Raw genomic sequence first — 121884 nt, forward strand, 5'->3', positions numbered from 1 at the left:
AACTGGTGGTGTAATTGCATGCAAACTGGTGCTTTGCACTGATTAATTTTTTTGAAAGGCCCAATTTCTCCACTGCTTCACACCATATGTTGTCACTTACACTGATGGGAAGTGAATATAAATTGACACCTTTCTGATTTGGTAGCATTTTGTGGTGGCTTTGCATTGGCACAAAAGCAAGTACGTGCTGCAAAGCTGCTGGTTCCCCTGCCTGAAGACAGCTAGATGAATTACACAGCTAACGCCTGCCTGGAAAAACAGAACTGTAAATGCAGTGAGGTCACAAGTTTTCTTTGCACTGCAGAGAACAAGTGATGCTCCTGAAAAACTATGGCAAAACAGTCTTTGACCTTAACTCCTTTCCAACATCAATTCATTTTTCTCCTAGTTTAATGTTGAAAACTAAGTTGTAACTCAATCATTGGCCGTGGAATTCATCCCAGAAGAAATGCAAGGACCACCAACAATGTGGACCAGGTGTGAATTATAAATAGCATCAGCAAGAGGCCTTCTGTGTCCAGGGGCATTAATCCCACAGCCAGCGCTATTCCTTTTATATTGTTCTTTTAAGCCTGCCATTTTTAAAGCCCTCTCAGCAAGACCATCTCTTGCTCAAGATTTGTTCAGCACCAAACATGGTGAAAACCCTAAACTAAATGAAACCCCTATGGTAGTACTATAGTTGTAACAATATTGGGTTTTGTAACTACCGATTCTTTAGTAAAAATTATTGTTTGACAGCTGCAGGGCAGCTTTAGACTTGTCCTGTGCAGTGGAACAGGATGCCACATAGCCTGGAAGATGTGTGCAATCAGCATCCTTGGGCTTCCCAAACACAGGAAGTAGTTTGACACAAAAGAAACTGAGAAAGGTAGATGGCCTTGAAGAGAGACACAAAACAATAATCTTTATTTTATACGCAAACATTTCAAATTATCATTGATTCATCTTGAGTCAAGAATGATAAATAACATGGGAGTGCAAGCATGCTTTTCTGGCTCTCGGTATTTTTTCAGATTAAGAAATTTTTTGTTTCTTTTTTCCTGTGAAAGTGTGAAGGGAGAGAAGTCTTACCTCTATTTATTTATCTATTTATTTATTTATTTAAATTAGGCAGAATTAGCAGATAAACACCTCTGGAATTAGGAAATTCTGACTTGGCGGTTCAAGTGTTAATACAGTATCCTATCTCACCTTTGCTACCTCATGTCTCTCATCCCAATCAGTCACCTCAACCACACATTAATGCTGCCACTTCTGGGCAGAGTCACTTTGTTGTGAGCCAAAATCTCTTTCTAAAACAATAATGCAAAGGAAGGAAAGAACCCTCTCGTACGGCATTTGCACTGGATATTGCTTGAAAGTAAGTGGAATTCCACTGGATTTTTTCCCTCCCAGCATAACTGAATCTGCCTAGGGCTTAAGATAGTGGAATATCTCTACAAAATAAGCTGGTGGCACCACATTTGAAGCCTGTCATAAGCTTACCTTTCCTTTAAGAAACTCTTCTCCATACAAAGGTCCTACTTGCTATCTTTATTGCCTTCTAGTACCCAGAAGACACATCCAGAAGCTCTACCAAGCCAAGGAGGGGGTTTATTTTCTTTAGGGGGCATGCAGCAGTGGGAGGAGATGGGCTCTGTCACTCAAGACCTTGCTAAGGCTCTGGAGTGCTTGGTCAGCTTCAGAGTCCTCATGCTGCTTCTGGGTTACCTCCATAAAGTCAGTTGGTTTACTTCTTTACAGTAGCAGAGACAAAGAAATTATGATTGCCAGTGTTTCACTGTGAGATAAATACTCAAAAAAAAAAAAATTAGTTACAATTTGTTTAGGTCTAGTTCAGCTTGAAAAGATACAGCTTTGTACAAAATGCCATATGTTGCCTGACGAAGCTTTCCTTTCAGATTGCACTTTATGAATTCACATAAGCCTGTGAAAAGGAGCAAAAACAAATGCCTGCATTCAGTGAGTCAGGGAAAACGTTTTTTAACTGGATCTTCTCATTGCCCTTTCTTTTCATGCCAGATGTAGTTACAGCTAAATAAATTCAATTCACAGGCTTCTGTCTTCCTCTGGATCTTTGGATCAGTTCTTAGTCCCACCAAGGCTCATTCATTGCTTCTGACGATGACGTCCTGAACACCTGCTGGGATCAAAACTGTTCTTACATCATCTTCTGAACACAGTGACTTCAAGCACATGAAATCATGAGGTTAATACCATAGTTGAGGTTTCAAACAAAGCTCTTTCTGGGGATCTGAGCTGAGGTTTTTCAAAAGGCCATGGCAATGGCAAGTTCTTAATCAATACAGGAATTACCAAAGGTAGTAAGCGTTCTGCCATACAGCAACATGGGGGAAAGGTCCAGCAGAATGGTCATCCAGTCTGGATGAGGGAGTCACAACCACAGTTTAAATTCCTCTCAGATCAGTTCTGATTTTTGCCTTGTGTAAAATGGTGGTGAATGTTTCTGTTCTGCATTATCTACTTGGAATAATAAGCTTTTGGAGGAACATCTTTTACCATACATGCTGTATTTTACCTGGTAGTGTTTGCTGTATTGACACTTTATTTTGTGTAAAGTAAGAAAAGTTGGAAATCAAATCAGAATGGAGAAAGCCTGAAGATAAGTGCGGACTAATAACTAAATTTCTGTTCCTCTGCTTTCAATACAGTGTAGCACTGTGGCAGGGGTAGGATGGCTAATGAAAACTGAATACACAGAAATGGAAGTTATCCAGGGAGAACGCAAAATTTCAGGAGTTTAATACACTTTACCTGGCAAATGAGTAATTTCTGCCTTGCTGTACTGAAAGAGCATCTTAAACAAAAAGGGTATGATACTACAGAGACTGAGGACTGCAAATGCAGTGCTGAAGATGCTGAGAGGTAAAGGAGAAGTGGTCTAGGCTAACACATACCCATCAGTCTGAACCCTAACAGTACATAAAATTTTAAAACAAATCTTAATTGAAAGCATAATTACTAAAGGAAGATTACAGCTACCCTTTGTAAGAGGACTAATCTTCTAAATGAAGAGACTATTACAGATCTAGGTAGTTTGGGACTTCAGAATAGCCTTCAGTACTGTGCCCCAAAGGAAATGGGTTGTTTGCTAGAGAAGAATGTATTCTCACAAGACAAAAAGGTGTTTACAGAGCTGGCTAATAGGGAGAAAAGATTGTGCTGAAATGGGGAGTATCAGGCAGAAAGTTTGTAGTGGAGGTTCTTATGGACAATACTCATCTTAATTTCTGTTATGGCCCTTTTGAAAAAAAAATATAGAAGCATGCTAATGACATTTGATAATGATTAAACAGCATGATCAGAGGAAGACTGGAAAAGGGGATGGGGTAATAAGAATAGAAAAAAATGTAGTGATACAAAGTGCAGAGTCAGGTACTTAGAAAACCTTTTGTTGTAGTGGGGATTTCCGCTCCCCTTGTCTTTGCAGATAGAGAAGACAAAGACAGAGAGGAACCTCATCTTAGTAGTCAATGATTATGAGCAACCAATTCGATGTGACCTCAATAACCTGTTCGCAGGATACCAGACATGGTATTTCCAGTACAGAAATGTGACTATTTATTCCACTGCATAAGACCTGGAGTAAATTACACAGTTCTGGTCACCCATCTTGAAGAAAGAAAAGCTAGAAAAGAAAAACACAGATGATAAGAATCGTGAGCTTGCCTTTTATGATGGGAGATTTTGAGCTTGGCTTGTATGACTTAGCAAAATAAATGTCAAGATGAGATGAGAGTGGGCCCTATAAATATATCAGAAAAGCAAACATCAGAGAGGAGGAGCTATTTTTAGCTGAAAAATATTTTGGCAAAAGAACAAATAGGTATAAACTGGCAATAAATAATTTTAGCCTATAAATTAGGAGGTCTGCAATCCTCAGAGAGACACTCTGGACCCATCTTTCAAAAGAACAGTCTGACAGGTATAAGATACTGATAGGTATCTAAATGACTCTCATGCAGTTACTTGTAATAGCAGGAAACTGGTTCCCCTAACCAGAAAACCCCTTCATGGTTCTGTGTTTCTAAATATAGTGCAATGGAATTCCTAAATGTTAATAATAAAACTATCAACTGCAATTAGCGATTAATCAGTAATATTTGTGAGTGAGTGGGATGAAGGTCCCTTCCAATCACTAACATTCTGTGATTCTGTGGCTGGCTGTTGTTTGGATACACTGGATAAAACCACAAGGACAGTTGTATCTCCTTTTCAAAAGACCCCAGAAGAAAAGCACGTCTGTCTAGGCTTGGTTTTCAGAGAAAGTTTCACCTGATTCCATTCATTTGGGTAGCACCAATATAATTAATCCAGTCTAACCTGTTTTAGCTTGTGGATTCTCACCTGTAATGGTGAGATCAAAATCAGGTCCAAGGTCTCTGAATGGGTCCAGGGTATGCTAATTGTTAATACTAAAATTTAACATTTTCCACATTTCATGGCACAACTGAAGTATAACTCCTATAAAGCTTCATGTATGTACAACATGATTCCTGGATAGAGATCACATCAGTTCCACAGTTATTAATTTACAGGTTTCTCACTGACCTTAGCTCAGCTCTGGGAATGGTGCCAGAACAATTACAGTAACTCTGAACAGTGCAGGCATAAAGCTCCTGTATTTACTCTGAAATTGTGCCAGATTTTCTCTTGCTCAGCGATGGAAAGATGCATTTCTCCTTTGATTGGTTTCAAATAGTTCAGGCTGTGTTGGCTATAACAAGATTATTTCAGTAAAGAAGCAGAAGAATAAACTACTATGCAGACGTGTGCATACACTATATACTTACTCCGTAGATAACCTTTAGGAAATGTAAACCAAGAATAGATGTGGGGGGAAACTAAGTCAAGGTGACTTATGCTTGTTAGCCAGAAGATAAGTGAAAGAACTGGAAATAAAATTGAAGGGGCAGATGCTTCATTTGGTGTTGTTTTCACTGAATCACACTACCTTCCTGGAGCACGTCAAGGCCCATTGCCTTCCTTCCTGTGAAGGTGGGCAGCTGGACTGCAACGACAGCAGGTGGAGCCGAGTGTGCTCATCACCTCGGAAAAACAGGCCCCTGGTGATCTTCTCTGACGTTAATCAACCGTCAGGCCCTGCAAGAGGGGAGGCAACACATTTCCTGATCTGTGGTCTAAGATAGTGTTTTCCAAAGCCTAGAGTGAATTTCATGTTGTTGCAGAGGAAATGATGATGCAATCGTCCAGCAGCTGCTGCGCTCCAATATCCTTGCAAAGGTATGGTATATATTGACAGCGTGGGTATTGATGTGTGTGTGTAAGCAGCATGTTCAAAATCCCAGTCTCTTGTTAATGGCAGGCAGGCCACTGTGTCTCCTGCCCAAACCTATCTTCCTGCCCTCAAGAGGAATAGTGCTAAGGGTTGTTCCCAGGAAAACAAGGAAAATCAGGGATGTAAACCCTGAAAATTCACGCTTTTCACGTGGGACTGCTGAGGGCATGATCTCCTTTTTCTAGATGCCTGATTTATGAATGCTATGAGCAAAGTGTGGAAATGTTGATTCTTCCTAACTGCAAGTGAAAATGATAAGGGCAATGTTCTGAATAAATATATTGTGATGAGTCGGAAAGATCAGGTAATGTGTGTCTTTGAACAGGCAAATTTAATTTATGGACCGATGAGTCTGGATGATTGAATTAACCCGGTTTAATGAATTACTCCTTCTCAGTGGAGCTGTGAAAACTGTCTGTATTGTACTTCAGCCCCTCGCTTTTTCAAATAAATCATATTAAGGCAAAGTAAACAAGTTTGGTTCAGAGAGTGGAAGGGCTATTAGTATGGTCAGTTAAGATGGCTCTGCCGATGCCTGGTAAATTGTTGAATCACAGGAAGTTAATCCCATACACTAGCCAGTCTGTGCCCTGGGTGTGTACTTAACACTAATGGCTCTGTGTCTTCATTCCCAAGCTCTTAGTTCAGCAGAAACATGCCATCATGCCTAACATATGTGGTACAAAGATTTGCTTTGGAAAGTCTGTGAAACATTCAGATGGTATACTTAGGAATGTCCCAGAAAATCCCCCCCAGCTCCCCCCAGAATTAGTAAGTATTCTTTATTTATACCAGGGGCTGAATAGTGAAAAAGCAATGGGATGATGTGCTAGCACTCTCCAACCAGGAGATGGTGAATGGGGTAAGAATTGTGAATTGTTGCTCACTCACTGAGCGTTGCACCAACAGAGCAATGAAAGTTGTAACACATCTGCTGGACCCAGATTATGACAAACCAAATGCCTAGATTTTTTGACTACTCTGCTGCGGAAACTTAAGCTTTGTTTCATCTGTTTGTTGCTTGGGTTTATTTATTAATTTTTTTTTGTTGGTGGTGGTTTTTTTTTCATGTTTTAGCACTGAGAGCTGGAGGAGTAACCAGCCCTAGGAGAGCTGTTAGCGGCGCATAGGGTAGCCAGCGGGGTGTCAGAACCCCTTTCTACAGAATTCCCAGTTATGTGCCAGTCTGCAAAACCGCTTTCAGATCCCAAAGGGGACAGCCATGCCTCAACAAACACCTAATTTTTCCTTAATGCCTGCAACGGGCCCCCCTGCCAGCCGTGCCCGGGGCCTACCCAGCGGCGGAGGCCGGGGCCTGGCGGCGGGCGGTTGCCGGGTGACGGACGGCCCCGGGCCGCAGGTAGAGGCCGGCCCCGCCGCGGGGCCGGGTGAGGCGGCTCCCAGGGAAGGCTCCGGGGCCCTTCGCTTCACGGCTCACCCCGGTTTCGGCAGCTCCTGGCCCCGGGCGAGGCAACCCCGGCTCCTTGTGCTTCGGTCGGTCGCGGGGGTGGCAGCTCGGAGCAGCCAGGCAGCGGGGCAGGGCGGGGTTTGTGCTTTGTTATTAAACACTTTGTAGTAACTAGCGACAGAAGGCGGTGAGGGGTAGGGCTTAACCTGCTAAATGCCTGCTTGCTGTTACAGGGCTTCAAAATGGCTTTTGTAGCGATTAATTTGTTCGTCTGGTCTGCATCTGGCACCCTCCGAGGCTTGCGTTGCTGTAGCGAAACGCGTGCAGAGGTGGAGGATGAGGTTTGTTTGGGGCTGGTATCGAGCCGGGTGTGTCTAACCGTGCCTTTGTGCTTTATGCTCTGGTAAAAAAAGATTTTGGTGAATAAACAGCCCAGGTCACTTCCAAATTCTGGAAGCATCCCTGAGTTTTTTATTATGTTGAGCTCTTCCATAATTTTCAGCTCCTTCTGAAAGAAACAACTTGCAAATGATGGCTGAGTAGGCATCATTTATAAAAATGCAGCATCTTCTTATGGGTTTTAAGCTTAGTTCAGTTTCTTGAAGAAAGGGCTCATCGTATCACAGGTGTGTTCCCTACCTTGGAATCCATATGTGATACAGAGAGTGGTTTAGGGGGGAACCCACTAAAAGGAAGAGGCACATGATGCGGGTGATGCCCGTAGTTTTTAATAGACAGTAACTATGCTGAATTGAATATCTTAAGCTCTCCCGTCAGCCTGTCTGTAAAGCCTGTGCTTTAAAGCCTGTGCTGTAAAGCTCTGCACGTAACCTGTAGCATTTGCTTGGAAAAATCATCGTTTCGTGTTATGTATGTTTCTCTTCACCTGATCGTTTGCATTCCAACTGCTTTTGCAAGGCAAAACTTTCAGGTGTGTGATACAGTGAAAATATATTCAGTGTTGCCTTTAACCTTTTACCTGCTACAGCCTGATGCCAAGGCTTTCTGTAACAGATTCTGCTTATTCTTACAGCCTAGGAAATGACTGTTTTTTGAGTAAATAATTGTTCAGCAAATAAGTTCTTTTTATACATGTGTAGATTTTTCTGTACTAAATCCTTCGTGTTCTCCTTGGGAAACTTTTCAGTTACACTTTCATTAAGCTCTTCTAGGCTGTACAGCTTAATGTCCTATTACACTTTTAAGACCTATTGAGCACGATCTTCTGTTTTAGCTGATGAAGAGGTACTTTGTATTATTAACTGTAGAATGCTCAGTCTGTGGCATGTTTTTTTTAAGATCATGTTCTTACTGTTGTTTAAGCAGGATATGGAGCAATGAAACAAGAAATTGCACTATAAGCAAATGCGTCATTGAAGATAAATGGAGATGAATGACTGACTACTCAATGAAAGCCTCTGTAGCAGTGGGATGGAAAGCAAAAGAGAAAGAACAGCAGTGCCATTGAAGGAAAAGGTAAAATAATTGAAAATGTACAAAAGACTGAAAATGCTTCAGTACTTATAAAAATTGGCTCCCATTTATTTTATTTCTCCATTTTATGTGTTTTGTCTGACTTGAATAATTTGCACAAGAGAACTTGCATTAAAAATGAAATGTTCAGATATGTCAGAGCTCAGGGTTACTGTCACTAACAGATTTATTATGTTTTTCTGGTCTGTGTGTTCTCTCTTGGCTTTAATACTGAGAACATGGGTAGGGAGATGAAGCTTCAGACAGCGTGCACTGCTTTTAGTGAGAAGCAGCGTAAGAACGGTCAGTGCCCTGTGCTCCTCTGCTGGCTGTGCAGTGAAAAGTGGGGACTGCATGCCTGCACATCCCTGTAGGTCTTACCTCAGGAGATTGATAAGTGGATACATGCACCTATGGCAGTTTGTTAATTCAGTCATATGCTGCTGTCAGTGGAAGAGAGAACATGAGACTCCATCCTCGGCCTTTGAAATCATCAGCCTGTTTTTCCTGAACTCTAGGGACCTGATTCCATATGAAAGCAGGATTCAGATTCAATACAAAACTAACTGTGAGTTTAGCATGAGAGTAGGGTGATTAATTGTTATTATTATTACTATTAGTGTGTGTGCGCTTATTTAACTGAAGCTTCTTAAGGGCATGGTTAAAGAAACACACTTAATTTCCAAGTTTAAAGTAGTATAAAATTTAATTCTGCAAAATAGTATCATTATGTGATAGACCATAAATTTGGGATTGCCAGATTTGTCACTAATTTGAATGGTTTAATATTTATTCAGGAGTAATTATAAGTAGGTTATTTTTAAGTAAAAAAAATCATGAGCTTCTCAGAGAAATGAATGCGTAAATTTAATTTGCTAGTAAAATGCTTAGTGTCTTTATACTTTCAGTAGATTCTTAAGTTGGCTTAAAAAATACTTGGGAGGGAAACCTATTTTATATCAGTAGGACTGCAAGTCCTTGCTATAATATAAATCATAAGTCCAGATTTGCTGTGACATGTAATAAAAGCTAATTTATCTGTATTAAAAGGAAAAGATTGTAGACTCTGGCCAGTTCAAAGAAGCATTATCTGATTGGTTTTTTTTTTGTTTGTTTGTTTGTTTTTAAGAAAAAAGAGAGAAGAAATTCAGAAAGCACTTCTTTCTTTTATTGTATCTCACATCGTGAAGGATTTGAAGTATAACAGAACTCTGATTGTTTATCCTGCAGTTTTTGCACCTTGAGTTTTCATTTTTCAGCATTGAGTTCTAACACTACTTTGGTTTCTATTTTTTAACGTTACTGGTATAAGTAATGTTTGGGTATCTTTTTGTTTCATTTTAATAGAGAATCCATTCAGGTTCAAAGCAATGAACATGGGGAGGAAAGGTATATAGAATGAAGGGCTTGAAATAAATTACTGCTTCTTGGGAAAGAGCATTCAGCTACTGTGGTAGTTCTCTGAAAATATCATCTTGCAGCTGGTCAAAAAGAAACAGTGTTAAAACTTCTAAGAAAAGGAATTGAAAAGAGTATAAATTCATGTTCTGTCTCTGTGCCTGTATCTTGAATCTTATGTGCAGTTCTGACCTTGGAAAGTAAATGGCAGAACTGAAATTGTTTCCGTGAAATAGAACAAAGATGAGAAATGGAAAAGAGACAAAATAAGACTTTTCAGCTAGAAAAAGATGAAAAGAAATGATGCAAAAGAAAGGTATAAACTAAGGAATGGTGTGGATAGATGGATAGATTGTCCATAATAGTGTCTAACCGTTTGTGACTTCATTTATAATTTAGTCTTCACAACAACCTATGACAGTAACTTCTACAATCTAAACAAATACGGTGCAAAAATACCCTTTTTCCTTTTTAAAAACTGCTTTTTGTTAATCCCTAGTCGTTGGATGACTACTTGTCGTAAGACGTGACAAATAACTGCTTCCCTAATTATTTTCCCTGGCTGTCAAACACAATACACCTTTTGGCTCAGGATGTTACTAACTAGCTGATTGCCAGAAATGAAGACAATATGTCAGAGGAAGGATTGCTTGGGACTACTTCTGTTTCTGATAGTATTTTTTTAAGCATCTGTTTCTGTCTGCAGTAGCTAGCTGGCCCTCTGCCTCGACCCAGCATGACAGTTATAACACAACCTAATTAGTAGCCTAAATTGATTTTATAAAGTCCTTTGCACTGTAAGTTGTCTGCCCTTGCTAAAATGTTGAGGCTCGGTGTTACTAAATAAGCTCCTGCACCGTCTTGCACTGCTCAGTGTTTTCCTATGAATTAAATTAGAATTGGTTTCCTTTTATTCAATATATCCCATGTGAGCAACACATGGAAATCGGAAACATCCCAGCATTGAAAACGACTCTTCAAATGGCTTCACATGCCGGGGAATCTCTTGCTTCAATCAGCTTAATTACCTAATAAAACGGGCTGAAAATTGTTGAGGGGCAGCAGAGCACTGTAAAACTCAGAAATGCTATATGTGAGGCATTTTCATCCTGCATAGAAGTTTGGATTTCAAAGGGCTCATAAAGGCAGTGCAACAGTAGCTGGAAAAAAAAGGCTGTTTTTACTGTCCATTCCTGAGATGGAATCCAGGAACGCTTCTAAATGGTGGATAATAAAAATGCTTTGAAGACCAGGAACAGTTTTTCTTCTTGGCACCTTTAGACTGCCACCTTAGTCCTGGGTCCAGGGGTCAGACTAGCCTGAGAACAAGCAGCGATGTTGTAAGCTTGATCTGGTATTTTTCGCGTCCCTGGTACTTCGTTCACCCCTGCAGAGAGACAGTAGTGGATGCATCTCTTTACTTTGTATCTCAGAAAACAGAGCAGCACTGTGACAGTTTTACTCTAATGAATGGAGAGAGCCTACGAGAGCTTTGGACATAAAGGGGAAAATGGGGAATGCATTGGAGAGACACCAGTGTACAGGTCACTTAGCTTCCTCAGGTGGGAGAGGGTCAACTGATGTTAAAGTCTCTTGCCTTAAGCCCCAGACAAAGACAGCAGGACTAGATTAAAAGCAACATTTATGCAGTGTGAGTTTTCTTGTGTAACAGGATAAGATAATTAGGGCAACACTAAACCAAAAAGTAAGTTTGCAATGCGAGCGAACACTTGATATTGTCCCTTGTCTTTGCAACACTGACATTGCCTTGTATATAATATTTTTCAGTGAAATTTTAATTCTCTGTGGGACATAAACTTGCGCTTTAATCCTCTGCAACTGATGAGAGTCAATTTCAAACTACTTGCACAGCATGGCTACCAGCAGAATATGGTAGGATCAAGACAAATCAGTTGGCAAATGTGTTTAATCACTGACAAAAGCTTTATTTATTAAATAGCTAACTCTGTGCTAATAGAAGATGTCCGAAGACCTCACCCGCTGGCACTAATTCAATGAGATGGTTGCTTGAGAATTTGCTGTAAGCCACACATTTAGATCTTGATTATTTTTTATTCCCCCTTAAAATATGTTTTCGTCACACTGCTTCTTATTTTTAAACACCAAAAAATTAATTGCAGCCTATGTGCTTAGATGGTATTGTTTATTTTTCCAGATGTTAAACATCTTAAGTGGAGAGCTCCCTGAAGGTAATTTTTCTTTTAATGTACTCAGACTGGAATACAGGCTGTTTGAAGGATGTGCAGTGCTGATCTTGGGCACTGAGGGCTGTCTGGCTGCCTTTTTCCAGCCCAGCTCAGATGCAGTATGCTGGGATTCATATTTTTAAGTCTTCTCAGTCAAATCAGAACCTAAACAAGAAACAGCTTGGGCAATTTTTGCCTTTACCTGTGGGACTTTTTGTTAACCAAACTGCCTCAGCATACCATGGCTGATTAATTAGAACAGGGACCTTCATCCTGCTTGTAGATCACATCTCATAGAGGTGTTGTAAAGAAGGAATACCTATTTTGGGGGCCTTGTGGGAAAGCCTTTGTTAATACCTGAAATGATACCAGCAAATGCTTTTATCTTGGGTGAGGCAGGTGATGAACTTTTTTACTTGGGTACCCCCTTTTCACTACAGTACAGTTATTCATGTAAATCTTCAGGATTAGGGCCTTAAAACAATGGTGCCGAGTTAGCTTTTCCTTTTGGAGCTTGGAGAGCGTGTAGCGCATGGATAATTGCCAGACACGTCAAGATGGCCCTGTGTGCCCCCAAACTGGTCATGATTTCTTTAACTGTATTGCTCTTAATAAAGATACTCTCTCTACAAAACCTTGCTTTATCTCCTCAGAGCATCACAGCTACAGTAACATACCTAGTATCTGCAACCTAAGTAATTGTTGAATATTTGCTTGTAACATGAGAATACTGGTCCTTTTGAATGCTAGGAAGGTAAACGACATGGCTGACATTTTAGAGAAAATAATTGCTTGGGTTATTGTCCTTTGAAGGTTACAGAATATCTGATAGATATTAGGATAACCAGTGGAGTGTTAAACCTGAGATCAAACCTTAATTCATTCTGAGAGGATGCACGTATCTGTGCATTCTGTCTTCTGAAATAAGAATAGGATATTGGAAGTAGGGTCCAAAGAGAAGAATATTAAGCATTTTCTTACGAAAGCCTTCATTTAGGCTGGTACTATGGTTCAAATTAATATCTGTACCTTGGGGGAATAATTGAAAAGAATAATTTATTTTAACAAAGCTCAAACTGTAATGTTAAGAATTACTTAAAAATAATTATTTTGCCAAATTTTTGTCTCCAGTGATATCTGTTACATTTAAGGTGTTGATGAAAGGTAAGATGGTGATGGGTTCCTCTTATATCTCCTCCACTGCTGAAAACAATCATAGGAGACCTCCTGGCAGGTCCTTGAGTGTGCTGTTTTTCCACAACCTCCGTTTTTAACCTACTACTGCCACATCCTACCCCTTGCTTTTCTCCTCTTATGCTGATTGTGGAGAGGAGTGAGGACAGAAAGCAGAAGAGCCTCTTGAGCTGTTTTCTTGCAAAAGAAAATGTAAAAAAAAATGTACCTAGGGCGTCTTGCAATTTCAGCCAAGCATTTATGTAATCCATGCTCATTCAGAGTTCATAGCCATGCTCATTCAAAGTGCATAACCACTTGTACCACAGCAGGTATCAGTGAATGTTTGTAGCCAGTTAGGTGTTGCCACCGATCCCTTCCTACCACAATGCTCTAAAAATAAAAACAATTGAATGGACTTTGGTAGTGTCTCTGACACATAACAGCACATATAATAAAGAGCAATGTGCTTTTTATCCTGCTATCACAACATTTGACAAGCTGGTTCCAGAGTGATTTAATTTAGAGGCGTTTCCAGCACATGTGATAAAAATTTCTCATCACCTTACAACCTCCTTGGCAGGATGTGGGGAAGTATTACCTACCTAGCTTTTTTAATACATGCAATCTGTAGATATATAAAGGAAAAATTGGTGGCATTTAAATGCATTGCCTTTTTATTTATTACTGCTATGTTTTGGAAGAATATGAAACACCTTTTACCTCAAGAGTGTCGTCTCAAACCCAATCTGGGTTTGTAGTGTGGGCTTTCCTCTCTAGGGCCGCCGCTTCTTTGGAAGACAGCACAGTTTGAGCTCAGCTTTGTGCATGGAAGAATGCAAAGACCAGGAAGCTCCCAAGACCTTTCCCTGAGGACTGAGTGGTACACGGATCCTGAGGCTTACCCACCATGGTCATGGCAACTCTGGAGCAGGATTTATGTGTAATACCAAGGGACCACTGGGTGCTCGTACAGCTTGTAACACCATAAATAAGGAAGATCAATACGTTTGCTTCATGTGCAAGTTTGGTTGCTTGAACCAAGGCCTCAAACTGGCTGAAAGGTTAAACAAAGCCACCATTTCAAGCGTTTGAGTCATTCAGTGTCGTCGAAGTCGGTGAATTTTGAAAGGTGTTAAATGGGAAGAGAATTGTACTTGATAATTCAGCATTCTCATAAAAACATTTCTTAAAAGGGCTATATAAGTGGAATGTTTATGAACACTATAGTGTTCATGTGACCACTTGACATTACAGCAGCATTGCTGAAGTAGGCATTACCTCCTTCTGTTTAACAAAGTCAGATGATTAAAACAATATCATCTACTCATATATGGGGAAAAAAAAAAAAGATTCCCATTAATACCAAGTCAGATGTTTTATTTTTCAGCTTTTTAAAGTTGCACCTGCTAAAGCAGAGTGCTGTGTTGCAGGATGCTTTATATTGCATAAACGGAGCAGGAACTGTTTTTGCCATTAGGGGTGGATTATTGTAACAGTAGTTTCCTGATGACATCATAGCAAATTCCAGCTGCCCAAACAGTTATTTTCCAGAAGAGGTTATCTGTAGTGCACTTGCACAAAATTACACTTAAAAGGACACTCACAGTTCCCTTAGGACCTATAAGCCAGACCTTTGTCAAATCCTTAGTGAACACCAAATCCTTTGTGGTAAGTGTGGCCCCTGCTGTAACTTGTGGTTCTGGATTAAACAAAAATGGCACAACGCAGGGCAGCAGAAATCAAAGCCTGCAGTGCGAGTTTCCTGTCGTGAAGGGGTGGTAAAATGGCGCTGAAATGTTTTTCCTTCTGGAGAATTTTTCAGCTGGTGACATAAAGATAAGGGCATACAGCTTGTGGTACCCTACCTGAAATGACACGCTCCTCCCTGTAGAGAGGAGCTTTAGGAAGCCATGGGTAGCCAAAGAGCAGAAGAGGATGGTGGCTTAGAAACTGGCTTAAGGGAGCAGAGGTACATTTTTGTGTGGGATGTTATCCTCCTTTGTTTGGGGTTAGGCAAGAAGAAATGAAATCGATAGAAGGAGTTTGCTAGGAGCTGGGAAAGGATCTATGAAAGCCCAGGAAAGTGTTTCATCTCCACCACAGCAGAAAAAAGAGAGGTAGAAACCCACTCTCCTGGGCTTCTGTTCTCCAGCCTAAAGTCACATGGACTATGAGATAATCTTGGTGTCTCTGAAGGCTAGCCGAAGACTGATGTGTTTTCCGTTTCCAGATGACTCAGTATTCCAAAAAGGCTGGGTGGCTCGCGTGATGGTATCAATGCAATGCCTGCAGAGCTGCTAGAGGCAGCAGAAACGTGCAACACTGATGTTGGGGGCTTTCAAATGGTAAACTGAGTATGCTGAATATTCCCTCAACCTTGGAGACTTTGCGTTTTATTTTATTTCCCAGAACGCCTTTAATGCACAAATTTATACATCTTTCCTAGGGTAAATCTTGTTTGATTACTGTTGTTTTTAAATGGCAGTAGCCTAATTGTTTAGACAAGCTCTTTAGGTAATATCTTGAAGGCTGCATTAGAAATTATAATGCCTAGTCACATCATTCACGGGGTATTTCCCAGACTTTAAGGAAGACTTCATTAATATGGAGTCGGACATTTCTGGCAATTGCTGTATTTGAAACACGTGTTAATACACATTTAATGAAGAATTCACAATTCTATCATTGACTCTTAGATAAATGTTGTAGGAAGACAATTAAGTCTTGGAGTTTTACCAGTTTGTTGGATCCTAAGAACATCAAATAACTCTTCTCTGCCAAATTTTTCTAGCAAGTTACAGTATTCTGCAGGGATTTCTAATAACATGTTGTTCCAAGGCTCATTTAATTTTAATAATAATTTCTTTTAGCTGGGCTAACATATGTATGTTGAAAGTGTCATACGGTTTTTAGTGGAGCTTCACAATGCACCCATAAATTGAATAGTTTAGCATTAGCGTGCTCACCGCGGGAGGGAGAGCAACAGCAGTGGAGGGAGCTAGCAGATAAGCTGCTTGTTGGATTCGGGGTCTTCCAGCTCGCTGGTCATTCATTTCTCCTGCACTTATTGATTGTCTGCTCCTAGTTATCTATGCATAAGAGCCTGCTAAATCGAGACCCCTGATGCAAATCTCGCAAACACTAATTCACTGATTTCTTTCATTGTTTTATTCTCAATAATCACATGCAGGGCAACCCCCCCCCCCCCCCTTTTCTTTTCCCAACAAATTTCCGCTTTTACCCAAGTCTCCCATCTACTCATTGGCATTGCTTTGCTTTCCCGTTTATTTCTTTGAAGGTTTGTGTTAGGTTCTGTTAGCTTTCATCCTTTTTGGTTTCCCAGACTCTTGCAGGAATGTTCTGCGTTACTATTCAGATATAGTCAAAGTATATCCAACGCAGCCATCTTCTCCGGGGAGTACATCTTAAGGTTCATGACTTCTCAGACCTCTTTAACAACAACACAGGCCCTTGTGAGCTGTCTCCCTGAGGCTAACGGTGAGGTACCAATCTTAACTTTTCTCTATCCCTCGTTTTGAGGATGTTTTGAAGTGATGGAAGCACGTTCAAAAGATTAGCTTTGTTTGCTGACAGTACCTCAATTTCATCCCAGACAATCTGTGATGAAAATACTTTTCTCCTTTCTAATCCATTGCTACAATAATTACAAGCAGCAGATCGATAGCAGGAAGTATAGAATTGGAAGTGTTACTTCAGGTCTTAGGCCACAAATTGATCTGCTTGTCAAGGCATAAGTAAGTGCTGTATCAACACATATTTCAAAGATTGGAGGGCATGCTGAAGTGTAATAGCGATGGGCTGAAGGAAGGAGAAAAATAATTTGTTTTATGCAAGTGTATTAACTCTTTACAGCCCTAACTTACACAATCTTGCTGTTCTCATCTATGTTTTGCACTCATGTTACATCGGTAATTTCTGACTATTGATCCATTTGGCTCCAGTGACGTACAGGATTATCTGGATAATAATGACATCTGCTTGAATTAGGAGGAACCGACAGCATTACACATGATCCAACATAAGTCTCTTATAATTGTCAAAGTATTGCAGCGTTTGTGTGGCAGATATTCTAATCCAAGCCAGTTATTGAGCAAAATTAATCTTTCTCAGGAAAATAAAGACAACACCAGAAGACCTTCGTATCACATAAGTTTTTTTGAATCTCCTTGGACAACTGATGACTGTTACAACTCAGTGTAGTGACTAAACCATAACGATGTGCTCTGAAGAATGGAGAAGAAAGAAACCCAGAAATTATGGAATTCTTTGGAGAAAGAAGCATGTTAGAAATTGATAGGTTCATTTTTTTCCCCAGAAAGTAAGAAACACAGTATCGTGAGATCACTTTTTCCCCTTAATGGAAAGAAGTGTGATAGTTGTACTACTATGGGCACGCTGAGGTTTTAGAAGCTGCATGCATCACTGCTCAGCTCGTTTTGTGGTATTTATTTTATAAGCCATTAGGAAGATTGAAAAAAGTTCTGTCTCTCTGAAGAATGTGTCCTTTTATATCTTCTTCAAGAAATGAACTTTGTGGTGGCTCAGAAGTAGCACATTTAAGAGGCCAGTTTCATCTCTGGGAATGCTTATCAAGTACATGCAGTGACCCCTGAGGAAGAATATTTTGGTTCCTCTCCTCCTAATGCTAGGAGATACTGCAGGGAGAGGCTTGGGGGATTATCTGTTCTTCTTCATCTTTAGATAAGGGCTGCTGCTTTTTTCTGACTGTACTGAGTCTTTTGTATTTCTCTTGCCTGGGTGGAGATGAAGGCTTTTGACTGGACGTGAGTAGTGAGAAAAGTCATCAGAGAATCACCGGACGGTTTGGGTTGGAAGGGACCTTGAAGACCATCTAATTCCAACCCCCACCAGCCCAAGTTGCCCAGAACCCCATCCAGCCTGGCCTTGAATGCTTCCACGGATGGGGCATCCACAGCTTCTCTAGGCAACCTGTGCCAGTGCCTCACCACCCTCTGAGTAAAGAAGGTGGTAATTCTCAGCTCTCAGCCACCAGTGAAACCTCATCAGCCAGTTATAATTAGCTTGATTATTTAATTACTTTTCCAGCACTAAGAATTGGTATTGCCTCACAGTGGAGAACAGGGGTGGGGAAACTGCAGGTGTCTCTTAGCTGAGTGAGGAGGCTTTTTGTAGTCTAGCCTGTTGTTGATACGGCAGTGTTTCCAGCTGTGATGCTTCCTTGCTGCCAAGTAGTAGTAAATAGCTGTATAAATCATAGCAATGCTTGTACCGTTTGGGTACAGCTGACTGCTTTTTGACTCGAACTGGTATACATATGCTTAGTCTCATAGTTCAAAGTTAATCGTTAATATTTCTGTAAAAGGAATAGATTCAGAAAATGAAGAATAAACACTTCTGAAGTGTTTCGTCTTCAAACTCTGGATTTCATTCCTCACTTAAAGCATACACAGATCCGTTTAAATTACACTTTATTTTTTTCAAGGCTCCCTTCAGAACTAGCAGTCGGTAGCCATGGCCTGAGCGACCCAGGGGGCAGTCAGTATCAGCACATGTATGTTTACCTTAGGCAAGGAAATGTATACTGCTGCTATATGTGCTACCTACAGGCAAAGCTCAAAGGGCTGGAGAGAAGTAATGATGTCTCCTGGTGCTGACATTTGCAGCCTGAAGCCCAGCAGAGTTTTGCTGTGTGCTGTTGGCGTTTCTGAGAAGAGGGGATGGGTATAAGAAGCTATAAGTATGCCATTGGCTTTTTGTACAGCTGCAAAAGATAGTTTGCTGTAAAAGCTTAGAGTGTAGGCTGGATGAGGCAGGGCTATGATAGCTCATGAGGGTGAAGAAGAAGAAGAATACATGTGATGTGGTGCATTGCATTGAGTTGTTTCTGATTAAAGAAACCTTTGTCTCCATAGGCACTAACTTGTGACAAGAATCAAAACAGTTTACTAAAAATAAATATTTTTGCTAATAAATATAGGCAAAAATCAGCCTATTTGATATCCTTTTATTCAAAGCATGTCAAGATGGAACTGAAGAGGAATCCTGGCAGAGCTTCTCGTCCGGCTTCAGCTGCAATCCGGGTGACTGACTTGAGTTGGCGAGGTAACCTAAATCCCCGTCCGCTGATTAAGGATGGTGGAGAGCTACTTATGGATGAATACCTTTCCCCCAGGAAACTGGTGAGTAGACATCCAACGTTTTACAGAGAAAAAGGAAACTGGCATATAAAGAGCTGTATTAACATAACCTTCCAGCAGCTTTTGTGATGATTGCAGATTGTTGCATATTTGACAGACTTCTGCATAAAGTAGGTTCTGTCTTACGGAAATTTATCAAATGTTTGTCCTCCTTTCTCCTTGTTTCATATAAAAATATGCCCAGCATGAATGCTACTCTTTATTGCCAGTTTTCTTGAAGCAGCGTGAAGAAAAGTATCAGTAGTACAATTATAATTTAAAACAGATCTTGTTAATGCTGTCTGAAGTACCTTGAATGTTAGCATTAGAAAAAGCTTACATGAACCTTGTTCTACAGATTGAAAATGTAACTTTAAAAGAACAACTTTTTTCTGAATTAGTGAAATCCTTTGTCCTGCTAAGAAGCCAATTAAAATATTCTGCAAGTGTTGTAAATATTTTCTATATTTATCAAACTGTGAGGTTTCAAAGTGCATTTGGAAGCTGTGTTCCTTTTTGACAAGGGGAAAATTATTTTGGCATGCAGCTTGTTGAATGAACATAATGTGTGGAAAGGTTTAGTAAAGGAAGATCTTGTGTGTTGTGCTGTGTTTGCTCAGGACTAATTAAGGGTGGAGTCCTTTGGGAGCTAAAAGCTGAGATGTAACCTTGCTTGTTTATTAGTATTTTATATATATATATATATATATATTTTTTTTTTATATATATTATTATATAGGAATTATTATTCCTACAAGAGGGAGGGAGAGCTAGGAGCAGAAGTTAAAAGGGAGAAGCTGCGGCTTTCCATGCTGCAGGACTGTGTAGAAATTTGTAAAACATGGATGGGGTCAAGGCTGCATTTCAGATGCTCCCAGAGACTGGGGTGGTGTTCATTGCATCCATAACCCTCTGTGCGTTCACGTCCTGTGGGGGCCGTGTTCCAGCTGATGACTCAAACAGCAGGTTTACATGCCTTCCTAGACATATGCCAATCACAATTTTGACTCTGCACTGGAGCTTAGATAGGAAGTTGTTCTCAGAATCTCTCTTCTCTTGGTACCTAAATCTTTTCCTAGGAAAATCACTTTCTGTAGAGTATATATTTTAAACTCTCTGGAAATAAAATACAGCATATGACCTTATGATCTATCCCATTGACTTTCCTTTGGCCAATGTCAACCGCTGACAACAACTTGGTCTTTTTTTAAAACTTAGCATGGAGTTTGACCAGTGTAATATGTTTGTGGCCTACAATACCCTGTATAAATCCAATAGGAAGTTCTCAGATTAGTCTGTTTTCTTAGGGCACGAACCAAAGCCCATTAGAGTAACCAAAACAGCTGTCCTTTGACTTCCATAAACTCTGAATTAAACCCTTAGAAAGTTCTTTCGTTGGTAGGTTTTTTTTTTCTTTTTCTGGAACTGTGCCGCTTTTAGTTCACAGCAAATTGTAAGCAGAAAAGCATGTTAAGTGAGCGTTACCCAGTTCGTTATTTTGTCGTATTTTCTTTTTTATACAGATTAGAAGTTAAATTCTCCTCCAATTCTAGACTTTTTCTTAGTAAATGAAAACAAACCTTTATGATTCATGTAATAAATTACCTCTTGAACTTAGTCGGGTCTTGCCACTTTAAGATTGTGCGTATTAACATTTGTAAGGAATTCACTTACAAAGACTTTTAAATGGATGCATGCTGTCCTACTAATTTTTCTGGACACAGTTATCTCCTGGCCCTGGAACCTGACATTTGTGTTGGCATAGCTGGGATACTTCCTGTTGAGAGGAGAAATTATATGACATTGTCAAGGAAACATTAACAATGTTTATAGCTTGTTTTAATAACATTTCCAATTTATCTATTCTTTGACCTTTATGTTGATCAAATTGAAACTGCTGCTTCCATAAATTTACTTCCTCTGCACTTTCAAATGTAAAAATAGAGATACTTTTCAAACACTTCAATCTGGAAAAAAAAATCACGTGCATATTTTTAAAGGAACCACATGCCATTGATAAGCAAATGGTTTGAAAGGATGTTTTGCTTGAATCAACACACTTACAATATCTTCTTGGTTGTCTTTTAGTTGTGAATATTTTAAAGTTATTGATTGTTTTCACTGAAGTGCTCTAAGAAGGAGCTAATAGATTTTTAAAATACATGCTCATTAAAGTTAAATTACTTCACATTCAGATAAGGACATAGACCCTGTCTGTACCTGCATATTTTACTCATTTTGTCCTTTTTCCAGAGGGATAGCAGTAGCAGTCTCCATTTACTAAAGGAATTATTATTCTCCGCTATCAGTCTCCATTACTAAGGACTTTCAAAAAGGTGTGTGTGTATTTCTTGACTTTTTTTCCAGACGTCAGAGGAGAGCTTGGCCTAAAATAATTCCTTTTTAAAAATGCTTTTTCCTTTCTTTTTTTTGCTGTGTTGAATGCCAAAGCACACGAGACAGACCACTACTCCAAAGCTGTAGGCCCCTTGCCCATTTTGCTCTTCTCCACAGCAGACCGTCACCGTGCTTAAATCTTATACTTGTTCACAAATTCTGTGTGATTCCATGTTCTAGTCAGGTTAATAACATCTTCTGTAGTTTTTTGCTTGCTAGTACCTCTCCTGCTGTGATGTCACACTGTGGCCTTTTGTGTTTGAATACTCTTCATCCAAGCTACAAGTCATTTGATGCAAGGGTTGGTATCATTAGCTGTTCTTTTATATGCTTTCTGCTGGTATCAATATCAATTTTCTGTTGTGCTGTTTAATCTTCATCTATATCAGTAGTTGCTCTTGCTTTCCCATTTGTACATGTACTACTAATATTTCCAGCTCCCTTCTTTACCTCTGCTTTGTGTTGTGCTTGTGTTATTGTCATATGATACAGAACGCTGTGATTCTCTGTGATAGTAGGGTGAGCAAATTCTTCCCCATTTTCCCTTTATTCTGAAAAATGGTTATTAGTGGAGAATATACTGCAATTAATTTTCAATTTTATTGAGGTTGTGGCATAGATTTCTCATTAAGTATGAAGGAACTGAAATTAAGAGTTCCACCTGTCTTGACTCAGATTTTTAACTATTAACCCTCCTATCTGTACCCTGTATTTTGCAAAGGAAGGCTCTTTTCCTGACTTCCGCAAGAAGTATTCAACTTCTCAGATTAAACTCATCTTACAGGGTAAAATGATCTTCCAGATATTGTCATGTTATCAAAACTAATCGCTTCCATTCCTGAACTTGTCTTATCATCATGGTTTGTATGTGATCTTTAGAGAACAAAGGAAACATTCTTCTTATTTCACTATTTATTGATCCTGCTCCAATTAATCATGTTTTTTAAACTTAGGAACACGTGTTCGGAAGTGGTGTTTAGTTTTGTTGCTCAGGAGGTTAGGGTGTATTTCATATGGTATGCACTCATCCTCATGGGGAGAAGAAAATCCTGGAGGGTCCTGCAACAACAGATTGGATTCTTACCGAAATGACTCAATCACTTCCTTTTTTTCCTTGGCAGAAAGTTTTCCTTGCAGTTGTAAGCTAAATGAATTTGGGAAGAAACTGGAGTCAAGGGAGCAAGTGCAAAATTTTGCTAATTTTTCATACACGGAGTCAACAAGATGGACGTAACCGATTTAATTTGGATCTTCTGACTCCTTCCTTACAATTGGGTAATCATTTAAAACTAACGTAACAAAAAAAAAAGCTTCAAAGGGACCTCTGGAGGTCTTCTACTTCAGCCTCCTACTACAAGCACAGCTAGTTTCAAAATTAGATCAGATTGCTCAAGGTAGTAGTAAACATAATATTGTGAATAGGAAAGAAGCTACAAAGCCTCATTTAGTTTCAGAGCTTTCCATTGGAATGTTCTTCCTAACTATCTTTACTACAGTGAAGGCTTGTATATGAGAGTGCTCATCCTGCTACTTAAATTCCCATGTTTTATGTCCAAATTATCACATTAGCAGTCTTTACGTACACATATGCATGCCTGTTGTAACAAGCAGATTTTCATTTGCATATAGTAACAGCTGCTTAGCTAACAGAATTACAGAACAGAGCCTTGACTTCTGAGTGGTAAGTGACGCTACATTGAAATAATGATTGCAGCCGCTTGCTATGCACCTAATTGCTAGATAGGAATAAGAATTAATATTAGGGTATGGTATATCTGTGTGAGGGAAGGTAAATCCTTAAACAAATTTGAAGCAAAAATTGATGTTAGGAGTATCTCCCTTCTGAAGTTTGTGATAGTTAAGAGAGAGATCGCTTAGCAACCTGTAGCATCAGACCCTTAATAGCAGTTAAAAAAAAAAGTGTCAGTACTGTGAATCCCTAGCATGGGTCAGGAGCTGGACTGATGATGGCAGGACGAGGCAGGGATCCTGTCCCTTGAGCACACAGAACCATTTCCATGACTTGGGGGCTTCAGTATGGGAGAAAAGACATCTTTACTGATCCATCCATCAACAATTAAACTTCACAATTAATATCCTCACCTACCCTTTTTGTACTAGCCAAGGAGATCCCTGTTCATCACAGACTGCATGCCTGGCTAATCTCTTCATCTGAGGTGGGAGAAGTGTGTCTTTGTACGTATATGCAGAAAGCAGTGAAATAAAGCTAAATATTGTAATTACAGGCATCTGCAACGTGTAACCATTTTTAAAGGAAGATTATATGTAGGGACACAGAGAAGTTCTGTTCCCTTTCATTGAAAATCTCTTGACTTAGAAATACTTAAAACCTCATTAATGGCCTAGTAACTTTCTTCTCAGAAGAAATACGTTGTTGTAGCAACATTTATGTATTTTATTTTATTTTTTGTGCAGGAAGAGATTATACTTGGATTGGGAATTAGAAATAAAATCCCTGTAAAAGCAATGAACGCATGAATCGACATGAATCTACTATTTGCATACAGGTGTAGTATTAAAAGAAAATAAGCTCACCACTCAGGAATTCCTGTGCTAGCCAAATTAACCAAGATCAGCAAAATAAACGCACAGCTGGAAATGCTTCTCTGACAGCTGCACGCAACATGCTCTTCAACAACAAATCTACTTTTCTTAGAGTATGTGAAAAATCTGGGGAAGAGCGAAGAAATCAGCTGTATACACCAGCTTTAATTGAACAGATATTATTTGCCAATTAAGGAATTTACAGAGAGGTGCAAGTGGGACTTGAACCGGATTTCCCTGCATCCCCAGGTGCCTGTTTTGCCAATTGGGAAGCTCTGCAAGCACAGAAACATTTTTCACTTACAGTTTTTCACAGAATACTTACGTCTTTTCTTGTCAGTCAGAAGAAAAGCTTTCCAAACATGCTCTCCAGTTAGATATTGGCCAGACATTTTGCATGATGAGAAAGGTTTGTGAGCAGTTAAGGAGTTGCTTCATAAAATACTGGCAAAATTATTTACCAATAGCTTTTGCATGATCTCATGGAAAAGAGTTTTCCTCCTATTTTGAAGGAAGTACAGAAATGTAAAGTGAACTTTGTCCACCTTTGTTTCACTTCTCATTTAGTCTTTGAAGAATTGTCCATTGCTTTTCTGTGGAAATTCATCCTTTCAAATATGCAGTTTTAGGGTGGAGTATAACACTCGCTGCACAGAATCAAGTTGCCAGGCCACCTTCGGGAACATCAGGTGCAAGAAAGATTTTGGTATTTGATTCTTCAGAAAGCATCTGCCTTCTCTGTCTAACCAGTACTCACCTTAGTAGGCAGGTGGCAGGCAGAACTCTCTCTGGACTCTAGCAATCAACCTGTAATTATAATTCGTTTTTTCCAGGCATCTTTCTGCTGTAAAATAACTCTGAGTATATCCAGCTCTCTGCCTAGAGTAGATTCTTGGTCCCTTGCTGCAGCTGTAAACAACACAAGAAATCCCTAGATGGCACAGCGCCTTCATGTCTGTAAGCATTCCTGCAGCACAGGCAGGGAAGCCTTCTGTCGCTGGCTGTCAAAACAGCCTTTGGAGCTTTGGGCAGGCGGTCAGGACTTGAAGCCACAGTGGGACACTTCTGAATTAGGGCAGGAGCTTGTCCTAGACCTGGCACGGCCCTAGGAGTGAAGAGCTGCTTGGTGCCTTAGCAGCACTTTTACTCATGTGGTGCCAGACATCTCTCTGTCCAAGCGGCTCATCCTTGTCAGTGTGTTTGGCTGTGATTTTTTTACAATCTAATAGCAGTAAAATTCCTCCCAAATATCCTTCCTTTTAGATTTTGCTGCAGGTTCCCTTGCTCTGACGTTAAACAGCAGTATAAAAGGGAGATCCTTATTATCTTTTCATTTTAAATGTGTCCATGTCCTTGCCTTAATCTCCTCCATTCCTGGTGCCAGAATTTTAGCTGTGACATCCGAGACCTGTCCAGCTGCACCAGTATGCCAAGAAAGGAGCCTGGGGAGTAAGAGTGCCCTAACTGCCCACCCCAGGAACTGCTTGCCATGCAGCTTTCTCTTGAACTGCTGCCCTGACCTTCTGCTTGCTAACCAGCTTGCAGTCACACCTGGGGTTCTTGTGCTTCTAGTGCCTTGAAGGGAGCTCATATGCTCAACCTGAGAGCTTTTCATCTTTCCTTCACGTGCTGTGATAGCTTTTGCATCCCACAGCCTGGCAAGTCCAAGCTCTTCGAGAATCTCCTCAGCATCAGCGGGCAGAAGGACAGTGTTTTTCATGGAGATGGTTGGAAAAGCAGACCAGGGAAGTGGAGGCTGTGAACACATGGAGCCTGTTGCATCTGCTTAACGCATGCTTCAGGCAGCTATCAATAGTTCAAAGGGCTGCTGGCGGCAGCTAATAACCTTTTACAGCGTTGGAGCAGCAGCTCTGCCTGTTGCAGCACTCAATATTGATGCACTAAGGGACTCCTCTCTGAGCCAGGGGGAAAGTACAAATAAAGGGTGGATCTGGAAGCGGAAAAGGAGAAAAAAGACTGGTAGGCCCTAATACGAGGCAAAAGAATATCGAAATGCAGAAGAGGAGAGAATATAATCTTATGCAGCTTTTATTATTCAATTTTGAAAGAGGAGGAGAAGGAGCAGAGCTGTATCTCTTGTGGTCAGAGCTGTGAAAGGAGGCTGTGTAGGATATTGCAGGGGGAAGGACGGCACAAAGGGAACTTGCAGAGAGCAAAGGAGAAAAGCGAAGGCCCTGGCACCGTGAGGGGCCTTCTGCTACTTTGCTGACAAAGTATGTGACGCAAAGCTTATTACTTGTTCTGAGACCTCCTTGTGTCCTGTCTTCTAGGAAAGTAGGTACTAAGGCTATTTTGATGGGGATGAGGGAGGTGTTTTTTTCAGGAGTTGCCTTTTTTTCAGGATTGCCTTGCATCTAAGTTCAGCAATTTGAGTGCATGGTTGTGTGCCAGGATGTCAGCTAGCTCTCATTTCTCACGTGCTCTCATGCTAAATGACAAACTGTCATCTGCTGAAAAGGATTGCTGCAAAATATGGCTTGCAGTGAAGGACCTTGTGTTTACTTGGGGGAGAAAACTGTCTGTAGCTGGTAAGCTTGCCTTCTTTGCAGGAGAAAAACAGTTCTTCTGGGGGCCACACCTGGGGATAGAAAGTAAATTTTGGGATGCCACTGAGCTCTGTCAAGTTTTCGCCTTAGACCTTTGATTCTTATGCTCTAGTGTGGTGGCAAGAAAGTCCAGAAACTTTCCTAGGCTCAGCCTGCTTAAAATCACAGTGTAAAAATTCATATTAAAAATAATTTTAAACACAGTGTTTTAAAGGTGATTCAGGAGCAGATGAAGATTTTGGATAATTCTGGTTCTCAGGAGTCCAATGCGAGGCCTCACAGAGGGAGCCAGTTTTTCAAGGAGGGATGCTCAGCTGTTTCAGGAGACCATGCCCTTCTAAGCTGTCATCTCAGGTCCACTCAGACTGCGTTTTGGTCCTTTGTTTGTTAGGGGATGTGGAGCCATTTGAGTGAATGAAATTGCAGTCACTTGTGAGCAATACAAATTTTACTTGATGAGCGGGAATGTTGCAACTGCCCTTTTTCCCTACAAAAATGAACTGGATGTTCTTGTGGTTATTTTTTCCTCCCAAAACTCATAAACAGAGGTGGTCCTACACACATTCTCTTCTAATGAATCATTTCCCCCTTATTAGTGTTGGTCTCCAGATGAAAACAAGCTAAAGTATGTTGTAACTTTCTAATAGTAAGAAAATTTATCTCCTATAGGTAGAGATCACTTAATGTGAAGGAACAAAGTCATTCAACAGAGTGGCAAAAGGCAGGTGACAATACGTCTTGCCACCTGTGTTCTTGATTGCAACACTGAGGAGAAACTGATACCAAAATCAGCCATTTCTTTGAAGCAGACTTTTTTAGCTGTAAGTCCTAACTCTTCTGGCACAGAAGGTGCAAATCTAGCAGCTGTATCACTATCTATAGCCTCAGCTCTTTCAGGCAGTTATAGTGACCTAAAGCCTTGTTCTCATCTCTCTGGAGTATTTCAGACCCTTCCATGAACCACTAACCCATCAGGAAAAAGGGGCAGAGTTCCCTCCTGGCCTATTTAATTAAATTGGTTCAAGAAGGATTCACTGAGCACCCAAAGATGATGCAAATGAAGCGGTGGGACACGTAGTGGGGAAGAAAGGAGGGAACAAGGGATGAGAGCAACCTTCTGGCAGCGGTAACACATGAGATGGTTTCAGCTGCTTGTGGAATTGCAGCCTGGGACCATAGGACTTCACTGCAGTTTTCGTTGGCTGCCCTAGAGCTTCCCTCTCTCCTCTGTGAATAATTGCTGCTTGTTTCTGTCCTCATGCTTACTTTTGCCAAATAGGTCACGTTACTGAGTGGGCTCTCTCAGGCTTTTCCTTTGGAAAGTGGCATGCCAGGATTTTGGTTCAAGGCCCTCGTTATCATTTGTTGTGATTAAGTTAGAAAACAGGTAGTCTCAACTGACCCTATATTAAATATAGAGCAAAATCTGAATGTATGTGTTAATGCCAACTTCGGGATATCTAAGGGAAGAACCTGTGATAGTGAGTTGCATTCACATACACCCTTGCTTACTGCAGTGGTTGACCATATCACGAAGGTTTTGCAAAAACAAAAGATTTTGTAGGCTTCCATTGACATTGCCTAACTCTCTTCAAAGAAATTTGTAATTCTTATAATTACTGTTGTGTTCTACCAGAAAAGTAAGCCTTTTAAGACCATCATAAGAAAATTGTGTTTTCTTATGATTGTTTCTGATCAAAACACATTGCTTAGCCTTTTACTGGGTTTTACTATCTAGCACCTTCTTCTTTAGAGGTGACACCACAATAACGTTTATCTGCTGAGGATTAGTACAAGATTTACAAGTTTTTACAAAATTTACACAAGTTTTAAAGTATGGACATGTAGTCCAAATGAATTTAATTGGCATGTAGGTCTTTTTTGTTTTGCAGCTTGAATATAATGCTCAGCCTTGATTCTGTGAGCAGTATAGAATTTATATGAAACTGGAATAATTGAGAGCTACTAGAAAGAAAGATCTTTTAATGCTAAATTTATTTTAATGTGATCACATGTCTAGCCATTTTGACCTGGAGCACATGCTGACGCAGCACTGCTTGAAAGCCTTTCTACACCTTTTTGCTCCTGTATCTGTTTTTCTTTCATGAGAATACACATATATCTCTGCTTATCTTTACAGAAAGCTTTGACAGGGGTAGATGATCTGCAGCAAGTGAAGGCCCTAGAGATGCGAGTAGATACAAGAGAGAACAGCTTGGGGAACTTCGGTAAGAAAACAATTTATCCTCTGCTTGCTTTCTCAAATTTTCCTTTATTGTATCTTAGCAGGACTGGGGACTCAAAAATCAACAGCCAGTGTAAAGTACTGTCCTGCTAGGGAGTTCTTGAAACATGATCTCCCCTGTATCTCTCACTTCTTGATCACTGTTTTCTTCTGTGAGGCACTACATAGGAGTGAACACTACAGCAATGGGATGAGTGACACCACTTCTGTCTAATGCCAATTAATTTGAACAAATTCCTCACGAATGACATTCCTCTAAGCCTTAACTGAGCATTTACTGATTATCTTGCCCTCTAGAATACTTGATGCTACTCTAGTGAGACAGAATAGCCAAAGTTCAGTTTGCCTCCACTGGAAGATTCCCCTGTGGCTGAGAAATCACTAGTAGTATCAGGCTGCTAATATTTGCAGCAGCCTATGTTTGCTTCCTGCACTGCCTCATCAAGCTGTGCTGGCGATTGTGCCTGAGGAAGCTCCTCTAGATACATCATTTGATGAGCCCCAGGAGGCCCTAATGCCTGTGATTTGTCTCTGTGTCATCATCTCTGCACTGGAGAAGTAAGGAAGTACTGAAGGAATTCCTTCTATAGCAGAGTTAACACCGAGTATGTGAAACATTTCTTTTTTCCAGTACTGGCAGTCATTTCTGTCAGCAACAGCCAAGTCCATCTTCAGCTACATTGAAGCTGAGTAACTACTGCAGGGTAATATTTTATGTGCCAAAGGGAGTCACACCCCCTAAAGTGGGTGCTGGTATTTTCAGACAAGCAGTTCGTTTTCCGGTGCAGACCACCAAGGTATGCAAGTGACTGTAACGTAATAGTCAAACAGCTTTTGTGGGCCTTTTGATGACAATTTATGAAGAATGGGGAAAGCAAGTGCAATGGGGGGGGGGGGTATGTCTTGCATTGTACATGCCACTTTATATTGGTTATTCAGTTTATTTTGCAGATAGGTCTCTTTATGATAAGCAGTTGGTAATTTAAGGTAAATTACATCTGTTTCTTTCAGAGTTCATGATCAGTCGAGTCATGTTTCCTCCAGTTGATAAGAAAATCTTATTATGCTCTAATAGTGCTCCAAAGTGGTGCTCCCATTCCTATGTCATTTTACATCAGATGTTACAAGCTAGCAAAATGTCTTACCTTATCTGTGACTTCTGTGTTGTGGGATTATCTTAAATATGTAGTCCCTTCCATTTCTTCTTTTGAACTTTTACCTTACAGCCTCTTATTCCTTATGTGCTCATACAAACATACTACACTCAATCTTGTAGATTTTCTGAAGTATTACTATAGTAGAACAACAACAACAACAAAATTTACATGTCTCTGATCTCTCTTTTTCATGTGTCCTCCATACTTCCCTTTCCTTTCCATTACTGGAATAATTCCCTTTCTTTCTGCTGCTTTGGATAGGTTTTTGCAACTTCTACAGAATACAGAGCACTATTCCCATGTTGCAAACAATTTCCATCTTACGTCCAACTGTTTGCACCAGGAGTTGGACTTCGGGGGCTATAAAAAAAAAAGGCAGCTCTGGGTCCCCACTGCTTGTGAGAATAACGAAACATCAACACTATCCTGTGTGTGTTTGTTTTTATGTGCATTACTGACTTTGCCTCCTGTGAAAATCTCTTTGAAAACGTCAGCAAACAGCTAGGGCAGAAGGTTTGCCACTTAATGCTTCCAGTGGTCACTGGTTTGCAGTTTTTCCACAACTTTTCTGGGCAACCTCTTCCAGTGCCTCACCACCATCATAGTGAAGAATTTCTTTCTTATATCTAATCTAAACATACCCTCTTTTAGCTTTAAGACATTACTCCTTGTCCTATCACTGCATTCCCTGACAAGAGTCTCTCTCCTGCTTTCTTGCAGGACACCTTTAGGTACTGGCAGGCCGCTGTCAGTAGCAAGAAGGTCTCCCTGGAGCCTTCTCTTCTCCAGGCTGAACAACTCCAGCACCCTCAGCCTGTCCTCACAGGAGAGGTGCTCCAGCCCCTTCATCATCTTCATGGCCTCCCCTGGACTCATTCAAATAGGTCCATGTCCTTCTTGTGCTGGGGGCCCCAGAGCTGAACGCTGTACTCTAGGTGATACCTCATGAGCAGAGCAGAAGGGGAGAATCATAGAATCACAGAATCATAGAATGGTTTGGGTTGGAAGGCACCTTAAAGATCATCTAATTCCAACTCTGCCATGGGCAGAGACACCTTCCACTAGACCAGGTTGCCCAAAGCCCCATCCAACCTGTCCTTAAACACTTCCAGGGATGGAGCATCCACAGCTTCTCTGGGTAGTCCCCTCCCTCGCCCTGCTGGCCCTGCTACTTGTGATGCAGCCCAGGACACGGTTGGCTTTCTGGGCTGCAAGTGCACATTGCTGGCTTACGTTGAGCTTCTCATCAACCACCACCCCCAGGTCCTTCTCCTCAGAGCTGCTCTCAATCCATTTTCCCCCCAGCCTGTATATGTGCTTGGGATTGCCCGGTCCCAGTTGCAGGACCTTGCACTTGGCCTTGTTGAACCTCACGAGGTTACGCAGCCCCACCTCTTAGGCCTGCCCAGATCCCTCAGGATGGTATCCCTTCCCTCCGGCGTGTCACCACACCACACAGCTTGGTGTCGTCAGCAAACTTGCTGAGGGTGCTCTCCATCCCACTGTCCCTGTCACCAGCAAAGATGTTAAACAGTGCTGGTTCTAGTATTGACCTGTGAGGAACACCACTCATCACTGATCTCCACCTGGACACTGAGCCAGTTACTAGAGTGCATGCAACTCCCTGGAACCTCGTAGCTCTCAAATCCCAAATTTACGTAGGGATTTTCACTCGAGAAATGTTTTAAACTTCTTGGTGATGCACAGATTGTATCACAAGCATCGAGGGCCTGCATCTCCTTAGCAAAATTTCCAGAGTGATTTAAAACTTGTTTTTCTTTGAAGTATTCCACTCATGAGATGTGGTGAGCTTCAAAGTGTAATCTTGTCAACCTTTCCCAATTTGCCAGGACAGCCTTTCCCCAATGGTTTGACATAGCAGGAAGGAACAGTTATGTTTCTTAGGGACGGGGTGTGGGCTGAAACACTAAAAGACTGATGTGAAAATGTTCTCATGTGATCAGTATTAGAATAATGAAAGGCTTCATGCCAGAACTTGAAATTGAGTTTTAGTGGGGTTGGGGGCAATTGCTGAAATCTCAGTGCACCTTGCTGAGTGACAGGCACAACATTGAGCCTCCCTGGCAAGTCGTATATCCAGCTTTGTGGAATTTGGATTTACTTCTGTGTTCTCTAACTGCATGTAGGCTTCAGCTTATACTCAAACAGATGGGCTGTTTCCTTTTTATTAGCTTATCCCATCAGTTTTGATTGCTGACAGATCTGGGGCCGTTTTCATGACCAGCTCGTAGAAATCCCTGTTGAAAGTAATGGTGGGATATAGTCATTTAAGACACTACATAGTTCTCTTATTTCTAAGTGATTTTAATAGCTACAAATCAAGTTACCCACAATGCTGTTCCCTGGTACTTATTCAATTGTTGCCTTCTGGCAGCCAGTCTAAGTTGATTATGTGTCTGGAGACCGCTGCTTCCCTTTGGTGAGGCAGCTGGTTTCTGCTGCGAGGGGACTGCAGAAGACTCTCTTGCTGCTTGGCAGAAAGCATTTTATCAAGGAAAAGCTCTGCTAAAGGTTCGGAAATAGGCATATGTTACTTTTCATACAGGGTTGCCTTATCTGTTTCCTTCTTTTCTATTTGTCAGTGTTTCTTTGCAAGAGGCAAAGGCAGAAGATGTCTATCGGCAGGCGTTGGCAGGACCTGGGGCAGGCCAGCACTGAGGCTGCAGGCATGGCTCCAGCACATGTTCCTGCCCGAGCTGCCTTTAATTGAGCTGGTACTAACAAGCTTCACTGAGGAGATGCAACAGCACAGGGCTTAGACAGCCTCTCCAGGAATACAACCAGCAGTGAATTCATGTTAAACCCTATGCTGATGCCTCTTTTTGTGAGGTTGTAATCTCAGGTAGCTAGACCGCAGCTAGCTTGGGTTTGTCTGCAGCTGCTGCAGTCTTATCTCCAGCTATATTGTCCATTTCCCCCCCAAGAAACGTGCAAAAAGGCACACTTAGAACATACACGGAAGTAACATCAAGGTGATGTAACTTGATCAAACACAACTTAAGTGAAGTAAATAGCCTGCTTAATTCACATATCAGGTTGCTGTTGCTGGAAAAGTGCAGCCCGAGTTCACATGCCTGTTCTGTACTGTAACAGCATTTGTCAGTCATTTCTTTTGCATATATTTTGCAGTAGGTCATACTCCAGGAGGCTTAGCAAGTCAAGCCAGGATGATATTTTGCTAACAATAGAAAAACAGTATACATGGTGTTGGCTGAAGAATACATTGCAATATAAACAACAAGTGTAATTAATATAGGTATTGTAGCTTCTAGAGCATAATTAAACCAGCATCTTGCCTGCTTTCTCGTTAGTTCTAATTAGTTATATAAATGTCACCTGCTATACTAAGGCAGCTCAGAAAGATATCTTCATTACTACTCTGCTTGTGAAGTGTATCACTTAAGGCAATGCTGTTGAATGTGCATGTATCACTTTTCTTCAGTAGTGTAGTTAGTAATCTAAGAATTGCAGTCTCTGGACCTAAATATAGCAGCTCTGAGGTAGGTGTTTGCGGGAGAAGATTCGTCTTAGAGAGTAATTAGGCTTTACCTCAGGAATGCGTGTTGTGTTGGTGGACCAAACTAATTTTCATGAAAACATTCTGGGTGCTACTTCGATTTTAGTGCTTTGTTTGTTTGTTTGTTTTAGTAGGTTTGGTTTGGTTTTGTTTCAGAGAAAATGGTATCAAGCACCTGCCTTATGCTTTGATTTCTTTCAACTCTTCATTCAGTTTTTGCTCCACTGGGATAGTACAGTTGAATAGTTTAACACTTGTGCATTGCTGCTGGTTAGTAATTTCAAAGCCCCATAGCAAAAGGCTAGTGAAAGGAAATCGAAAACAGAAGAGAGAACATTGCTAGCCATTCTGTATTCTCAGATATTCAGACCAGTAGTGTGGTCACCAGCATTTTTGTGGGTGACTCTATTGTTTAGAATTTAAATTATATAGTAGGAACACAGTTCAGAATGAGGAATATGTTGTTCATACATTAAATATCAATATTTAAAGTTAATAATGTTGATATTTTAGGGTATCTTTATATTAATATAAGAACGAATTGTGTCCTTGCTCTCAGGAAAGATGCCGTGAGGGTTAAAATTGAGAAAATTAGAACTATGTTCTTGTGTTTGTATAGGACTCTTATTTTGTCATTCTTCTTTTACACTTTTCTCTCTGTATCTTAATCTTCTAGTCTCCAGTCTGTATGCAAGGGATTGGAACACAAAAACCAAACCAACCAAAAAAAATCAAACAGTTGATGATTTCTAGCCCTGCAGAACATTTATGTATCTAATAGAAAACTTAAAAGAGGGCAGAACCTGTGGAGCTGGAAAAATATGTTGTTCAAGTCTTGGTGGCAGATTTTTGCACCACTGCACATAGCATACTTTTATTTTAGTTGACTAAACAGCCCGTTAGGGTTTAACACTCTACAAGTTCCCAGGGGTAGCTTGTGCCAAAATACAAGAAAATGTCCGAGATGGGGGATCGTGTTACAGTAATGAAATAACCAGATGTGAAAATTGTCTCTTCGGTCTGTAACGCTGGCTGCCACACCCCACCGCCTATTTGAGTCCTTTAATAGTATTTTTTTTCCTGAACCAACCCAAAATGTATTCAGTAGAAAGCTTTTTTTCTTGAGCAAGTCTCTCAGTTTCTTTTGAGCTAGCCTTTTTGACATCTTAGTCAAATCTTCTGCTTCATACCACTTTTTAAAACCTGTTTGCTTTGTGATATTTTGCTTTTTAATATTTTGCAATAGCTTTTGCTTGAACCTCACTGGCTGGATGTGTGGCAAGGCTTTTACCCACTGCTGTTCTGGGACTGAAAAGGCTAGATCCATCTTGTTCTTTCCTGAAATGCTTCAGGAAAAGTCAATTAATCTCTCTGTGCTTCAGGTTTCTTATCAGTAACATGATAGCAATCTTTTTTAATCATCTAGATTTTGATTTTTTTTTTTTTCTGTGAGGTCTTTCTTAGCACATGGATTATTTCTACAGAAGTCTTTGCTTCTGTAGTGTATATGACTGCTGTGAATAATTAACAGGGATATTAGTATCTCCTCTGTGAGGACTCTGAGGTATTTTGTTGCCATACTTTACAAAAACTTGCTCAACACGGAAGTGTATGCCTTGCAGGATGGGATGGTGTGTTTATAATTTGTACTCTAATTTTTATGTATTATGGAAAATGATTTAAAAATAAGGCTAAAAACTGCACAATGTGTTTTGAATGCTTAGTATTTTCTAAAGAGCTTTGCAAAGAAATGAAGTTAAATGTTTCCAGTATAGCATGAAATTCAATATGTGGATTATAATCACTCTCAAATAGCATTAGATAAAGATAATGCTTCTTCTGAAACATGATTTATTAAAATGTTTTTGCCATCAACATTGTTGTCCTGTTTGGGGAAATAGAGTAAACAACATGACCTTCTTTGTTTGCTTTTGAGATCCCACTCCCTTTTTTTTTCATCGTTTTTCTTCTCTTTTTCATCCTTTGCAAAGAGCTAGAGCTAGAATGTCCTTCTTGTGGACGCTGCTAAATCATCCTTGCCAGACAGAGATTAATTAGAGGGCTTATAAAAATATTTAAGAACAGACTTTAGTGTCTTAGTAACAATCCAGTCTGTCTAAAAATGCTGCTGCCTCTTCATGGTGACATCTTAAACTGGAGGGTTCTTGCCAGGGGTAAACTCTGCTAATGGGAATGGGTAAAAGTTTGCTGTTGTCGATAGCAAATGTTTCCTGTGACTTGAGATTATATCCAAATTATTCTGAGCTTGGAGGGATTTGGTCTATGATTTTGGTTCAGAGATACGTGTAGAAGCAACCAAAAAAGAAATTGCATCATGGGAATAGAGGAAGACATGAATGAAAATAATAACAAAAGAGTGCTGAGTTTTTCATAGATATGAAACTTCTACAGTTGAACAGTGAACAACAAGTATTATCAATCAGAACAAAAAAACAGTCACCATGAAGCCAGTTTTTGTTGTCTCTTTGGAAAGGTGCTGTATCAGAATTGTCAGAAAGGGATTTCAAAAATGGTAATTCAGTAGTCAAGCCGACAATACGTATCTGTTGCAAAAATGCAAAGGACGAAATATTTCCTGAGTGAAATAATCTCATTAATTTTCCTAGAAGAGGTCCAGCACAGATCTGGCAGAAAATGCATGTAAAATGAGATGCTTCAGCGTGTAACTGTCAGAACTTTCCTTTATTCTACTACCAGGTGTGCAAAATGATTCTTTATTCTCATCCCATAGGTGCCTATCTACCTAATCTGAGAGAACTGAAGTTGAACAATAGCTTGCTTGTAACTGTGAGGTAAGAAATGAATGATAACTGAAACAAATATATAAAAAATAATAGCCCTCAATTTTATTTAAATGATAAAATCTTCATTTATGCTGCTTTCATTTCTTCCATTTCCACATGCCATTATAATGGATTAGGCCCTGAATATATGCTCTGCAACCTCCTAAATTTAAGGACAGAACCTAAGCTGGAATAAATCAGTGTAGCTGCGGTGATGCCAATGAATTACTCTCCGGTCTGACACCAGGAATGTTCCTGTCATGCTGAAGTCCGTGGAAATTTGCTGTAAATTTGAAAGGCCCTAGGATTTCACCTCTTGTGCGTGGATGCTTGGATTTCAGAGTGTTTCAGCCCTTGGGCTTTTATTGTGCACAGTAGTCTGTTCTATGCAGGTCAGACCAGTTTCTCAGCTGATGAAAATCTTCACTTGATTGAAGTCAGTGAAGCTGGGCTTACTGAGAGCTGCTGTGAAGCTTCATGTCCCTGGCTTGCAGAGCTCCATGAGAGCATCACGTATTTTCTCCCAGAGAACTGGGGAGCTGGGAGGCATGGGAAGGTGTAAGTGAAAACCTTCTCAATGAGAAGGCAGAACTGTCTTCTTTCCCCCATGCTGTTGTTTGTTTTACCCTTGATAGTTAATGTGTGATGGAAAAGTTCAGTTCACGTCAGGAAAGGGCTGTGTAAAAGATCATCTTTATGTTAAACGGGTCTGCTCTCTGGCTTTGCGTAGTTATCTACTAAATTTGTGGAAAAAAAAGAGAGATGTTACTACTTCTTGTTGAAGGGAACATGTTCCCTAATAGAAGGTGGCAAGAAATTCTTCTCTGTCCCATACATCATCGCTAAAGTAGCTAACAAACTTTCAGTTTTTATTACTGGTGATCATTATTAAGATCTTTGACTGAGCTTGTACTAGTTGCTAGAAGGAAAAAAATGTAGAAGAAAATTGAGCAGATTTGATCTGACAGCCATTATGAGAATGGATAACCTGGGCTGTCATTTGTTCTGAGTCAGAACATAAACTGCTTCTCAATCATAAATGTCCTTTTAAAGAGAAGCTTTGAGTCAGGGGTAAAATCTTTAGATAATAGTCTTTAAAAATGCTACTTTATCATTCAGTTGTTACACTTTGATCGTATTTTCCCTTGTTCTGATGATGAGATGAAGTATTTGCAGTCTAAATATTTTTTTTTTTCCGCTTTAAAATCTGTAACGTGGAAAAGTGATGTATCTACATTACTGCAAACATTTTAATGGCAACCAACCTTTGCTGGAAGCATGAAATTGCTCAATTTCTGTGCAGTGAGTAGTGAGTGAAAGAATTCTATTTTTGACAATATCAGTTAATTATACTAAAAAGAAAAAAAAGGTTTTGGTCAAAAAATCCACATTCACTGGAAAATGTTTTAACCATTTATGGTAGTAAAGAATGCAGGATGCAGTTCAGGAAAACTTCTGAATATGACCATCTAGTTTATTTGACTTAAGGCTTCAGCAGGATTTTGCACTTTGCTTTGTATTGCAAGTCTAACTTTTGCCATGAGAAGTTTTTGCAAACCATTTTCTATGAGATGATATCCCTCTGGCCCTTGCTGCAGGTAATGTAGGCTCTCGAGTTTCGATTTGATCAATTATAATGTTGCTATGTGTTGGCTTGAAGTCTGTTATTGTGACAACTCCCAGGCACACAGACCCCAAGCAAGGTCGCCTTTAAATACACACTCTCCTTTAAATAAGCATGCTTTCTATGTGCCAATTAAATGCAATTTTGGGGGAACAGGTAAAAGAAGAACAAGAATCTGGTAGCTCTCCCAGACCAGAGCTCAGTCAGTGCAGGACAGGAGCAGCTTTCATTTATTAGTTCCCATCTTCGACAATCTGTCACTGATGAACATAGATCACTTAAGGGCACAGCCTATGATGCAAGCACAGCCTGAGTACTTGAACTTTGTTTTTGGATGTCTGTATTGTGTCAGTTTAATACCCATTAATGCAAGATTGCTGTCATGGCAGTAGCGATGTCTGCTACAGCTAACGTGGCATAGCTGCTCCCATTCTAACAGGCTGTTTCCAGTTACTCAAAAATGTTTAAAAAGCTTATTTCCAAATTAAAATTGTTGATGCTTGAACTCTGTCCAAAAGCTGATTATTCTGTCGTATTCAACCAAACCCATGTAACTGATGGTTTTGAGGATGACAGAAGAATGTTCTTCCTTCTCAAGAAAAGTAATTCCCGTAAACTTTCTCGGGGATAAGGTCAGAATCATTGTGGCTGTAATTTGAAAATGGGCAGCAGATAACAGGAAATGTCTAGTGAGGACAGACTGTGGAAGATTGGTTTGTTTACTGAAAAGAAGGTGAGGACAGAAAAGCAGGCAAAAGATTGAGGGTGTTTCATGTATACTCAAGATGTTAAAAGTGAACATTCTTTTAAAGCTATCTTATATGAGAAAATATAATGAATCATTAGGAACAAAAGACTATCTGTGTATGCACGAGAGGGTAGTAATATGGGAGACTTGCTTTTTGTCACTTTATTTTTGTTTCGTTCTTTCTTGTAAAGTTTTCTAATTATTTTAGGGTGAAAAAGAATTAAAATATCTCTTCAGTTTGAAAATGGAAAAGCTTATTTTGATGGTAAACTGCGAATAGCAAAATGCCAAAATAAGGATTTATGATCCTTGCTTTAGTCACTGATTTTTTTTGAAATGTTTTGTCCTGTTTTTTCCTGGTAATCCCTAAAGAAGCTCTGATGCCATTGGTGGGGAATGTGGATGAGCTGCTTTACCTGTGCATTAATGGTTCCCCCCACCTCCCTCTGAAGTTACTTTTGAATACTTGAAACTTTGAAAGGCTATATGTAAGTGTACGATATTGTTATCAACCATTTCATTTAATTCATAAGGAAAATATATCCACGTTTATTTGCTGATAACCCACTTTGGCAGTTGAAGGGGAACATCTTTTTTGCCTTTTTCTGGGTTATTATTTTCTAGTGGCCTTTTGCTAAAGGGGAACAGCTCTGGAATACTCAGTGTACTGCAGAAAGAAATTACTTCAGATTCTTATTAATTTTCTGAATTGCACTAATTTTATGAGGTCCTCATTTGGTGACCTTTGCCCATCTGCTAGCAGCCAAGAAATTCTCGATTTATGAACTGATAATTGAGGACAAACATGGAACCTGTTCTGAAGAGAGTGCATCTTAAAAAACCACCTTTCTTTTGTGATGACACACAGTCCTTCTCTTGCAAATGTTTCCAGTAAAAGAGCTATATTTCAAGGCCAATGGAATTATTCCTTCTGCTTTGGCATATCTCCTGTATATTTTTATCCAATTGCTTTTATTCTTAATTCAGGAATGAATTAAGAGATCTGTTTTAAAATGTTCGATAAAACCTCTATGAAAGGGCTTTTAAATCAGATATGGGAATCTCAGGACTTGGTTCCTATAAGGTTATAGCAGAAGCTGTCTCACCAGCTGAAGCACATTTCTTCCAGTTCAGCTCTGTGCATGGCCGCTAGGAGAGGACTGGGCTGCTCCCAGGGCTACTTAAGCAACAGTTTATAATAGAGACTTCTTGTATTTTAAGTGAGATGAAAACCGACAGGGACAAAGTAAGTATGAGGGCTATACTGAAAGTAAAGGAGATTTCCTTCACCCAGATAGAGTTTACGTTTCTTCCCTGTGGTCTGCATTGCATTCAGTCTTGAATTGCTCTTGCCCTATTGCAAAAAGAGTCCCCCATTACGAGAGGGTGGTAATCTTGGGCAATTTGGGTCAGTAAAGTCATCAAGGGAGAGCAGAAATGAGCGAAAGAGTTGTCCTGAAGGTTAAAATGAGCAAGGTGCAGAGTGCATACAAATTTGTCAGTGCCCATGCTTTTATTCTGAGTTTTAGGATAGATTTTTATTTTTATATTTTGCTTTTTTTTATATCACCAGCTCCAGGGGTCAAGACTGGCTACATTGGAATCTGTGTATTCACTTTTTGAAAAGTTGCAAGCCCTCTTGACTGTGAAAAGATGAGTGAAAATGTGAAACAAATGGCTTGAGTTGAGGGTATTGCTGATGATTTCATGACTTTAAGCAACCAGAACCAAACTAATTCTTTCTTAACTGGGGGCAAGGGCTTTAAAGCCACTGTTTAAAAATACCTTCATGACCTGAGTCAGGATCTTCAGGAATTTGCGATTAGCAGTATTACACCCTGGTACTCATCCAACAGAGAGTTTAGGCCAATGCTCACCTTTTAAAGTCGCAAGAAATTTGACTTCAGTGGAACTGCTCACAAGCTGGGACTGCACGTTATTCTAGGTGCTTTGTGGGACCTGGAGCAAGTTGCACCATCCCGTAGCAGGCTGATCTGTAACAGAAATGACCCCAAAACTGAAAGTGCTGCTGATGGAGGGTCTGGGCATCTACTGTTCTTTGGATAGTTTTTTCTCAAACAGATGTTATGGGGCATCATTCCCTTTAATCTTTTTTTTTTCTTTGTCTTTTTTACTTATTCCTTTCCTTGCTAGTTTTTCTCTAGTTTCCTTTTTCCTCTTCCAGTCTTTTTTTTTTTTTTTTTTCAGTGAGGGAATTTTATGTCTGGTATGTATAACTTAGCTACTACATATAAGTATCTATTTTTTTGTGCAACAGAGGTCAGCATTGCTGAGATAAAATTCCAAAATATTTTCTAAAATCATTTCAGATACTTAGTTTGCATTAAAGATGCCAGTGTTTGTCAGCATGTGATCTGTTTTTATGACAGCAGCGCTTAGAGTGTTTAATCAGGGTACTGTTTGACTGTGTTGTACTGACACACACAGTCAGAGGTGTCCTTATTTCAGTGCCTACAGCAGCACTGCTTGCTTTTATGTTTGTTTTTCGGCATGGAAAAAGCATTTAATTTCAAACGCAAGTTAGTTTCTTTAGAAAGTGTTTCTTTTGCTTCTTTTGTATAGCCAGCCTGAAAGTCTTGCAGCAGTTAAGGTTGCTGTGAAGTCAATCTTAAGAACATATTCTTTGGGAACTTCGTGTGCTTGCCAGGAGCTATGAAAGAAAGCATTTGAGTTGAAACTTAATCTCTGTATTAATAAGTCTTCTCTCTATTAATGTCTGCACATCCCTGGGAATATCATAAAACTTGGCAAAATTCCCGTGACCTCAAGTTTTATTTAGCAGTGATGGGTTTAAGTATTCTTATTATTGCTATTAAAAAAATAATAATCATGATTTTGGGATAGAAATACAGCTATTTTTAATTGACTGGATTATTTTCAGTAAAGCACGCTTTAGCCAGTCTGCGTTAAGTCCTAGCAAAACCTGATTGCTTTGAGCATTTACCAGCATTTACCACCACTCAGGTGGTTGAAATTCTGTTATTTTCCCCTTTTCCTTGTATAGCTTCCTCTGGGGTCAAGCTTCATTTGGCATTGTCCAGCCAAGAGATGTGGCTCACCTCGAAGTGAGCGCTCACTGAGCTGAGGATGTGCTGACGGTACGGTGCTTTCCAGGAGGACAGGAGACTAGAGGGGAGATGGTGGCTTTTTTCAGCTTTTCCCTCCTCTTAAGAAAGTCTGAGGATAGAGGCATCATGCCTTCCTTCTCTGGCATTTGAGGATGCACGTTTGCTCCCACGGAAAGAATCCAGCCTGTACTCTTTCAAGGTCAGTGAGCAGAGACAAGTACATGCAACCACACCTTTAAAAGCCACGTCTCTGGCTCTCACCATTTGTATAGTATTTCTTTTCCTCATCCTTTTCCAAGAAAATACATGGATAAAAGCTTTTATCATTTCCAAAGGGCACCTTTGAAATTCTACATTAACCACTGTTTTGGTCTTACAAGCATTGTTTGTTTGCAAGAATCAACTAGCTACGTGCTGATCCCTTTTAGTGAATGAGAACCTTTCAGGAGATCACAAACTCACCTGATTCAGGGATTATGGGGGCATCCTTACTCTTTGAACCAACTGGAGGTGGCAATGGCAGCAACTTACCCACAGACTAGAGGGAATCAAATGGCTTTGTGGCTGAGCCACTGGACCAGGATTTCAAAAATATAACTTAATTATGGGGTTAGCTGTTGTTTCTACTGCAGGAACAAGCTAGCTGCAGAAATTCACCATGTTTTCAATCTCAGTCATTTATTTTATATATTACTCAGGGGCAGACACAGTCTTTTTAAGAGTTATGTGCAAGGCTTTTCCTGATGGGATCATGATCTCAGTTACGTGCTCTGGACACTACTATAATATGATAAATAAAAATGTTAGTGGAACAAGGAGATTTCTGGCAGCAAATAAATGCTTTACATGCCCTGCTATTAGGGTTTGCAGCTGCTTTGTTTCAGATGTCAGGGCTGGAGATTGCTTATGAATGTATACACCTAAGTGATCGTTTTAGTCAGCGATAAGAAAGAATGGTTATAACCATCATCTGAGAAAACCCAAAGAACTGGGTTGGGAAGCAGTAGTAATTACACCATTGCTGGTGGAACTATCCAGGCTCCATAGTCTCCTTATCAGCTGTGGTCCAAGCAGCCATCAGGAGTGGTTGGCCTCACAGATATAGGCAGGCAAATAATGTTATCGTCAGTGCAATGTGTTTGCAGGTTGCTTTGATTCTCTCCATCGTGAGAGTTGCTTGTCTGCAGCTTGTTGTTTTGGACTTTTTTGGGGGAAAGGGGAGAAATAATTGCGTTCAATGGAAAATGATGGTCTTGGAATGCAAGGTAAGTGCTGATTTGAAAAAGGGAAGGGTGGGAGGAGGAAATGAAGCTATTTGATTGTATTCATCAGTTGGTAACTGCCAAGCAATAAGTATACGCAATGAAGAAATAAATAGGATTTCATTGCACAACCGGTTCTTATAATCTAATTTCTATCAAGTATTCTCCATGTGGGATTTGATTTAGTTATTCTTATTTTCTGTGGGCACATTATTGCACACTGAGGGCCTGTTGCTATTTTTCCATTTGCACGCTTCTTTCTCTGTAGATTTATTTCTTATTTGCTGTTTGGCAAAGTTACATCGCTTTGCCCTGAGATCATTGCAAACTGCATCAGGTCTCTCTGGGATGGATCAATACCTGCAAGAAGAAATACCAAAATGCCTTCATGTTTTAGGAAGTGAGATTTGGGATTCAGCTAGCAGGCATAACGCATGCACGGTCATCTCTCTTTGCCTTAAGCTGCACTGCTTGTTCTTCACATGGAGAAGCTGAAGACAAAAGTTTGATAGTGAAACCTTCCACCCGCTTCCAGTAACAGAAATTTTAGGAAGGGTTGTGTGTTTGACAGACCATTTGTACATTTCCTAGCTATCCTATCAAACTTTCCACAGACAGTGACTTAGAGAGTTTGCTCTGTTTATTGTTGTCTAGTTCATCTTGCCCTTAGGAATTATCCTATTAAGGTTCCACAGACTTTTTTTTTAATGTCCTTGCTCTCAGCATCCAAAAGTAAATCTAGTTTTAAAACACAATAATTGTTCCACAGGAATTTACTTAAGGAAAAAGTTTATTACCACATTTTAAATTTTGGCCATAGAAAAAGTAAGAAGGACTAGTATAATTTTCATCCTTTATTAATAAACACATTAAAATATAGTTGCTAAATCACAATGGAGATTTAAAAATATTTGAAAATGTGTTTATTTGTATAACGAGTCTTATTTTGTCATTTTTCTCTGTGTAAACAATACAGCCTCTATTGTCTGAAGGACCTTCTGTAAAGTCCTTCTATGTGAATAAGCAAAGTCTGTATATTCTCAACATTTGCTCTTACCTGCAATAAGCAATGATTCTTCCCACTACTTTAAAAGAGCATTTTTTTCTATTTTTGTCATTTTTTTTTCTAAGAATCTCATTGTTTTTATTAAGTAGTTTAGGTTAAGTGGTATTTACTTTTAAATTCACAAAGCATGATAATTAGGGGATGTCATCTCTCTTTATACATGTTAGTACTGGATACCACTCAGAGCATTCTTATGTTGAGTTGTGTTTTTTTTTTCATTTTTGCATTTTCAAGCAAAGTAAATGGTACAGAAGTAAAGTTAATTTCAACACAGTTTGAAAGAATCCTAGCATCACTTTTGTTGGAGGAGACCTAAAAGATATATTTATTTGTCTTTTAAACTAAAGTTGTTTCAATTCCTACCATCTGTACTTAACAATAATACCGGATTGTTTTTGCAGTGTGAATTAGCTTATGCAAACATTCATCGGTATGTCAGTTTGGAAACTTTTGTGTTCACCGGAGAGATACAGAGAATCACTAAAAATTCATGGTGTGAGTGTACACTTCTGAATAATGTGGCAGATTCTGGGTTACCTGACTCTTGTCCACCTGTTTTGGTGAATATTTTTCCTTGCTTCAAAGCCAAAAGTCAGCCAAATCAAACGTAATAGCATCTGATAGGAACGCCTTTCTTGAGATTAGTGTAGAAATTGTTGTGGAATTTGCTGGAGTTAGTGTGGAATTTGCTGTACATCCAGTCTGCACCTGCATTTGCTGCACAAATTGGTGCACAGATGCATTTGCTGCACGCACAGAAAACACCTGCAGCAAATTATTGGTCGGGTTCTGTGAAATAAGTGTTGTGCTTCTGTCTTGTAGTAACATCCTCAGAAAGGAAATCTGATAAAGTCTCATCTGCCTCAGCAGTCAGTTTGGTGAACTCTGAAATCCCCCAAGCTTCTCTTCTAAATCTCCTTTGCTTGCTGTAAGACATCTGGAGGCCAACACAAGCATAGGAATTCTCCCTTGGAGTTATCATTGAAGGTAAAAGCCTTGACTCAGAACATATGTCGGAGAGTCTATCACGACAAATCTAGAGTGAAGAGTGCAGCTATACTAGAGGCTAGGAGAGAAGAAATTTGGAGGAGGTCAACTGGCATTTGTCAGTCATTCACAGACCCAAGCTGTAACCATATCCGTTCCTTGCCAGCCTCTGTGTTTTTTCTCTTCGTCTTGAATATATGAGCAGATAAAAAAGAAAAGGGGAAAATGGTACAAAGAAGAAATGTCAGCTGTGGCAGAAAGTCATTGGTGCAGTACAAGCATGCCAGATCTAAATAATCTCAAGAACCTGCATTCCAGTATATTCAAATTAAATAATTTTAAATTACATCTTCTCTCTGGATTTTCAAATCAGTCCATTTCTGCAGTATCTCAAATGTTTTTTTCTTCTGGTGAAAACTCTTTAACCACTGCCACAACACAAGATGAATAGGAACTCACAGCTGGTCTAATTCTGTAGTTCTGTGTGGTCAGCTAATCTAGAATTTCAGCTTTCATGATACTCAGAAGAAGATTTTTTTGTTGTTTTTCTCATTCTTTTTATTTTGCTTTGTTTTAACAAAAAAGATTTTTAACAGCAGTGAATCTATCAGCTGATTTGGATCTTTTAAGAAATATTCCTTCTGCTTAACCTGCAGCATTGAAAGCTTCAAGCCTTGATTTTGAAAGATGAGATCCACGTTAAATCAAAGTTGCAATATGTCTGTCGTTTGCTGCCAGAGCTCAGACCTGGAACGTACCGTGAAACAGGCCCGCGATGTGCGGGAGACTGCGGAGGTATCCATGCAGGAAACTTCAAGTGCTGTGGGATTCATTCCTGCAATGTAAATAACTCATTCTTTAACCGCAGTTTTGTTATCCATTACTTTTTTGTGTGTAAACTTTCAACAATGAGAGTGCAGGACTGCCAAAGCTATAGGAAATGGCAGTAGCTCTGGGGCTAGACTGAGGGACAATTGATACGGGGGTGTGACAGTTTTATTTACTGCCTGTCTGAACTTTATTTGAAAATTCACTTGCTCTTGTGGGCCGTGCAGTGTACCCAGTAACACGTAGTGCTGTGTGTTGGCTTTCTACAGCATATCTGTGGCACAGCTTCACATCGAAAAGGAAGGTCAAGGGCAGGTCTTGGCACATATAATCAGCGTGGCAACCCCCTACTTCTTCTATGTTGTGGGAGCTGAGATAAAACAACTGATAGTTCATTGTTACCCATGCACTACCTGCTAAAACGCGACCAGGTAAGTAAGCTGACAAGCGATTTTAGTGATCAAAAGGCAATTAACACAATTTTGTTATCCTTCCCGTGCATGGTGTATATTGGTGGGTTTGGAGGACCGCTCTTTGTGACTCCAGGTATGTCAGCTTTGATCAAGCCTGTTATTCTGCTCTGGGTTTTATGACAGCAACTAAAAATGAAAGCATTTGAAACTGAAGCTACAGTTCGCTTTGCCATGCGTATTAAATTTAACAAAAGTAAACACCTGGGCCTAAGCCCAACAGAAACTCGTTCCAGAACCATGTATATTGGTGCTCCATTCCATTTTCCAAGACCTCCGTCCTTTGGTCTCAACAGGGTTTAAAGGAGGTATAATCTGCCATGGAAGATGAAGTGCTGGCGAGTTTAATATTGCAGTTGCCACAGTGAGTTCAACGAGAAGAAACAATGTATGAAAGTGTCTTAAGCAGGAGGAGAGGAACAGCCTGGAGATGTGGCTCAGAGGGGCTGGGATCTTCTGCTGTTGTCGCCTCCTGTCTCCAGACCCCATTCTCGCCTGGGAGTGCGCTCAGGGCATCACTCTTGGAAGACGGCACTGCGGGGGATCCTGGCAGGTTTGGCACTGGTGTTAGTGGAACAAAGGCTTGTCCCTGGGAGCACGAGGCATCTCTCATTTCGTGGCACAGATGTGTCCGGGGAAGAGCTCAAGTACTCCGTCAGGGAAGGCTACCAGCACAGGCACTCACGTGGTCTCTGCCCCCTGGTCTGGCCAGCTGTCAGGCTGTGACCGGTTAGTGTCTTTGGCTCCTGGGGCCAGCTACTCTTCTGTCATTGTTTTCAGGCTTCTGCTTTAGAGAAAAGTGCTGGCCAAAAGCATGTAGCCCCTTGGTGATCGCAATGTGCTTTAGCAAGCCTATGAAAGCCGTGGCAACTGGGTTTCGGTTTGGAGCAACCACGAAGCTCAGAAGGCAGAGTTGCTGACTGTACCGGGCTGGACAAAGCATAAAAACCTGAGTGCTGTCCCTGTTTTATGACTTGTGCAGTGCCAAGGGAGTTGCATTTCCTCCCTTGAGATCAGTTGCGCTTTCCATGAAGCGTGAGGCAGAGATCCACAGGTTAGAAGTGTTACGCCGTACATCACCCCCCCTCCCAACCTGAAATTAAAAAAAAAAAAAAAAATCCTTGAATTAAAACAGTGAAATCTTTTCCTTGGGAGAAATGCTGCCAGTGCTATCAGGACTGCAGGCCATGTGGAAAACAGCTTTTTATTCCTTTGAAGGTTGTCTCCCAAAAGTGGGATAACAGAGACACCCACCCTCCTGCAAAGTCCCTGGGCAACAGGAGCTTTTCATTCACAGGGGAATATTTGTGTGAAAACAGTCATGAAAAAAAGTCACAAAAACAGAACTTCATGGCATGGTTGTCATTTAAAAAGACCACTGGTAGATGCAGGCTTTCTTTTCAGCCTTGGTGACTAAAACACACCTTCCTTCCTCTGTGTCTGAGGTTATGAATTAAGAATTGCCTGGCCAAGATTTTTTTTGCTTAGCTTTTGAAGTCTCTGACAGCATGTCTTGACATGGTTAGGAACACTTACTGAGAAAAAGCTCTACAGTTCAGAAGGAAGAACGAGGCCACAGGATTAGGTGTTACATTTCCCTGGCATTTCAGCCCAAAAGCACGCTCCTGGCAGGAAGGACAGGCTGTGCTCCCTTGCCGTGCACCTTGTGTGAGGGAGCACAAGGTGCTAATGGCAACCTGAGCGCAGCGAGCTGCAAGACAGAGGACATCTGAGCCAAGGGTCTGAGCACATTGCTACTTGAATTTGGATAAGTACAAAAGCAAGGCTGCAGCCCTGCAGAGCTAATCTCTGCAGTCAGGTCTTGGCATTCAGGTGAAGGTTGTTGGGCTGCAGAGACACGAGGACATGGTCTTAGCACTGCTTGCAGGGCTGGGGTTTGCCGTGGATTCGATCAAGTAAGAGCAACACATGCATGCAATCAGTTTTACAATTTCGAGTAATTTACAGCTATTTGAGAGTACAATGAAACTATTATGTAAGCTCCCTATTAGAACATATGTTACTGATTTAAAGAACAGCCAGGCTTTAAAAGTTTTTTGCTTCTGATGTCAGAATTATCAGTACAACAAAACCATTGTGGACTGACATATGGGCTGGATCGCTGTTACCACTATTCGGTTTGATAAATTCAGCTTGATCTCTGTAGAGATTTTTTTTCTTTGTTTTGTAAGACAGTAGTTCAGTCACTCTTTTAAACTCTCTCCGAACACCAGCATGTTCATTTTCTGAGTGACCTTTAAAAATAAATAATACCAGCCTTGATCACAATTTTAGATGTATTGCTACTGCAGATTGATTCAACAGATGTGTGTGTTTTAAGATATTGCTTGCAAGTTCAGTGGGTTTAGTGCTTTATTTATAGGTGAATGGTTATAAAACAGTTTCCAAAAGAAATGATGGTCTTGAAGCTGACGGCTGTGCAGGACTGGGTTCTGTTCGGGGTGGTGCTGTCAAGTGTTCGCTGGGTAGCCTGAGCTCAGTGGAACTACTCAAGATTTATTATGGTGAAACCAAGAACAGGATTTGGCTCTCAAGGTCTGCTCTCCATCCAGCAGAATTTTGGCTCAAACGAGTCAATCCCTAAAGAACAAGAGTGCTGGATTAATGGAAGAACATGTTCTTATTTCCCAAACTGTTATTAGGTGTTGTAAGCCAAACTGTTCCTTGCCCCTGCGCTCTCCCCCCAGTTTGGGGGAGTGATGACAGGATGGGAGCATCACATTTCATGGGGAAAAAAATCCGATGGCTGCACACAAGTGGGGAGGGTGTTGCCAAGACCCTCACAGAAACCCAGAGCTGTTTGATGAGTTCCCTCCCCAGCAGCAGTATCTGGAGATAGTTGGAGCTTCAGTTTCAAACCCTTCCGGTTATTCATGTTAATGAAAAAATAATAAGTTCGTGGATTCAAGATGAAAATAGGGGAGTTTTTGTTGATTTCTTGGCACTTTTAGGTATTAAAAGTGTGATTTGGTATTCAATGCACGTTCTGTAGGCAGATGCGTAGTTGTGTGCGGAGTAATTACTCTGGAGGACACTGCCTTGGTGACCTCGGAGACTGTAACCCTCTGTTTATCACAACCAGAGATATGACGTACACATTCCCACCCCGTGCTCTGCCTCCCCGCTTCAGTGCCCTGCGTGAACCATTGCAGAAGTGAGCAGGATTTATAGCTGCTTTGCCTATTAATTCCTTGCCCTTTCTGTAAAGCTAGCAGCTTCCACATCACTCAGGATAGGATGCTTGCCTCTTGGAACTGAGTGACCTGTTGAATGTATTAATGGGAGCTCTGTTTCCTCAGTAGTGCCCTCTGGTTCCTCCTATGTGCTCTTTGTGCCTTGCACATCACCAGGGCAGTCCTGTGCTGTCTTACAACCTGCTGCCACAAGCTTTCTACAGCATTTCATCTTCTTCCTGTTAATCTCTGTTTTTGGAGCAGGTGCTGTCAATTTCTGTACGTTTGTACCGTACGTAACACAGGTAGCTTCTTGTCTCCGGTGTGTCTCATTAAGTTCAGTGCCAGTCAATGACTTTTTTTTTGTGCGGTCTTCACGACGAGTATAATTGTGGTAGGTTTTCTCTTTGACTACCCTGGTAAAAAGTGTTCAGTTTGCACTTGCAGTGCACATTCCTGCTAACTCTATTCCTCATTAAAAAGCAGTTTGCTTCTACTTATGCTGCTGTTTAGCTTTGCAGCCTTACAGCAGCCATGCTCCGGGGGGGAGTTATCTGTGGGGTAATCAATGAGGGAGTTTTTTCTGATAAAGCAGTGTGATTGACACAGCTTCCAAAGGAGTCTTTTGTTAGTTTTAAAACATTTGCAGGTGCGCTTTGCTGCAGTAGCACCTCTGACTGAGGTGCCCTTATGGGCACAGCAGCAAAGATCTGCAGGGCCAAAATTTGGCCGTGCGAACCAAAACGTTGGCGGCTAACGCAACCCCCAAGTCAGCGAGGAGAACTTTGTTCCTGACTTTAACTTGCAGCACGAAGTTTGCAGTCTGGGCTAGGCAGAGGGAAAGCTTAGTTCTGCTCTCTGCCATGGGCAGCAGGGAAGGAGGGACACACGGTCACCTGGGGACGGACACACGGTCACTTGGGGGGACACAGTCACTTTTAATAACCCTCTTACCAAATGCTGGGTTGCATTGCAACATGCAGGAGTTCTGCCTTGTCCAGGTATCCAAGACATGAAATATATCCCTTAATTCTTCTGTCTGGGCAGGTTTGATCAGTATAACCTCAAACATGCTACTCCTGATTTGCACCCAGGTTAGCTCTAGGAGAGTCAGAGCTGTAACCTGTCAATGAACAGGAACTGATGTGAGGCTCTACACCTTGCAGCATGAATTGTGAAGAGTGAGAGATGTGTGCTTTAGAAGTAATTTTAATTACCATATTTTTCTGGTTGCATCTGCCATAGGAGAATGCTTGAAGATGCATTAGCTAATAATTCATAGTGAAACCAGTGCTGCGCGTGACTTTGCAGGCAGCATGAACAGGGACTGCTCACGTTCATGTGCACTTGATTTATCTGTAGCTAGCAATGGAATTGGAAACCGTAGCTGTCCCATTTGCACGTGGGAAAATATGATTTAACTCTGGGACCATTGGACTTCTGAGTAGGAGCAGGGGACTGCTTCTTCAAAATGTATTAAGAGATCAAGGTTTGAGCAGAAGGGATAGCTGTTTCTTTTCAGGGCCTTGTGTAAAAACTGCGTGGGAATTAATAAATTGCTTTAGTTTGGCATCCTGTGTATTAACAGAAAAAATATTAATAACAAGCATATTAACAAAAACTCCTTTTGTAGCAAAACGCCTTTATGTGAGAAGTACAAGACAAATAAAATCCCTGTCATTCCTTACTATACCGTGTGCAAAATAATGAGGTTAGGGTTGTTTCAACAACCTGAAGATGAGAATGACTGTTTTCATGTACCCATGACCGGTGGTTTACAGAAAAGACAATTCTGCACCAAAATGATCCTGAAAATTGAAAAACTGATCAGTGCTCTAAGTGGGTCATGAAATGAGCAATGCACTTCCTTCACATTACTTGTAACTGCCATATTTGAGTTTATTGATGCGTTGGCCTTGGTTGATGGTAGGTTCTGTTTTTTTAATTTAATTTCTTTCTTATTATAGGCACACGGCTTACAAATCAAATAATAAATTTCTGTAACCATTGCTTTGAGAGGCATCTGTTCCTTAAGGAAGCTTTAGGACCAGTGTTTTGTTTATAAAATATGCAGTGTAAATAGTCTCTGGCAAATCTTTTTACAAGGTCTTGAGACATGAGGACATACAGGGATGCTATGGTCCTTTAGGACAGGCAAGCCTGAAAGAGTACTTGGAAAGAAATGTGACCAACTTCCCTCTTTTTAGGGGCTTATTTGGTCACAGCCACAGTGATGCAAACGGCGAATATTCCCAGTTGCTCTGATAGGTAAGGGACAAGGTGGCTGATGACGCTGGCAGAGTAAGTTTGCAGAAGGAACTGTGTTATTTATGTGCAAAGGAAGTTTCTGTGTGTGGTTCACATAATCCTTGTATCCCAGCACTAGGTAACGATGCCCCGTGTACGGGCAAGCTGCCTAGATGCACAAAATGCAGCAGCGGAGTTTTATTTTATGTCACTTGAGGGATTTCTCCTGTAAACAAGGAGCAGCCTTGGACAGAGAGATGTCGTATGGCTGAGATTTTTCTTACTTGCTTTGTTTTGACCGTTAGCTCTGCAGCCCTGTCTGTACTTCAAAGGCTATAGAAGTATACTTAAAGATGCGATACAATATATCCAGGTTGTGCTTACTTAAACCTGCAGCAGCCAGGGAGGAGATGATCAGAGGCACCACCAGTGTCTGGGGTCCCTGCGGCAGGTAGGGAGGGGATGAAGCGAGATAAATCTGAATAATGCCAGTGGACAAACCATGCCACATAAGGCAGAGGGGTGAAAATCCCCCAGACCTGTTTATTTCATCCTGGAAGCTCTTTTTCAACCCTGTTTTTACAAAGTGCCTGAGACAGGCATCTGGGGATGTTTTTTTGTGCAGCCATACTTTATTTTGCCTTCTGCAGTCTCCTTTCTCCTGACACAGCCTGCTTTAAGTGTTCAGACAGTGGACAAAAACCACAGACAATAATACCTCTATCTCTACTTGCAAAATCACTCCTTCCTGACCTCTTGGGCTGACTGCCTGTGCAATATCCCTGAAGCATGCAGTTTGCTCTGGTCTTTTTTGCTGGAAAACTGCATCGAAGCTGCAAGAGGCTCTCTGAGGGCAGTGCAAAGCTGTTCTTTTTCCCTACAGCCCGTAGTGATGAGATATGAATAAGGCAACTGTTAGGAGTATTCCAAGATGAGAAGAGCCCCTGTGACCATACTGTTTTATCTTCTGCAAATTCTTCGAGGATGTAGCAAATTAGAATTTTCTGCTGATTGAAAAATAACCTTATCTGGTAAGAGTGCTATTCCTTTCAACTGCCAAACAAGAAAGGTAACTCCGTGAAAGTACGGAGTGAGATGACTGTGCAGTCAGATCAGATATATTAATTTGGGTTATAAGCGTGGAGTAAATGGTGCCAGCATAAACAAACCTCACTTAATGAAAGAATTAGCTCTTGGAAGACTTTGAGTCAAACTGAACTGGACTGACTCGTTGGCATACAAGAACAAAAATATCTGTGGAAGAAAGGTTTGAATTACAGTTGTATTCTCTACCTTCAAAAGTGAGTTTTTAATGTGATTTCTTGTAAATGACATGTCTTGAAGAAAGAAGCAGCGGCCTAGTCTTCAGAAACAGAAAGCAAGTCTTGAGTTCCTTTGTCCATTCAAATAGAGGCTGAATTGTTTCCTTCTTAAGGGATCTTGGAACCACGTTGTCCCATCTCCATGTGCTGTGGATGGCTCGTTGTGGGCTCTCAGATTTAGACGGGATCTCTTCCTGCAGCTCTCTAAAAGTAAGTATGGATGTGTCCTGCCAAATGATGATCTGATAACTATCTTCAGTTGATTCTTTTCTCTTTAATTGCAGTCTTTGTTCTCTTCTCACCCTTTGTTTTTCTAAAGGACTTTGAATATATGCCTTGAATTGCATGTGTTGATTTAAAAGATGCTACAGTATTTTTTTTTTTTTACTTCAGGTATAGCATTCAGACCCTTAAAATGCCCAGTGCAGCGTAGTGTTCATTTCCATATTAGTCCTAGGTGGCAACAGCCACACTTGAAAAATGTTCACTTCCGTGCTAATTTCATTCTGTGCTGTGTAGTATTACAAATATTTTGCAAATCTTGAGTGTTACTTGTGCAAGCCTGGGGTTTATTGTATTCTGTTTACTTCTGCTCAGGAGCTCTACATAGCCTATAACAACATCGCAGACCTGAGCCAGCTGAGCTTGTTGGATCACCTTGAGGTTTTGGACCTGGAAGGGAACAATATTGAGGACATCAACCAGATGCAGTATTTGGGACTTTGTTGCAAACTGAGGAGCCTGACGGTGGAGGGCAACCTTATTTGTCTGAAGCCAAATGTGGAATCTGCAGAGGTGAGAACACAGTTTGTACATATTATGTTAATTTTTTGCTGAGGCCCAGCCAGTGTCAAAAGAAATAAGAACAATTTTCGAACTCCTGCTGTTTATCATTTAGCCGATAAACTCCTCTTCTCACAGCTTGCAGTGCAAACAGGAGTCTTAAAGGAAGAGCAGGGAGGGTGTGGACCCAAACTGTAGGGGTCAATTCTAGCCTGTAGGGGTTTTACAACACGTTAAAGATTAGCTGATGTTTTTCTTAGGGGGTGTGCCAATTATAATGTCTCAGTTAGGTGTCTCTCCTTAGACTTTTGCATTTCTTTTGGAGGATCTGTCCAACAGCAAGTTCTTCAGGACCACCCTGCTCAAAGGTTGAAGTTGATGTTGAAATAACTGGGAAAAGCTATATTGTAGGAATTGCTTGTTGTCCTTTTCCCTAAAAGGTTAAAATGAAATTATCAAAAAGACTTTTATAAAACCTGAAGATACAAAATATAGCAATTCACCTCTTACATATTGAAATGATAAAATCAGTTCTACAGAGGTATTTTGGTAAAGGCATGAGATTATTTGTGTCACAGAGATGAAAACAAGTAATACGTGATCTGCTTTGCGTTTCAGGGTAATCCACAAAAAAAGTAAGGAAGATCTAGTTCTACATGAACAGTCTCAAAGCTTTATTAATCTCTCTCACTTTCCCTGCTTCGAAAAAATAGCATTCTTAGGGTATAAAACCAAGCATCTTGGCATTTACTCTGAAGGTAACTGGAGGAAAATCAGAATTTGAGAAAGTTGGTCAAAAGAGACTGTTCTTCATTTTGGTCCCATAAGGTTGAATACATACCAGAGGATGGTTTGTAGCCAACATGCTATATATATACTCTCATCCAGATTTTTTGGAAGGTCACGGGCACATGCATGCACACATGGGTATGTAATGCACAGCATTCACTAGGGATGGCACATCCCATAGAGGCACCATAAAGAGCTGATAATGCAGGGGGTGAGAAAGCAGAGCACAAGCTGGGGCTTTGTCTCCAACATACCATGTTCCATATCTTCCCTGTGTGTTTCAAAGGGATTGTTTCCATACCATTAATTTGGAAAAAAGGAGGGGTTTGGTGTCCAAGACTTGTCCTGGGCTTAGTCTTGAAAACTGAGGTGCTATCGCTATAACTCAATCACGTAGTAGATAGGTGCATATTTTAAATCTCCACATTTTTTTAGATTCATGAGTTGTTAGTGTTTTTAGGTAGAATTATTGGCTTCATCACATTCCTCAATAAAAGAAGCAACAGAAGGTAGGGCTTTAGTTATCATAATTTTCATCTCTGGAATCCAAAATAGTATATGCTTGCTTTTCTGTTCTCAACTGGTAGGAGTATACTTCAGAGACCACACTTGTAGTTTATATCCACAATGATTTCTCCATTAACATTTCTCCCTTAATGAAGACGTAATCATGAGAGAAAAAACAAATATTCCTACAGTAAGGAAGCACGATGGGCAAAGCTTACTGTTTTCATTTTCAGTCCCCCTGAGAAAAATACAGTGTAACTTTTTACGTTTCCTTATCATAGCTTCCTACCGTGAAAACGAGGTGATATATTCTATGAGCACAGAAAGTCTTCTTTCTACTTTTCATCTCTACTGCCCTGTCATTCATATTCAACAAAAGCGGTAGCTTTGGAGGACATGGTTTTCACTTGGCATCTCAAGTCCTGAAGCATAACGGAGTAATGTCATATTGCCTGTGATTTGTTTAGCTGAGGAAATCAGCCTGTGAGCTGCTGCAGCATGTTGTCACGTAACAGGAGCTCAAAGAGGAGCGTTAAGTCGTGGTGTGCCTTATTGTATTAACCTGTGCTAAATGGTTGCCTCTACTTCTATGCAATCTGTTGCATTCAAATGCCAGCCAGAATTTGATGAGAGACTCTGCACAATAGTATGTTTTGCAGAGTGTAAGTTAACTGTGGTCTCCCACATGTTGAGAAGCTGCTCTTCTCTAGGGTGGTTACAAAGCTGGCTCTGTCCTCAGCTGCCTAGTGCATCTTGTTGGGCATTGTCACTTTCTTGGTTTCATCTGACGCTGTTTGCATTTCTTCAGGGTATAAAAGTCACCTAACTATAGAAAAGAGTAAATACAGACTCACTTTGGTGTGCCCTAGATGGCCAGTTTTCATTCCCCAATCTCCTTGTTGTAGCGTGGCTCTTGCTACAGCTCTGTAAAAGCTGTCCTATTTATTTACTTCTCATCTACAGAATGGTCCAGCTAGATTTACTGCTCTTTCTTCAGACTGCCTGTTTGCTCTCTGTAATTTGATTTTCAGATGAGCTCATCTTCCTCTGTTATCTAAACCAAAAGCAACAACCTGATGATAAATTTTGCAGCCTCTGTTGCAGTAATGTACCATGAGCGTAACATGATGCTGCTCTCAAACAGGACATGGCTATAAATTGGCTCTAGCCCAGGCTCTGTTCAGAGTACATGTGGTACGTGGTAACATGGCGATTGGTTGACTCATTTTCTAAATTAAGATTAAAGGCTCAGTGAGAGGAGTTCAGTGTCTGCCTCTTAACGACAATTACATGCTTTATTTGGTGACTTCCCTCTGCCAGCCTTGGTGCTGCATTTTGGGAGGGCGGGAGTGTACAGCCACCCAGCTACCACCGAAAGATTTCTGTTTGTAGCAGCTCCGTGTTGAATGAGGACTTAGCTTTCTGGAGTTCTCTAATATTGCTCGTAATGTCCTGAAAAGCATAACATTTGTCTGGATCAAGCAATTGCTTTATAGGTAGCTGATCACTTTCAGGGAAGCCACCCATTCATATTCTGCCACTAGCGATGCACTCTTGCTTTATACTAATTCGAGTAGAAGGAAATGTATGAGATCACCATCATTGTTGCCATTTGTAATCTGAGACAATTTTCCATTGCAGTAGTTCCATTGCAAAGCATCATGACCCATTCTGCACTGAGGTATTGCTAAGTTTTCCCAAAGAAGAAAGTGCCACGTGGAGATGCCTTTCCACTACTGGCATCTACCAGGACAGCCCAGTTCACAGTGTGCTCTGAGCACAGTTGTCGCTGTTCTTGATTGATCTTGTTGCCTACAGGTCCCAGGCATTGTCACGTGTTCATGAATAACTTTATTCAATGTCACATGCAGAAGGGAGCTCCATCTGTGCTTTCCCCATTGGATGTCACAGTGAGCCCACGTGCATTGGGGGTGACCATGTTGTTCTTCCAGCACACTGGAGAGCAACCCCGAAAGCAGTTCATTTTAGGCTTTTGTGCACCAGCTATTGGCATGCAACCTCTTGCAGAAGAAGGTATGGTAGGAAGTAAGTCATCTCTTCTAATAATGTATAAAATCATGTATGGGTACCCTGAAGACTGACCCAGAAAGTCAGCGCGGTTCATTCACTGCACTGTGCCTTTATCCATCAGCAAGCATAGCTGCACTCATAACCTGTTTTCAGTCTTGCTATAATCTCACTGTTGATGCAACAACCAGAGAATCACAAAGCCAGGCAAAGAGACTGGACAAATGCTGAGGATGCCCAGGCTTTCCCGTCAGTGGCTGCCTTCATTTTTGTAGCATACGTATAATGTAACAAAGATAAAGACCAAAGTCGTCAGCACATAAACAGCAGACAGGCCTTTGGGCAGGAGGAATGTGTTTGCGCTCAGAACATGCTCAGGATCAATTTGATTAGAAATTATGTGAGGAGAAAGCACAGTGAAATGGAACTCCTGATTATATTTATTTTTGTTGAATAAGACAAGTAGGTTTACTTCATAGAAGTATTTCAAGTTATACAGTAGTCATACAAACTGAACACTGCCATGCTTCTGAAGGACAGTCAGAACTGTTCAAATGACCACTTTCTCAATTTCTCCAGGAACCAGGTTATAATTACAGAGCTGAAGTGAAGAAGCTCATTCCCCACCTGGAGTATTTGGATAAAATACCAACAAGCCAGACTGCTATCCCTCCTTCCAAGAAGATGAATGAGGACTGGCTAATCATCAAGGAATCCATCAAGGAAGCTGGTTTAGCCAGAGACGTTTCATGGTTAGGTACGTCAGATTTCCTGTCAAGGTTCATTTTTCAGGTTATGATGTGTGAAAAAGAAAGATGAAGAGCAAGCTGGCCTCTTCAGTGTCAAAGCTTAATTATAGAGAAGGGACAAAGGACTTTGTCTTCTTCACTTGGGAGGTAGGGAAGCTGGGATTCAGCATGGTGCAGATTTAAACGAAAGCTGTCCAAAGCTGACCACTAAGATCAGAGAAATGCAAACGACTTGTAAAGCATCAAGTGAATCCAGCAGTAGCTGGGAGTCTGTGCTTAGCATTCATTCTGCATGATCAGAAGAAGCAAAGCTTGGAAAATGTTTCAACAACAGCTGTTCTCAGCCCTTTCCATGGTAGCAGTCAATCCCATGTCGTGTGGATGTAGCAGGATTTCCTACTCCAATTTAATAATAGGAAAGGCAATTTGGTCACCACGCCTTAATGGTAGCAACATCCTAGCAACTGCGATTGTGTGGTCTTGTAATACATCTATTCCATTCTCTTTGCCTCTGTGATTAAGTCCATTACATTCATTAGAACAGAGTAAATGGTTTGAAAATAAATCTGTTGTCCCTTTGCCTGTAGCCTCGGTTATAGTTCAAATGTCTGTGCTTTTACATATCGTGCTGCATGCACTTTACCACATTCCATTAAATATTACAAAGTATTTCCTATAACTGCTCCTGTTGCTTCCCATTAGTGTGGGCAATGCAGTTAGCTTCCCAGCCCCCACAGCTGAGGCATGCCTGCCAACTGTACTCCATTAAAAATTTAGTTTGTTTTGGAATAAGTACATATGTTTGTCATTTATTTAATCCCTGTAGGTCCAAATCATTAGATGTAGTAGTAGTTATGGTAGTGAAAAAATCCATTAAAATTTGATCCCTCAGTGATCCTGCTTTGGCAGCATCAGCTATGGTTCAGAAAACTAGTTAACAAAGTAGACTGAGAGAAACAGTAGGGAACGAGCACAAAATTTTGAATTCATATTGTTTTCTAGTGTAGCCAGACTTACATTTTTGCCTTCAGCTATAAACTGATGAGTTCACATGGTCAGGTTCAAGCATCCCCATATTTTCTTCTTTCCTATAGCAACGTTGACTCAGGTACTTTGCATGTGCTGTGTGCTTCATGGTTTTGTATGAACAACGTGGTATTTGGAAGGCCTCTAACACTGAGCTCCTAATGAAATGGCCATATTATTACAGTGCTGATTGCTCCGCTGTGGAGCTGGTAGATGCTCGACATTTTAAAGAGCAAGCTATTCATCTAGGCACTGAAATGAAATTTGTTCTATAAATTGGTGGCTGCACACGCTGCTGGTGCAGCTGTACTCTGCTCCCAGGACAGCAAGCCGTTGGGCAGGTAGGAGTTCACAGCTCTGTCTACCTTCATTAGCTGTTGTGTAATTCATCCCGTCCTGTACCATTATGAAACTAAATTATCACCTTTCTTTCTGTGCTGGAGAAGTGCCTGTCTCTGAGACAATACTGGAAAAATCCGTCACAGCAATTCCCAGATTTCCATAAGTCATGGTACGTGGTTTGCCCTGGTTGACTAACAGCCCTGGGAAGGTGGCTGTCACCACCTGCATGGTGTCTGTGCATTAAGGAAATCATTTTAAGGCTGGGGACTTGCACTGTACCTGTGGCAAGCCTGTTGTCGTTCCCTGGGGCCAGGGGTGCGTTGGGCAGCAATGAGAGGCAGCTTATTCCTGCCCTAGGCTTGTACGCAGGGGCAGTAACGGAGCCCTGGGCACCTTCAGGTTCACATGTGGGGCAGTTGTTGGCTGACAACGGGCACAGAGCTGTTCCTGACCCCTTCCTCAGCCACCAGCCCATCACTGGTGCCCGGGAGCAGGAAGAGGTTGGATTTCGGCTTAGCTGGGGAGCTCCAAGTCCTCCTGTTTGCAGAGAACAACTGTGAAGGACCGTGTGCTGTACCAGGATGCCCTCTGCCTCCTACAGGCTTTGTCCAGTGGCGGTGTGTTTCTTGTAGTTGCAAAGACAAAATTTTCTGTCCCTTACAGCTCCAAGCGTGGAGCAGCAGTCACCGCATTGGCAGCGTGCAATGATGGTGTGGTTTAAAGCCTGCTTACACTGCTGAAACCTCTCCCTTAGGTCCATGTCTTGGGGCTGTAGCAAAGCAGTCTGGATCCAGCCCAAGACCTCCCCCAGGTTCCAGCCCTGGAACTGCTCGGTGGTCTGCAAGTGCAGGAAGATGTAGCAATGCCCCCCTGTTGTACAGTGGCTCTCTTCTTCCAGATCCGATGGTTGCTGATGATCTGTTTCCAGAAGATGACTCCAGTGATTTGACATATGGTAATACCACTTTTCAATCCTGTTCTTTCCCACACCTCCACCTCCTTGTGAATGTTATTATTGCTGAGGAAAGCCTGGGTGCTTTGAATAACACCCACCCATGCAACTGCTACATCGGGTTCAGTGCATGCTTTCTTCCGTGGCACTTACCTGTTCTAGCATGGGCTTTCCTTTCCTTTCCCGTGCTGCAGAAGGTGCAAGTTATCTGGGCTTCCCCCTTCCCACACATCATGTCTTTCTTGACAACCATGTGCTGCAGTGGTGCGCCCTTGCTGAAGTTCCCTTTCATTAAACGCTCTGCTCTCACACCTTTACAAAAGCTGTCCTGCTCAGTCCTTTAAATGACCTATCAGCCTTGCTGGGGCTCACTTTAAATGTAGCTTATGTGAATAAATCTGGGCACATCTTGTTCAATTGTGGTCCATGCAGTGTAGTCCTCTAGAAAGGCATGGTGATGCACATTAGCTCCCTGGTGGATTACATGCTGAAAGGTGCAGTGTGTGTACTGCAGGCTCTGTGTGGCAGGGTCACTGCCGTCAATCACCCCTTTCTTTTGGGTTTCCAGGGTTGGGTCAGTGCGAGGAGTCAGTTTCTTGACTTCACGTACCTGATCTACAGGCTAGATAAAGAAAAGAGTCTCTGCATAGCCACATAGGGAACCTGATCCTGCTCAAGATCCGGCTGAAAAATAACCCAGCAAGACAAAAAAAATGCATACTCTGTTTTAATCCGGCTCTGTTTCCTGATCTTACTTCCCATGTGACCACACCAGTGTTTGCACCAGCACAGTGGAGGAGGCAAGGCAGGAGCAGAAGGAAACAGAGGAACTGCCTCTTAGCATCAGTGTCAGGCCGTGTAAGCTGACACTGTGAACCTACACCATAAATTCTTACATCTCCCCTGTATATAGGAAATGATGCTGACTGGTTTCAAAGACAGCACATTTTGCTAAACACTGGAGTAAAATAATTTCTTTTTTTTTCCTTTTTTTCTTAGGACTCAGCCAAGTTATATGTGGGAACCCCATCAAGGCCCTTCGTGCAAGGAGGCAAAAGCTAGGTGTATGTTTTTCTTGTACTCTTCACATTCCTGCCAGGTCACCCACATAAATTCTGTGATAAACTGAGTTTCAACTGTGATTTCTGGAGGCTCACTCTTATCTATAGTCCAACCTCCAATACCTGCTCCCCTCAACTCCCCTCGCAAAAAAGGCAATTGTACTTGAAGAGGCTGTACAATCTTTTGCCCTGATGTTACAAAGCCTCTGCACATGTGCTAGTCCCTGCTGAGGTGGGATGGTAAAGAGCTGTGAAAGCACACGGGACCACTTTAGCCATGGAGTTCAGACTTCATTAATTTGTTTTCAACAAGTATTTAGTCTGGACGCATCCCCAGTCTGTGCTCCCTCACATACGTGCCATGAGCCCCCAAATAAAGAATAGGGCAATTAGCAGACGAAAGTCATTTGTATCATCCCGGCTGGTCAAAGCACAGGGCAGAGTTGTGAATTTTGATGGTGTTTCTACAACAGCTGTTTAGCAAAAGATTTTTCAGCAGTTTGATGTCGGTGTAGATAGTCAGGCCTACAAGGTTGCTGCTGTTGACTAAATAAATATCAAGCCCAAGTTTGTTGTTCTCAGCCATGGGGTAGCGCTGTGGCCCTGCAGGTCAGCCTGTTCGTGTCAGTGGGCCAGTAACTTAGTGAGAGAACACCCATGGGATTAAGGGTGGGCAGTCTGGCTCACCATGATTAGCTTTTATGGTCCCTGAGGTTCAGTACAGCACGGACACGTGCATAAGTTCAAACAGACTGTGCTAAATCAGGGAAACGGCATGTACAGAACACCTGCATCCCTGCTCTGTCTGCAGCTTCTCTTAATGCTGACAACAGATGTTAAAGAACCGCTGGAAAAAATGCAGCCCTCCCTTTTCTCTCTGCTGCCACTGCCCAAACACTGGAAGCTTTCCTGAAGCAAAAGTGAACATTTGATTGAATTACTCTGTGTTGTAAGCTGGGATGTGAAAGGAGACTGCAGCCATACGCTGAATGATGCAGTATCTGCAGTACTGGTCTTAATATGCTCATCGGCATAGATGCTGCAGGCTTACACTTGTTTACAGGAGAACAATCTGCCAGAGGGATATAAATCAAACCTTTTTGTTCCTGCCACCCTGGGTTCCTCCTGCTCAGCTCCTAGAACTATACCAGTGTACAGGGCAGGCATGAGGCTTCTTAAAATAGAAGAGGTGAGGGGTGATCTCAACACTCCGGAGGAATAGCATACAGATGCCTTCCAAAATACAAAGTCTAGAAACTGAGCTGGAGAAGGTTTCTGAGGTTATCAAGACTACTTCTGTCATTTTTCAGCCACCTGCAGTGAGCCCCTTGAAACTGTGCAGTCTGAAGATGGAAAACCCTTACGTCTCTGTAGGAGGAGGAGATCTGAGCCAGAAAGATGTCTTTTCTGAACTGAGAGTATGGAGAGAACAGCATAAGCGGTGAGAGTGTGGGAGAATTCTTGTTATGCAATAGAACAGGGATTCACTTTCTGCTGTAAAATAAAATAAGCTCTTTGGCCACCTGGTGGCAGTTTCGTGGGATAGCCCTTCATCTTCTGCCTTCCCATCCCTGCCGACAGGGATGGAAATCCTTATGGTGGTCCCCCCTCCTGGGAAGTTTATGGGATGGAGAAAGGAAAAAGAAACCTTGGGGAGGTTCTGTCCTCTCTCTAGAGCAGGCTGAAGATCAGCACGTATAGGGTGGGCTTGCTTGCTTAGAGAGTACAAGGAATGACTTTTCATAACGAGTAAGATATTCTTGGTCCTGTCAGTGTTTGCATTCAGACAGTGAAAAAAGTGAAAGTGCATGAGGATTTTCGAAAGTGTCACACCAACCTGACCAAATGGAAGGCTGAAAGGAAAATAACACCACACTGAGATTCCCCCGTCACGTAGACAGACGATAGTTGTTTTAGAAATAAAGATGGCTTTGTTTCTCTGAACTTAATTCACATCGTAGTACTTTGTCTGCCCCATTTCACTTGGCTAACTTCAGGATGCTTCAGGTTAACTTCAGTCATAGGCAGCTTAGATGTCTGATCCATTTAGACTGATTTTCCAGATTTCCAGGTAAGTGGCCAATCACTGTGGGTGACTAAATCCACAGTCTCAGTGTTTGCCTGTGTGGCTACACCAAGCTGCACTTGGCTTGCTGCATATTCTCAACTCAAAGGCTAACTAGATGTGTAAAACTTACTCAATGTTGTCCAGGTGCCCGCAAACAGGTCAGCAAGACAAGGCTGACCGAGCAGTGAAGATAACTGTTAGCGATGAGGAAGAGGATGAAGCCTGCAGCCTGGCTGACAGCAGTGAGGAAGAGTTGAGGGAGGCTTCTGATGAGGACCTCATTGATTCTTCCTGCCCCTCCTGTGTCTCACAGTCGTCTTCAGGTATTGGGAAGGGTTGGCATTGTCTAGCGACAAGTGCTGCTAACCGTTCATGGGTAGATTTATTAGTACCTGCAGTGTTTTCTGAGGTCTGGCATCTGTACTGTAGAGGAGCAATTTGGAAACCCAATTGTAGAGCCAGACCCTGAGTAAGCCATTCCATTGTCTAAGGAAGACTTGGTGACTGCCCATCGGTTGGTATATTTCAGCACAGATCTGTGGAATTAAGGGAAATAAACTTGATCTTCCACCAGCTTAGCATCCAGTCTAGAGGAAGGACGTGCCTTTGTCTTTTACCTTGTGTAGTTGATTTGTGGCAGTCTCAGGTTAGTATAAAATACCGTTGTTTGAGCTGTGTTTTACCTCAGTTGGCACTGATGCAAATCCTGGCCGAGCTGATGATTAAGGTTCAACCAGGCAGCTGGGAATTCTGGGAAGATGTTCAGGCAAGAGATTAAAAATGAAATGTGCTCTTTTACTCAGGAAGAAAGCCAAAGACCTCTCTGGAATTGCAGTTAGATGGATGAAAGCAGGATTGTTGAATATTGTATTTAAGGCTATTAGAAACATTAATAATGGTTATTCCAAATACATATCAGGTAGAGGAGATTGCAAAAGTATGACTTAAATCTATTTCTATTGTTAATAACCACATTTTTGCTTCAATGAGTTTGGGGTTTGCATTTCTTACAAGAGCAAAATGGGTCAATTAAAAATTTGGAAAAAATGTAAGCATCATCATTAGCAAAATAATTAAATTATTCAAAGGCTCTCTGTATACAATGTAAGGTAAACGATATCTCCTTAACATGAGCAAGAGCAGTTTAGAAAAATTAAAATGAATGGCCTCTTGTCCAGTGACCACAAAAGTCTTCAACGATGATCTCGTGATCTCTTTAGATTTAATATGATTTCTTCAGATTGAGCATGATTTATTGTGACCTCATCATCTTTTCAGATTTAATAGACAATGCCCAAAGTACCTCTGTGTGCTCGTGTCATATCCCTTAGGATTGTAAAAGTGAATGGATGGGCTTAGATGTGGGTGTTGAGATCTGTCGGGATTTGGTTATGAGACTGAGCGGTTTGAAATCTAGTATCACCTGGGGGTGGGGGGGTGACCCAGATCACAAGCATCTGGCCATAAAAACCAAGGTTCATACAAAATAATCACAAGCATTTATAGATGTGTATGTTTTGCAGAGTAAATACATGATACGAGATTAGCAACTGACTGACTGTTCAGCAAGGCAGTTAAAAACACACTTGACCTCTGCGACTTGAAAATATATTTCAAGGTTTGGAGAGGTATTTAAATGTCTCAGCACTTAACTTTAGAAGTGTTCCCTACCCAATGTGATTTTTCTGACAGTGGAGCTTCTTGCTGGAAATAATCCTGACCAGCAAAGGACAAGTCATCTGAGCAAAACTAGTCCTATTTAAAAGTGTATGCAGCATCAGATCTATATAATCTGCACGCTTTGGAAGTCTTTGAGTGTTATTTCAGGCTCTTGAGTCAGGCATACTGGTCTTTCAGAATGTCTTTACTTAAAAACAAACAAAAAACACCATCAAATTCAGGCATTTTAAAATCATACAGCGTGACGGAAACTGTTCAGTGAAAAATTTATATCAGATTTATATGGTTACCTAAACAGTAAAATAAGTGTCAGTCAGAAGTTATAAAGATGAATTTTCTGTGCCTGGGTTTTGGTGGCACATTCTTTAGATTGTGTTCCTGCCTCAGACTCTGCACATCGGGTAATTAGGTACAGTTGGTTCTTTTAATAGACAAGAGCAATTGGATCCCTGCTATGTACAGAATGGTTTTAAGCATATATGCCTGCACGTTCCCTTCATACATCACCAATATGATTTTTCTTCTGTGTATTGCACCTGAGGATTAGATGGGCTAAAATCTGAACAGTGCACCTGCTGGTCCTGCATGTAGTGAAGTGTTTTCCCTAACAGTCAGGCACCTTCCCTAATTTTCAGGCTAATCACAAAACCTTATTCTTATACCTCTGCGTCTGATACAAAAGTGGTTTCACTCATTGGCAATTGCTCTTGTGCCTTGAATTTCAGAGAGCTGGATGGGGTCCTCGGGTGTTTAGAACAGGTCAGGGCAAACACTGGCCAGGAATGATACAGGAATGGCTGCTTGTGCCTTTGGGCAGGAGGACGGGTGATCTCGTCGTAAGCCAGCCTGTACCTCTTGAGGTGTGCACGGCTCATGAGCAGTTCTAGTGCTTGGCACCATGTTGGCAGGGAGGCTGCCAAGGAACCCAGACCCTGGCTGTCAGAGGAAGCAATTCAACATTCATCACTGTGCACCCTCGGACACTTGTGCCCAGCCAGCTCCATCATACAGTGTTCCTCAAACCCTTTCATTCACTGGGTCAGTCATTTAGGAGTAAGACGAGCTGGTAAATTACTGCGTTTCCCTGCCATGTTTCAGATTCGTCACGTGCTCAGGAAGGCACAGCGTCCTCCAGCCTGAGCCGTTGTCTAATTCCATCTCCGCCGAAAAGCCCTTCGCCTGCCTCCCTAAGGGGTGTTCCAGCAAGACGCTGGAAAACCAGGAACCACAGGGTAAGGTGCCTAAAAGTGCTCAGCCAAGAGGAGGACAGGCAGTGGACACAGCAGTGCCAGTCAAGGGCTAGGAAAGAAACTTCAGCCCAGCCTCTGGGCAAGGAACTTGCTCTCCTGAGCCTGCACAGCGCGCCAGCGGCACGTGAGCCTTCACCCTTCGGATCTCGAGGAGAGCACCAGCCTGATGGGAGCACCGGCAGGCAGAGACCTATTTCAGGACCAGCAGCTGTTGGATCAACAAGCATCAGGTATGCATGCTGCTGGCAGCTCTGCCTGCAGGATGTCTAGTGAAAATAGAAGGGGCTTCACGGCAGGAAGAAGCAGAATTCTGTGCTGTCTCTGGAGTCCCCTGCCTGTTCTGTAAAAAGAACTCCTTTTATTTGTGCTGGCATTTATCTTCATCCTTCTAAAGCTAAATGAAACGTTTTCTCATGCTACTTATAGCTTGAGCACTTGAGTTTTGTATTTTCTTGAAAAACGTCCCAGAATTTTCCTGTGTCCTTTCTGCTCGACTCCCGTGTTTGCAGTGCAGGGCTGTTATCTATGTCTGTGGCAGAGCTTTTTAGTGGTACTTGTTCAAGACTCCCTGGATAAATCCCAGAGTGAGTTCCTAACGTTCCACTGTGATTTTTTCCCCTTGAGATTTACATCAATTCATGCTAGAAAGCACTTTGAAAAATAAAGTAGGTATTAGATAAGTGTCACATACACCAAAACATGGTTATTTCTTGACCCTCGTACTGTATGATTAACATCATATTGCTTCTTCAGAGAAATAAACCCGAAGAGTTACGACACCTTGATTTTTAAGTTAACATAGCTATTACAACACAGTACACACACAGAGCACGTGCCTTGAGTGCAAAGTTGCTGTGCCTTGTGTGGATTCTGGGCCTGGCAGCTTTCGGTTCAGTTTTCAGAGTGGGAGACTTCAGAGCCTGTGGGGAGAATGCAGATGTCCAGCCCTGGAGTGCAATTTCACTGTGGTGATTTTCTCTCTTTTTCTCAGGCCTGTCATGGACAGGAGTCCCCCAGGAGTGATCAACCATCACCTGCTAGTTCTTCGCTCAGCTACAAAAGCCTCAGAGAGGTTTGGACCAGCAAATGCAGTTTGGCCCCCGACTGCTAGGGCCACACTGCAGAAGTTGCCAGACAGACCTGCTGTCTCGACGTCTCAGAGCAAGAATCCCCAGTCCTAGAAGGTAGCCTGGGTGTGTTGGAGCCATTTACGGAGCACGATCTTCAATCACCGCGTGCAGTCCTTACACTTGAAGGATCGATGCTGTCTTTCAGCTGTTTCTGCAAGCTAAAAGCAGAGCTGTGCAAGTAGAGCAGTTTAAACAAATGCTATGATTTGCCTCAATTAAGGCTACAGCTGGTCCAGAAGTGCTTTCTTTAAAGAGCACCTGCTGATCAACATAAGAGCTAATCAACCTCTTATTACAGAAAACATGGTTATTTTTGCAGAGTTCATGCACTAAAACAGAACAAGGCTTAACATATTTCCTCTCTTCTGCATCATGCCCTGCTCGGTGAGTGAGGCAGTGACACTAAACCAGACAGGGCTTAGAGACTGCAATTTCTGGAGTGGGCTGGAGGAGGTGAGGGACATAGGGCATTTCCTATCACACACGCCAGCCTGGCTTAGAAGCAGCCCCGTTGTCCTCAGTATTTAGGGACAAAGCCAAAGGTTCGAGAGGAATCCTTGACCTGAGCGTGTTGCAGGGGAGAGATGCGATGCCCACATCCCCAGGACAGGAAGAGCCCGAGAAGGCTGGGTGGTTTCAGAGCTTAGCCCATTCGGTCTCCTTGCGTTGCTACGGAACCAAACGCTGAAGAAGTGACTCGTTACTCTGTTAATATGTTTATTTGCTCCACAGCTGCCTGGAAGGACTTCTCTCATTTGCTGTGGGTAGATACTGCATACCAGAGTTTCATAAGCGGTGCTGACCTCTGCGAGCAGGCTGTGCCGTGTCAGAGCCTCCTCTGTGTGTGCACTCAGGTGTCTCACCTCCAGTTCTTTAGGTCAAACAGCCTTTCCGATTTCATATGACCGAGTAATTTTAAATAATGCAGCAGCAAAGATGAGGCAGGCAAGTAAGGAAATGATCTCTTGTTTTTCAATAGGGCATTTACTTTATATTTGGGTGTGATTCAAAACAGCTGTTTTAGTGGCTGCAGACTGAAATGCTGATCCAAATGTCTGTGGCATGCAACTTTATTGATGTTGCAGTCTGAAACCAAACATCATCACGTTTTTTATAGTCTAAATTACCATGTTAGATATATATATTTTTAATCACTTGATAAAACAGTAATTACGTGATGAGTTAATTAATTGTTTTATGTCTTCTTTCTACCGGTCAGCTTAAAGTAAAGGAACGGAACAGCAGAGAAGGCCCCAAACCTTCAGCTTGTCATGGTGCTAGTTGCACCACTTTCTCTTACAAAATAGTCTGCGGCTGGACGCTAGTTTGCCCAGTTTTGGTGGGCACTAGAGGGAATTATCCACCAAAAAGCATCAAAAACTCCATGGCATGGCATTCTGTGAAATACTATGGATGCAGGCAGGACTTCCAGCCAGATGTTGCCCAACAACAGTGCCTGTGTCATTAAACTGGCTACTAAAATTGACTCTTTGCCAGTGTCACTGGCCGTGACCAGAAACATCTGACCTTGAAAAGAAAGAAGAAAGTGGCAGCATAGTTTTCCAAAGTGCTCTGCACCCTCCCAGCCTGATTGAAGTCCGCAGCCCTCTCTGGCAGTTGGTGCGGGTAACAATTCGCCCCTTCTCTGTAGCAGGGGTGAGGGGTAGGGCCATGTTCTGAGCCTCCTCCTCAGTTTGCATCTTTGGTTTCAAAGGGGCTGAAAAAAGCACAAGTGAGTTTTTGTGCTTGGAAAATGGGGTGGCTAGACTGGTCTGCCCACGTGCATCTGTAGATGCGGAACTCTGGGTGTGCATTTGGAAGGTACTCCCAAAAGTGCTTGTGAGCTCTGCTCTCAGCAAACGCAGCTCGGCTCTGTGCAGGTGTTGGGCAAGGAGCTTCACTGGCGTGCAGGAGAGGGCTTGGAAAAATGATGAGGAAAAAATGATTTTTTGTCCTTGCATTGCTAAATTACCATGAGCTGGTTAATGGTTAGAGGGAAAAAATGTGTATGGGTGTCATCAGAGCAGTCCTCACTACATCTGCATTCTGTGTCATCATTTATCTATCGTGGAGACCCCTAATCCCTTGTCCTGCTGCCTGTCCAGATCAACCTGGCCTCGATCCCTGCACCATCTCGTGATGGAGTAACTCCTCGGGTGCGTGTGGCACTGCGGGCTGGGTATACGAGACACGTACTTGAACTGTGTTTAGATCAAGTGTTCTTGTGTTCTCTCAGTGTCACTGTGTGGTTTTATTTGTGTCCAAAGGTGACATGAAGGCCAGAGGAGTGAAGAGGTTGGCATGAGCGCCGTGGCACCTTGTAGCAGGTACAAAGTGTGCTCTGGCAGGACTGTCCTGCAGCAGACAGCAGCAATGCCAGGAGCTAGGGCCCTGGGATACGTGGGGGTTCTTCTGGTCCAAAAGGGACATGTATGTGGGGTTTCATCACAGGTTCTTCTGTCGCTGTTTCTTCTGCATTGGTTCCTTAAATATGGACAAAGTAACTTAAAGAATGAGTCCTTGCCTCCAGCTGGATGTGACCAGTTTTGGATGTCAGCGTCCATCCCTCCGCTCCCGTGATGGCCCGGGAGCTGCCGATGCCTTTAAGCATTGCTGCATTAATGGCAGGCTGCCAAACTGATATTTAGTGTACGAGCAGAAGAGAGGGGCGAGATCTGCTCCCCACCACCACCTATTAATAAATCAGCACCGCAGGGAAGAGCTTTCTGCCAGAAACGAAGCCTCTTCAGCACGTGCTCCTGGTGGGTCTGTTTATTTCCCCAAAGCACTTCCCGCTTAGTGGGGGCGAAGCAGCCCTGCTCCCCTGTGCCTTTTTCCTCCCTCTGATGCCTTTATTACAGTTGCTCTGCTCTGCCGGAAGCCGCCGTGCTCCGGGACAAGGAGCAGCTGGGGGGGTTTGCTAAGGGAGCAGGGGCAGCTGCGCTGCTCGGGGCCAAGGGAAGAAGGATTTGGCCCCAAAGTGCTGCTGCTGCTGCCTCAGCAGGGCATGGGCTGCTTTGCGCTTGGAACAAACTGGAGAGGAGATACATTCCCTGACTGCCAAGGAGGAGAGAGCCCAGGAGACATCTTCGGGGGTATGGCTACTCAGATGGTTTGTGCTGTAGTCTCTCTGTTTATAAAATAGGGTTTGAGGTGGCTTTGACACCTGCTTGGTGCCATGCAACGCCACGGGAGCCTGTAGCAGAGGCAGCCGAGCATCCCGCTCCGTCCCCCAGCTGCTCTGGAGGAGCAGCACCGTGGTGTGGGATGGGTGGTGCTTGAGGGCCCCTCTTGAGTTTTCGTCTTTGTTTTCATCTTTGTTTTTCTCCTGCTGCCTTTGGGATGATCTGAACCGGGCAGCCTTGCTGGAAGGACAGACAGAAAGCTTTTCCTTGGGATCTGAAAGACAACGGGGTTAGCTCACAGACAGCGTCGTTTTTTAAACCTCACTGTTCATCTCTAGCGGATTGCACTCCAGAACCCCAAATTGTTTTATGGCAGGCTAGAGGTACCAGGCCGCTGCCCTTCGGGAGGGTCTGCAGCTCCCCTGGGACCCGTGCTTTGGTGCATCGGGGCTGGGCTGACCCAGGCTCCTCAATTCAAAGCCTCTGAGCACCAGGTAGGCAGGGGGTTAGAGGCACAGAGTCCCTGGTCCTGAACCCGGTGGGTCACGGTGACTTCCCAGTCAAACACCTGTAGGATGGTGGCACCTTCAGCATCTCCGGCACCTTCAGCGGCCCCACCAGGGCTCCCGTTGCCTCCCCACCTCCCAGCAGAGCTCTCCTAGTGGAGAAAGCGCTGGGAGCCCCTCACTCAGCACCGAGGGGGTGAGGAGCACCGTTCCTGCGCCAGTGAAAAGGGGGCCTCGAAGCAAGAAGGTGACCCGAGCAGGGAGACGCTCCCCCTGGGGAGCCCCAGTGCAACCCTCCGTCACTCCTGAGCTCATGCTGCAGCCCAGCTCACGTGGGGAATATTCCCAGCTAATGCGGGGAATAACCCATCCTTTTTCTTTGCTGCGAGCAGTGCTCAGGCCAGGGCCTTGGAGAGGAAGGCGCTGCCACACGCGAGTTGTCCTCTGGGATTAATTGGTGACACAAGAAGAGGCTGGGCTGCTGTGCAGGGCTGCGGAGGCCGGTGTGTGTAATTATGGGGTGCCTGGTGGCAAACGAGCTTGGCAGATGGAGGAAGGCGCGGAGACAGCTCCGCCGTGCCCTCGGTGCCGCTGCCCCAACCAGCTGCTGCAGGGAGGCCGAGCCGGTTTTCCCCATCACAGCTTGCAAAGCTGCCCCTGCCCTTCCAGAAGTCTTTGGAGGGCTTGGCTTGTAGGGTCCCGTGGTTCACCCTGGGTCTGAAGTTCCACAGCTGGAAAATAAACGACCGCTGAAGGCAAAATAAAGGGTCAGGTTCCTGGGTGCGGAGCTGCGGTGTTATTGGTAAGCCTAAAAGCTGCCCGAGGGGGAGCGTGGCTGGACCCGCGCTGAGACGAGCCAGGGCTTGGTGAGCAGGAGGAATAGCTTGGGATGGACGCTAGAGGGGAGGAGAGAGTCTCGCAAGCTTTGACTTTTAAAAGTAGAAGAGGAGACCAAAACCAGGCACCTTCGGAGGGTTTGGGGTCCACGTCCCCTTCTCTATGCCTCCCAGCCCGGCCTCGCTGGGGAGGAAACCGAGAGGACAGGGCATCGAGGGGTGTCTAAGAATTATTTTTCTTTATTGAAAAAAAAAAAAAGCTAAAATGCTGTCTTTTCCCTTAGAGGTGTTATGTTCCCCTTTCAACTGCTATTGCACAATACCGATTTTTTTTTTTGGATTATGAACAGTCCAGGGGAAGCTGAAACCCAAAGACAAATCTTCGGATTAGATTAGTGGCCTGGAAAAACAAAGGAGAGGCCCTTGTTGCTACGGAAAGAGTGACGGCTTCGCCTTAAGATCGAGCAGACTTTGCAAAGAATGGTTAGCTTGTCTTTTTTTTATATATATTTTTCTTTGCAGTTTGAAAAAAGCAAACACTCTGGCAGAGATAAGAGCTTGCAAACAGGTCGGCCCCGAGGGGGGGAGAAGAGGTGGAGCAGGTCAGCTAGCTCTTGTCCCGGGGGACTCGCTGGCAGCTGGCTCAGGGGATTTACGGGGGAAGATAAGCAAAAAGAGGGAACGTTTCTGGGAGGTCCCAGCTCCGAGTAACTATTTACGGTCAGACACTACGTGTGCCGGACTGTCGGCACCACCGCTATTTGCACTGACAGTGTCCGAGGGTCTCGCAGCCCTTGGCAGGTTCAGCAAGGTGGATCGGGGTGGAGGAGACAGGAATTGTGACGAACGGGCTTTATCATAGCCCTTGTGAAAACGCTGTCCCGCGGGTTAATAAAGTCTGGCACCTGCCGTGATTACGTTTTTGCAGGGAGATGATTACGAGAGGATAAAACACGGGGAAAGCACCTCTCCTTGGGGACCGGCCACAGCTCGTTCACAGCAGATTTTATACCCACCAGGGCAGATGACGGGACCTGGCCGTCCCCATCCAGCTCCTTCTTGTCCGTGCTGCTGTACGTACCCTTCTGCTTGCCCTTGGATGAGGGCATAGGGATCCCAAAAGTAAGGTCCTTTTCTCAGTCACCCGCCCTGCCCCTGCTTCCCATGGAGAGAGATGCTTGTCCGCTTCCCTCCTCGACCTTCACGCTCCTCCTGCTTTTGCAAACTGGGGTTGCTGCCCCCATTTTCACTGAGGCTGGCTGAAATATGAATGTATGTAAAAAAATATGAAAATAAATAAATATGAATATGAACGTGCTGATGTGTATGTGCAGAGCTGGTCCTTCGCTCTCCAGGCCCCGCGCGTGGCTCGGCAGGGATCCCGGGATGCCGGCAGGGTTTGCCTGGTTGCTTTTAATGGGCACTGGGGCTGTTCCCTGCCACATACGATTTATTCATGTTCTGGATCACAGAGCTTGAATGGTCTTTCCTATTTCCAATGCCTCTGTCGTGGCCTCATTTGCAGGGTGATTCATGAGGCGAGCTGCAACAAAAGCTTTCCTCCCCCTGCCCTGCTGGCCAGCACAAACGTCCCTTGTCACTGGACCCTCTGGCTTTTTGGGTCCCCAATGATCAGTTGGGGTGATTTGGGGCTCCCAAATCACCCCTGTGTCCCACTGCTCCAGAAGAGACGTCCAGGAGAAAGCTGCCCCCAGCCTGGCCAGCTCTCCGTGCTCAGAGCCACGCGGGGCAGCGTCCCCTCGCCCGCCTTTGTTCCCTGTGCCATGGCTCTGGCTGCGCTGCCGGCACCCTGGGAATGGCTCCACGTTTCCCAAGACAGCCTTTTTTTTCTTTAACACGAGCACATCACAATAACAGCCACGATTGGATAAAATGTTTGTTTTCCGCACAGCACAGAACCGAAGGGCTGCTGGCACTGCTCCTCGCTCACAGGCTGTTAGTCCCCTCCTAATTTCCCCTCTCAGCGTCCCCGCAGCAGGATGCCAGCAGGACACGGGCGCCATGGGACCGACTGTGCCCAGGGCAGGTGTTTGCCTGCACTCAATGGGGAGGCCGAGCACCCGGTGCTGCCTCCATCACCCAAACTCCTGTTCCCTCACTGCGTGGCAGTGCCAAGTGCTGCTCTGCCCCCCCGGCTCAGCCCTGCAGCATCCCGCCCTTTTCTTGTTTGTTTTTCTCCCCTTCGGAGCTATTTCTTTACCTCCCATATGCCGTAATAATTACGAGCGATAACTTCACAGCTGCTCTGCTATTCTGGGCTCGGCAGAGCCGCGCGCCTCCGCCTTTCCTCCCTCCCACGGCTCCAGGTCAGCGTCTTGGCTCCGGCACTCAGGGATTCCTGAGATTTCTTCGACTCCGGAGGATCTGGGCCCTTTTCCCCTCCGTCGCCATCTGTCTCCCACCCGCTCGCCCCAGCACCGCCAAGGGGGACGGGGCTGCAGCATCCTCCTGTTACCATGGAGAGAGGCGAAGCAGCGAGGATGCGGCCCCCCAGCCCTGAATTTAAGGCCTGTGAGCCTTAAATGCTGCTGCTTGGGGGTGACAGCAGCTGCAAAACGGGGCTGGTGGATGGAGGTTGTGTCCTGCACCAGCCTGGGCTGACCCAGGGAGCACTCTGCTGAAGAGATTGGGGACAGCGAGGGGCTAGGGCAGCAGGCACTGCTCCTGCCTCCTGAGAGAAGAGGCACGCGCTGTGTTCCCCGTTACAGACCCTCGTGGCTAGTGGTTTAGCTGGGTGCTGAGAGCCCAGACTGGAGATACCAGAGGACAAGAGGTTTCTGCTGGCTCCTCCGGAGGCAAGTGCTGCATCGGTCCTGCCCCACTCACCGAGCATCCGTGCCCTAGAAGCACATCTCCGGCACAGCTGAGGCTTGGCAGAAATGTGTTTGGGGAGTCAGCGAGACGTGTGAGGCTCTGCCTGGCACCGACATGCCCACAAGAGGCTGCTCCCTGCTTCCCAAGCCGTGCGAGACAGGCGTCTCCTCGCCTTGGTTTGCCAAAATCTGGGTGCACTGCACTGACTTTCCAGCTCCAAGGGCCCTGCTGTAAGCCCTCGTTTGCACCTGGAGTAGAAACGTACATCGGGGGTGACATCTCCTCCCCGCCAGACCCCACTGGACGCCTGTGCTGGGTCTCCCCACAGGACAAGGCAGACACAACTTCTTGGGGTCATCCCAAAAACTGGGAGCGGGCAGGGAGGAGCGGGTCTTGTGCACCCCGAGGCTTCTTGTGCAGTGGGACAACCACAAAAATCACCCCCTGTGCTTTTGCTTGGCAGTCACAGTGCTCCACGCCAAATTTCTCTGTGCCCAGAGGGGCTTTGGAAGAGGCACCACAGCGTTACCCACGCAAGCCTTGCTGCCCGCTGCGAGCCCACCGAGACTCTCCTGCGGCGTCCCAGCTCCCCACCGAGCCCTGGGGGGGGGCAAAACCCCCACAGTGGCAGCTCCACGTGCATCGCACGCGCCTCCCCCAGGGCGTGGGCAGCCCGCGTGGGGGCGGCTCGCGAAGCCCGAGCCCCCCGTGGGCGCGAGCTGCAGGCTCCATCTGGCTCCGCTCTCCAGCACCAGGAGCGGGGCGGGCAGGAGGCGAGGGGCGGGGGGACACACGTGCCCCCAGCGGGCAGGTTCCTCTTGGAGAGCTCCAGCCCTTCGCTGGTGCACCCGTGAAAGGGGACGGATGGGTCCGGGAGCCTGCCAGAGCTCTCACCGAAGCAGGGCGGCTGGGGGGCTTGCTGCACGGCAGACGCACGGGGTTAGCTCCAGATCCAGGCCGATCTGCACCAAAATTGCAGTCCTCACCTCCACCCCAGCCTTGCAGCAGGGTAACTGCAGCTAGCTGGTTATTGGTTTCTTAGCTTCAGTCTTTTGGATCATGTGCCGCAATTAATCTGGTCTCTCAGAGGCGGGATGAGTAGGAGTCAGAAATGAAGCTGTAATCGTCTGTGCCTTTGGCACGGAGGGAAGGAATAATTTTGCAGTCTCATCTCCACGCCGGTCGCTCTAGGAAAAGTCTCCATCGCTTCAGCGGCGCTGGGAGAATTAGCCTAACGCAGCTAACGGGGCTGGGCGAAGCTGAAGGACTTGGGCACAGAGGGAAGCAGTGGGGCCTGGGCCATGTCACCGCTCTTTGTCTGGTTTTGTCTGAGTTACGAGGGGCGAGTGCCGGGGTCCTGTCCCCAGGCAGGGTGACCAGGCTGCCACCAGCTCCCTGCCGGCTCCCTGCCGTCACGTTGCGGTGCCAGGCTGCTCGTCCCCAGCACTGTTTCCTTCCCATGTCACCTGAACGCGTCTGACAAACACAAACAGCAAGGCCAGGCCTGGTCCAACGCTTGGCCTCCCTCACAGTGGGAAATGTGCAGCTCCTCTGGGGGCCTGCTGCTCCCCGGTGCCCTGCTGTGCCAATCACTATCAGTAGGAGGCCCAGTGTGGAAAGCAATTAGGCCGGGAAGGCCTAACGAGCCCTCATTAACGCGCCTTCAGAGCGGGGCTGGCAGAGGAACCCGTACCTCGGCTGGGAGCAGTTCCCCTCCACAGCCCACGGGGAGGGGGAAAGTGTTGAGGCCGAAGGCTCCAGAGACCCTTTGAATGTACCCAGAAAGGGACGTTTCCAGTGCAAGCGGCCATGCCTGGGTCTGCAGGGACTGGGCTGAAGTGACAGGGGTCTCCATCACACACCCTGGGTGCGTCTGGGCTGCCCAGGGGACTTCACAGGTGTCCCTGCCCCGCTGTGATTGCAGCAGGGGGTGCGAAATGAGCCAGGAGCTGACATCCGCACTTGGGACGTAACAGAGTAATGTTCCCTTCAGTTTAATTAAGGATTTTTTTTTTTTTTGATGCATTATAAATTAACCTGAATTAAAAGACCATTTATTTCAAATGAGAGCATATACACAAAAAGATTCCGTGTGGTTCCACTAAGCTAATCCAAGTTTGCACTCTTAATTATTAGGGATTAATTTTCCAAGAGCGCACGCGACGTTTTTGCTAATGTAAACATCAGTCAGATAATGTGGCAGGCGTTTGGAAAGTGAACAATTTTTGTCTTCTATGGGGTGCAACACTTGATATAAACACATCGCTTAGGCATTTTGTATCGCTGCCTTATTCTCTTTCCCAGGCAAGAATAAGCTATGCCAACATAAATGGTACTGCTTTCATTTTACAGGGATATGTATATGTTTGTCTTTAATAACAATAATAATAAAAATAATAATGATGGATAAGTCATTCCACTGTAATTACTCCAACAGATTTAAATCGGTGCAACTTCTGGGCACTAAGAAGGCTTGAGCTGGTGGCCAGCAGATGATGGCAGAAGCACCTGTGACACATTTCTGCCCTTGCCCCTCCTGCCCACTCTTCTCCAAGCTGTTAGGTGCTTTCTTGCTGCTTGGGATTGATGCGCCCACAGCAGAGCCGGTGGAAAAGGCTGGGGAAACTCTTTTCATCTCAGCAGCACCTCGCTTGGACAACCATGTCCCCTCTGGAGTCCCCTGCTTCCCAGACCTTTGATCTCCCCTGGATCCCATTGTCTGTGTTGTCCCTATTACATTTTTGGTACGTCTGGAGCCCGTAACAGCTCCTTCCCTTTGTTTTTATCCTGGGCAGCATGTATGGACAAGATAACACAGACCAGCAAGCAAACAAACCTCGCCGAGGTCAATTCTCCCCTGGCTTAGTGCGTGTGATGAAGGCAGGGATGGACTTAAACTTCCAGCTTCTCTGAAGACATTCATAAAGCGAGGACCAACGGCACAGCTTGGATCCTCAGATGAACTTTGTTGCAGCTAAAACCCTAACGTGACTCTGTCTTGACAAACAATAACTCTTTATTTTGTTATTAAAAAAATGTTTTTGCAATAATTTTCCTTCCTCTTGGCCCCACCACAAATCTGCTCTCCCCACTCTCTTTTAATCTTTTCTTTGGCGGCTAAAACTATTATCTTTATTGTTTCAGGGCTTGGCTTCTTCCTGTTAGATCTCCTAATTGGATTTCTACTCTCCAATCTATTTAGTCTCTTCTGTGCGCCTAGCAAAACCCTTTAACCCTTCGACACCCCTCCACCTCACTGAGCTGGTTGCCCTCGGATGCTCTCTTCTCCCCGCACGGGTCTGATTTAGCTCCCTCTTGGCAGCGTCGCTCATTTCCCCCCCTCTGCGAATAACTGAGCTGCGTTTGACATGACTTCAGAGCAGCTCCTCTTCCCGGTTGGCGCGGGCACGGCTTCCCTAAGCGACGGCTGTCCTCCCTCGTCTCGCTGCCTGAAGATAATGTGCTGCTTCCTAATCTCCCTCACTATCTGCGGGCTGCGGAGGGGCACAAAGGCTCGTTTGGTTTTAACCAAGAATAAGTAAAACGACCCACATCACCCTTCAGAAAGGCTAGCAGCAGTTACGAGGTCGTGCTAGGGCCAAGCAGTGCTGCTAAGAGCTGGAGGGGATGAATCCATCAAGCCCAGACTCTTCTTTTCCCCTTCAGGAGATGTGAGGCCATCTGATTTTCTCCTTCTTTCCCCACCCCGGACCGAGGTTTCCAGGAGAAACCTGCTGGTTTCAGGTGTCACAGGCGCAGGGGACAGCCCAGGGCAGCTGCAGGTGAAATCCCCCAGAAGTGCCAAGATTTTGGCTGTGACTAACAGAAAGCTGAAGCTCTGCTCCGGGCATCAGCTGAGGCAGGAAGGTTTCCAAAACCAAGCCTGGTGGTGCCAGAGGTGATGGGATAAAATCTCCTCCCAGCAGGGCATTGAGTTGTGAGTGAGAAAGGAGGAAATACAGGGAGAAGCAGTACCAAAGTCCCTCCTACCTGGCCTCTCAGCCCAGGTCCAGGTGCCTGGCTCTTGGCAGGCCTTGATGGACCCGGTCCCTCTCCTCTTTTCCTGCTTTTCCAGCTTTTAAATGACCTCAGCGCCTTTGTGTTTGTGATGCTTGAGCATGTTGCCGTGGTTAAAGCTGCTCTTCCCAGCAGGAATATCATCCCACCGGTGAGACGGATAGGTTTGGACATCGGGATGTGGATGAGTGCACATGATTACCCTCACTCGCTGTTCCCACTGGGCAGGTGGAAAAACAAATCTGCCAGGTATAGAAATCCCTTCAGGGGAACGGCGATGGGGAGAGCCCTCCCGTGGAGGAGCTGGTCCGAGGGAGAGCGGGCAGGGATTAATGGGCTGAGAAAACCTACAACTTCAAACCGAGTCTGTTTGAAGGGTCCATGTGGAAAAACGGTGGTCAGGTTTCCCCCTCTGTAACCTATCCTTGCGTTGGCAGAGCTAAGACAAGCTTCCTCTTGATAAGGCACTTGCAAGTTCTCTTTTTTTTTCTTTCCTTTTTTTCTTTTTTTTTTTCACTTTTTCTTTTGTTGTTGGTTTTTGGATGTTTATCAGAGACATGTATTCTTATTCTTACGTTATTCTTATTTATAATGTTCTTATTCTAAAAATAAGGGACAAGTCCTGGGCCACTTGAATGCGTCCCATTTTCCCTTTACACCTTGCCCTACCCATCACCATCCCAACCTACATATGGGGCAGCTCCTCACCAGCTGTGCCAGGGTGATGGGGCTCTGGCAGCAGCTCCCAAAGAAGAGAACCCTTTAAGGGAAGTCCTGCTGTGCCCCTGCACCCAGGCACGGCCCTGTCAGCGGGTGTGAACTGACTGCAGCCATCCCGCTCTTCTCCTCCACCCTTGCAGCCAGGTGACGGCAGGATTCGTCCCCGGAGTGGGGTGGTGAAGGGCAGGAGCCACCCAGGACCATTTCCCATACCGAATACCCCTGGTAATGGGAGACACCAACATTTCCCCCTGATCAAAGGCAAGGGGGGCATCTGCTCCATCCCTGGTCCATGCCTTGATAATGACACTGACCCCAGCTTTGTGACCAGGGGTTCCTGGCTAAAAGGAGTCCCCAAATCGCTGTCACAGCCACCAAATAGCCCCATGATGGGAAACAAACCCCTGGCTGTTGCTGACCTGGGTTGAATGGAGGACCTGGAGGGGCAGGATTATCAGCAGCAGCCCTCTGACCTGGCACTTCCACAGGCTGGGGGGCTCGGGAGAGGGACAGGGCCTGTTAGATCATTTTTCACTGTTTAAGTGGGAATATGGAGCACAAGTTGTCAGTTAAAATAGTAATAATAAGTTTACGATTTTATGGGGGGCCTTACAGTGTTATAGGCTTTGCCTGTGAGACCCATTTATGGGATCCATGAGATTAAATAAAGCTTTTTGTGTCTAAATAACAGCTAAGATTGCTTCTCTGAAGGGTTAGGCACTGAAGGAATAAGCACTGCCTTTTGCTCACTACGAGCATCGGATTTTTTTTTGACTGGGATCGTGTTTTATAACAACCCTGCTCAGTTTGCAGTGACCCCAGCAGGCAATCACACCGCAGCTAATAGCAAACTCACTCGCAGGGGTTTGACGCTGGTATTTGCTGTTGACTGTAGAAGGTAGCTGGTTTAGGTCTGCGGTGATGATGTAGCGATTAGGGTGGGTTGTTGGTCACAGCACAGCTGGGTAATTGCTAACGATGAGCTAGTGAACTCCCAGGTAATTGCACCTTACCCAGCGAGGTGTGTTGTCACCAGCCAGCGGTGTTATAAAGGCAAAGCTGTGAGGTGTGTGAAGGGCAGTCATTGTCTCCATGTGACACTGCTGAATCACGGCCAGAAAATGATCCCTTCCCCTTACCAAGGAAAATAATGCTTGATCTGTTTGTGTTTGCTTTCTTAAAGAGATGACACGTTCGTTTGTGGTAAGTCTTACTCGTCTGTCAATTTATGCCCCTTCCTTCTCTTCTTATCCTTTAAAAACTGCTCAGAAGTAGAGATGTTGTGCTCCAGGACATGTACCCATGTCTTGAAAACAGGTCAGAAGGGGAAAGAGAGGCTCCTTTACTGCCCCTACTAGGGGACAGTACGGATCCCACCTCTGCTGGCCACCAGCAAGCCCTCCCAGATGCGGTGCCTGGCTCACTCACCAGAAGGATTCAGCAGAAGCCCAGACTTCCCTCAGCACCAACAGCCCTAGGTCCTAGGAGAGCAGGCATCACTAACGAGGTTATTAGAGGGAAACGTTAATTCTACTTTTAATGAATGTGGGATCTGAGAGAACTTGTGCGGTCACTGACTAGAGCCCCGGTGGCTCTTGGGCAAGGTTCCCCAGCCCCAGGCCTCTCTGGGTGCATTTGGGCTCCTCGGGATGTTACCCACCCTGGATGGACATGGAGCTGGGAGTCCTCACCTAGCCCCCAGCCCTCGTGTCTGGGGCCAGCTCTGCATCGTCCCCAGCCCCTGCAGCCTTGGCTCTTTGCCTTTGTCCACCACGATGGAGAAGCCCAAATTGCTTTGTCCTACACCGTCTGCTCGTGGAGGAGAGGGGTGGAAGCTCAACTCCTATAATTGCCACCCTCCTCTATCCCAGCAAGGAGTAATCACAGGAGCTATAGTGACACCAGAGTCCTCTAAAGCTGCTGCAGTGTTCACCAGCAGGTCCTGCAGGGCTCTGGGAAAGGCGCCGCCTGAATTACACCAATTTCACAGCTGGGAGGAGGGAAGCAGAGAGGGGGGCAGAAACCTCCCTGGAAATGTGAGCAGGCCTTGCCACACACTGCCAGAAGCAGAGCAAATGGCAGGTTAGGGCAGGGGCTTTCCCGGGAGAGCCAAGGGGCCAATGGTCCTGCGCTCACCCACCCCACAAGGGGCTCGTTATCTGCTGGAGCCTTCTCATTTCACTTCATTATTAATGCAAAGCAGTGTCAGCATCTTCACATTACTTGTGTGGTCTGGTTAACTGGTGCCAAACTGAAGCAAATCCCCTGAAAGGACAGGACTTGCTCCCTAGTACCTAGATGAGCACAAGGCCTCGTGACACTGTTGTTGAGCCTGAGGGCAGTGAGGTGCAGGCAGAGGTCCGAGCACACGACTAAAAGGCAGGGTTGATCTGACCCACAGGACCAGGGCAAATTATTTGGCTTTTCTTTGCCCCGTTCCCTCTCTATCCCCTTTACAACATGAAGATATAACTTTTCCCTCACATGAGGGCAGGGGAGAAGCTTGCAAAAACGCCTGCTGAAGCGCTCGGGAGATGAAAAGCAGCAAATGATAAGCTGTATGGGCAATATAAACAAGCCTGGCTACAAATCTGCTGGGCTAAATGAGGGCCGAGGAGGGTTTCGCTGGTGGGTGGCACCCACCCCCTAATTACAAGGCTCGCCTCCTGCTCCCAACATGGGGCAGCATCCTCTTGGCTGGAGGGTGGCTGGCCCTGTAATGCCGGAGTGGAGGTAGGTGAGGAAAAACTCGCCGTGCCGGTCACCTCGAGGGGCAGGAAAGCCCCTTTGAGAGGAGGTGGGTGCTCGCTGTGGGTTGGGGATGGTTCCCCCGGTGCCCTGCGCTTTGTACCCCGAGCTGGCTGGTGCCCTGCAGCCCCGGGGGCTGTGCGTTGCTCGCCGTGCTGCAGCTCCAAGTTGCAGGGGGGATTTGCAAAGGAAAAGCAGGTGAAAGAAAGCAGGAGCCTCCTCTTTCATTGCACCTCCCTCTTGACCTGGTTATTCTTGCTGGCCCCTGGCAGAGCACTCCCTCTGCCTCTCGTCCCACAGCTGCAGAGCCAGCAGCCCTGCTTTGCTCTTGCTTCTCGTGGGGTGAGTTTTATCCAAGTCATTGCTATGTGGGCTGGGGGTCCTGTAGGATCTGGGGAAGTCCTTCCCATAGCTGCTGTTAGATTCATTACCCCTCTCTGACACCTGATGTTGGGGGGAGAAGCTCCGGCATTTACTACTCTGGTCCCACACCAGCTTGTCAGCAGTGGATGGACCTGTGAAAACCCCAGCTGGCATCACATGGAGAGACAGCTCCAACTCCATATCTTTACAAAGAAACACAGCCCCAGAGTGAGGTGTAAACTTTAAGAAGTAAATTTTAGGTACTCCGCTTTTTTGAACCTTCACAGTGTTTCTGGGTCACGCTTCCAGTGTGTCTTCACAACGGTGGGAGCTAAAGCCTGGCGGTGTACGTGCTGAGGGAAGTGAGATACCCACGTCGTCAGCTCCTGTCGGGGCGAGGAGAAACACGGCAGCATCATCAGGGCTCCTGGATCTTCTGAGATCCACCGAGCCAGGCGGGTTGGTCCTCTTTCACGATGCCCGTGGCTCTCCGTTCCCTGCCGCTGCTTGCGTTTCACCTGCACTCCTGCCCTGGCCCTAAATAGCTCTTCCTTCAGGCAGAGCTCTGCAGAGCACCTGGAATAGGTTTGCTGGGTCTGGCTCCTTGTTTTGGCTGAGCGGAGCAGCAGTTTTTGGCCCGGGCAGGAAGGCAGCCTGGGATCAGGGGAAGAAGTTGTCATTCTCTGCCTTCTGAGCTTTGTAGGTTAAGTAAAACCATCCGGAGCCAGTGATGTGGAGACGTGTAGGTGCCTAAAGGTGCAGGCTGATGTCTGAGCACTGCTTATTTTTAACCTGTCTCTGACACCTCTGCACTGTGAGCTTTGCAGCAGCCTCCTGAAGAAATCCTCTCCTCTAACTCAGCCCTACCCCTTCCTGCAGCCTTTCCCTGCTGCTTTCTGCCTGGAAAAGCCTCCTGGGGCACCCGGCACCCCCCAGGAGGGTGGCACACAGAGGGTCACCTCAAAAGCAACCGAGCTCTGAAGAATACCTCCTGCTTTGCTAGGAGATCTGGGTTTTCTGCTATTCTGTCTCTGAGCTGACAGTTTCTTTGAGACAGGATGCTGGGATGTTGGCGTTAGTGCAGGGTGGCTGTGCCTGCCTCCTCCTGTTGGTACAACACTGCACATTAAGTTATTTCTCCCAGATTTTACTGGCCTAAACTGGAATTTTCTATGGAATGGTGTTGGTTTTTTTTTTTCCTACTAAGGCTTGAATGAGGTCTACTTTCAAGCAGCCAGTCAGTGAGCTCTTTTTCCAAAAATCTCCATTTTCCCTTGAAGTCAGGGCAGAGCTCCGAGCACCTGTCTCTTGAAAATCAGGCCCCTTTAAGATATCTCGGGCTGCTTTGAATCACTAATTGCTTCTGAATAGTTAGGCCAAATGTTTTATCACTTCAAGCTCCCATAGCAATGCAAATCTATACAGCCAAACAGCCTCTCTCTATGCATGGTGGGGATTGGTATAGATAAGGATTAAAATGGAAACAAATTCAGCCCTGGGGGTCCTCTTTGTTCCTCCCTGCTCTTGGAGGGGTTGCCAGGGCTACATTTGTTCCCTCATCTTTTTGGATGGGATCCAGCGCCCCTTGAATGTGAAGAAAAGACCCGGAATGGCTGGAGAGGGCTGGATTAGGTCCTAGGTACATACATATTTCATTGGCCGTGCCAGGCTGGGCATTGTTTTTGCTCCCTGGCTTCACAAAGGTGTTGCTTTCTGAAACTCCCCCTCCTCGAGGGTGACGTGCTCCAGCATTCGTCCTGTCTGAAGCTTCTGGCTTTTGGGTTATTTTCAGCTTTTGCTGAATACTGCTAGTATTTTCCCAGCATCTGCCTGCTTGGGGGAGAAGGGGATCTGAGCAGGACCTGCCAGAGAGCTGCTTGGAAGTGCCAAATTTAAGGGGAGAAGCTGCCGTGGCATGTCCTGTTTGGGTCGTGGCGTGTGTTTTGGGGCTCTGCTGGTTTATGAGATTAGTGGCACTTTGCAGAGCCTCTTCCTTGCTCAGGTGCCACTGACATCTTTAAATAACCCACAGCCTAAAGGTGAATTGAGGTGGAAAATCCAGGCAAGCAAGGGCAGCCGAAATCCTCCTTTTTGCTTGGATTTCCTGTTATTGGATCTGCCTGCCGTACAACCGCGTGCTGGGGATGGCTGTGCTCAAAAACTGCCAAGAGCTCAGCGCTAGGGAAGTGAAAGCCAATTTATTCACTTTCCAATAGAAAGGAAGATACATGCTGAACGTGCCCCTGTTGGATGATATTTCTATTTCAGGAATGCTGTTAAGTGGAAAAGCAACTTTGTTTGCATGATTTATGTAGTTACTTGAAAACCGTGGGTTAAGCATGCAGGGATGCTTTGTAGGCATCAGGTACCATTTACTCTCAGCATAACAGGTAATAAAACCTATCATATCTTTCACTTTCCACACGAGATCCAGTTGACTGAGACACATTATCCGATCTCCTCAAGTACTCTGGACATGGAGAGGAAATAAAGTATCTTGACAAATCTCTTCATGTAAAATCAATAGCAAATAAGAAATTAGTCTTCTGGGGGTGATGGCAATTCATCTTAAAAATTAAACAGAAACTGCACATCTTTGTCAGTGAATGGAAAAATAAAATCTCTGCTCCTCTCAGACTATTTAGGTATTATTATTTCTGTATTTCAGTTGTTTATAAGGCTCATGTAAGACTCTAAGTGAGGATAGCTACTGTTATTTTCATTGCACTTACACCAGAGACAGCACTTCCAGTATAAACAAGCAGCCAGCCAAAGCAGGTAGATGGAAAAGCTTTTCTTCCTGTTTCACAGATGGGAGAGTTTTAAAACTCACTGCCCAGGATTTATCAGTTCGAGAGAAACTCTAGAGGCCTTGTTCCCCAGAGCTGCTCAGGTGCTTTCCCACCAGACTAGGCTTTCCAGGGAGGCACACACAATGCCTCGGTGAGAGAAGGGATCTGCCAACCCCCTGCCCCAGGCAATTCTGGGCTTCCACTCATCCCTGCTCCCCAAAGAGCTTAAGAGTCGTGCCCTTTGACTCGATGGGACTGAAACCCGTGCTTAAACCCTGGCGGAGGTAAACACACGTGTGATTATCTCACTGAACTGAAACCTTTGTGTGTGCTCTGGCTCCTGGCAGCAGCGCTGCAAGGCCAGGACGCGGGGCGCGACAAGCAGGCGGTGGGGCAAGCAGATGTGGGGCTGGCCGGGTGTATTCATGGGGATTTTACACCAGTGCAGGCTAACAGGTGGCTGCTGAGGCCGGTACAAAGCAGGAAAAGGTGGCCCAAAGGGTGGAAGTCGTGCTCCTCCCCAGCCGCTCCCGCAGGCCCAAGCCTCTCCGTGCCCTCTCTGTGCAAACAGGGCCGGGAAGGGGAGAGCCGAAGGGAGAACAGGAAAAACCTGCTGGTGCGAGGCCGGATTCGCATTACCCAAGCTGTTTTCAAACAGGTCGCATTCGCTTTGGTTTCAAAGCAGCTGAATGGCCAAACAGCCTCGAGATTGTTTTTGGGCCAGGTTTGACCTGGGCAGAATGCATTCGAGTTCCTGCAGGCCCTCTTTGGTGCATCACTGCCTCCCCGCACCCCTAACCTCACGCCAGTGCAAGGCCGTGCTGGTGATTTAAACCTTTCTGAGCCAACATGTTTTGCTTTGTGTTTGCAAGGGGCATGCACGCAGGCATTTTCCCCGGCCCAGCTGCAGGGTGGTAACCGCACAGGGCAGGATTGCTTGTACCTGCCTACCTGGAGGAGGCTTTCAGGCAGCTCGCTGGGCGTGAGGAGCGAGCTCTTCTTGGGAAGGAGGAGGAAAAAAAGAAGCTAACAGAGCCAGAGATCAGATTGTCCAAGGCTGTATCTGCTTATGAGGCAGTAACAACAATAATTTACCTTTTAATCGCAATAATTCATCACAATTCTTTGCAGCTACCTCATGAATCCTCGCTGCTTATCTCACCCCTCTCGTTCAGGGATCTGAAAGCGCTTCATAAACATTAATTAATTATTCCTCCACACCCCTGCAAGCAAAGCAAACATTATCCCCATTTTGCAGCTAGGGTAGCTGAGCTCCCTTAATGAGATAATAACCGAGCAAGGATAGAGGAGCCCAGAGAGCCAGGCCCTACGCTAACTTCTGCCACCAGCACCCTGCTGCAGAGGGACCTGCAGCATGGGTGCTGGGGACATCAGCTTGCAGAAGCAGGCTGGAGGATGGGATGGAGGATGGCATGCCCCAGGATGGGTGCAGTTATTTCAGGGAAATGCGAATCATTCCGGTCGTCTAGAATAATTCAAACCTTTGGCCCCTCAGCACTGCACTCATAGTCCCAGCTGAAAATCATCGCTGTGCCACCACCCTGGCCTTGAGTGCATGCAAACTGTGAATGGTTCTCGGGTGAGAGGAAAGGCCCAAAAAGGGTGAGGACTGATCCTGCCCTCCAACTGTCCCAGCACGGTGGTCGCTGCCAGCTCCCAGCCTCCACCAAGGGGACAGGCACCTGCCAGCATGAAGCACCCATCATTATTCACAGGAGGACTCTCCCTTTTTTAATGACCACGTTAATGACCCTAATCTGTGAGTGTGAAGGCCGTTAATCCTGCAGTTGTATGGGCTGACGGGAAAATCAGAGACCGTTCCCTTGCTGCCTCCTCGTGCGTCATGTTGCATCCCAGCCCGACTGTCCCCTACCAGCACCGTCTGGTGCCACTTGTGCAAAGGGCAGGCAGGAGGCTCCGACCCCTGTGCTGGCTTGGAAATACCCAAGGTCCAGCAGTTAACAAGTCAGGCCTCCTGTCCCACACCTCTCGGCTCCTACGACAGGGCCCAGCTGGCACTCGGAGCTGTGACACGAGCGGTGCCATCACAAAGCAAGGCATTAAACCTCTGCTGAGCTCTTTGATGCCCTTGGTCCTTGAGGAAGGGGGAGGCTGGCACAAGAGCTCTTTGGTGGATGCAGTGAGCCACAAGGATGTAAATTCAAGGGAGGGTCTCCTCTCGAAATGATGGGGAGGACGAGGCAGCGAGGGGCTGCGCCAGGCCCCACAGTAGCCAGTCAGGAGGTGTTTTTTCCTCCCAGTTGACTTTTGGAAGCCGACTGGCTCCCAGCATGAGAGCGGGAGGAGGGTTGTGCTTCATGGGCAAGTCGCAGTGAATTAAACGTAAATGAATCTGCAGCTCGATGGACAAATCAGATCAGTGCTGGGAAACCCAGCTCCCTGCGGGGGACGGATTAGTGATGGGTCCTGGTGCATTTGCGCACCGGGAGGGAATGAATGGGCAGAGAGGGAGGCAGCCAGGGCTGCGCTGTCTGTAGCTCGACGAGAAAGAGACATCAGCGGGTTCAAAGAAGAGAGGTCAGCCCTAGATAAACACTGGCTCGGTCCCCCATCAGAGAACCACTGAGGCATGAAGAAAAACTTTAACAGCTGCAATGCTGCTTTTGAACCTCCTAGTAAAAGGGGGGTCGGGAGGTCAAAACTTTCAATGCCTCTGGGAAGGGGAGAACTTTTCCCGGCAAGGCTTTGAAAAACCCTAACTAAATTAGCATGACCACACTGCTAAAGGCTTGGGAAACCCGAATGGCTCAGGTCGCAGGCTCCCCCAGAAGTGGAGAGGCAAGGAGCTGTTGCATTCCCATGCTCAACAACGTAATTAATGGGGCTATTTCCTAGGCGAAGGCAGATACTGAGAAGCCTACCCAGCACCTGGCCGGGAAATAAAAGCCCGTGGGATGTACTCTGTGTATCATTTCTCCCCCTGCTTTACCTCCTGACACCGCTGCCCTTTCCCCTTTCTGTTTCTACCTCCTGATTTCTGTCTCTTTGCTTATATTCACTGTCTGCTTGGCTTTCTCTGCCATTCCTGGTGTCATGCAGCACGACTCACCGTGGGAGTGGAGAACTTGGGTGAGGGGGAACAGCGATGAAGCTGCTACAACCTAGAGCACACCTCTCCTTCAGCTGTACCCTCTCCCCTGGGGCTGCTGGATGGGAAATGAGGAGCTCCAGTCTAACAGCATCACTTTTTTTTCTACTTTTATTGCTTTCTTTGTCAGAAATGGCAAGCCCTGATCCACACCCTGAGTTATTCACTTACACTTTAAATATAGATTTTGCTGGTACATTTTCCAAGAGCTGTTCTAGCAGAGAGCAGACAACACAGGTTTCTGGTGGATGATACCAGCAGGGACCTTGAGATTGCTGGCAATTATCCCATCACGTGTTTTTTTTATCAGCACTGCCCTCAGCTCAGCTCCCATTCACCTGTGCTGAGTTTCCAGGGCACCGCTTTCTGCGAGATCCTTTGCAGATCATCCCCCTCCGCTGCTCCCACCACTGCAGACAGACAGGCACACGCAGACTCTGCAGCTGCTGTTATTGCTTTTGGAAAAAGTGCTGTATGCCTCCAAGGTGCAACCCAAATACATAAGAAGACCAATGTAGCCCTGTAGCCATAAACTTTGCCATCTGGGGCTGCAATCCTGCGGGCTGCTGGTGAGCATCCCCCGTTCTTATTGCAGCTGCAGGAGACAAGGGCTCAGCAGCTTCTCCAGGATTGCTGCAAAAGCAGAATGAATAGTTCATTGAATAAAGCCGGGCAGGAGGTGTATCAAGTTGCAGAGGCCTGCCCTTAAAGAAGAACAGCTAATCTTCCCACTAGAGCCAGCTGCCTTCCTGAAAGACCCAAGCAAGCCCAAGCAGGGCTGCAGGTGGATTAGCAGGACGTGGTTCCTGGTGCACCCTCAGTCAGCTGCAATGGCTCTGCGGTTCCCAGCCCTGTTTCAGCTTTGCTGCGACGCTGCGGTATCTTTTATTTTTCGTTCCTCTTGTTGTCCTAGAAACAGAGCAAAAAATTCTTTCAGGCAGGCCCTTTTGTTCCACTCGAGGCAGCATCTTCTGCCTCTCAGTGAAACAACGTGCCATTACATAATAAAATCCTTGAGAGAAAAATAGCAGCGGGTTCAAAATCTTCTAAAGAAACCCGAGAAAACTTCACATGCTCCAAACTTTCCACAAGTCCTAAGAGTGCTACATGCCTGAAGGGGTCAATGGGCACTTCCCAGCCCTGCTATAGGTACAGGTTGAGCAACACCGGGGGGGGAATTGGGAAGTGGTCGGGGGGGATTTTGTGTTCGGTTCTGGCCCCGCACACCTTGCAATGTGTTCATCCTCTTCTCCTTGGAGTGGGAAGCAGAAAAGCAATATTCTTTTGGCTGAGACATCACTGGGATTTTGGTTAGGAGCCTTTCAGAGCCTTTCAGGCTAAGGATGCTGGTGAGAATGCTAAAAACATTTGCAAATATTTCCATAGGAGTGCACAGCCTGGCCCAGACCGGATCAACGCTGTCAGCCCCCAGAGGTATCAAGACACCCAGGCTGTATTGCCCAGGTTTGCCCTGCCTGCCTTTAAGACAGCCTGTCGCACAATTACATGCAATGGTTTATTTATGGCCAGAGCCAAGGTCACCGTCCTCGCTTCTGGCTTTAAATTACAGCTTTCAAGGTTGGGGGTGCCAAAAGAAACAGTCAATGTGCCACATGGTACTGGCAAGAGAAAATTACTCCTGTTATCTCCTGAAGCCAGGGCTCCCCTGGAATTGCTGGGATTTCGGGGGTAGCTGTATTTATCAGAGAAGGAAGGCCTTTTTCTGGGGAAATGTGCCCTTCTGTGTGCTGAGCCAGGCAACTGATGCGCCGGGTAATTTATCCGTGGCAGGTGAAGTGGAGCGGCTGAGGCAGGGCAGGACAGTGACACACATTTCGGGAGGCTCCGCGGGGCCAGAGGCAACCCCCGAGGTCTCAAGGAGGAGAGGGAATCGTGTCGGGGGCCATGCAGCCCTCTCCCCTGGGCAGAAGAGCCAGCTGCATCCCATCTCGGGCTGGTCACAGCAGCCTCGAGCTAGGCGAATACTCAGGGGATTTAATTCTCCGTGAGGCCAAAGCTGCCAGCGAGACACTGCTGTGGCCCTGTGGGATGGCAGAGGGCTAGCATGCAAGAGGTTTGTTTATTTTTTGCAGTAATAGCTTTACCTTTACAAGAGATTTCCAATCTTTTTACGAGGTGCTGAAGGTGAAAAGATTTAAAACTCAAAATCTTTTTATTAAAAGACAGGGAAAGACAACCATCCTAACCAGTGGCAACTGAACCTCTGCTCAGCTTGCGTCTGATGAGGATCTGAGAAGATTATCCAAACTAATAAATACGATATGTATCTCCTGAGAACAGCTTTTGTTGTTTTCCCATATAGATCTTTGTTTCTTCTGCACCGTGAGTTCTCCAGGGCACGGCCTGCGCTGCAGAGTGCCAGGTGTATTATCTGATTTTGGGAGATAATAATTACGGAGAATATGTCAGAACAACAGAAAACTTCATTTCAAAAACCAATTAAAGCTGCCGAGTGACAACTACATACTTAGGTATTGCATCATGTACTAATCCCAGAGAGAAGCGAGCGGTTAAGGGTGTCCTGAGCCCGGCGAGGTCCCAAAACCGGAGGAGCTCTGGGCAGCGGGCGCTCAGGGCGCCTGCAGAGGCCGTTCTGCGCCATGGCGTTTGCTCAGCTCCGAGGCTCAGCACCCGGCCCTGTGGCCCCACCGCTGTGAGCATCGGTGAGGAGGGCATCGGTGACCTCTCCCCTCGCTGCTGGCAGCTTTTGGCGACATGGGGGGCGTGCGGCGCCGGTTCCTTCACCGTGGAGGGAGGCCCAGCGCCTTTGCGAGGCCTCCGGCGTGTCAGTAGGCACCTGCTTCATTCCCCAGACCTGCCCAACCTGCCTCTGTCCCGGCGTGCCTGCTCCTTGCAGCGCATTTAGGGCTCCCCAGCAGCCGAAACGCGTGGGGCCGGGGCGCTCTCGCCCCTGCCCTGGCCCAGGCTGCCCCCCGGGCCTCCGCCTGCTCCGGCCCCCACCAGCAGCCGAGCAGCTCCGCGGCGGGGCCGGTCCTCAGAAGAGCATGGGGTTTTAATTGCCGTGATGAAGGAGACCCGGTCGGCAACAACCCCAGTCCCTTGGGAAAGCAGAGGCTGAAGCCTCCGCGGTGGGAGGCCGCCACTGGGGCCGGTGGAGGCTGGTTCGGAGGGCGAGGGGCGGCACGGCCACCTCCTGCTGGAGCCTCCTCCTGCCCAGGGCTCCCCTTGGCCTCACCCGGGCTGACGGCCCTCCAGCCTCCCCTGGAGGCACGGTGGAGGCCGGGATGGTGGAGGCCACCCCGGAGAGGCGTGGTGGAGGCCGCCCCGGCCTCCCCAAGCTGCGCTTTGCTTCCGTGCCCCCCGAGGAAACAAACGCACGCCCTGGCGCGGTCGTTCCCCATCGGTTTGCTTATTCCAAAACGAAAAATTAAAAAAAAAAAAAAAAAAAAGCCAAAAATTGAGAATTGGAGGGCGAGGGGAGGGGGAGGGGCGGGCTCACCTGGGCGGGGGGCGGGGCCACGGGGAAAGGGGGCGGGGCCACGGGGCGGGGGCGGGGCCGGGAGGGCGCGGCGTGAGCGGCGCCGGAGGCTGCGGGAGGCTGCGGGGGCTCCGCGTCCTGCCCGGCCTCCAGCGCGGGGCTGGGCTGCAGGTGAGTGCCTCGCACCGCGGCCCCGGCGCTCCCCGGGGAGCCTCCGGCATCCCTGCGGCACCGCAGGACCTGCCGGCAGCCCGCTGAGCCTCCGCGGAGGGCAGCGAGGCCCTGCTGCTGCTGCTGCTGCTGCTGCTGCTGCTGCTGCTGTGACTGCTGTGACTGCTGTTACTGCTGCTGCTGCTGCTGCTGCTCCTGCTCCTGCTGCTGCACCGGGGCTCGCAGCGGCCCCGAGGCTCGCCGCCTCTCTCCCTCGAGGCTGCCGGAGGAGCCGGCACCAGGGCCCCGCAGCCTCCCCGGCGCGGCGGAGGCAGGTGGCGCTTTGCCAGCCTCCGTCCTCCGAAATAAGTTGGGAGCAGTCTCCCGGAGCAACCTGCAGGTATTCCATTCCTGGTTGGCGTTTCGGCTCCGAGGGGCTGGCTGGGGAAGGCTCTAATCCCATTGTCGGGAGGCCGCGAAGCGAAAATAACCGCCCCGGCGAGGCCAGCCTCCCTCGGCGGCGCGAGGAGGCAGGGAGGCCGCGATCTGCCGCCGCTCGGGGCCGTGGACACCGACCTCTGGTAAGGATGGAGAGCTGGGGCTGGGGTGGCTTGGAGCAGCTTTGGGCTGCGCAGAGCTGCTCCAAGCACCAGGGACCCGGTGCCATCCGCACGGCGGGGCGCTCGGCGTGGCAGCGGGACCTTGGGGACAACGCCGCGGTGTACCTGACGTCCCCAGCGCCTCTTGCCACCAGCACGGCGCCTTGAAATCCACCTGAAGGAGCAGCAGTGCAGGGCAGCATCGGGTAAAGCAGCCACGGGGGCTCGGCTGTGTGCGTTTGGGGTGTCAGCGCTGAGCCTAGCCACAAACGGGGTCTGCGGCCACGCGGAGGAACCGTCTGTCCGTCTGCCTTTCCTCTGCCGGGAGGAAGGGCAGAAGCGTCTCCAAATCCGTGGTGCAGAGAGGGGTTAAATTCCTCAGGCACTGGGCTAGATAAGCGCTCGGCTCCTGGCTGCATACTTCTGATGCCTTTGGTGAACTTTGGTGGCACTCAGCAGGTTGTTTTGTAACTTTCCTCGTAGCACGCTGCGGGTCGAGAAGCAAACTGGCCTCTGCCTTCTCCCTGCCCTGCGACAACGCTTCGCGCTGCACCCTAAAATCCCAGGGGGGAGCTCGGAGGTGGCGTTGTCTTTCCTCCTGCTCGAGCGGAGCAGGTGCATCGGCACAGCACGCGATACTCCCCTCGGGACGGCATCGGCAGCGTTTGCAGGGGTTTCTCGCAGAGCAGTGACCGGAGGGGATCCGAAGAGGCGAGGGGAGCTCTGGCTGCTCCCCGAGCAGAGCCAGGGCAGGCTCCAGGGGATGCCGACAGCACCGTGCACGAGCGCGGGGGCTCGGCTACAGGCGGTGCTAAAGGCACCCCTCACCCCCAGCCCCGAATGCTGCTCGCCTTGCTTATCTGGGGAAGGGGCTGCCCAGCTCAGGGGGGGCCGTGCAGGTCGGGATGGGGTGGAGAAGCTCACCCCTCCCTGGTGCTGGCTGGAATGCCAGGAATCCCCTGCCCGTGTCCCCACGCTGCTCCACCGCTGTGGTTGTCTGCCGCGGGAGCCCGAGCACGGCGCCTGGCCCCTCTCGGCACGCCTCCCTGCCGGCCGCCCCGCGCTGCCCCAAAATAAATAACGCGGAAAGCGAGGGGTCCCCACGTGCAGAAGCCTTTTGGCAACTTTTTCAGGAACAGCTGCAAGGCCCGGAGTGCACGGCTTGCAGCATCCTGGGGGATGCTCGGGGCAGCCTCGGCGGAGCATCCGCACCCTCGTGGGGATGGAGGGCAGGGACGGGGCCGTGCCGTGCTCCGAAACCCCCATCTCCTGGCAGGGGGGTCTGGGCGCTCCAAGAAATAAACCCCCGTGACTGAATGTGAGACAGGTAACAGGGAATTAGCTTTCCTTGGATGAGAAGGGGAAGGGGGAAAAGGGTGACCCCTTTGAAGAGGGCAACCTGAGAGAGTCTGTCCCTGAGATCGTAAGCCAACAGCGGCACCAAATCCATTTTTTATTACTATTTTTTTCTTCTCTTTGAGAAGAAAAGCAATTTACAGCTGTGCTCGGTAGCTTTGGTTACCTGCAGGCCCAAGTGAACGTGCTGGGGAGTTTGCCAGCCTTGACCAAACCTTTTGGCAGCGGGTTGCGGCTGGTGAAAGCAGCGAGGCGACGGCGGGGCTGAATCATCCGAGGGCACTTGGTTCCCTGCTCTCTGCGAGGCAGCTTGGCCAAAAAAGGTAGAGTGGTGTAATTAGCGAAGATACCGAGGTTATACCTGGTGTATATGTACTTGGATACCAAGTGGAGACATGTCGTGGCTGCCCTTGCACCACGCTGCAGAGAAAGGCTGCCCGAGTGTGTCAGCTGGAAACCTTGCTAGCTCATCTTCCGCAGCTTTCCAGCCTCTCTGCCCCGTCCTCTTCGGCTCTTCTGCTGGGGGAGGAACCTCAGCGGTGGCTTGGAGGTGACCCGAGTGTTCCCCCTGCGGGTAGGGGAGCGATGCTGTGGGACCGCGGGCTTGAGGTGCCTGTGCTCAGCACCCTGACCTGGAAAGAAGTCCAGGTGCCGCTTGGGGATGGGTTGGCCTGTGCCCGGTTTTAAAGGTGGGAGGGATGTTTTTGGTGTTACCTCTGTGCATGTAGGTTTTAAGAGCATCTTTTTAAAGGATGTTCCTTTATCTGTTGCAACTTGTCTGTGCCCTTGTAAACCTGCGCAGTCAAATTAAGGCGAAAATGCATCTACACGCAGGGTTTTTAAGAAAATCCTGTTATTGTAAATGATTGCTAACAATTTTATGCCCGTCCATTTTTCAGGTGCCAAGCTCATGAGCTTCTAAAAGCAGCTGATTATTTTGCTTTTTGTGGGCTGGAGTCAGCACTTTCTTGAGGGTGCTGGGGTGCTTCCAGATGCCCTGGGCTAGTCATCTAGAATAACTTGTTGCTTCAAAAAAAAAAAAAACCTCTTACCTGAAGACATGGGTGGGTCAGCCCTGAGCTGGAAGCGCTGGGGCAGGCGAACGCTGCCTGGATTTGGGGTGGTTTCCTCTGCCTCTTCGTAATCCCCATTGCAGTGCAGGACCTGCTGGAGCTCTCGGTTTTAGGAGCTGTGTGCTAAAACCTCCCCGCGGCCCCAAGGTGCCTCCTGCGTGCCCGGGAGGACTGAGGACAGGAAGGGCTCTGGGACCAGTTCCTAAGTTGAACTGGGTCAGGTGTCTTTGGTGCTATGGCACTCTCTCGAGCATTTTGGGGCCAGGAGTCCCTTTCCACCCCGGAGGTGTCCTGTACCACGTGGCTGATGTGCGGAGGGAGGCTCTGGAAGAGCACTTTTTTAGGGTTTTGCTGGTTTCGTGATTCCTGCCAGGAATTGCTTCCCCCAGCATCTCCCCAGGAGGTGCGCGTGCCTGCTGGGGAGCTCGTCCCTGCCTCTGGATGCTTGCCTGAGGCTGCTGGTGGTGTGCGGGGAGTTGGACGAACACCAGAGGCATCTCTACAGGATAGAGATGGTGTGGCTTTGGAGGCTTTGTGCTTGCTGTTCTCACTTGTTGATTTTCCCCCCCCCGAGTTCTGTTTGGAGGTGGCAGCGCTCCTTTCTGTGAAGAGGCAGATACGCTTGGGCTGGACGAGGAGAGGCTGCTTCACCTCTGGTAGTTTTGGAAGTGTTGTAATGGTGGTTTGGGAATCGCTGAGGCTGTGATGTTGGACTCGGCGCTGTCGCTTTTAGTTCATTTAGGCTTTTAATGACCTGAGAGCACAGAGAAGTTAGGGTAAAAGGCTCTGAAGGCTCGGTTTCCAGAAGCAACCTGAGATGAGCCTGTATCGCATACAGCTTAAACACCTAAACACTCCTGTGGGGGGAAAAAAATAAAGGATTTTTATTGCATCTCCCTCTCCGCGCAGACACGCGGGACAGACCAGGGGGTCGCTGCCTCGAGTGAGGCTGGTCGGGAGATCAAAATGGGTCGAGCAGCCCTAACCTCCGCTGCCTCCATTTTGCTTTAAAACACCGTCTTGTTGAAAGACAGCGACTTGTACCCCCGACAGATGGCTCCTTGCTCCCTGCCCGGGCCCTCGCCAACATTTCTTTTTGCAGAGCTGTTACCCGAAAGGCAAATGTTTTTTTGCAGATAGCAAAAGATAGCCCCCTGCGTTTGTGCGCCAGGTAAGGGACGGAGCTGGCTCTCTGAAGATGCACCTCCATTTTAGTGCTTTAGAGAGCTCGTTATCTCTGCGTGGGTTCAGGTTGGGACGGATGGCACCTTCACCTAATTAATCACACGCGAGGTGCCGTGAAAGCAGAGACTCCCAAAATACACAAGCGCCTTATCAAAAGTTTCAGCCTGGATTAATTCCGGCTCTTTTGTTCATTTCACTCCGTGTCTGTGTGAGAGAGAGAGAAAGAAAGAAGCAATTTCAGCTCCCCGCAAGTGGTCATTAAAGGCCTTTTTAATCCTACGGAGTTATAAATAAACATTTGTGGCGGCGTGCACCTGCATATTCATTAGTGCATCCTCGGCGCTCCCTCCCATGCCCAGCGGCGCGTCCTTGGCGCGCGGCTGCTCTTCGGAGAGGGTAGGAGACCGAGTTGCTCTGCAAATGGAAAACAATCTGGAAGGATGTCTCTGGTTTTGTAGTTGCCAGTTTGATCGCCTTCTCTGCTGCGATGAGGGTTGGGGTGGGAAGAGGATCGCTGGTGGCAGTTCCTCTGAATTGTATGAGCACCACGAGGACGCTGGGACTTCAGGGAGCCGCGGGTGCTGCGCTGCCTTCCCCTGCTCAAACAGCAGCAAAACCAATGCCCTAAGTCTGGGGGCTTAGCGGTGCTGCTCTCCAAATCTCAGGTTTCTCTGATAAAGCAGCAGATGCCTCCGGTGGATGTCTCCATGTTGGCTGCCTCTCCCTAACGCTGTCCAGACCTGCTGTCAGGGTGCTTGCTCGGTTATCTCCTTCCCCTCTCTGCTCACCGCAAGCGATGGCTTCGAGCAGCATGAGGACCCTGGGTGAGACCGACGTTTGGAGCAGCGAAGAAGCCATCGTGTAGGGCAGCAGGAGCAAAGCTGTGCCCCGTAATAATGTGCGATGGCTGCTCGAGGAGCAAAATCACGGGCAGTGAGTGACCCATCTACAGAAATAATCCATCTTAGTGGAGTTAATAAAGCAAAACGTTTGGAGCAGATGGGAGAAGTGGCCTATGGCCCATCAGAGCTCTGCTGCCTAATAGGGACTTTTAAAACTTACAGGACTTTAAAGCTTACAGCTGTTTCCAGAAAGCAGCATGAGTAATTGAAGTGCAGCAGCAATAATATCCCTTTAAAAGTTTTTATAGGGACCATCTCCCCCTGCCTTTGGCTGGGGAGGAGCAGCAGAGGAACAAACAGGTAGTTTTGGTATTTCTGAGCGTTTCCGAGGCTGAACCGGGCTCCTGCATCTCCAGATTTGCAGCATTCCTCCTGCATCCCGTGTCATGATAAATACAAGCTGTTTTCTGTCTTGGGGAATGGTCTGTGTGTAATAACAGGGGAATATTCATGAGTTGCATCATGCTTCTCGTCTTGGCTGCTGTGGGAAGTGGACGCGGTGGAGATGCTGGGGTTCCTGGCAGATGCACGCTGCAGTTGTGTTGTCTGATACCCCTCAGAACCTGGCTTGTACGAGCTGCACTGCGAGGGCTCCCCAGAAAACTGTCCCCTAAAGAAGACCAGCGTTTGGGCATCCCAGAGCTGCTGTGCCGGGGCTCACAGCTGGGCAACGTTTGCAGGTTCAGTGTTGCTTTTGACAGCTGAAAAGGAAGCGCTGTTTATTTATTTATTAAAAGTAAAGGCAATAATTTTAGGAAAGGATTGGAGGGGTGCAACCCTGAAAGGTGTTGAGTTCCCATCCTCAGGGCTGATCTGGGTCAGTCTGGATCCCAGCCTTGGCTGGGAGCTGGGCACCTAAATGCTTTCCCAGCCCCTCCTCCCAGGGGCTTAGCATCTGAGCGGGCTCATTGCACAAGAAAAAATGAGCGTGGAAGTGCAAGATCTGGCTTACGTGCAAGAGCCTTTCCTCTCTCCTCTCTAATCTAGATGCTGCTGCTAATTTTGCTTCACCCCCTTGGGAAGAAACTGCTAGGGATTCACCCTCAGCTGCTTTCATGAAGGTGCTCTTTGCTCATGTGTCTGAGGTTGATCATAATGATTACAGCAATAGCAGGTGCTGCTAATGTTTCCCTCGTAAACCTTAATCTTTATGGCTGGCTTTAATAGCCAGCCTTGCTCTTCTCCCCCTATGGATAGCTGCCATTAATGCTGTGTGGGAGAAATGCACCGTGTTAAGGTGAGGAAGACAGCTCATCCAGGCTGCGTGCGCGCATGCGCTCACCCATTGCAAATCCACCTGGCCAGCTCTCGGTGTTTACAGCAGTAGGTGTTATTTTTTTTTAATTTGCTTTAATTTATAACGAGCTTTCGGTTGGTGCCGTGGCCCGGACCAGCCAAGACTTTGCTCATCTCTGGGCCACCTGCCTTGGGCTGGGGATTTGCAGCCACGTGCCTGGCACGGAGCCCGCCTGTGTCGCTGGTCCATAAGGAGGATGCTGGGGGGCCACGCGGCGAAGCCGTGGAGAAAAAAAAAAAAAAAAATCCCCTCCCTGGCCCTGCAGCGGCGATTGAATCAAGCGGCAGTGTTTCCTGGTGAGGCCCACGGCGTGCCTGCAGTGTTATCGCTGCCCGCGATTATTGACATTTCGACACTGCTCCGGCGTTGTCAGCCGGGCAGGAAGCGGTTAGTCATTAATTCACCCGCTGGCCTCAATCAAGGCCACCGTGGGACCCCGGGGAGGGTGTCACTGTCACCTCCCACCTCGGTGGCCACCCGGCTCCCTTAAGAGGGGGCTGCTCGGATGCGATCTTGGCTTGGTTAAAGAGAGGTGGGGGGAAAAAAGTCGGGTTTGATGCCGTGGCAGACCCAAAACTTGGCGGCTGGGAAGGTGGAGCTGGCATGGGGTGAGGCTTTTGTGGTTTTGGGCACATCAGCCAGCCTGCTGGGGCTTGAGCCTCCCTCGCCCAAATCCCTGCCTGAGGACGTGACCCCGAGGCGGTTTCCTGATCAGGAGGAGCTCAGGCAGCCCCCAGCTCTTCCCCGGCCTCGTGGGTCCGCCCTGGGCACTCCGGCCTGGGTTTGCTCCTCCCTGTAATTTGGGAGAGGAAGCGGGGCAGAAAATCCCAGAGCCTCTATTTTGTTCGTAATGGGGGGTTGCTCGCATGGGGCAGGCATCCAGGGTGCTGCTTAGGGAGCCCTTGTTTGTGGCTGTCCATAAATGAGTCTTCCGCAAGATCCTAGCGTCTGGCTCGGGGTTCCGGTGGACTTCCGTGGTGCTGGGTCCGTGGCTTTGGTATCGAGTGACATTTTGGTCTGTGAGTGATACAGCATGGCCCCGCTGAGAGGCCCCACAGGACATGGGGCTGCGTGGCTCTGGCCGGGCCTTGCTCTGCGGCAGTGGGAGTGACCGTGGGTGCTCAGCAGGGCCTGAAGTGTTTTTCTTCCATTCGTCCTCGTCCAGCGCTGCTCGCTTCCACCTTTGAGCAGGTTGGCTCTGCTGGAAGCGCTGCCCCCTGCTCAGGGTTGGCCATGGCCGGACAGCTTGTTCAGAGCCGCGGCTGATCTTCTCCACCCGTGCTGGGTGAAGAAAAAGAGCTGCAGCTGGCATTACGTCCGTCACCGTGGCTCCATGGACGTGGCAAGGAAGGGCCCGGAAGAGCTGCCCTGTCCCTGCAACGCCCCAACAAGAGCTGGAGATGCTCCTCCGAAAGAGGATCCGAGGCAGGAGGAGGCTGTCGGGGGGCTGGAGGGGAACCCAGGCCACAGCCCTTCCCCTCCATTTGGGCTTGGGCTGCGGGATGAGCACCGTCAGGAGGCTTGGGGTCGCTGCAGACCTACTGCTCTGGTCTCCTCTCCACCCCTGAGTAACAGGGAGCCTTTGCTCCCATGGGAGGCTTTTGGCAAGCAGTGGCAGCGCTCGAGCAGGCGTGTTGCTGTCCCAGGAGCTCGCGGCGGGTTCGTATGTGGGCAAGCAGGATCGATCTCTTCCCTTGGGTGCCCAGGAGCTGGGCTGGTACCTCGGGTGGGGAGGGACCTGGGGAAGCATTAAATAGCTGCTGGATGTGTCACCGCAGCAGCTGATCACGGGCGGTGAGTCACTGCCAGCACTCAGACATGCAGGGTTGCGGGGCACGTGGCTGCTCCTCCACTCCTGTCGCCACTTGCTATTTACTTGTGTGGTTTTTTTCTTCGTCTTCTCCTTGAATAGTTTCCTGTAGCATGGGTTCACACGTGCAGGTTGCTTCCTATATGCCTGTCTTCTCCAGCTCTTGCGCCTTGCCTCCCATCCTCACCTCTTCAGGCTGGGCTTTGTCCCCAGGTACTGGCCACAATCACCCCAAAACCACCTGGATGTGGTCCAGCAGGGTGGTCCTGCCCCATCCACAGCAGCTGGGTGTCTGAAACCTCCTCCTCGGGCTCCTGGTCCCCTGGAAGCTCCCAGCGCTGGTGCAGGATCTCGAAACCTTGCAGCATTTTCTGAACCTGCTGGCTTCAGTCTGTCATGAACAGTTTAGGGCTGGAAATGAAGACGCAGTGGTCCTCTGCTTTCAGGCTAGAGGGAGCCGCAGTGTGGGGCCAGGAGATGCTGAGAAGACAAGTGAGAAGTTCAGGTTCAAATCAGGAATGAAATGAGTGCTGTTTGGGCTGGCTGCTCCAGGTGCAGCTTTCCCATCTTCTCTACCTTTTTTCCTGTTGCCTCCAACTCCCTGCTCACCGCAGGGTGCTGAGGATACTCCTGCCTGTATGCAGACCCCTTTCAGGGCTGGGTTTGAAGCACGACCCGTCTCCAGGAGCACCCCACTGTCCGTGCAGGTGCTGCCTGATGACCAGGGGGTCAGCACGGGACCCGGAGCTCAGCGATGCTGGGCGGGTGAAACTGCAAACCAGGCGAAACCCTGCCAGCCCCGTGGGCAGGAGCCGGGCATGGGGCCGCTGCTCAGGTTAACGAGGGAAGAGCAGAGCAGCCCGGGAGGATTTCATTCGTGTTTATCAAGCACGGCAGCCCTAATTACGGACTTCAAAAAAATAATAAATTGTGTGCGTTTGACTTTGGATCCAGAGGCACTCCTGTGGCAACCGTGGTGCAAACAGGGATTTCAAAGCCTGGCCGATGGGCTCTCTGCAGACCTCCTCCTGCTCTGGAGGGACTTCTCAAAGCAGGACTTGCTGATGGGGTTTCTCCCTGCTGCCCGCGTTTCGGTTTGTCGGTCGGTAAAGCGGCGTGAGACCCCGGCAGAGGGGCTGGGAACCTGTGCTGGTTTTTTCTGGGTGCCAGCACCGCTCCCTATCCCCAGCCAAAACCCTGACCTGTAAACTGGGCAAAGGTGAAATGCTGGTCTGCTGGCCGTTTGAAGTCGTAATGAGACTTGCCCAGAAGTTCTGTCTGTGCTGGTGCTTTCCTGCCAGCCCAGCGCTAGCCCCGCACCAGTCCCTTTTCTCTGGGAGGCGTTGAGCACCTTTAACCACCTCTTTAAAGCTGGCCGAGTCCTGTTTTGGGAATGGCAAGAAGAGATCCAAAAAAAAGAACCCGATCTCCAAAGAAAAGCTCTGCTAGAAAATACACTGGCTGCTGCGTTCAATGGTGATTCAGTTTTGTTTCCTCTGTTGAGCACCGCTTAGAAGTGCGTGGCCCAGATCTTGGCGGTGTGGGATAACGTGTCCCTGGGTGCTCAGCACCACCAAGGTGTTGAGGTCCCCTCCTGGTCCTTCCCTCCGTGCCAGTACAGTGAACTGGGGGTGTCTGCAGGAGGCTTTCCCTGGAGCCTGGAGGGGCTCAGCCTGCAGGACAGGGGTGTTGCGTCCTCTTAGGAAACCACGTGGTGCCTGGTGAAGGCATTTGGGATGCCAAAAGCAGCTGCTGGGTGCAAAACTGATGTTTTCTAAACAGACATTTTTCCTTACGGGTGAAAAATTAAGGGAGAAAGGTGCTTGCGTTTGAAATGAACTTGAAAGCCTTGGCCAGAAGGTGCTGGGTCAGCTTCTGGGAGCCCCTGCAGGGGACAGGAGAGATCCCTGCAAGTCAGTGGAGGTACGCGTTTCTGTAATCGGGGCAGCCAGCTGATTTTCTTGGCTGGCCGCATGATGTTTCAGGTCCCAGGAGGTCACGAGGCTCTTGCAAGCACCCGTGGGGTGTTTATGAGCCGGCTGGGACATGCCCTGCTCATCTGCAGGGCACCAAACCCAACTATGCAAAGCGTGCATCCTCTCACCTGCAGAAATAACCCCTCCACCTCCTGCTGCTTTAGCAGGTCCTGCTCTTGGCCAGGGCTCGGAGCACCTGCAGCCACCAAGCCTGCCCATCTCTCTCCTGATTGCCCAAATTCAGCCTTGCCACTGCCAGCTCCAAGGAGCAAGCTTGGCCGGCCGAAGGGTGAGGCTTAAAATTTGGTTGTTGCCTCTGCTGCAGAGCTGTGTCGAGCCAGTTGCTGTGAAACACCTCGATTAGCAGGAGGACTGATTGCTCCCTCTTTTAATCAAGGTAACCCGAAGTTGGCTTCAAACCCTGAGCTTTAAAAGCAGCCTTGATTTATGTGAGGTTGCAGCTTTGTTCAAATCGAGTCTGAACATTTTTTTTTTTGAGCTTGTTTTTTTTCCAATTTAGACTAAGATGCAGCAAAAAATAAAGCTGTAAGATCTGGGAGTGTTAATTTATTTATTTTTTTTTCAGTGCCAGCATTTGAAATTCCAACTCCCAGTTAGGAAATTTGTCGAAGAAGTTGTGTGAATCATCCATACCATCAATTTAGGACCGATCACATGGGAAGGGAGCAGAAAATTAGTCACTTCGTTAATCTGCTTCCAATAAAAATGACTTAGAAATAGACCGGTGGTGGGGGGGGGTAAAACATAAGAGCAGCTTGTGGGAGCGGCTGTCACGCGTCCTCGCACCGGCGCAGCAGCCACCTGCTTGTTTCCCGGTGCTTTTTGGGGGTGGCCGGCGAGGCCCTACAGCTGCCTGCGCTTTGGTTCGTGATCAAAGCGGCTCCCTATGGCGGCAGCACTGCGAGCACAACCAGGGGCAGCCGGAAGGCGGCCTCCCCCCGGGGAGCAGCGGTTCTAACCGGCTAACTTTAGATGCGCAGAAGGGCTTCAATACCCAGAGCAAGCCGCGTGCAGCATTCCTCACTTAGATCAGTTTTCCAAAAAAATCAGAAGACAGAAAGATAAAGGAGGAAAACGTGGAGGAATGGCCTTCTAATTGCTATACGCGCATGTTCTTTTGACAGTAAGGGAAAAAACTTTTATGGCTAAGAAAAGGCAAATAACTTTGTACGAGAAATTTGACAGCAGTGGCTACAAAGGAGGCGATGCTTTGGGATGAGGCGGAGGTTTGTGTTTTTGAAAGCTTTTATAGGAGCAAAGATAACGCTGCAGTGAAAGAGCAGATAATGTCCTGCGCATCCTTATGAAAACAAATTTATTTATTTACTTTTTCCAAGTCTGGAGTGAACTTTCAGGGAGAGGAGAGGCCAAGGGGCTGGTCTGGGTTGCGGCATGTTGGTGATGCTGATGCAAAGGGTTTGGAGAAGCCAGGAAGGGTGAGCGTGGTTTGGGAGAGCTGAGAAATCGCTGTCCCTGAGATCCAACGGAGAAACTGAAGCTCACCCTGGATATACGCTGCTCCCTGCATTGCTGCTGGGGGAGACTCAAAGGGTCGCTTTCCCAAGTAGCCCCTAAGAGATTTCCACGAGATAAGCTTCAGAGCCGCATTACCCACGGGCACTTCCCCGGCACCGCACGGTTTGCTAGCTGCTGGTGTTGTGTTTTTGGTACAAAACATTCTCCTCCTTCGGTTCTCCCTCCAGCAGCGATGCGACACCGGAGCTGAGCTCATTCATACCTGAGCCCCTGCGTCGCCACGGGCAGCTCAAAGCCGAAACTCCTCCGTAAGAGGAGGAAAAACTCCTGCTGCCGCTCCCTGCCTTTCAGTTACGTGCCACTCGCCGTGGGCCGGACGCTGGTAAATGATTGCCAGAGGCTGGCCCTGCACCCAAAGGGGAGCTTCTCGTCCACGCGGGACTCGCGGGCGTCCTGCTCCCGGACCGACCATCGCTCGTCACCCCTCGTCTCGGCAGTCGCCGGCGTTTCGTGCGAGGAGAGGTGAGGCCGTTGCTTTTCTCATTACACAGCCGGCTGCTTTTATTTATTTTCAAACCACCCACTCCTGGCCTCTGCCGGGGCTGTGGGGTAGGATGGGGGCGGGAAAAGCCCGGCTCCACGGGCGGTTTTGGTGCTGGCGGTGCCAGTAGTTGGCACGTCGCTTTCCAGGACACTCTGCCACCCGGTGCTGGCGTTGGGGTCCTGTGTCCCGGCACGATGGTGGCTTTGGGGTGGCAAAACCCAGCCGGGTGGTGCCCGAGCTCAGCAGCGACGCTGAACTTTGCTCCGTGGCGGGGGCGGGCGCCGGTTTCACTGGGAGTTTGCGGCCACACAGCGGGGCAGAACCATGCTCTGAAATGAGACTGGTCTCCACCTCGCCAATACAGCATTTAGGGAACGTTGGTGGGAGAAATGGGCAGAGCCCGAGCTCCTTCACTGCTGCTGGTTTTCCCCCTCGGTGCTGCCAAGTCAAATAATCGTGCCCGTGGCGGCTGCTCCATGCCTGCTGCCCTCGGTCCCCGCCGCGCTCCGCGGGTAAATCTGGAAGTGAGGGATCGATAACGCTGCTGCGGCTGATGGGGAGGCTGGTGTTGGATCAGCTGCTCCCAAGTGCTCCCCGGGGGATGGATTTGGCTTTCGGGCTTGTTCTCTAACAAGTCGTTCTGCCCCAGCACCGTCAGGTCTGCTGGTGGGAACAGCATCGTGGGACTGTTTCCTTTCCTAGGCTTCTCCTTTGCCTTCCTTGTGTCACGGCTAAAGCCTCGTGTTGCTCAAGTTGGGAGCCTTCGAGCCCATGCTCTGATTCCTCAAGGAGGCAAAAATTAAAAAAAAATAAAATAATAATAATAAAAAAAAGGCTGTTTAACTGAAGATAAAGCTTTTCTCCCTGCACTGACACCTGCTTTTGCTTCAGCCTGCTCCTTGCAGGCACCCCTGGGGCGATGGCAGCAGTCGTGGCGTGTCTCCAAACTTTGGGGAACTGGAGGGACTGGGAGCTGGGCTAGGTTTGGAAAGCAGTTTGGGACCCTTTGTACCTTCCTCTGCCCTGGTCCCTCAGACAGGCTTGATGCTTGAAGGCTCCACAAAAAAACATAGGAGGAAAAAATGTTTTGAGAGTGTTTACAACCAGAATAAACCCAGATATCTGAGTTCTTTGCAGATTACGTCGATTTAATTTCATTTGTTAAGACTTGTGGTCGTTTGGCTGCTGGAAGAGGCAGGAGTGCTAAATGAGATTTTGCTGCAGTTAATTTTTCCCATTTCTTAATCCCTCTCAGATTAACAGAGGGGAAGGTAAATAGAGCACAACGTGCGCCATCTACACCTCTCAATTTCCCTTTGCACAGCTGGGAAGGGTGGGCGGGAGGGCGGCCGGAGGCTTCTCTGCCTTTTAGATATTGTTTGGAAAATCCCCAGTGCCACACTGCCAAATTGTTAGGGAAATAGCAGCGGAAGTCCAACAAATCCATTAAAAGGCTGCGCTCTCAGCAGAAATAGGCAGGGTGTTTTCTGGCTGCCCAGACCTACCACGCACACGGGCAAACCCCAGTGTCTCTCACCCAGGGAGGACTTGGACCCGCTGCCCAGACCTGAGCTGTGCACGGGGTTTTTGGCGAGACAGAAGGGTTTTATTGCAGGTGAACGCCGGTATTTTAGCAATAACACCATAAATCTGATCTGTGAGCAGCAGCAAGCGTCTGGCTCTGGCTGCACCTCGTGGGTGGGGGCTGATGTTCCAGGTGCCCAGCAAACCTAAAAGCGCGGCTGTTAAAGCATCGCCCCTAGAAGAGGCTCAGGACTGACTCCTTGTGTCTTCTCTCCCGCAGGGACCGCGTCCCACGATGCCCCAGCGTGCCTGAGGCCCGGCAGCCGCGGGGATGGAGCTGAAGGTGTGGGTGGACGGCATCCAGCGGGTGGTCTGCGGCGTCTCGGAGCAAACCACCTGCCAGGAGGTGGTCATCGCTTTGGCGCGGGCCATAGGTGAGCGGCGCACACCTGAGCAAGCTAAAACGGAGCTCTCAAGACCAGACCAAACTCCTTGCCCTCCGTTTGGCACGGCCGTGTGTTTATATCCCTCCTCACAGAGGCTTGCTAGGGAGATGGCCAAAATAAATAGCTTGCAAGCGGCGTGGACAGGGTGCCTGGATGCCGGTGCCTGCCGTGCTCTCGCCTGTGGTCAATCCTGCCTTCTAGTGGCTCAGTTTCAAAATGCTGCGATCCTATTAGCGCGCAGGCTTTGCGCTGCGATGTTTCCCCTCCGTGCCAGGTTTGAGATCGAGCCCTGTAGATCAAAGCCCTCGTATCTCCAATTTCTCTTGCACGCCTTCCAAAAAGAACAGCAGGCTGATGTCTCCTCCACCTCCGCTCTCCAGGGTGTGCGTTCTTCCAGGCTGAGGGAACAGCAGGGCAGCTCCAGTTGGTGTCCTCAGCTTTTTCACACGCAAAAGTGCGACCACGGAGGCGCTGAGCTTTGCAGAGAGACGCCCCATCCTACAAAGAGGGGCAGCACGGGACCCCGTTAATGGGGGAATGACTTGTGCCGTCCTCTCTGCGGCGAGCTGCTCGTGCTGTTGGGTGTCCCTGGGGAGATGGGTGGAAGATTTGGGTGATGGGTGGGAGATTCAGTGGGAAGATTTGGAAGGGGAAAGGGAAGAAAATTAATTTGTGTGGGTTTTGGGGTGCACCTCGCTTCCCTGGCACCATCTACCCCCAATGCTCTCGCTCGTTTTGGTGTCCAGAGCAAAACAAAAATGCCCCATCCTTGGTGGGTAGGGGCACCTCTGGGTGCTTCTTGGGGAGAGGGAACCTCCTGGGAGCAGGGTCCAGCTCTGGGGCAGCGGGGACGTCACCGGCCGCGGCTTTCCCCCGGGTGACGTGCTTGTGTCCTGCCCTCAGGTCAGACGGGGCGCTACGTCCTGGTGCAGAAGCTCCGGGAGAAGGAGCGGCAGCTCCTCCCGCTCGAGTGCCCCTTGGAGTCGCTGGCCAAGTGCGGGCAGTATGCCAACGACGTGCAGTTCATCCTGCGGCGGACGGGCCCCAGCGTGGCCGAGCGGCCCTCCTCGGAGGGCGCTCCCCAGGCTCCCGAGAGGACTTTCATCCGGGCCAGCCTGCCCATCAAGCCCCGTACCGTGAGCACCGAGGCGCCCCGGCCCCGGGAGCCCAAGAAATCGATGACCTTCAACTTGGGTCCCATGGGCTCCGGCGAGCTGTTTGCTAAGAGCCGCTGGAGGCAGCACGCCTGGGAGGGGATGGAGCTGAAGGACGGCGGGGCCGGCCAGCTCTCCAAGGAGGAGCTGTTTAAGACGGTGTTGCGGCAGCAGGAGCAGCTCAGCTCCTTGGAGGCCCACGGGGACACCCTGGAGACGGACCTGCGGTTCTGGGAGCACGGCCGGGCCCCCAGCCAGGAGGACGAGATCCTCTACCTGGAGCACCTGGTGCGGAGGAACGAGACGGAGCTGGGCGAGGAGGAGTTCTGGCAGAGCGAGCTCCGGCTGGAGAAGGAGTGCGAGCGGGAGAGGCAGGAGCGGGTGAGGAGCCTGCGGGCCAGCCTGGAGGAGTACACGCAGAGGATCTACGAGCTGAGCGCCCGCACCGAGGCCCTGCAGAAGGAGATCCAGTGGGAGATGGCCGAGAGGGCCAAGAGGGGCAAGGAGAGCCCTGTGCCAAGCCCCACGGACCTGGAGGACATGGCTGCCAAAATGAAAAGGGATCTGGAAGCTAAAGTCAAGCAGGGCACGCAGCTGGAGAGCAACCTGGCCAGCGTGGAGAAGGCCCTGGAGGAAGCCGAAAGGTCCCTGCAGGTAGGTACGGCCAGATTACCTGGCCCTGGGGGGTGAGGGACCCTCCAGGGGGAGAAAAAGGGGGTCTACACCTGGAAGGAAGCAGGCACGGGTCTAGCGTGGGCGAGGGGCTCCTGCACGTGTGGTGGTGCCAGAGCAAGCGGTCCTCGCGTAGCCACTGCGTGGGGTCGATGCAGCCAGGCAAAAGGCAGGGATCGGCAGTCGGTCTCCTCAGTGGTGTTGTTGGTCAGCGTTGTTTTTATGCCCATGCCTGGGAAAAAGGAGTAGCGGAGGGGAAGCACAGGTCTCCGCGGTGCCCAGGCACGAGGCTTTTTGGCAATGCCCCGGGCTGGCTGGCTCTGAACCAGGAGCCGAGCTGTGCCGGAGCTGTTGGGCTCAAGCCGCCAAGACCCGTGGTTCTCCTGTCCCACTAGGGTTTGGGTGCTGTGTGGTATGCTGTCCTTGTCCTTACTGCCCGAGCATCCCCATCCCCATGCAGAGGGGCAGCCTGGGGGTGTATCCCGGAGGTGCTGGTGGGCTCCAGAGCCGTTTGGGGGGCTGTTTGCAGCAGTTTGCTCAGCACGGCGTGGCTGTTGTTGGCCTGGAGTCCCCACAGGCGGTGGCATGGCCTTGTCCCCATGGGGGACGAGTCCCTGACGTGAGCCGGGGAGCAAGGCTAAGGCCTCAGGAGGAGGCGCAGAGCAGCGTGGGGGGCACGCAGCTCACCCTGTCACCCCCAATGTGTTTTGCAGGCCCAGAACCAAGAGCTGGAGGAGTTAAATAAGGAGCTGAGGCAGTGTAATTTGCAGCAGTTTATTCAGCAGACGGGAGCCACGGTGACCGTCGGGCAGGCCAGGTCTGAGGAGGACGCCCAGCCGGAGCCGAGCCCGCGTGAGCTGCCAGCCTGCCGGAGGAACGGAGGTCAGCGCGCCGGCTCGGCCACGGGGGGCTGCCCTGTGACCCCAAATGTCTCCCTAATGGCCCCGGCTCCTTCCTCTTCCTCCCCCTGGGCTCCGTGCGGCTCGGCTCCCTGGGATCTGTGGCTGTGCTTTCATGGCATGGCCCTCGGGACGGGGCGCTGCGGGGATGGAGGCCAGGCCGGCAGCCTTGTGTTAGGGATGGGGGAGAGACCAAGGGGGGCTGCACGGCCTTCTGTGGAGTGGGGGACGGGGGAACACGGGGATCTGGTCCCTTCTCCCAAGGGATATCCACTCTCTGTGAGTCCCAGGTGCCCGGCTAGCTCTGCCTGAGCTGGGTGTCTTTCCTCTCCCGCAGGGTTTCCCCCCTCCAGCGGCGACTCGCCTCCCCGCTCCAGCACCAAGCAGCTCCTCGGCCATCCCCGGACCCTGCCGGAGCCCCTGGTGTCCAGCCTGAACCCCGAGGGTGCGTATGTCCCTGCGGGGCCCCCCAGCACACTGGGGAGGGCCTGCGGGAAGGGGAGAGGGGTTTGCTACACGAAACGGGCTGTGGCGAGCGAGCCTGCGTGTGTGTGCTGGAAGTGGGAGGCCGGAGCTATTTATAGATGCCATTAGGAGAGCTGCATTTGTACCCTGCTATCCCCTGTGGCCTCCGCTCCGCTGCGAGGCAGTGAGGCCATTGGTGTGGCATCCGAAGCAGTCTCCGGCGTTCGGGGCCATCTGCGGTCCTTCGGGCACAGTTTCCTGGGATGCTGCCGGCTGCTTTTCAGGCCACTGGCTCCCTGTCCATCCCCTTTCCTCCTGGGAAGTGAACGAAGGGGGTCCCGGCAGCGGTGCGGGTTGCGCTGCCACGTGTTTGGAGGGCAGCAGAGAGCTGGGAGCAGAGCTGGAGCAGGTCTGTCCCAGCCCGTGGCTTGCATCTTGTCAGTCAGACAGTGTAACCTGCGGGACCTGGGGATATTCCTCCTCCAGCAGCCAAGCAACTGCTCCTTACCCACTGTCCTGCCTCCCCAAATACCCCAGGGCTAAGCCTTTGCTGAGGTTAGGATGGGGAGGATTTGGCTTCTGTCTCTTGCAGAAGCGGTTCCCGCCCCCGGTACCCCATTTCTGCCCACCTCGGGGCCAAACCATCCGTCCTCATCTCACCCAACCCTGTGACCGTGGTGTCTGTGTGTCCGTCTGCACACCCCGAGCCCGAGGCTGGGTTTCATGCTGCAGACGCACGGTGCTTCCACACGTCACGTCTTCTGTGCTGTTTTTCTCTCTGTGAACGCTCACCCACTGCAGTGGGGTCACTCAGTTTATTTTTGTCTGTCTTGCAGTCATATCAACCAGGCAGAGCATCTGGAGGTAGAAGGGCACAGCCAGTGGACGATTGATTGCCTTGCAAGTGTAACTGTATAAATAAAACCATATTCCATATATATATATATATTATATTTTTTACTGCTTTATATCGTGAATGGATGTGGATGGCCAGACAGAGTATTTTTACAGACTATACTATAAAACAAAGACTGACCAGACAAAGCAACCCTCTTCCCCTGTGGATGAAACAACCCCCTTCTATTTTTTTAAAGTGCTTTCCATATTTAACACACAATGGCAGTGCTCACGTTCCGCGTGGCCTTCCCAAAAGACCCGCGGTGTGTTTCGAGAAGCCCTCGTTCCTTTGACTGGCGGGGCGGAGCTGCATCGGGACGGCCCGGGTGACATCTCTTGTGGCAGAGACCTGCCCTCGGGCTGCTTATGAGACTTGCTCGGTGAAGCAGGCGAAGCGGACGGCGGGACCTGGTGCCACGTTTCGGTGCGCTTTCCCCAGCGAGCCCCAGCGCTGATGACGGTGAAGGAGCTGCCGGAGTCCGGGCCTCATCCTGTGTCATGCTGCGGCATTCCCTCGGCTGTGCTCATTCACGTGAAACGGGAAGAAATGGGTGGCCTTACAGCATCCCGCCGCAAAGAAGCGGGGCCGCGATGCCCTGTCCTAGCGTGAGGGGAGGACTCCGTCGTCTTAGTCACCTGCCTCCGATGCCCTGAAGCCATCCTGACAGCCAGCAGGTGAACGCCTGAGGAACCCAGCGCCGCTTTTGGTGCGTGCACGGAGCCTGCGGTACCACTGCCCCGCGAGAGAGTCCCTGAGAGCAGCTGACCCCTGCCACGAGGCACGCATCCGTCCTGGGGCCGACCTGGCTGCCTGTGACCACCAGCACCCTGCCCTCCTCGCCTCGCACCGAAGCACGGCGTAGATAGTCCTGTTTGCCAAGCTGCCCTCCTCGGGTTCGACCCTCTGCGGATGTTTGCACGACCTGGAGGGGCTGCGTGCTCCCCAAATCCCACAGCAGCCCCCAAAAGTCCTGTTTGGGGGCAGCGGAGGGGACGCTCTGGGTACGGCTGCCCTGCCGACGTCTCCGTCCTCGCTGCGCACCTGCTGCGGGGTGGCTGCCTCAGCCAGAGACTTTTGGGGGAAGCAGAAAGCACGGAGATGCCCCAGGACTATCGGATGGGTTGGTGGGTTTTAAAAACAGCCTTTATACTGGCCAGGGGGCACACGAGCAGCTTTTTTAGACAACTTTCTGTCCCCTTTTTTACTGTGAGAAACCTGTACTAGAAACCCCCTTTCCACGGTGCTAAGAGGGAGGGAGAAGTGAGCAGCCATTCCCTGGCCACAGAGGGGACAACCAGGCTTCGAGGAGACAGGGACACGTGTGGAGACTTTTTTTTTTTTGTTTTTTGCCTTAAGTCCACTTAGTTTTTAAACTTGTTCTTAAATCAGTACTATGCCAGCAGGATGAGCCCCTCCCTGGCTGCCCATGGCTGGAGTGTGCAGGACAGAAACGCTTTTGGTGACATTTCACTGAATGTTTTTTTTTTTCTTAGTTTGTGTTCTTGTTTTTTTGGTTGTGTTTTTTATTTTTTTTTCCTTGATGGCCAGTAGTTCCTCTTGTTTCTGTTCATCTGTCCCACTGGGTTCTGCTGTATTTTTAATTGTGAAGCCAAAGTGGCCGAGGGGGCCCAGGGAGGGGACAGGTTTGTCCAGGGGGTCCCAGTGCCCCGGCGTCTTTGTTTTCTACATGTCCTCTCCGTTGTATGCAAAAAAAAATGTGACTTGGACGCTGTGTTCACTGTAAAACACACTTTCCGTGTATGAATGTATCCTGCGCGCTACGGCATTGTCTGGTTTCAATTTTCAATAAATCTTTTGGAAAGGATTTGTGTAAAGCGAGCCTGCACGTGCTGCTGGAGCTGAGCCGTCCCCGCTGCAGGTACGGGGCACGGCGAGCGCTTCGCGTACCCCACGGCGGCCTCTTTTCACAGGGAATTAAAGCCGTAAGTATTTTATGACCAAATGCTTCTTATGCATGTGCTGCTCTTTTTTTTCCCCCCTTTTCTATCACAAAGTGCTTTACAAACAGTGGATGAAGCTGGTGTCCGCCGAGAAGGCAGCCGTCTCCAGGATGAAACATGGCAGCTTGTTAATAATGCACAGCAGCAGCGCGGAGCATTTTAGGACAGGAGGAGAAGGGGACGGCACGTGGCTGCAGATATGAGCAGGTAAGGGGCCAGCCTCCCGTTCACCTTTACGCCCCCCCCATCCGTTCCAGCGTCACGGCACGCCCGGCCGGGCACACGCGGTAATGCCGGCTCTCTCCCCGCCAGCATCTCCCCGAGGAAAGCCGAGGAGCTGAGCGCGGACCGAGGCTCTGCCGCTCTCTGACCCCGCTTGGACGTGCTCGCTCAGCCCTTTTCGGAGGTGCCCACGAGCCCCCAGCACGGCCGTGCCACCGCAGCGGGCCTGGGGACGGCGGCCGCTGGCGTCCCGCAGGATTTTCCCCGTGCCGCAGCGAGGGGCGGCTGCGGGCGAGTGAAATATTAATGGAGAGGAAAGCCGTCGAGGGCAGCGCGGCAGAGCCCCCTGCTCGCTGCGTGAGTACCTGCTGCCGTTCAGCAGCTGGTTGCACGATATTTAAGGATTGGTTTGCTTCGTTTGGAGGCCGCTGGTAGTGCCGAGTCTCCGATTAGTCCTGAAGAACAGCGGGGAGATGTGATTTCAGGGTTGTCTTTTTGGAACCGAGATTTGCTTCCCTTTTTTTTCCCCTCGAATCGCTGGAGTTGGAAACGTATGTTGGGAAAAAATGTGTTAAAAATACGTTTGCTCCGTGCAGCCGCATGAAGAAGTCTGTCCCCTGCGGCCAGAGCGCTGATTGCTTGTTTTTTGAACTTTTTGCTACTCTTGCTTTTAAAATGAGACTCCAAGGAAAGTACTGGGGCATGATGGAGGTTGTAAAGAGCATTTCAGTGCTGCTTGTGGAAAAACCCCAAACCCTAGGTTCAGAAAAACTGCTTGCCTTGGACGCAGCCAGGTTTTCCTCTGGGGACACGCAGACTGTTTTCCCCTGCTTGGCCGATTACCTTAGCGTTGGCTGCCTTGTTTCCCCCCGAACCAGCCCTGAGAACTCGAGGTGTTCGCTGAAATCAACAGTGTGCCTGAAAAACTGGTATCTGCGGGTTAAAAAAGGGGCTCTTTCATTTTGGGACCCTGTTTGTAATTCTGCTGTGTGCAAATCAAAGAGGAATAAAGAGAAAAGGTTCGTCGCTGACAGCACCTCCTGCGGGGGGGGGGGGCGGGAACCACAGAAAAATAATTCAGCAGCAGTGGAATCTCGCATTCTAGCCCTGCCTTACCACTTACTCGGTTGTTGTTTGGGTGTTGTTTTTTCTGTTGTTTTGAAGATGATTTTCTGTGGGTTTGGGTGTCCTTGGGGAGAGAGTGCTGCGGCCATGTGCTAGCCCTGGATTTGCAGCCGTCGCCAACGCTCTGCACATCTCTGTGCCGGGGGAACGCCAGCCCGAGGGCTGTCCCACGGGGGATGCTTCGTTACCGACACGCAGGGCAAGAGCCTGGTGGCATTCTGCAGCTAGATTTACTTATTTTTCTCTACAAAACCAGCGCTCAGCAGCCACGAAGGCGGCGGAGTTCCTTAAGGTAATAAACAACCGACTGAATCTAGCCCCCGGACCGCCACCCTGCCGTCCCCCCGCCGTGCGGCTCAGCGGCGGTGACCTAAATTCGTCGTGGCACGAGGGGCCCTGCGCTTCGGGGACACGGTGGCGTGCGGTGGCACCCCCTTGGCTCCCGAATTTGGATTTGGCAAGGGACCACCAGGCTGCTTGTCCTGCGTCCAGTGCCGCCGGCCTGCGCTTAACGCCGCGCGCGTTATTTAACCAGGCGAGGCTCGACGCCCGCCGCAGCTCTCTGCCTTCCTGCTTTTATCTGCTCTAAAGGCTGTGTCAATAATACATTTCTGCCATTGAATATTTTATTGATGATTTGACTTTTCGCTGCTTGCAATTCCCAATTCAAGGCTGCATGATTGTTCCTAATTAAAATTTTATGCCCTGGGAGAAGCCTTCTTGCTACAGTGGAGACGATGCTGTCTTTTTCTAGGCCACTACTGAGTGGTAGGAAGGAATTACTCATTGTTATGAGATTAAAACAAAGCAAATTATTATTTTATTTTATTTTTTTTAAAAAAAAAAAAGCAAGCCCAGCATACGACGCCTACTGGAGAGTGAACAAGTGACTGGCAGGCGAGGCAGCGATCCAAGTACGTAGGGTGGCTGGAGGATGCTGTGCCTGGGCGAGCAGGCGGTCGTGTCCCTGTGTCCCCGGGGCACCGCAGGCAGCAGGACAGCTTCTTCCTTCCCCTGCCGTGGGGTGCTGCTTGCTCACTGCCATCCAAACATCATGAAGCACAAGGTGCATCTCCAGCGTGCAGTCTTTTTTTTGGTGTTGTTTCCTAAGACCTGTGGGGTACCTGCAGGCGCTCTCAGCACACGGCACGGGGCAGGAGCGGAGTTCAGCCACAGGCTCAGGTTCAGTCATTTCCCCGTGCCGCTTCTGAAGCCGCTCAGTCGGGGTGTTGGGCGCTGTGTGTGACAAAACCTGATTTATTTTTCTTTAATGCTGCATGACAAAAATGATTCTCGGTTCCTCACCCATCTACCCCATACTGTGTCTGCTTGCAAAGCCAGGCATCCTCCCCCCTAAAGGTAGTTGGGGGTACCGGTGCTGCACCACACTGGGCTGGCTTCTCAAAGGACAGCTCTGCTGCAGCCACCTGAAACATCCCGTGAGCAGTTGTGTATTCGGATGTGCTCCCCAGGATTTGGGTGTCCTGCTGGGTTTTGTTTTTTTTTTTGTTTTTTTTTTTTTTTTTTGAAATTCATCTAGAGTGCTAGAAGCATTTGTGCTTCCTCCCAGCCCCGGGATTTGGCAAGCAGCTTTTAAAGCACACGCTTCAGCACCAGTTACATAAGGAAAGGTGTGAATGACTGGAGGAGAAACTGCCTGTTGGTTTTGCTCTCTGAATGATGTGCAGATGCTCTGTTTGTTGCTCCCGGGTGTGCAGATTCTAGAAGGGCAGCTCACTGAAGCCAGAGAAGAGAAACTATCTGAACTGGCACGTGTGCGCGTCTGTCCACGCAGAGCATTGTCTGTTCTCACAGTGATGGTTTTCCTTTTTGTGTCTCACAGTAAAGACCGAGCACATTCTACCTTGCCCTGGAAAAAAAATAATCATATAGCACTAGAGGAAGTCGGGAAATTTTCTTGTTTATGGATGAGCAAGTTTCTTTCCCAATAGAACCTCCTGCCAGCAGAAATCTTTTTTTTTTTTGAGATGTATTATATAAGTCCTTGCTTACATGTAACTAACCGACGTCCTCTTAAACAATTCATGTAGCCCTTCTTTTCCTGACAGGCCAGCTTGCTCCCTCGGAGACTCACAGCTTTGATTTGCCACCGGCACGCTATTGACAGAACACACTAGGTGCTTCCTAGCCCAGCGCACGACAGGTTACACCTGCTCGCTTCCCTCTGCGAAGTGCTGAAATAGAAGAGCAAAACCTTTGAGGTGCACAGAGTCCCTTTAGCTTAACAGGCCTGACTTTCAGCATCTTCCCCACCTGTAAGGCACGCCTCTCCCCAAAATCTTACCGCATCAGTTCTCAGCAAGATCTTTTAGCTTCTGGATGCTCTGGTTACCGAAGTATCACCTTACAAATCTGGTTACTGGCTGCTGAACACTTAAATGAAGGGACGCCTTAGCCCTGGCGTATTTTCTCATCGCTCAGGAGCGCTCGTCAGAGCAGTCATGGCTCCGCGGGCTCCACGTTCAGAAAGGGCTCCTGGGCTAGGGCAGGGGCAAAGGCACCAGCACTAGGGTTTTGGCTTGAGAGACGGCCAGGTCGCAAGGGCACCTTCCCCCCTCCTTTTCAAACTGCCTTCTCTTGATATACAGGCAAAATCAGAGATGGGAGGTACGTGACACGTATCGGACAGGTACTTCACTGAGTAGGTACAGCCTTCCTCTTCGCTTGGTCGGGGTAACCGAATACATCTTACAGAGCTGCTCGGCTCTGTGCTGAGCCCTGAGTTAGAGTAATGAGCACCCAAACACAGGTTTTGCACCATTTATTGAAGATTTCAGGTGACAGCACGGCAGGTTAGTTTTGAATCATGCCAAAAGAACGTTAAAAACAGGAATTCAGCTGTATGCTTCCCCCACATACTGGAGAAACACAAAAAAAACGGAAAACAAACCAACCTCATTTCAATCCCTTGCCTTTGCTTACTGGAGCTGAACAGGATGGTCTCGTAGGTAGCGGGAAGCTGCAAGTTTTCATACCGAGTGCTGCCTGATGGGAACTGGGACAAACCTTGCCAGAGCAACCGGGCAACCTGCAGAGCCATTTCTGCCGGTGGGGTCTCCAGCAGTTAGTCATCGGGCAGCGCGGGGCTATTTCTTCAAAGAGAAGCAGAGCGCCTTCGTTTTTGGGTACAGATTTGTTACCTGTGAAATAAGGTGGTACAGCATTGCCAGACTTCAGTTTCAATGTGCGGATACGCTGTCAGGACACAGACAGCCATATGCAGGTACTGGTATCTTGCACGTTTCCCCCCACCCTGATCTCTACATGGCCACACCGGTGCTCCTGCCTGCTCAGAGAGCTGCAGATCTGCAGCTGGAAGTGCAGCTGGGGAAGAGGAAAGCTGTCTGGGGCTGGGAAAGCTGAGAAATTTGTTCCCCCCCCCATCAGACAAGACCCGTTTGGCTACTGAACAAGTGTGAAAGCTTTGGTAAATTCAGGCAGTTTTCCTCTCTTTCTGGTGTGCCTTGACTCACCTAATCAGCACGAGGCACGTAAGGAACTGATTTTCCTTTCTGAAGAGCAGATGCTCCTCTGGGACCTGACAGGAGAAATGTCAAACGAGCACAGGCAGGGGAGATGGGGACAGGCACAATTTCTTTGTAAGAGACTTGCTCTGTAGAAAGGATGTCGCTCTGCTTTTCTGTATGGTTAAGTACTTACTGAGCAGAGCGCTGCTGATTCCTTCAGGAGATTATGCCTGTACAACAGTCCAGGGTTACATGTCAGCAGCCCAAGCAAGAGAGGCTACCTTTCAGAAAACCCTTTCAGGAAATCTGGGAGGGCTGCAGTGAATCCTATCTGGTTATTATTAGCTTAAGCAGGAGATAAAGCTGTGCCATGCTCTAAAAAGACACTTTTCAACTACCCAGCTCCTTTGATGGGCTCAAAATCGAAAGAGAAAACTTTGCTCAAGAAGCAATTTGCCTCGTCACTTCCTCGATTTCGAGTGACAGCTGCCCTGCACAGCTGGAGGAGTCCCTGCCCGTTCGCCTTCCTGCTCCTCAGGCCATGAAGTCTGAGTCCCCTGCGTGATATCACAGCGTGAGCGTGCAGGGCAGCCCGGCCGGGACCAAAACAGCCCCGGTGCTAGAAGCAGAAAGGAGGGAGCAAAGGTGAGGGGTGGGATGGGAAGCAAGCAACAGCAAAAAAGGAAAGCAAGGCTCGTTTCTGCTTCTCATTTAACAGATTACAGAGTCTCTCTTTAAAGGTGACTCATCCAGGGCAATACCAGGCATGGTTTCTTCTATTAACACACCCTTGGCAATAGCAGTTCAGTTAGTCACTGACTGGGTATCAAGACGTCACCGGCTGGGATAAAGCTCCTCTTTAACTTGGTACAGCGTCCATTAATACGTATTTACTTTGGAGACGAGCAGGGGCGGGGGGGGGGGGGGGTGGGGAGAGGGAAACCACATCTCTCCTTCACCCGGCCGCTCCAGCCCGTGCAACTTCACCACCGACTCTTTGCCTCGGCTGCCTGCTCCCCTGCTCCGCTCCGCCCGGCTCTGCCACTGCAAGCGCTGGGAAGTCACTCGCTGGTGGGACGGATGGACAGACGGAGGGCAGCGAGGCTTGGCGCGGCCGGTGATGGGAAGTCACTCACTTGGTGGGACGGGCGGAGCTGAGGCTGGTGGTGGTCAGTCGCTGGCGATGGGAAGCTGCAGGTGGGACGGGCGGGCGGGCGGCATCTCCTCATCGCGCCGCAGCCCCGCCGCGGGTGCGAGGCGTCGTGCCGGCGAGGCGAGGCGGCCGCCCAGCGGTGCCCGAGGAGCAGGTTAGCCGCTGTCACACGCACAGTGGGGTCGCCGAGAGCACAATGTGCGTTAGTCAGTGGCTCACCTGCTCCTGGAGGGTGGCGGCGCGGCGGCGGCGGCGGGGCCCACCTGCAGCGCGGGGGAGATAACGCGCCCGGGACCCTCCCGCTGGCGGTACCGAGGCGGGGGCTCCCCCCGTGCCCGACCCCCGCCGCGCCCGGCCCGCCCCGCCCGGCCCCTCACCTGCCCCCGCCGCTCCGCGCTGCCCCCGCCGCCGCCGCCGCCAACTTCTCCCTTCTGCCCCCGGCCCGGCCCACGCCGCGCGCCGCGGCCCCTCGCCCCGCCCCTTTCCCCGCCGCAGCCAATCGTCGCGCCGCCCGCCCGCCGCCGGGACACGCCCCCGAGGCGCGGCGGCCAATAGGGATCCGCCTGCCCCCCCCCTCGCGGCTCCTCGCTCCCTCGTTACCTACTCCCCCCCCCCCCCCCCCGGTGACAGCGCGTTCGCTTCTGCACGTCCGTGAGGCGGGGAGGAACCATTCGGCCCCGCCGGCCCGCCCGCCCCGCTCACCCCGCCCCTTCCCCGCTCATCCGCCGCTCCTCGCCCGCCTCGCCTGCCGAGCGGCCCCTCCGCGGCCCGCCGGGAGCCCCCGGCCCCCCCCGGCCCCTCAGTTATCCCCTACAAACTCCCCGGACGCCCCCCGGTCCCCCCCGTCTCCCCTCCCGGCCGGCCCTTGGTACGCTCCGCGGGGCCGGGCCATGAGGGCAGTGGCGGGGCGCACGTAGGCGGCGGGGGGGGGGGGGGGGCTGTGTCCCCCCCCCCCGAACTGCCAAAGGGACGTTACCTGCTGAGCATTAAAGGCTGAATTTAAAGTGGTTTTAGGGTGTTTTGGTGTGTTTTTTAAAATTAGTCCCCCCGTTTTGGGGTGGGGCGGGGTGTGGGCGTGCTGCACGGGGTAGGTGGAGGTGGCTCTTGGTGCTGCGCCTCGCTGTGGTGGCACCCTGAGGGGGGACGTGGTGGCACTGAGGGGGGACATGGCTCTGAGGGGGACACGATGGCTCTGGGGGACACGATGGCTCTGAGGGGGACGTGATGGCTCTGAGGGGGACGTGATGGCTCTGAGAGGGGACACAATGGCTCTAAAGGGGGACGTGAGGGGACATGATGGCTCTAAAGGGGGGTTTGATGGCTCTGAGAGGGGACACAATGGCACTAAGGGGGGACACGATGGCACTGAGGCGTACAGACCCTCACAATGTGCCATCACGACCCCCAAATACACCACCGAGCCTCCCCTCAGCCTGGCAGGCCCCCACCGCTTTCCAGCCCAAACGTCTTTCCCACAAGGATGGGAGGTGAAAGTCCATTTTCTCCAGTCCCTGTGAAAAGGCCGCTCTCTCTGAACTATTCCCCACCCAGCAGCGCCCATACGCGCAGAATTCACGCTTGGGCACCCATCACCAGCCCTGCTGCATGCCACCTTCCCCAAAACGCCTCCCAAAAAAGCGCTCCCCCAGCCCTCCGGAGGTCTGCAACGTGTCGCCCTCACGTAATGGCCTTCGTGCTGAAAATTTGCGAGCGCCTTAACGAGGATTTGCTGAGCGGCAGAGATAGATACGGCTTTATGGGTGGGTGTGCCGGTGTCCCGCGGAGGTGAGGAGCCTTGTTTAGATAGACGTGAGTCAGGCGCTGGCTCCTGTCTGCCCTGGCTACATGCCTTCCTCAAACAGATCCACCACGGGGTGGACACGGCGGGCACGTCTGGGGGGGACCCCAGGGGGAGAAAAGGTGCTGGGGAGGTGAGGCTGTCTGCAGGGCACCCTGCCACGCCTGGGTCCCCGTCCTTTGTAGGGTGCCAGCTGTGTTGAGTGGTGTGCGACCTGTCCGTACTGCTGATGGTGAGAAAAATCCTGTCGTGTGCAATCGTGGCTGCTGGACCCACAGCGGCAGGACCGCGTTAAACCCATGTGTGCGTTATCTCGCAGAAGACACCAGCTCTGCATCCCTGTTAGAAACTTCCTTGGCAGCTTTTGCAGGTTTGGCGGGAGTTCTGCAGCCTGTCGCGCTTCTCCTTGGTCCTGGTGTGGTTTCCTGCACAGCCGTGCCCCCGATGCACGTCCCGCACACGGCTGGGAGCACTCCAGGATACGCCTGTCACTTGCAAGATTTGAAAGCAAAACCTTACAGCATGCTGCGATTCTCTACCCAGTTTCCTTACGTGATTTGCTGGAGCGCTACAAGTCGTCCGTGGCTCTGGTCCCTACCGCATTGCCAGAGGGGGAGGACGGGGGGACAGCCCCTCTCCTGCGTGACAACCCGCATAATAACTGCCTCTGTTGTTTTGTGTGTGCTATGTGGGGGTTTTGTTTTCACCCAGCAGCTGTACAGAGAAAGTCACGTATTTTATGTCTCTCTCCGGCACAGGGCTCGCACCCAGGCGCGAGCAGCGCTCCTCAGGAACAAAATCAACCAAAGAGCACGCTGACCCCGGCGCCCTCCCGGTGGGCTGGTGCTGCCTGCAGCAGGGTGAGCCAAGGCAAAAAGCAAGGCATGGCTGTGGAAAATACTCATTTTGTTTAACAGTGAGTATCCGGCGTGGAGTAAGGTGGCCAGGTACTGCCCTGACACCTCCCTGCCAGCACCACCACTGCCGGTACAGGGCTGCCTGCACGGGGAGCAGCTGCCTGGATCCTCCAGTGGCTCCTGTCCGTGAGCAGCGGCACCCTGTGCTGCTGTGCTCCTCTGCATCCCCTGGCTGTTCTTTACATTTCAGGTTTTGCTAAAAAAAAAAAAAAACAAACAACTTTCCCCACCCGGAGAGAGGCTGTGCATGCGCAGCAGAGGAGTGTGCTTCACAGCGGTGCTTCCACAGCTGGCTGCTTGCAAAGTCAAGTCCTGCACGTTGCTGCGACCGCCCTGGGTGTTGTGTTAAACTGTGCCGCGTTGGAGCAGGGGCTGGAACTGTGCCAGCTGGAGCTGTGGCGGGCAAACCGCTCCGGTGCAGCCCTGTGAAAAGCAGGACGGGTGCTTGCTCTGGCACTGCCATCTTTCGCGTGCTTAAGTGAACCGCAAGATGCCCCCAGGCTCAGAGGATGGTCTGCTGCTGACATTGCCCTTGCGAGCCTCCAGGCCCCGGGGGGCTTTGCAGAAATGGTGGCTGGTGCTGCTTGCCCCTGCTCCCCTCT

General features: G+C 47.6%; 2 protein-coding genes and 1 long non-coding RNA gene across 13 annotated transcripts; 2 read left to right on the forward strand and 1 right to left on the reverse strand.

Annotated features, from left to right (window-relative positions):
- Positions 1 to 4976: 4976 nt before the first annotated feature.
- LRRC56 (leucine rich repeat containing 56) lies at positions 4977 to 75553 on the forward strand. Of its 6 annotated transcripts, none has more exons than XM_040559219.1 (14): positions 4977 to 5268; positions 8058 to 8207; positions 19003 to 19167; positions 28834 to 28921; positions 36386 to 36446; positions 53388 to 53484; positions 53872 to 54069; positions 57961 to 58138; positions 60253 to 60453; positions 61450 to 61514; positions 62822 to 62952; positions 63724 to 63902; positions 66358 to 66739; positions 67501 to 75553. In XM_040559219.1, the coding sequence occupies exons 2-14, from the start codon at positions 8163 to 8165 to the stop codon at positions 67688 to 67690; spliced, it is 1980 nt and encodes a 659-aa protein (XP_040415153.1). In that variant the 5' UTR covers positions 4977 to 5268; positions 8058 to 8162; the 3' UTR covers positions 67691 to 75553. The 6 variants fall into 6 exon arrangements, with proteins under 6 accessions (XP_040415153.1, XP_040415151.1, XP_040415154.1 ...); XM_040559217.1 differs by lacking the exon at positions 4977 to 5268 and adding an exon at positions 6680 to 6869; XM_040559218.1 differs by lacking the exon at positions 4977 to 5268 and adding an exon at positions 6894 to 7072.
- Positions 75554 to 92245: 16692 nt separating this feature from the next.
- On the forward strand, positions 92246 to 118342 carry RASSF7 (Ras association domain family member 7). 6 transcript variants are annotated; one of them, XM_040558716.1, is made up of 7 exons: positions 92246 to 92342; positions 106365 to 106518; positions 107434 to 108338; positions 109070 to 109238; positions 109593 to 109700; positions 112634 to 112786; positions 112892 to 118342. In XM_040558716.1, exons 2-6 carry the CDS (start codon positions 106416 to 106418, stop codon positions 112780 to 112782), a joined length of 1434 nt encoding a protein of 477 aa, XP_040414650.1. In that variant the 5' UTR covers positions 92246 to 92342; positions 106365 to 106415; the 3' UTR covers positions 112783 to 112786; positions 112892 to 118342. The 6 variants fall into 6 exon arrangements, with proteins under 6 accessions (XP_040414650.1, XP_040414654.1, XP_040414652.1 ...); XM_040558718.1 differs by lacking the exon at positions 92246 to 92342 and adding an exon at positions 92611 to 92721; XM_040558715.1 differs by lacking the exon at positions 92246 to 92342 and adding an exon at positions 92765 to 92902.
- On the reverse strand, positions 115657 to 118986 carry LOC121070915. The gene is made up of 4 exons (XR_005820293.1): positions 118945 to 118986; positions 116842 to 118830; positions 115940 to 116121; positions 115657 to 115796 (listed from the first exon to the last, which is right to left on the reverse strand). It is a non-coding gene; the product is annotated as an uncharacterized LOC121070915 (long non-coding RNA).
- Positions 118987 to 121884: the final 2898 nt, after the last annotated feature.

This window comes from Cygnus olor, chromosome 5 (assembly GCF_009769625.2).
Source record: "Cygnus olor isolate bCygOlo1 chromosome 5, bCygOlo1.pri.v2, whole genome shotgun sequence".
Classification (NCBI taxonomy): Eukaryota; Metazoa; Chordata; class Aves; order Anseriformes; family Anatidae; genus Cygnus; species Cygnus olor.

Excerpts from the sequence above, each read along its gene's own strand:
- LRRC56 (XM_040559219.1), top strand. The coding sequence starts at position 8,163 with ATGGAAAGCAAAAGAGAAAGAACAGCAGTGCCATTGAAGGAAAAG. Across the intron at positions 28,922-36,385 it reads GAACAGCTTGGGGAACTTCG|GTGCCTATCTACCTAATCTG; the intron begins GTAAGAAAACAA and ends CTCATCCCATAG. Across the intron at positions 53,485-53,871 it reads CTTCCTGCAGCTCTCTAAAA|GAGCTCTACATAGCCTATAA; the intron begins GTAAGTATGGAT and ends ACTTCTGCTCAG.
- RASSF7 (XM_040558716.1), top strand. The coding sequence starts at position 106,416 with ATGGAGCTGAAGGTGTGGGTGGACGGCATCCAGCGGGTGGTCTGCGGC. Across the intron at positions 106,519-107,433 it reads CGCTTTGGCGCGGGCCATAG|GTCAGACGGGGCGCTACGTC; the intron begins GTGAGCGGCGCA and ends TCCTGCCCTCAG. Across the intron at positions 108,339-109,069 it reads AAGCCGAAAGGTCCCTGCAG|GCCCAGAACCAAGAGCTGGA; the intron begins GTAGGTACGGCC and ends TGTGTTTTGCAG.